This window comes from Xiphophorus couchianus, chromosome 8 (genome assembly GCF_001444195.1).
Source record: "Xiphophorus couchianus chromosome 8, X_couchianus-1.0, whole genome shotgun sequence".
Lineage (NCBI taxonomy): Eukaryota > Metazoa > Chordata > Actinopteri > Cyprinodontiformes > Poeciliidae > Xiphophorus > Xiphophorus couchianus.
In genome coordinates, this window is record NC_040235.1 from 27,722,273 (window position 1) to 27,866,451 (window position 144,179).

Here is a 144,179-nt window from a genome sequence, read left to right on the forward strand (position 1 = left end):
CAAAGAGATTCATCAGCGCTGGTTTCATTAACTGAAACAACATTACTCAGGAACAAATAAAATGGACTGTGCATTAAATCATTACTCAGATAAATGTAACTGGTACTACCCACATTCTTGTTATCAATGATTTTGTAGCACAATCTGCTTGGTTTCCATAGAAACTTTTTAATTTACTTTGAATAATTAATTGAGCATGCTGTATATTTGATGACTAGGATCAATTGGAATATACTGTATGTTGTGTGTATGATTGAATTGAAGGTTTTTTGTGAAATGCATTCAGACAGCATTTGTTTTAATTGGTGCTATTTAAATAAACTGAACTGACTTGAATGTGATTTATTTGACTATATTCCGTACATAGATTGTGTTGTAGCCCCTCATAGATGCTTCTTGGCCGGGAGCATTCAACGTCCTCCCTCTATTATTTTACATTTTTCTTGGTGGCTCAATGTGAAGCTCAATGTAACAGAGTGTTACATTGAGTTACCTTTGTGTTACAGAGTTACACAAAGGTTTCCTTCAGTAGTCCAATATATATATGGCTCTATCAGACACTGAATAATGGGCTTTAAAGAATCTTTATTTTCCTTTTCTTCATCAAATTTTTCTTATTTGAGATTCCATATACAGTATTGTTATCAATGTCCCAAACGATGTAAAAAATCTACAATCAAATATGATTTTTGGTACAGTAGTATTTTCATAACAGCACAGTGTCCCATTACTTCGGAGTCTAACATTGCTAAGTTTTCCTTTCAGGACTAATGAAGAGTGATGCATCTGTAGGATTTTTACAGGCAATCCGTCAGTCCTGTAAGCAGTGTTTCTATTCCCTACAGGCACAAGAGTGATTACCTTGTCTGTGTGCTGCATGTCTTTTTGGGCTTTTGTATGTTTTTCCTTCTCCTCTGAGAGGTGATCCTGGACCGAAGATGAATTTAAATGTTACATGTTGGGATGATAAACCTGATTGTCGATTCATCTCCATCTCTTCCGGGTGATGATGTTCAACTACAGAGACAAAAAGAGAAGGAGAGAAGAAATCACTAATAAACCCAGGATCTTATAGTAAGGTGAACCCACACATCAAAGACTGCGTATTGCTCTGAATAACATTCAGCTAATAATCCCTTCAATTCGACGTTAGTTTCTGAACTGTTGTTGCCGACTATAGCTAGAAGCAGCTTATTTAATTTCACAAGAACGCATATAAATTAACTGAAAAAATAACTACTACAGAGTTGAACTCTTCCATTATTATAGTAATTATGAAAATACAGATAAAATTCCTTTTATGTAAGAATTCACAGCCTTTGCTTATTACTTTACTGATCCAGACATCTCTGCAGTCATCTTTCATTCTGTTCTGACTGATCTGCTGCTTCAAAACATCCCCATGGCATGATGCTGCCACTACCATGCTTCTCTGTTGGGATGGTGGAGTTTCCTCCATGACTCCTGGCATTCACAAAGAGTTCAACCTTACTCTCATCAGACTAACAAATCTTGTTTCTTACAGTCAGGTGCTTTTTGACAAACTCCAGATGGGCGGCCATGTTCCTTTTTGAATAGAATAGAATAGTATTAGGATTTATTGTCCCACAGAGGGGAAATACAGGTGGAACAACAGGATCAAGCACCCCCCCCCCACACACACATACACACACAGAACATGCCTTCTCCACTCAGTTCCTCCACACTAGCAGCAGCGGCAATTAGCTAATGCCTGGTGGAACTGCAACTCTGCTGAGCTCATTGTAGGAACTTCTTCCTTTTATGAATGATGAAGGTCATGCTGTCCTCACAGGGACCTTCAAAGCTTCAATTTCATGCTTGGTGTTTGTGCCCTGACATGCTCTTTCATTCTTTTCTCCAAACATTTTGATTTTCAGCTATGTCCATACTCCACAAAAACATGCCCGCTTTGTTGGGTTTATGGTGACAGTTTCCACAAAGTGTATAGGCTGCTCTAAAGTTAGGCTGCACTTCATAAATTTCTAATCTTCCTATCCATTTTATATGGACAAAGTATTCCATGAAAAATCTATAATTTCAGAACTATGAGAGTTCAGAATAATCCACTGAAAGTTTTTGTTGTCTCCAGCTTCCCCAGGAGAGGCTGTTCTGACAACAGTCACCGTGACCAGAAAGTTTGAACTTCAGATCTTTTATGACATGATATGTGATGTGATATAATATGATATTCTTCTACATGTGTTTAAAGAGAAAGATGCACTTCAATATATTCACCTCTGGCCCATCCTAAACTACTGGGCCAGTAGTTTAGGCCGAATAGAATAGAAATCCATTCTATTCTAAAAATAATAGATTCTATTCTATAGAATAGAATAGAATTTGGTTTAGATCACCAGAAGGTCACCACAAGTTAATTTCTACAAATGTAAATTTTAAAGACTCTCTCTCACACACACACGCCCACCCACCCGCGCCCACACACCCCATTTTCCTGACATATACTACGTTGTGATAGCTGCGCAAACATGTGGGTTCCCACAAGGTATTAGAAACAAACGTACACACACACCGCCCCCCCCCCCCCCCCCCCCCCCCTCCCCACACACACACACACACACAAAACCTATAGATAATTGCACAGGAAAACCAGATTCTAATGAAATAGTTGTTTTTTCTTCCATACATCTCATATTGCACGCTTGACTCATCACGCGGAGTCATTGCGTGCGCGAGGAGCTTGTTGGATACCTGGAAAAGGAGAGAGAGCGAGAGACTCTGGCACGCGCCCTTCTAAGTGTATCTGCGCGTGTCAGGAGGGAAGGAGCGGGGCCGTTTGAAGGTTCCTCAGCAGCAGTCGCACGCGCCCGGTTTGCTTGCGCCAGTGGACCCACGAGGCAGCTGGAGTGGATACAAGACGCACGTGCCAGAGCGCATCGTGCTGCTTTGGAGTTGCGCGTGGAGGTTCAAGTCAAACAGAGACATTCTGTCGGTGCGTTCTGTAAGACTTCGCCTAAGAAAGGAAGAGGCAGACAGTCCAAACTCACACCGACAGACAGACTGACAGACAGACCACCTGGAAAAGTTGGCTGGGGGCAGCGCGTGGACGCTCTAACAGGAACGGTCAAAGTCTTTCCCGGGTCTTTCTCAGCGGATTCCCGAGGAGCTCAGCGGAATGTTCGCCCCGTGACGGACCGAGCCATCAGTCCTGCGCTGCTCTGAGTCGGAGGGGGGTCGGCTCGGGGATCCAGGCTGCGTTCGCTCCACCATGTCAGCGGAGCCCGAGTAGACAGACAGAAAGAGAGAGAAGAGAAAGGTGAAAAAGAAGTACAGCAAACTGAGCAGAGGGATTACAGCCGGACGCGACATGTTCCTGATTAACATCATCTCTGTGGTGTTTGTGTTGGGTGAGTACACAAGTGGCGCGTGCACACGCCTACACACACACGCGCACACACACCGGAGGGCACTGGGTCTTGCCCGCGTGCACTTTGGTCCGTCTCCCCCTCAGCCCTCCCTTTCCACGAGGAACATTAAACCCATTAAGATGTCACCCACCAGCCCTGTGTGAACGGGTTCAGTGGGGGGCAGCCTGCCGTGTCAGTGGCAGGCTGTTCTATGTGGAGATATGTGGGCTGGAAGCACTGTGACACTTCAGAAAACTGGTAGAAAATCAACTGAAAATATTTGCAGTTATTGCATTAAATCAACGCGCTTGTTGGACAAACATGATTCCTGTCTAAGCAAACTGCTTCACTGTTTGAAAGAAACTTTCTTTTTCTTATTTCTCCATTCTGTGTAATTACTGGGCAGCATTTCCGTTTTTAGTCTGTCTTGCTTTTCTTTGTCCGGTTTCACTTCAGTTTTATCTCCATGTCTTGTTGCTCTTTTGTATTTGCAAGACAATCTGAGCGCATCATTCCCAGCTGGACTCTCTCTCTCTCTGAGGCAACACAAGTTTATCTGATCTGATCTTGCAGTCGCGGAACTCCTTCTAATTTACACGTTGGGTGGATTATTTCATTCTGCAGCAGATCATCAAATTATACAGGATGATCACGAGACATTAAACAAGCATATTAAATGCTCTTTAAACTTTTTTTTAAAAAACTTTTTTATTCAGATTTTCCAGTGCATGTCACATCTCACACATCTTACAGATTACATAAATGCTCTTTAAACTTAAAGAACACTGAAAATAACTGAAAAGAGTTATCTTTTTGAGAACAAAGTATTGAAACGTAAATCTTTGCTGCTGTGGTTTTCTCCTAAACGATCCTGAGTGCCGTTTAATAGCCATTGTTTGATGTTGTTGACCATTCGCTCCAGCAGAGGGCCTTTATTGCCCTGTTGTACAATAAAAAACAAATCCAGTCATAGATCATTTTTACAACCTGAATGAGGAAATTTATTAGTAGGTGTATTATTTTGATGCTCAACCAACCACAGAATGATTGTTAGCCTTGTTAAAACCAGCTGACCACAGCTAGTCACCTGCCCTACCTATGAGGAACCCTGAGACAGAACACCAACTGGTCACTTATAAAGGAATTAGATGATTAGCAGATGGTTTTGAAATAGAGAAAGAACACAAATAAAATCTAGATTTTTCTCAGAGGAAATAATTTATACATATTTTCTTATTTTTATTCCATAAATCTCAGGTGTAGTAGGTTAGATATTCATTAAAACCCCCAAAACCCAAACTATCAAATACATCACTCAGCAGATTTCACACTACCACTTAGCAAATCAATCATAATGCTGTTTTTTGGCATTTAGTTGTAAAAACTGAAAAATGTTCCTGAGATTTTGCATAACATAACATGCAACGCTACAGAACCTGTTCAAAAGCTGCTTTTATGATCCGTTTTCGAATTTGCCTCCGTCAGGGAGCGGAGGTCTTCACCTCTCCAGATTTTACAACAGATTGCAAAATTAAATAAACATGTTTACTGGCAGGCTGCACAGTGGCGCAGTTGGTAGCACTGTTGCCTTGCAGCAAGAAGGTCCTGGGTTCGATTCCCGGCCGGGGTCTTTCTGCATGGAGTTTGCATGTTCTCCCTGTGCCTGCGTGGGTTCTCTCCGGGTACTCCGGCTTCCTCCCACAGTCCAAAAACATGACTGTCAGGTCAATTGGTTTCTCTAAATTCTCCCTAGGTGTGAGTGTGTGTGTGCATGGTTGTTTGTCCTGTATGTCTCTGTGTTGCCCTGCGACAGACTGGCGACCTGTCCAGGGTGTACCCCGCCTCTCGCCCGGAACGTAGCTGGAGATGGGCACCTGCAACCCTCCCGACCCCATTAGGGACAAGGGTGAACAGAAAATGGATGGATGATGGATGTTTACTGGCAAAAAAAGAAAGATTAAGTGTAACCACCAGAAGAAATTGTCTCATTTAGATATAATTGGTCACACATGCAGACCACCCACTGATTTACAAGAAGCTGACATGTCTAGAGGGCAGAACTAGTGACATGCCAAGTGGAGTAATGGTGTTTCAGCCACACAGTAAGTATGACATTAAGTATGTCTGGTTACTCACTGTTTTTATTGACTGTAGGCTGCTTTGGAAACTGCCTGCTGTACCAAACTATGTTCACACCATACAACTCATCCTGCGCAATAACCTTAGTGCAAAACTCCGAAACAGAAGAAAAAGAATGAGGTCATATTCAGAATCCTTTTCTAGTAAAAAGGTTGTGTGCTTTTGCTCTGAGTTTCACATACAAAACCAGATGCAACCAGCTGAAGAACAGAGTCTATCTGTGTAATTAAAGTCAGAGTACAGGAAAATGTTCTGTTTTTGGCCTCAGAGGTTCTTTAAAAAACAGTAGAGAAACAAAGAACATCATGATGACCAGGAATAAAGCAGAGTCAATGTTCAATTTGTAGTAAGACACTTGTGGTTACATCAGCAACAGATAGTGGTTCTAGAAAGCACTGGCAAAGTATTTCTCATGGCACATTACAATGATGTACAGCTTTTTTCTTGATCTCAACCATTTGTCAGAGTTCCTTGTGGTTGCAATACGCCAAAAGGCCAAAAAATATGGGCCTCACTACGTTTGCTAGGCACTGTGGAGGGACTGTAGCTTTAAAAACTCATAAATAGACTTTGTATTACTGCATATCTCTCTTGAGATTTACTGTCCAACCTTGTTCCGATGACAAATATCACACTTGCACAGTAGCTCTGTCTGTAACTATCAGGGGTGTATTACCTCTGAAGTGACCTGTGTCTGAATGATTGAATACTATAGTTCTTAAATCCCACTTGGTTTAAATGAAGATCGGTGAAATTTTCAGTGCACTTACTCTTTTTATGTAAACATTCTGGCACAACCTTAACCTAGAAATTTTGTTCAATTATTATTTTTAAATTTTTTCTCTCCAAAAAACCTGGACCATACAATCATGGAAGGAGATAATGGCAAAATAGAAGTGCAGGTATTTTAAGATTTGGGGACTTAAAACATTAGATTTTTTAAAATGTTTTTTGCAATATACTTAAAGGTTTCATCCTGGCCTTATACAGTATTATTATAATATGTGCCGTGAAATCCTGAAATTAATGGGTGTTAAGAACCATGAATAGCTGAAATCTGTGAATACGGTAGACTCTATACATGCTGTTTTTGTCTGTTTTTGTAGTTCAAGCATACCAAAATATACAAATATACCGTAATACACACAGTGGAAACCATCTTGGTACTACAGTACAACATCTACTGTCTTCCTTATCTCTGCTCTTGAAGGAACAGCCAATCAGCACAAAGAAAAATGAACGCTGCCTCTCCATTGGCTGCTTTACAAACACCAGTCAAAAGCATGTCAAGTATTTTAGAGACACTCAACAGAACAATTCTCAAAATTGTATATTTTCTGGTAGTAATTTGGAGTTATGTTCCACTGAAAAATGTGTTAGTACTGTACCGTTTCCAGGCAGGGGTTCACTGTGCTGAGTAACGACACGGTGGAATGTGTGGTGTCTGGTTCTGAACACTTGTCTCACCTTAGGGGGCGCTGTGTCACACAGTGAATGAAGCAGGCATTTGTCACAAGCCCATTGCTGTCTCTTTCAATATCACCAAAAGACATGTTTAATTACATGTTTCATGTATGCTGACATTCCACAGTCTGTCTACTACAATGCAGAGCGCCTTCATTCCAAGCAGTAGGAAAATATGAAAAAACACAGTGGTAGTAGAACCGTTTAAGGCCACTCCTTCTTGCCGATCATCCTCCTCAGCCATTTTCACACTTCTTTGACAGTAGGCTACCACAGCTATCAGCAGTGTTTTTGGAAGAGGCCGCATGTGACTCCTGTCCTGGGTGTGTTAGCATGTTCCAGACTGCACTAATGTCGGTACATTAGTGAGTGTTGGAGCATATACATGGACAATTACCTTGTTATTGGTTAGGTAACTCAGACAGACATAATTATTTCCTAGTATTGACAGAAAGGTGGATTATTAATAACTCAAAGTGGCCTGCAATATGCCACATGACAGATAAACAGAGCCAGCAAAGTGAGCAAATTCCTTAACAGTCAACCAAGTAAACCTGTGTCATTGATGCTGGGGTCAAAACTCATCACCTTACTGACGACACAGTTGATATGTTGATCAATTATTTAATGCACCAACGTTTAATTTGCATAATTGAGTGTTTTCCACCATCAGTAACCTTGAAGGTGAATTTAGATTTAGATTTAGTTGCTCTCTCCAGAGCTAATTAATCCCCACTTCTGCCTGTTGATTTCTGCTCAGTGATCTGAGCTGCTGGCAGAAACCAACAGTAAAACTTCTATTTGCTGAAAGTTATTTACGTCTACAGAGGTCAGCCAGTTGTGTGGGTGTCTGTTTTGGCTTTTGCCAGATGCACAAGGAAGAACTGTGAGGTGAAGGAAGGCATCTGTTGTCTTTGTATGACTATTGTAGTGATTTTTGTATTTTTGCAGCTTAGGTAAAGTACTGTAAGACTTTGCCTTTGTTTGGAGTCTGGAAATAACATACCTGCATAAAAAGCTCAGAACAGATTCCCTCCTGATCAAAACCTTTGGAGAAAGTACAAGTATTACCCTTTTTACCTGGCTGTTCAGAAGAAGGTTTTAATTCAAGATTAAAAATGCAAGAAGAACAGGGGAACAAGAGACAAAACTTTGGATCCTTTTTTAGGAGTGGGGAGAGTAGGCAATGAGAGGAATATTGGCTTTCCGGCTCCAAGTGATAAAACTTTTTGTAATTGTAACAGAGGAAACAAAAAACATTGGAAAAAAATCCAAAAGGGAAATCTGATAGAAAACCCCTACAACTACTTATATAAAGAAAAATCATATCCCCCAATACCTAGGGGGCGCTATTGCAAAATATATTGCACTTTGGCTAATAACTCCTAAACAATAAGTCCTACACTGAAATACTTTATATTAGCTTAAAGCTTTAATAATTCTGCATTTTTACATTGAACATGTCTTTTTTCTACTTTATTAAAATATTTTTAATATAAGGCAACAAAGGCAGAACATAGTTGTTATTGCTCTGGTTACATTATACGCTGGATCAACATTAAACTTATCATCTCCTAACAAATCTAAAGTAGTTCATTCCCAGAATGACAAGGCAATGTAGAGTTAAAAATCACAGGAAAAACCACATAGTAATCACAGGTACTTTAGCAAAAGCCTAATTTTGTAACATATATTGTAAAACAAATACAAAAGAGAATCATTCACTGAACCTCATAAGTAGATAGATCTTCATTCATGTCTGTGGGAAATAGACCCTTTAAATAGAAGATCCAGATTTTCTCTGTCTTTTTCCTAGGAAGGTTAATATTGTCCCCTGTTTTGACTTGTCTCAGTAGCTTCAGTGCTTCAATAAAAGTGTGCTGCAATAATTTTTCATTAATATGTCGTTGAACAGGACTGGTCAAGTCAATCGTCTTTGTAGAACTGAGAGCGGAAAGACTGACCTCATAATTACCTCATAGCCTCATAACAGCAATAGATCCCTGCCTCCGTTCAGCATCCACAGAATTTTCGTTGGAACATAACTCCAAATTATTTGCAGAACATTTGCCAACTTTTAATACTAGGTCTGACCCTGGATCATTTTTAGACTGAAACCTAAACAAAACATCCAACTGAGCTCCACCCGTAGCCTGAACCTGGACCTGGTCTGCCGCTCGACGTGCTCCATCTGGCGCAAACTTTAACTTTCTGCCGTTGCTGTCTTTCTGTTTATGCTTCAGATGTGTGTGTGTGTGAGTCGGCGCTGGGATCTCCCGGCTGGAGGGAACCTCCCGACTGCATGCGAGCTTCAGAACTGTGCAACCAGAACAGCCAGTGTAGCTCCCGCTACCGGATCATGCGCCAGTGTCTGTCTGGCGGGGACAAGGAGCGCAGCACCATGCTGGCCTCCAAGGAGTGCCAGGGGGCGCTAGAGGTGTTGCAAGACTCGCCGCTCTATGACTGCCGCTGCAAGAGAGGCATGAAGAAGGAGCTGCAGTGTCTGCAGAACTACTGGAGCATCCACATGGGCCTGACTGAGGGTAAGCATGGGTGGAGCTAATGAGGCCTCCTGCTGCCTGTTGATGATATGCTTTAAAGTTTTAGGCTGCAGGTTGGTTCATCTTTTCTGTGCTTAGGTCTAAGATGTTCCATATCGATTACTGTGTGGGAGCCTGGAAGTTGTTGCCTAAAGAAAAAATAGGGAATAAAAAATTTTGTTCATTTTTGTTTGTTTCCAGTTGAACTCCATGGATTTTCTATGTCAGAGTGAGTCAGCGTTGTAAGTACTCGAGACCGGTTTTGGTCTCGAGACCATTTTTTGATGGTCTCGGTCTTGGGCGCTGAGGACTCTGGATTTTATTTCAAGACCAGTCAAGAAGTTAACTGTGAAAATATCACTAAACTTACAGCACACTATCCAGTTTATTTGTTAACATGTTTGTTTTCACTGGATGCAAAACGATTAAAATCCAAGCAATAACGTGACTTACCAATTACGTCTTTCTGTTTCTCCCCCACCCCCTCCTCACCTTTCACTCACCCGCAGCGCTCTGAGACATGCGCAGTGGTTTGCGCAAATAAATAAAACTTTATTTATTCAAAGTGGCAACTGTAATGTCTGCCATGATGGTAGACATTACAGCTTTGTGCTGCCTGGCTTCATGCAGTGGGAGAGAGGGTGAGAACAGTCATGGTGTGCGCCTTGTGCTTGGTTACTTCTTGCTTGTTGCTCTTTGGTCAGTGTTCATAGTTGAGTGTTGTTAACAGTTAGTGCATTGCCTCAATTGCTATGTTTAATGGTGCAGACAGAGGTGGTTTCTGACGTGAATGATATGGGCAACCGCCCAGGGAGTTATCTTTTTAGATAAGCAGAAACAAATATTGGTTAAATTTATTTCAACTCTAAGTATTTAATATCTAGGTGTTTTTATGGGAATGTGAATCTTTCAGATCAATTTGATTAGTAATTTTGATCATATTTCACATTTTATTGTATCATGTAGTGTGGGGCGCTGGTCTTGGTCTTGACTCGGTCTCAAACCCTAAAAGTCTTGATCTTGTCTTGGTCTCATGTTAGGTGGTCTTGACTACAACATTGTAGTGAGTTTTAAAACAGTGGAGAACTGCTGCACTTATGGAAGCACCTTTCACACAGACATCAGGCCAGGCCTAGATCTCTGCCACCGCTGACCAAAAACCCCAACATCAAAGATGCTAATAAAGTTTTGGGCAATAGAAGCGGTTTCTCAGAAAAAGAGCTCAGTCAGAAGTGTTTCCCGCCCTGCACCCCACCAGGACAAAAGAAGGAACTGACCCAGAGGATGCTGTTGAGCTGTTCAGGAGCTGAAATAACATGAAAATGTGCGACCCCCTGAACAGGGTCTCCGTAAGCTGCAGCAGCAGCACTGCAGTGACAGGTCAGCTGTTTGTTGGAGTTGGTCATCACTGCAGTGTTTGCAGTCACCTGGCGTGCTCCTGTGGCTGCTCCACAGTCCACTGCTGGTTCTGCACTCTGCTGCAGTGTGTGTCAGCACCACCCGCACCACCACCACCACAAACTCATGCACGGCCCGTTGGCTGGCCTAGTTTGGGTCCCAGCAGTGGCAGAGCTCATTAAGAGCTTCTCTCTTTGTTCCCTGTTCCACTGAGGATGCCTCTGTGCTGCTAACAGTCCTCACACACAAACACACACATGCAGGAACACCCCGGCCGGCCGGGAAAGGCACACACACTCTCTCACACACACAGAGCTCGCATACAACAGAAAGGCTCAGAAGACTGAAACAGCTTCAATGACCTGGAGTACTGTGAAGAGTTGCAACTCTTGGAGCGTTCATGCGCTTCCGTAATAGCAAAGTGTGTGCTTTCCATTGACCATATAATTGATCAATTTGACATTTAGCTATTTGAAATAAATTCATTAAATGAAAACTCTGCAATTCCAAAGAAAACTCTCATCTTTTGATAAATAATTTTGGCACTGGGTTCAGGTGTGCTTTTTGGCTATATGGAGACTGGATTATTTCACAAAACTGCAATTTAAACTTTTTTTTTTACATCATGTGAGTCACATGTGACTCATGATACACAGCCGGATGTTGGCACTGGCTCAAAGAAGACAACAGGAAGTAGAGAATGAGGGCGCAGCATGTTTTTTGATGACTTATCACACAAACAAACTTATTCATGTTTGATTCTAATTGCATTTCTTATTTTCTCATTTAATGGAAGCACTGCAATTGCAAAATTGTGTTTTTTCAACATTAGTCGAATATTGACCAAGTTTTGCAAACATTTGTAATGGAAACTCATCTAGTGTGTGTTTGTTTTATTTCTCGCTATGCTAACACAGTGATGCGTTTTGGAGTTTGAGGCGTGCGTGGGCGTGCGTGTGTGTGTGTGGGAGGGTGTGTGCGTGAACCTCTGAGGGATTTCTGCATGATTTGTATGTGACTCAGACTAAAAATTACAAGTTGGTTTCAGTCCAGCAGCAGCTGGAGAGCCGTGGTGAGATGCAGCAGGTCAGGACACTCTGTTCCACAGCACAGCGCTGTGAGGATGCTGGGCCAGAGGGATGTTGGCTTCATTATGCTCAGGAAGCCCAGTCCCAGCAGAGTCTGTTCTTTTACTATCATGGTTGTGTTTTATAAATAAACACAAATTTAGCAAAAGAAAAATTATGAAAGTTTGTATTTGGTTTGTATTTTTTTCCTTCTTTTGAAATTCTTTATGGAAAAAAAACGTTAGCTTTTGAAAAGTGTTTTTATTTGGTGTGCACCAATGCTGACTAGAAACACCCGACCAAAGCCTGGAGGAAGGTCTTAGCGCTGTCAGTCACCTCTCCATTTAGCGCTGCTCATACCCCCTCTTGCTCTCTTTTGCTCTCTGTTAATGCTTATTGCCACTGAACACAGCAGATAAACATTTTCTCTGTAACAATAAGTTATTGCGCTGCCATTAGCACATTTAGCAGTGAGTACATGAGCTTGACAGCTCCTGGCTCTGATTGGTTGTTTTTGCAGTGCATTTCTTCAGACAACAATAGAAGCTCAGGGAGACGGTAGAGGAGATCGATCTTTTCATAGATTATCTGTCTCATAACATACTGTGAGAACATGGTAACTGTTTTAACAAATATGTAAAAAGTTTTCTTTAGAAAAGTGACATTCTGATTATGTATGCTCTTTTAAAGGAAAATAAACATTGTAACAGGCCAAGATTTATTGCCAGGAAACATAGACACAACAAATAAATAATCACTACAACATAAATATTATTCCTTTTTGTGAAAAGCACATTTCCATATTAGTACTTTACACAATTATGCATCAGGTAATTAATAGTAAATGTGTTAGTTTTTAGGAGTCCCTGATCTGTTGAGATTCACATTTTCAGGTGTGATCTTATCATTATCAAATTCTTCTAAAATGCTGCAGTGTTAATAGCTGAAAGCAGCAAAGGATGTTTCCACTTATTTGTAATGATATACAAGATATATTTTAAAATTCATGTATGTCTAGGTTTATACATTCTATTTATAAATGTATTGTAATGCCATGAAACTTTTACAGAATGTCAGTGGTACAAATTCTACAGGTGAATCAGTTCACAATGCATGTTCGACAGCAACATGCTAGTTTATTCATCCGCTCCAACAAATCTCCACCGAGGAGATGAGTAATGATCCAGGTGACAGGAAGTTAGTTTTGGGAAGGAGATGTGGGGGGCGTGAGGGCTGAAATGAACTCTTTGACCTTTTCCTTATGCTTTTCTTCTTCATTATTTTCATCCAACAATAATTTATAGCCTGAGATGCAGCAGGAAAACCATAGCTGGGGGATACAGACTTATTATTTCGATATGTGGATAAAGAATGTGGATCATAACATCTTCCATAAGAGAGGAAGGAACCCTGAAAATATCATGCTAAAATTTGTTTATGGAGCAGAATCACATTGTGCTTAAAATGCTCACTGTGCATTCCTTGTATGTCTTTGGTTTCCTCTACCCTCTGACTGTAATGCTGCTACTGAGCATGAACCCCTGATGGACTACTGAAGCTAATTAGCTTGATGCCTCTGTTAATACAGCCAAGGCAAAGATTAATACTACAAATATTTTTTCACAATAATGTATGAGAAGTGTGTTGATACCAACCTAGTGGTCAAAGTGTAAACTACACAGTTCATGCAAGTGGAAGTGTGCAGTGGGTTGATGGCATGGAATTTCACTGATAAACTCCGTAAATAATCTTTACCGTGAGCCAGGTTATGAAATAAAAATGTATATACTGACTAATATTTTATAGAACTGACATGTCAGAATAGACAACACGTGACCAAAATTGTAAAAATAATTTCTCAGTTTAGATTTGAAGCTTTTTAGATACACTAGGCAGCCAATGAATGGAAATGAGTAGTACTAGAATGGGTATAATTGTAGAATCATGTACATTGACTTTTCTTTTTTCTTTCTTTTCAGGAAATAGAGCTCATACGAATGTGCAGCAATGGAATGTTACCGTATTTATTTGTATTTGAAATACTGCAATGACAAGAAGTGATGGTTATTCAAAAACATATATTTTGATAAAATTTGCAAGTACTTTTTATCAATAATGACAGCTAGCTAGAAATTAATAAGCAAACTTTTGACCCTCTTCTGCAGTTTGAAAAGTGGTCAAATGGTCCCTAACTGAACTTATCCTGTGTGCGTGTCTGGTGGGGTTACACTGACCCTGTGTGAGCTGACGGGACACCCCCATCGCTTCTCCATTGACCGACCGTGATATCTGCTGCGCTCTTCCTGAGGGTCTCGCTAAGACTGAGCTATGACTGAGCTGAAGGAGCTAAGAATGAGAGAGCTAGAGCTGAGGAGGGTAAAACAGTTAAATCTAGTGAAAATGTTTGCCAAAAAGAGAAGAAACGAAGCGAACATTGTCACTCCACCTCCTCCTCCTCTGGAAGTCTCAGACACACAACCTGATCCTGGGAATCTCTGTCTTCCTCCTCCTGTGGATCACACAGATTGACTTTACTTTCCTGTCTTTATTATTGAGTATAATTTGTAACAGAAAAAAGCAGGTTATGCAGGTATATAAGTGTGTGTGTTTGAGTGTGTCCGCTGTTTTTGTGGATCATGCTTTCTAATGTATTTCTTGTCCTTCGGAAAACATTTTCTATTGTTTTGATGATAGGTACTATTAGCATTACACGCTGATAAAGCTTTCCTATTTAATGCATTCAGACATGTTTAGAAACAGATATTTTATGCATTGTGTGCCACTGTTTTAATGAGGTACACAATGTCAGAAGTGTTGACAAATAGGTAACACTAGCAACTTTCACCTCATTATTTTCAGTATTATGGATGGTTTTTACATGGAAGCTGGTTTTTTTCACTTGCTACAGAGCAGCTGTCTTTCTCTAAGTTAGGTTGATATTTGGAATTAGATGCTGTGAGTTGCTCAGTCGTTTCTTGGCGCTTTATTCCACAGACTATGCCTTTATGCTTTGTTGTGTGCTTTCCATCTGAAGTCATTCCTGCAACTATATTAAAGAAGCTTGAAAGTCAAGCAAACCAAAAAATGCATTGTCTGGAGACCACCTAGTAAGAAAAGCAATATTCTACCCAACTTATTGATGACAGGTTATTCAGCATTTCAGAGGACCACTGGCACAAATAGATGGATCAGAATTGTCAACCTGCTCCCAGGAGAGCGAACAGTGCAAAGCAGCTGCATGAATGTATTCACACATTTAACAAGGCACAGCAGAGGAAGAAACGTCCAGGGTGACAGCAAACACAAAAGAGATGCAGGAGGCAGAAGTCATGAAACGCCTTTACAGTAACACTTATTTTACACAAATAACCAAAAGTATATCAGAATGCATTATACAAAACCTTATAAAGAATGAAACTTTATGTGGAGCACTTTTCATTCTGCTGTGTGGGATTCAAAGTGCTGACAGCTGTCTGAAACATGCAAATAGAAGTGAACTGCTTTTCTAGGTCACTTCTGATTCAGGAACATTCTCACTTGTCATTTTTGTGTTATTTGAATCTAAAGGCCAACTGTGAGTTTAGCATGAAAAGGTCTAAACTACATTTCACATTAATTGCAGCAGGGTGCACAGCTTCTCTGTTTCACTCACTGGAAGTCTGTTGTGCACAATTGGAGAAATGTATTTATCCAATAAAAATAATGGGACTATAGTATAAGAGCTTTTCATACATACTCATCTGAAAAGTGTTAAAGCAGTGCACTTTTCACATGGGGGGAGGGGGAGGAGGCTGTAATTATGTTATATGGGAGCACAGATGGAAAGAGGGGTGAAATATGGAGTTTTCCAGCCAAACCAGGAGACTTGACAGCTATGCTCATCAGCAACCTGTCCTGCTCACAGTTGTGTTTATAGTGTAGAGGTTTGGAGTTGTCATAACTGGATTTCTTTGTTTAATGACAATAATATTGACTCTCAATACGTGAAAAACCACTCATAATTATTAGTAGGCTAACTGATGAATAAAAAGTGCTGCATAAAGTACGTAGCGCTCTCTCTCCTCTCTCACCTCCCTCCATCTCTCTGCGCTCCCCATAAACATCCTTCTCTAGTATAATGGCAATCATATAAAAAAAATACATAAGAAGGAAATCTCCATAATAAATTCTTAGCTGTCTTCTCTCTGTGTTTATTTGCATACAGCACAGTTAGTTAGAACGCATTTAAATATCCTGTCTGAATGGCGCATTTAGAGCAGGACTCTTGAAATCTGATGGGCTGAACAACCTGTGTAGCATCAGACATCGTCATAGTGATTTTTTTTGTTCACTGGTATTGGTGTCTTAATTGTAATGTCATAGTGGTGAATTAAGACTAACCCCCACTGAAGGCCCAGGTACCAAATGCCTGCCACTGTAATAGTCTCAGTGGAAACCATCTTGGCGCTTGTGTGGAAGATAAGCAGGGCTCTCAAACTCCAGTCCTCAAGGGCCGCTGTCCTGCAACTGTTAGATGTACCTCTGCTGCACCACACCTGAATAGAATAATTAGGTCATTAGCAAGGCTCTGGAAAACAGATTTGCACAAGGAGGAGGTCATTAAGCCATTTCATTCCAGCGTTTTGTACCTGTGGAACATCTAAAAACTGCAGGACAGCGGCCCTTGAGGACTGGAGTTTGAGACCTGTGATCTACAGCCTTTCTCAATTCCACTCTTAGAGATTTAACCAATCAGTGCTAAGGAAAATGAATGGTGCTGTTAACGCATCATGGTGGTACATAGCTGGGAGGTGCATTTCTGTGTGATGAATGTGCCAAAGATCCTCTCTCTAACATGAACACAAAACCTATAAATGGCTGGGCATGTCATGATGGGTTAAGGTTTCTAGCCCACATGCAGAACACAAGACAGGAGAGTAAGAATCAGTTTAAGTGATTTATTAAGGTACACAATTATCAGAGTGTGGGAAGGTGGTCTGGTCCAGGGAATCAACTGTAACGGGCAGCAGTGGTTCACTGCGAGGGGAAAAAGCAGACTGGTGAGTTCAGGGGTCGTGGGAATATGGAAAACTCAGATGAAACACAGGTTGTTCTTACTTGGTGGTGGCTGGATCTGAATCTTGGAGGGTTACTGAGTATGTCCAGGGTCTCGGTCTCTAGTGGGTCCAGGAACAACGGAGGAGTGCGGCGGAGAACGGACAGGTAGGCTCGGGTGCAACAGAGACACAGAGGAGTGATTCGGCCGCCAGCCGTGGGGTCCAGGAGATACTTGCAAACAACGGAGAGGTGAGTCTGGGAACTCGGGCAACCAGTGGATACTTTCCACGGCGTCACGAGGGAGGTTCTGAAACCAAGGAAACTGCCAGGATCTGGTCAGCGGGTCCAGAGTGTCAAAGGGATCTCCTGAAGGCAACAGAGAAACACAAAGAGAATCAAAGGAAGGCTCAAGGCAACGAGGAACACAGAGACAGGGCTCAAGGGGGCTCAGAGGTACCGTGACTGGCAAACACTCAGGCGACGCTGGACTGGCGGTCAACTCCTTAAGTATGCTCCGCTGATGAGAGTAATTGATGACAGCTGTGGATGATGATGATACCACCGCACTCCAACCGGAACCTGTCGCCATCTGGTGGTAAGAGGTGGAAAAGGCGCACAGGAAAAACCCCACCAAGAGAACCAGAGAACCCCGGAACATAACAGTACCCCCCCCTCAACGGTCGCCACCTGGCGGCCTAGAAGAGCTGGACGGCAACGAGGAGCGATAGTCGGAGATGAGGGAACGATCTAAGATGAACGAACCAGGGATCCAGGAACGCTCCTCCGGACCGTAGCCCTCCCAATCGACGAGGTACTGCCAGCCGCGACCTCGCCGACGGGAGTCCACGATCCGGCGGACATCGTAGGCAGGACGACCATCAATGTCACGGGGGGGCGGAGGGGGTTCGGCCGGAGGGCAGAGCGTACTGGTCTGGACAGGCTTAATCTGAGACACATGGAAGGTGGGATGGACGCGGAGGGAGGCGGGCAGACGGAGACGAACAGCAGATGGACTGATTATGGCTGCGATGGGGAACGGACCAATATAGCGGGGAGAGAGTTTTTTGGAAATGGATTTGAGGGGAATGTCGCGTGAAGAGAGCCAGACCTGTTGACCAGGGGTGTAGACGGGTGCGGGTCTCCGCTTACGGTCAGCCTGGCGCTTATTACGTGCTGCTGTTCGGTTGAGGTTATGGATGATGGTGTTCCAAACCTTATGGCAACGGCGAATGTGGTGACGGACGGAAGTGACGGAAATACCCTCTTCTTCTGAGGGTAGCAGAGGGGGTTGATAACCAATGGATGCTTCAAACGGGGACATACCGGTAGCTGCTGAAACGTGGCTGTTGTGAGCGTACTCCACCCAAGGAAGGAATCGGGACCAGTCGGAGGGGTTGGTGGAGGTGAAGCAGCGGAGGGTGGTTTCAAGGTCCTGATTGAGCCGCTCAGTTTGACCGTTGGTCTGGGGATGAAAACCGGACGTGAGAGAAACAGATGCATTAAGAGTAGAACAGAAACTTTTCCAAACCTGGGAAATGAACTGGGGACCTCGGTCTGAAAGGATCTCTCGTGGGATGCCATGGAGCCGGAAAACATGCTTGACCAGGAGTTGTGCGGTTTGGAACGCTGTGGGTAATTTACGGAGGGGAACGAAGTGGCAGGCCTTGGAGAAACCGTCGACGATGGAGAGGATGGTGGTCATGCCCTTGGAAGGGGGTAAGCCGGTAACAAAATCTAAGGCTATGTGGGACCATGGTCGTTTGGGAACGGGGAGAGGTTGCAGGAGACCAGACGGAGGTTGATGAGATGTTTTGTTTCTGGAGCAGGTGGTGCAGGCTTGGACGTATTCACTGACATCTTTATGAACAGATGGCCACCAAAACGTGCGGTTGACTAGTGCGATGGTGCAGCTGATTCCGGGATGTGCAGAGAACTTGGAGGCATGGATCCAGCGAAGAAAACGGGCTCGGACTGAGGCGGGGACGAAGAGCTTCTTGGGTGGACAGGAGGCGGGTGTTGGTTCAGCTAACTGAGCTTGTTTAATGATGTCTTCGATCTCCCAGGTAACGGTGGCGACTGTACAGCTGGGGGGAAGAATGGTGGCAGGAATCTTCTCGGAATCATCGGGTGAGTAAAGGCGGGAAAGTGCGTCAGGCTTGACGTTGCGAGACCCTGGACGATATGAGACGGAGAGGTTGAACCGGGAGAAGAACAGTGACCAGCGTGATTGACGTGGGTTGAGCCTCCGGGCAGACTGAATGTAGGACAAGTTCTTATGATCGGACCAGACCAGAACTGGGTGCTCTGCTCCCTCCAGCCAATGTCTCCATTCCTCCAGGGCCAACTTAATGGCCAACAGCTCCCGGTCTCCCACATCATAGTTCCTCTCTGGAGGGGATAATCTGCGTGAATAGAAGGCACAAGGGTGAGTCTTATTGTCACGAGAGGAGATCTGGGATAAAACTGCACCGACTCCGGTGTCTGAGGCGTCAACTTCAACGATGAACTGTTTCGATGGATCTGGCTGAACAAGGATGGGTGCGTTGGCGAAGAGGGCCTTGAGGCGTGAGAACGCCACTTCTGCCTCCGGAGTCCAACTAAAAGGGATCTTAGATGAGGTTAGAGCAGTTAGCGGTAAAGCTGTCTGACTATAGTTCCTGATAAAGCGGCGGTAAAAATTAGCAAAACCAAGGAAACGCTGGAGCTGTTTGCGGGTTTCAGGTGTAGGCCATTCCAGGACTGCTCGGATCTTTTCCTCGGTTGGCCGCACCTGCCCGTCCCCTAATATGAACCCCAGGAAAGAAACTGACGACTTGTGGAACTCACATTTTTCAGCCTTGACGAACAGTTTGTTTTCAAGTAGCCTTTGCAGGACCATGCGGACGTGGCGTTTGTGTTCCTCTAGTGTCTGAGAATAAATGAGAATGTCATCCAGGTATACAAACACAAAGATGTTCAAAAAATCTCTCAAGACGTCATTAACCAGGGCTTGGAAGAAAGCGGGTGCATTAGATAAACCAAAGGGCATAACGCAGTATTCGAAATGGCCAATAGGGGTCTTAAACGCAGTCTTCCACTCATCACCTTGCCGTATACGCAGAAGATGATAGGCGTTTCTTAAGTCGAGCTTGGAAAACACTGTAGCGCCCTGCACAGGTTCGAAGGCCGATGATAATAATGGCAGGGGGTATTTATTTTTAATTGTGATATTGTTTAACCCTCTATAGTCTATGCAGGGTCTCAGGGAACCATCTTTCTTTCCCACAAAGAAAAATCCAGCTCCCAGGGGAGATGATGATGGGCGGATTATACCGGCTGCCACGGATTCTTTAATATATCTCTCCATAGTTTCTCTTTCGGGACGAGATATATTATATAGGCGGCTGGTGGGCAATGGAGCACCAGGCAGGAGGTCTATGGAACAATCATAAGGACGGTGAGGAGGGAGAGAAAGAGCCTTGGACTTACTAAACACTGGGGCGAGATCGTGGTATTCGGCGGGGATAGCGGAGAGATCAGCTGGATCCGCCTCCTGTGGTTCCGCCGGTGACGGACCTGGGGGAACGGCTGAGCGGAGACAAGATGAATGGCACGAGATGGACCAGGATTCAATATTCCTTTCGGACCAGTTTATTTGTGGGTTGTGGAGTTGTAGCCAATGGAAACCTAAAATTATGGGGGAGCTAGCTGACGGAAAAACAAAAAATGAAATAAACTCACTGTGGTTACCGGAAATGATGAGGTGGATAGGCTTGGTTTTGTGTGTGATTTGCGGCAGCGTCTTCCCATCAAGGGCGGTGACTCGCAGCGGAATGGGTAGTCGTTCAGTCTCTATTTCCATTTGTTTAACCAAGGATTCATCGATCAGGTTTTGCTCGCAACCGGAGTCGACAAGGGCGGAAAAAGGATAAGACTGAGTTCGAACCATGATAGTAGCGGGCAACAGTAAGCGAGGAGAGTCTAATTTACTGGGAAGGTCCGCCAACCCCCTCGCCTCTACTGGCGGACCGGGAGGTTTAAGACGGACCGGGCATTTGGCGAGGAAATGACCTGGAGAACCACAATAAATGCACAGGCGGGCAGCAATGCGCCGCTGGCGTTCCTCTGGAGTCAGGCGAGTTTGTCCCACTTGCATGGGTTCTGACTCCTGCGAATCTCGGGGCGGAGAAAACGCCGAAGCGGGAGCGGAGCCACCGAGGTGTTTAAATGGTTGGCTCCAATAACCCCGATCTCTAGTACGGGACCGGATCCTGTGATCAAGTCGGATGGTCTGGCTAATTAGTTCTTCTAGTGTCTTTGGTTCTTCACAAGTAGCCAACTCATCCTTAATATTATCATTTAGCGCGTTATAAAATGCGCTCTTAAGTGCGGCTGGGTTCCAGCCCGTAGCCGCAGCCTTAATGCGGAAATCGACGGAGAAATCCGCCACAGTTCTACGTCCCTGTTTAATATTCCATAGCTCTCGGGAATTAAATGACTTGTCTGCGTCTTGACAAAACACTTGTCTGAACTCCTCTACGAACTCATTGAATGAACAACTATAATGTGCCGGATGCGGGAAACGAGCCTCGGCCCATAATAAAGCTCGGCCCGACAGCAAGGACAGGACGTATGCGATCTTGGAACTGTCTTGAGAAAAACTTCTTGGGGAGTGATTGAAAGTGATTGAGCATTGCAGAAGAAAACCACTGCATTTACTCAGCTCACCTGTGAATCGTTCGGGCATGGGTGGACGGACTTCAGAAAACGTGGGTTGGATCACTGGAACTGGATCAGGATCTGGAGGAGATGTCTGAGGGGTAGAACCTCGAAGACAGCGGGTTAATTCAGACAACTGTTGGTTTGTTTCTGTTTGGATTCTGCTTAGCTCTCTTAAGGCATGTTCATGGGTCTGTAATAACGATTGTTGTTCTGATAATGCTCTCCGGATTGTGTCTGCTGGGCTGATTTGTTGGCCTGAGTGTTCTGTCATGATGGGTTAAGGTTTCTAGCCCACATGCAGAACACAAGACAGGAGAGTAAGAATCAGTTTAAGTGATTTATTAAGGTACACAATTATCAGAGTGTGGGAAGGTGGTCTGGTCCAGGGAATCAACTGTAACGGGCAGCAGTGGTTCACTGCGAGGGGAAAAAGCAGACTGGTGAGTTCAGGGGTCGTGGGAATATGGAAAACTCAGATGAAACACAGGTTGTTCTTACTTGGTGGTGGCTGGATCTGAATCTTGGAGGGTTACTGAGTATGTCCAGGGTCTCGGTCTCTAGTGGGTCCAGGAACAACGGAGGAGTGCGGCGGAGAACGGACAGGTAGGCTCGGGTGCAACAGAGACACAGAGGAGTGATTCGGCCGCCAGCCGTGGGGTCCAGGAGATACTTGCAAACAACGGAGAGGTGAGTCTGGGAACTCGGGCAACCAGTGGATACTTTCCACGGCGTCACGAGGGAGGTTCTGAAACCAAGGAAACTGCCAGGATCTGGTCAGCGGGTCCAGAGTGTCAAAGGGATCTCCTGAAGGCAACAGAGAAACACAAAGAGAATCAAAGGAAGGCTCAAGGCAACGAGGAACACAGAGACAGGGCTCAAGGGGGCTCAGAGGTACCGTGACTGGCAAACACTCAGGCGACGCTGGACTGGCGGTCAACTCCTTAAGTATGCTCCGCTGATGAGGGTAATTGATGACAGCTGTGGATGATGATGATACCACCGCACTCCAACCGGAACCTGTCGCCATCTGGTGGTAAGAGGTGGAAAAGGCGCACAGGAAAAACCCCACCAAGAGAACCAGAGAACCCCGGAACATAACAGGGCAAAGTGAAAGTTCATTTATAAAATTGGCTGAAAACTGGAGTATAGGCAATTTTTTAGAAGCGTCTTTGTAAACATGCTGCTTCATTATAAACTCAAATATTATTTAAGACTTTTGTATAGTTTTTGTCCTGGTTAACTAAAAAAGTTAATTAAATTTTGTAAACTACAGAACAATAATTGTTAGGGATGCACAAATACGAACATTTGGGCCATTGTTGATATCTGCTGTTAATACTGCTGCTATGGCAAAATTTACTAATATTTTTTTAATCAAATTCTTTATTTGATGATTATTCAATTAATTGTCAGAATAATTGATAGATTAATTGAATACTAAAATAATTGTTTACTAAAGGTCTACTACCATCCATTTCCTATTGGTGCAGGATAGCTAGGGGAGCTAGTCCCTAATTTAGAGCAGTCAAAAGGCAAGTTGATCACAAAGAAGGAAATCACATTAATGCAGCAGTCACATTAATGACAAACAACCATGAACTCACACAATTTAATGCAGCCGATTAACCTAACAATATGAATGAAGGGATTTGTATGTTTAGCTTCTACCTAATTTTTTATATTCTAAGTCAGGGCTGTGTAGATATAAATAACAAAAGGCGCAATAATAAAAAAGGCACAACTTTCTTAAAAAACCCATCACAATAAAAATGCATTTTTATTGTAAAATAATTTGTTTCTGAAAAAAAAAACCCTAATCTATTGAGGTGTGTTTGCACAGAAAATGTAAAACTTTCCAGAAAGAGCAACATGCCAGGAGGAAACAAGAACTCACATGACCGGTCACATCAAAGCCTGAAATCCAGGGAGTTTGAGGAAAATGTGAACATTGCTGATGACAGAATGAGTAATTTTAGAATGTGGACAGGAGGAAATGAAAATAGAGCAGGAGAGATCAGAAGGATCAGATCAGATGGAGGGTGGGGAGCGTTGGGAGCTGAGATCGAACCCCATTTTATCCTTTTCCTGGTTCCTGTTCATTAACTGACAGAATAGTGTCTCAGAGGGAGGCTCACCCAGGATTGGTCTATAAACTGCCTTCTGTGTAGACTGCTTGTCCCTCTGCTGGAGGTTTGAACTCCATCCAGAAAACCAGACTTTTTATTAGTTTTTCATCCATTTGGTTGTAAAAACTACAACTTGCAATAAATCTTTCTCACTTCATTGTGCTGTTAAAAAATGAAGGTGATGTTTGGAGAGCTGGTGTTGGACTGGTTCATCTCTTTGGCATTAAATATGTTGTGTGTGATGTTTGTTCATTGGTCAGTTAAACCCAATGTTAGATTTACTGGTCAATAAATCATCCCACAAAATATTGCAATAAACAATATTGTTTTCAGACCATTTTAAATAAGATACAGATAATGGCATAATAATGGAAGTTTGGCCTCTCAAAGATTAATAAATGTTATTTTTGAAAACCATAAATAAAATGTAGTATGAATTCTCTTAAAATAAAATAGTTCTTACAGATAGTATTTATACATGTAAAAAATAAGAAAAATAATAGTATGCATAACCTATTATAACAAAGCATGGTTACAAGAGTGTTCAGAGATGTCTTTGTACATAAAGATTGAGTGCCACATCACGCAGATGTTTGTCTCAATGTGCCAAATTACCTTTAACTTTATCTGGTAATTTCATCAATGAGGCAAAGTCAGGTTAAACTGTTACAACACTGCAAAACTTTTGCAGACACATTTAGTTGTGTCTACTATTTTCTGCTCTTTAAGTCAAATAAATTTAGCAAGTTTTAGATTTTGAACATAAAAGTATGAGTTTGTGAAAGACAGACTTAACTAAGTGAGTTTTTTCTTGCATATTGTGAAGTAATTATTTGGTTTGAATTTCATCATTAAGTTAAAACTCATAATTCAAGATTAATGGAATCATTACTTCAAGACTTGGGCCCTGATCTAAACCAGGCATCATCTTGTAATAGACAGTCCACTTTGTGAAGAAGAAGGGTCACCATGTGGGTGACCCTTCTTCTTCAGTCAGGTGTCAAAAGCCAGAACAATACTTTTAGAGCTTTCAGAAATTAAAGGAAATGTCTGGCAACAATTGTTGCTTGTGTAATTAAACAAGTTAATGGAAAGAAAATCTGAATTCATGTTAAGCCGTCAGCCGTGGCTACAGAATCTGACCTTGATGAATGGTGTTTCTGGACACAAGTACTGGTCACAAGAAAAATAAGTCAACAAAGAAGATGGTAATCCAGATCTTTATGATTTGAAGAGACAAATAAATCCGGCATCACCAGAAATACTGAGAGCTTGAGTTAACAGGAGTTCTTGTGCAGCAGTCACATACCCTTTCTGTAGCTCTTAGCAGGTCATTATCCCAGCAGGAAAGGCTCAGGTGAAAGTCATTTCTGCTGCAGAGTCCTCCTCTATTCTTGGTGCTTGTTGAGTTTCTGTCATTATCCTGTTAGACGAGCTCTGGAGTGTGAATGGGGCCATTTTCAATTGAACAGCATCCAGTTCTGGTTTAGAGACGGTTACTAATTTCCATCCAGTCAATCAAGTCAAATAATAAACTTGATTTATACAAATAAATCAAGTTTATTTGTATAGCACATTTCAGCAACAATGCAGTTCAAATTGCTTTACTTCATAAAACACAAAAATAAAGTCATAAAAACAGTTGAGAAATCATTAACAAACATTACATTTTGTCGAGTGCCATCATCAAAGTCATCAAAATGTTTCATTTATTATGGTTCTAAACTAGGTTTTTAGTCTCGAGTTAAAGGAACTCAGTGTTTTGGCTGTTTTGCAGCTTCCTGGAAGTTTGTTCCAGATGTGTGGTGCATAGAAGCTGAATGCTACTTCTCCATGTTTGGTTCTGGTTCTGGGGATGCAGTGCAGAACCAGAAGACATGAGAGGTCTGGAAGGTTGATACAACAACAGCAGATTTTTAAGCCGTTCAGTGATTTATAAACTACCAGTATTTTACAGTCTGTTCTCTCAGTGAAGGACTGTAGAACTGGGTGATGTTCTCTATATTTCTGGTTTTAGTCAGAACTCCAGCAGCAGCATTTTGGATCAGCTGCAGCTGGAGGATTGATTTTTTTAGGCAGACCTATGTAAACACTGTTGCAGTAATCAACTAAACTAAAGATAAATACATGGATGAGTTTCTCTAGATCTTGTTGAGACATTAGTCCTTTAATCCTGGAATTGTCATCCATGGTGTGTACATGCGTATCCTTGGAGGGGGCCCGTCTCCAGGGGCCATTGGGCAACAGGCAGGATATACCCTGGACAGGTTGCCAGTCCCATCTCTGGGCAGCACAGGGACACAGAACAACAATGCACATATTCACTCACTCTGAGACTACTTTAGAGAGACTAGTGAGTATGAGTCTGCCCTGTGGGAGGAAGAGATTGTATCTAGAGAGAAAGCCCACATGCATGGAGAAAGAACATGAACATTTCATGTAGAAAGACCCTGCTATGGATCTGAACCAAGACTTTCTGTCTATGTACCAGCAGGGGATGTACAGTAGACAACCGCACTAACTGTTGCTAGAACTGGTTGTTTTTGGTTTGATTTTTGATTTCTGGATGATGGATGATTGTTTCTAATGCTTCATTTCTGTGTGTTTTATCTTGTATCAAGGCCTGATTCTAACCCATGTGAAAGTGTCTAACCGTTTTCATCTGTGCTTGCTCTGTGTTCCTTAAGCTGTGCTACATTTGGGGGAAGATTAAACCACATGCCAAAGATTTTGGCAGATTTTTATGGAACCCTTGATAATTTCATATGTGTGCTTCTGTTGATCATATTTCTGGGTGTCTTACAAAAGTATTCATTAGTGGTGTTGTGATTGATGGGCCACCAATCATTATCTTTAAATTATTTAAAAAGTAAGTGATCGGTGTTCACATACTGTGGTCACTGTCTTTTATTGCCAGTCACAAAACCTGAACTGCCTCATACTTTGCAGCCTGCAGAGGGCCTGTGTGCAGTGCAGTGTAGCTCCTGGTTTCCTTTCCAGAGCCTTGTGGAACTTCTACACCATGCGGGACAGTGATGTGATGTTTGCATCCTGCAACACATGCAATGGAAAAGCACCTCACAGGGGAAACATGTCAAAATCCTTCAAACTACAAATTGAATACGACATTTAAAAATATACTCATTGGGCTAGACGACCAGCCGTTCTCAGTGGAGGAAGACACCGGGTTTCGCTGACTGCTCTTGCTCTTGGAGCCACACTACATTTCACTGGGATGTAAATGATTTACAGATGTAGCCTTGCCCATTGTCCTTCTTCTGTGATACACTATCTATTGACAACAATTTACACATTATAGCATGAAAAAGAACAGAATGCACACAAAAGTGTGTAATTATGAGTTTGTCAGTGATGGAGGGCAGTTTGCATTGTTCTGCACAGAGATTGTATAAGTGTACCCTAAAGGGCATTAATGTGAGGCCAAGCAGCAGGCGGCAGCAGTAGTCATAGCAACCTTGCTCCCTGAAGAGGAACATAAATCTACCAGGTGTACCAGTAAAAGTCCGCTGCCTGCTGTCAACTACAGCATAATAATAAAATTACTGTAATAATAATAACCAGCTGTACAGCTGTAATATTTTTAGTGAGCTGCTGGTAGGTTGAGAGTTACAACAATCAGTCAGTCACAAGGTAGCCAGACTGCCACAGTGTGCGGTGGCTGCCTGGTGGAGAAAAAACAGGGTTAAATGCTCAACCAGCTCATCAAACTTGCTAGTATCTACCTTTTGGGGAATGAAGGAATTTTTCCTAAGAAATGTACACAGCTGGTACACTCAACTCTGAACCCTCTATCATCCACCGACAGGATGTGCAGAGTCCGAGCAACTCACAGAATACGCTCTATTTTTTTTTTTTTTAAAGCAGAGCATTTTAAAGAAACGGAAACCTTAAAACCAGAAACTGGTCTGTGCCTTTTATTTATTTTTGGTTGTGGTTTGGTTGAGATCCTGTACTTGATTCATTTTATGATTCTCCTCTGTGCATTTAGTTATTTACTTCTTAAATTTCTATCAGCTGCAAAAAGCCTTAACCTTTTTCTTTGAATAATCGGGTAAAAGACAGACTTGTGAATGTGAAAATGCTGATGTGAATTCTTAAAACACAAAGCCATAGATCCTTACAGTTGCAGCCTTTTCAGCTGCAACTGTTGACTTCATAAGCTTAGTAAAGTAGTTTTGCCTCTAAGGGCTTTTATTGAACAAAACTGGGAGATACACTGCAGCTGGGTGAAACATTCATACAGTGAATCATTTTAGAATGCAGAACTTGCAAAGACATTTATGAAACACACAACTTCAGAAGTATGTTTTAGTTGTTACAATTTTATTTTGTGCCATTTTTCTAACTTTATGCGTCATTTTTAAACTTTAAAACTCCCACTTGTCGCTCCTGTGATGACAGGAAGAACAATCCAGGTGGTGCCACATTTCTCCAAAATCTGCTCCAGTTTCAAATCGCAGCCAGCTGTGTTTGTTTGAAGATGGAGATTAAAAGGCCGACAGATTAATACATGGTGCGAGTTATAAGTTGATTACACAGGCTCACAGTGCTGAATAAAACATCCAGCTTTAAAACATCGTGTGAGATTAAAGGAGGCAGATTTTCCAAAATGTCATTACAAGAAAATCTTAAGGCTGAATTATATTTACACTCCTTGCTTCCATCTGCCTACAGGAAGGAGTTTGATTCTAAATTAAAATGCCGATCCGTGTTCAAGGAAATTGAAACTTGAAAATTGGATACTGCAGATGTATCTGATATTAAAGTCTGTGGTGATCTTTCTGAGGGAATATCACAGCATTTTCTTGGAAGCAGGTATAACAAATAGGATTGACATTTTTGTTATGTTATTAAAATGAGATTTTTTTAGATGTGCATTCTCGTTAGGACTCATTAGCAGGTTTTAAAAAAATCTACTTTGCTCTTGTGCAATCTTGTTTATTTTGAAATGATTGATATCACTTCCTGTTTCATTTGCACACTTCCAGAAGACTCTGTGTACTACAAGTTCATGGAAAGCACTGAAGTCAAGCCGGTCCCCCTTTTGTCCTTTTTTAAGAATTATCCTCTAAAGAAAAGCGTTTACAAAAAGGTTTGTCAGCAAAGTTTAAGTTGACCTTATTAAGGAAAGGTCATGAAATGTGCATTATTGTCATAACTGAAAGCAAGTAGTACAATCATGGTGCTTTAGAGAACTCTTCATTTATTTTCTGAATCCATCCATCCATCCATCCATTTATTTCCTTATGCTTATCTGCAGTTGGGTTGTGGGGTCAACAGCCTCTCACCCGTTTTATAAGGGAGAGTCCAGCTGCATTGGAAACTCAGTTTGCTTATCCATGATCTTGTTGTTGCAGTCAGTACCCAAAGCTCATGACCGTAGGTGAACTTAGGAATGTAGATCGAGAGCTTCGCCTGTGACTCAGCTCTTTACCACAACACACTGGCACAGCCTCCGCATCACTTCAGACACTACACTGATCCACCTGCCGATCTCCTGCTCCATCTTTTCCTCATTTGTGAACTCAATTCAGAGATACTTCAAATCCTCCACTTGGGGCAGGACGTCTTACACTTTTCTGGCTGAAGACCATGGTGATGGAGGCCCTGACTTAACAACTACAGTACATTAGCTATGCTACAAACTTTACTTTGATGAGGAATGTGGTGGTGTTTTTATATTGCCAGATCTGGTTTAACATGAATAATAGGCATCTATTATGTGCCCATTATTAATATTTAGTTGTATTTTTCTGCATCTGACATTGCAAATGTTGGTAAACATAAACAAAAAACAAAACTGAAACTAAATGTTTTTATAAAGTAATTTTTTAAATAAAGTTTGAATTTTTGCATGTAGGTCAAAACCTACATACAACAAAAATGTATGTAAGTTTTGAACTTTGAAATGACCAATTATCGGTGTACTCCATGTATTACAAAGAACATGGATATCTCATAAGATTGTTTACGGTAACAGTAGATGGAAGGGATGAATGAATGCCTGAGGGGGAAGTTTATCTGCAGCCACTTGAGAGTATGAAAACAGCTTAGCAACATAAAAGTTGTCCAAAAAAGTGGAAAGTTTGAAGATGCATGTAAACAAATTAGAATAAAGCATTACATTAATATGAAACTAAAAACTAAAAGTGTCAAAGTGGCATTGAGCCAAATCTGCCTGAAGATTTTCTTCATGGAAGCAGAAAAATGAAAAGAGGAATTCTCAGAAATAGATCCAATTATAAAAACAGGCACATATTGTGTTCAGAATGGTATGTGCAGACTGAAGTTTCATCAGCCGACCTTAAGATTAAAAAGAACATTTTTCAATATACAATAATTTTTCTAATTACTTCAAAAGTACCAGCTGATAGAAGTAAAATTTGGACAGCTGGTTCAGTGAACTTTGGATGTTTTACTGAAATGGGTTGATTTAAAAAGCTTCAGGCAGAGCTGCCGACGGTGCAGGACTCCATGCGGTTCCAACACCTTGTGACCAGGTTTTATTTAAGTAATTGCTCCAACTCAATTGGTAAATCCTTCAGCTAATAGATCAGGTCAGTTGGTATGCCTGCTAATGTGCAGGTCTTTAAGTATTCTGTCCAATAACTGGCCCTGTGCAGCACCTAATCACAAAAGTATTTAGAGTTCAGCCTGTTAAATTCCACATTTAACTCTGACGTTGGTATTTAGCATGCAGCCAAATAAATGGCTAATTTAGCAGTCTGACTAATGACTGATGTGTTTAGCATGCGGGCTAATGAGCGAGCTGGAGGCTGATTAGTATTGCTCCACAGAGACACACCAGTGTTCTGTTTACTCATCTCATTCTCAGCTGCCTGATGGATACACACACAGAAACAGTTACTGGGATTTTGGCAAGTGGAAGTGTGTTTATACATGTGTGTGTGGTTATCTGAGTGTTTGTTGAGGATAGCAGTGAAAAATAAGACTTTGTGCTGTTGTGGTTCATTGATTCTAGTGAGGCTGATCCATGGACGCTGAAACCGCACTCATTATAATTTACTTAGTCCATTTAGTAAAGGTAGTTTTGTGTTCGACTTTCAAAAAGAACTGCAACAAACAGGTTGTTAAACTATTTATAGATAAATTAAAAAAAGAAATCTCTAGCAGGTGTTTTTTCCTCTATCTGTTAATTTACTATTTACAGTGGGTTCAAAAGTATTCACACCCCCAAAGCATTTCTATATATTTTTTTTACAAATGAAAATGAAAAGTGCAGTATGTAGAAGTATCCAGGCCACTGAGTCAATCCTCTGTGGAACCAGGTTCTGCTGCTGTTGCAGCTGCTAGTCTTTAGGGTTTGTCTCCACCAGCTTTGATCTGAAATTTTTGCCCATTCTTCTTTGTCAAACAGCTCAAGCTCAGTCGGACTGGAGGCATTGTTAGAGCGTTTGTGAACAGCAACTTTCAGATCTTGCCACAGATTCTGGATTGGGTTTAGCTATGGACTTTGACTAGGCCATTCTAAAACATGAACATGTTATGGTAAAGGTGGTTGTTCTGCTGGAAGCTGAATCTCTGCACCAGCTTGCAGTCTTTACACTCCTACAGGTTTTCTTCCAACATTGCTCTGTATTTGGCTCTATTGGGATGTCCGCTGATTTGCCCATGTGGTGATGAATAGGCAAATCAGCCTAAGCCTCTTCTAATCTTCTGTCTGCTGTGTTCCTTGGACTTCATGATGTTTTTGCTCTCCAATATTCTCTGAACCTCTGAAGCATGACAGAGCAGCTGGATTTGTTCTGACATCATGTTTCACACAGGTGGACTCTATTCAGTCATTAGCAGCCATCAGGCAACTTCTGAGAGAAATTGGCTGCACTCACACCAATTTTATTTTACAAATAAAAAAAAACAATTTTTTATTGGTAAAAAATATTTTGAATGGTGGATAATTTTCTACAATTGTGGACCTTTGTCTTGGTCTTTCATATTCAATTCCAATGAAATATACTTATGTTTGTGGTTGTAATTTGACCAAACATGGTTGTAAATAGATATGGAAAGGTTCAAGGGATATGAATGCTTTTGTAAGTGACTGTATTTGTTGTGCTTTTTGCAACTTTACAGCAGCTGGATCACATGTTCAGTGCAGAACATGACAGCTTCTTTGGTGACCTTTTGGTTGTTGGGGTTTTACAGTGCATTAAAGAGCCACACTCTGATTACTTAATCATGGTTTTATTAATGTCAGTAAACACACAAAACCTGATTCAGGAAGAATAAACTGGGCTTGCCTTCAGCATCACTGCTCATCATTTGCTCCCACAACCTGCTCCATGTTTTAAGCATGATGGTGAAATAAAATAAAATAAGTAAATGCTGACAGAAATGCTAATGGTATTTTTATTTGTCTTATTTCTTCTCTTCTCCATGATGTGGTCTTGGTATACTGAGGTCAGATTGAATCTGCTGATGCAGATATGCTCACACATTACAGAAACCATTCAATTATGACCATAGTTGGATATGTGAAACAATACAGTGGATCTCTAGTATTTAGTAAGGGACTACAGCCATCCACGAATAGATGAAATCTGCAAATACTTCCGACATCTCTACAAACAATTGCAACTGCTTGTTCAAACGCTAAATATACTACAATATTCATTAATGTACATGGTGGAAACCCCTTTGCTCTATGGTAGAAGCTAACATTTATAGTCTTCATTGTCTTGTCATTGACTACTTGTGGTGATACAGCCAATCAGCACCAAGGAAAATGAAAGGTACTCCTGGATTGGGTGGTTTGCAAACACCAGCGAATAGCATGTCAAGTGGCATTGCTTCCAGGTTTCTGCTTCCCAAGCAGCATTTTCTTGCAAATATTTTTCTACCAAAGTTACGTTCAGGAGAAAAAATCTGTTAAGTGGATTTATGAATACTGAGACACTAATAGACTGGGTTCCACTGGAGTTGCATTAAAACCCCCCCAAAAAACTGAAAATTAGGCTCAACAAACAAATTCCACAAAAACTGTTTAAATAGTTTAATAAAACTGAAGTTTAAACAAACTCAGACGTTTAACTTCTGATCTCAGAGTTGTCCCTCTGAAGTCAGAAGAGAGCTTTGTCTCCGTCTAACAGCCTCACAACAATTCTGATCATCTGCAGCCTCACAGTGGAACACTACCAAATTAATGTTTGCTTGTTCATTTTGGTTACTGCTGACATCATGTCCCTCAGGAAAAAAACTGACGTTTGTGGGTTCTTAGAAGTGCCAGCTGGTAAATTTCAGTCGACCTTGCAAAGAATGCAGACGCTCTGAAAATACATCTAGAGAGAACATCATTTCAGCAGCAAAAATCAACCCAAGAATAACTAAATGTTCAACACAGAACTTCAAAAATGTGAGTGTGAAAAAAAGGTTTATACTCTTATTTCCAGACCAGAAGGTTCAGTGGTATATCCTAAGTGTTTGAGTACTGGTGGTCCATTACCAGTACTCAATGGATCACCAGTCCATTGAGTACGGGAGCAGCCCCTGGAGAACCAGGGGCTGCTCCCTAGGCCACTCCTGGAAGGTTGATACAACCTTCCATAGTTTAATAGTTCCCATTAAACTATGGGACAGTGACAATAGTTTAATGGTCACTGTCCCACATGGGAATCAAACCATGTGTTTCTATGTATGGTTACATCATACATATACACGGGCTTAAATCTTTGACTGTTAGTGGAAAGGGAATCGAACCCGGGTCTGCCGGGTGGGAGGCAAGTGCTTTAACCAGTGCTACGGAGGTCACGTGACTTCTTGGGCCACATCATTATTATGTATATGAGCAGACAGGCGTCCTGAAAGCTGGAAACTTCTTTACTGCTTCATCATTGTGAGAGACACGACCGGCAGCACACACGGGCTTTGGTAGGAGTGAACGGTAAGTTGTTTTTAATGACTGAAAATTGTTAAAATGTGTTTATTCTAAGAAAAATAAGTAACTGCATTTTTTTTTTGGCACAGCGGTCACATGTCCTCACAGCTGCAGCTTGTCAACTGCACCGGCCATACAGAAGCAGGAGCTCTGCCACTGCAGGTCACATGACATGATGACTCATCTGTTTGATGGAGCAGGTGCAAGTTGTTAGCTGCTGCACTCATTGTGAGGGAGACGACAGAGCAGTGAGCAACAAGTAGAGAAACCGGAGCATTTTGCACGTGCTTTTCTTGAGGGAGAGACAACGGTAAGTTGTTTTTAATGGCTTAATAGCATTAAAATGTGTTTATTTCTGAAGATATCTAAGAGCACACGTGCCTGCCTGCTTCAAAATGGCAATGAGTGGCTGCCATTTAGTATCATGCTTGCCTTCTCCTACATTGCAGGCACTTAATCGTAAAAGTGTTCAATGACATCCATATGAATACTGACTGTGGGAGAACCACAGTGCTGGTTCTGTTGGACCTCAGTGTTGACCATGACATATTACTGAATCGACTGGAGAGTTGGGTCGAACTCTCCGGTCCAGTGCTTAACTGGTTTGAATCCTACATAAAGAACAGGGATTTCTTTGTTTCAATTGGAAACTTCTCATCAAAGAGGTCAAAGGTCATATGTGGGGTACCCCAAGGTTCAATCCTAGGACCGCTCTTATTCAATATTTATATGCTCCCACTAGCTCAGGTTATAACAGGAAATAATATTAGCTACCATAACTATGCAGATGACACACAGCTCTACATTACGATGTCACCAGGTGACTCAGAGCCCATCCAATCACTGAACAGATGCTTAGAACAGATAAATGTGTGGATGTGCCAAAACTTTCTCCAGCTGAACAGAAACAAAACTGAAGTTATTATTTTTGGACCTAAAGAGGAACGATCTAGAGTCAATGCACAGCTTCAGTTATTACAACTGAAAACCAGCGATCAGGCCTGAAATCTGGGAGTAGTGATGGACTCTGACCTGAACCTCCAGAGCCACATAAAGACAGTTACAAAGTCGGCCTTCTATCACCTGAAGAACATTTCCAGGATTAAAGGACTAATGTCTCATCCAGATCTAGAGAAACTTATACATGCGTTCATCTTCAGTCGTATTGATTATTGCAACAGCGTCTTCACAGGTCTGTCCAACAAATCAATCAAACAGCTGCAGCTGATCCAGAATGCTGCTGCTCGCGTTCTCACTAAAACCAGGAAGATGGAGCACATAACACCAGTTTTAAAGTCCCTACACTGGCTCCCTGTAGCTCAAAGAATAGACTTTAAAATACTGTTGTTAGTTTATAAATCACTGAACGGCTTCGCACCACAATACATTAGAGATCTGCTGTTGTATCAACCTTTCAGACCTCTCAGGTCTTCTGGTTCTGGTTCTGCTCTGCATCCCCAGAACCAGAACCAAACGAGGAGAAGCAGCTTTCAGCATCTATGCACCACAAATTTGGAACAAACTTCCAGAAAACTGTAAAACAGCTGAAACACTGACTTCCTTTAGATCTAGACTAAAAACCCACCTGTTTAGGTTTGTATTTGAAATGTAATCAATTACAAATTTATTGATGGAACTTGACTTAATGCTTTGTTTTGATTGTTGATTCTATGTTGCATTGTGTTTCTGTGTTTATAATGATGTAAAGCACTTTGAAATGCCTTGCTGCTGAAATATGCTATACAAATAAAATTTGATTGATTGATTAATTGTGATTTCACACCAATTTTTCATATTAAAATAAGTAAAACTGTCTTATTTCTCCTCATCAGTTTGCCTACAGAAATGATGCCCCCAAAGTCTCCTCCACACTGCCCAATATGTGAATATCAATTCATTTATCTGGGGAAACACCTGATCAGCAAACATTCAATCTCAAACAAGTTGGAGAAAAGAATATTAATTAACTATGCCACAGGGTGAGTAAATTTTCATCACCTCTCCTGTCCAGTAGAGGGATGTGACTTCAGCAAAACTCGAATTGACAGACATCTGGAGATTGGCCACCCGGAGCTAGGTGAAGAAAAGGTGAAGGGCATTGCTGATGACCTGAAAAGAAAGGTCACCATAGCCAGCCTGAGGACCCTCAGGCTGGCTATGGTGCCTGCCCATGCTTTCTAGCTTGGACATTGGCCATGATGAAAATGAGATGCTCCGGGATGTGTCAGATTCCGAGGCTCCCTCCAGCTCCTCCTGCTCCAAATGCACCAAAATGGCAGCGGATACTAAGGAGCTGTGGAGGAAGCTGCGGAACAGACAGAGGTGGATCAAGAAGGCCAAGGCCAAAATCAAGTCCTTGGAGGAGGTATGTAAAATTCTATAATATATTCAATTACTTACCTTTTTTCCAGATGATCCACAGTGAAAAAATTCAGATGATCTCAAAAGGCAGGCAAGAACATCATTTAATGTTGTCTTTTTATATTTCAGACAGTAGAACTCAAGGACACGGACAACTCCCATAGCCCTCCTCCAAGTGGGCAAGGTGACTCCACCACCACCCAGGACTTGCAGGAATCAGAGGACGCACAACCCACCACCCAGGACGCACCGCTAAAACGAAGATCGAAAAAGGGTCTTAATATTCTTCCAAATTGCAGCCCCATGTTAAAATGCATGCTGCTCAAAAAAAATGCAGAGGTACCCGCCACAAAAACGGCCCTTGCATGCAAGGAGGGTTGCAAAGAAGTAGTTTAGATCTTTTTTTTTTTTTTTTTTTTTTTTTTTTTTTTTGCATTTTGAGTTTGATTTTGTTTGCTGTGTTTTGCTGTGCGTGCTGTTTATATTGTACTTTTATTTAGTAAATTTTGTAATATAGTTTAAGTTCCTGGAAATATATTGTTGTTTTTGTGTAATTAAATGTAAATATTCTTGTTTAAGCAATGTCTCCCTTTTATTATATCAACCTGAGTTTCTGCCATGGAGCAGCATGTGTAGATGCTCCTAAATTGCACATTGATCAGTCAACATCCAGTGTCGCTGCCTCTGGAGCTTGACCACTGTTGGTATTTGGTAAGGTGATAGGTAGTGATGGCAATAGTGCTTGCCATTTTTAGAGGACTCCTGGATGATCCCGGATGGCTCCATAACCAGCATTGCTCTGAGAGGTAGCTCCTACAATGAGCTCAGCAGATGTGCAGTTCCAGCAGGTGTTTGCTAATTGCTCCTGGCTAGTCTAAAGGAGCAGAGTGGGAGTTCAGAAGCTTGGAAACTGCAGCTGTGGGGAGGCAGCACTTGGTCCCACCAAGTGTTTTGCACAGCTGAATGGTTGCCATGGGAGATTAAAGAATTTATCAAACATGCATGGTTCCCTCATTAGAAACATTGGTTTTTAATGAGGAAATAACATTACAACATGATAAGCTAAAAATAGTCAACTTTACATAACACTGCCCCTTTAAGAGTGCCCCGCAGGAAGAACCAAGGCTCTGATCTAAGATCACCTTGTGCTCTTTATGTTATCAAAGCCAGAAAACGTCCCATCAAAGGTTAGGGTCAGCCGTTTGACCTATGACTCATCAGCGTACTGCACAGGGAAACACTGACCCTCTGCCTGCAGACAGCATCCTACCAGCAGATTAAAGCTGCTCCTTCACACACGTACACACACGCCCTCACACCTAGACACGCACACGCAGTACAGTTTCTCTTCTTTTTGACTAGCTTTGGGTTTTAACTTTTCATGTCTGCAGTTCTTCATTTAATCTGAGTGTCCAAGAATTATGTTCACATGAATGCTCACTCAAATGAAATGAAAAATTACTGCAAATCACATGCCAAGGTAGGACAGTCTGATATTAAAATGATGAAACTAATATGGAATTTTTGGACATAAGGACAATTAGACCATAAAGATGACAATCACAAGCCAGAGATAGTATCAGTCCACCTCATCAGCTGATTTGGTGGATCAGATGATCATCAGCCAACACAGAAGTGTACTTTTCTACAACATGCTGCTTGTTTCAAAAGCACCAGCTTCCACATGGGAACATTTCCAGAAATGTTTTCATCCACTCAGAAAAATGACCCAAAATGCAATTATTTCTCCCTCAGACCTGTTGGTGGCGCTGAACCTAGAGTATGGGACATGGGCCTAAAGCCTTCGCCTGAAGTTAGCCGTAAACACAGCAAGAAATAATGAATGGTGAACCACTAAGGCGAGCTGAGTCTTCTGTAGAGATTCCTTATCAAAGGTTCTGCAGTAGCTGCAACTTTATCTCAAACATTCACTAAAATGCAGTTTCCATGTGAACAGATGATTCAAATCTTTCCCATTTTAGAAAAACAATGTTCCACTGAAGAAGTTAATTCTGGTTCTGATAGAAAGGTTCTACAGTACACAGTGTGTACAAAGCTGTGTAGTTGCAGACCAGTCATGGCGGCCATGCTGACCGCTGTCCAACATGCTGCCAAAGCCTCAGCACAGGCAGCCGGGGAAACTCAGTGTTGATGGCCAGTGCAGTCGGTCCAGCTGAGAATGCTTGAGGTAAAGTTTGGGTGGAGGTCGAGGTGGTGTACAAAATATTTTAACAAACATTCCATGAAGATTCTCCACTGCTTCCTCCAGCTATGGAGCAAGATCATTTACTCTTACTGCCACCAGCAGACTCTCAAAGTCCCCAGCAGTTCAGATCCATGTTGTTTCCAGAGGGTCAGATGCTTCTGTCATTTTCTATGTGGTGAATTTCTGCCAATGTATGTAAATTGTAGACATGAAGTGTCAGTAGGTAACTGACAGTGAGGTCCAACAGAACCAACACTGAGGTTCTTTCACAACTTTAGGTACAACTGTGCAAAACAAGCTGGCAGTCGGTCCAGCCTTCACGCCTCTGCTCTAAAGCCACATCTCTTCTTGTGTCACAGAAAAGACAACGAGCTGAGAGAATGTGTGACAGGCTAATAGAGTGAACCAGGAAGGTCTCCAAGTTTGATTGCAGACACACAAACTCAGGAGATACAATCTAAATAGAGAGTAGGAGAGAATCACCCTGAGCTGAAGACAAACAACTGTTCCCAGATAGCATTAGATAAGCCTTGTTCCTGGTGTCTGGCTGAGAAAGGTCTGATTTCTTTGTTTGCTTTCCACTCTCACAATGTGACCATTTCAGTCTGTTTGCTGCTACAGTTTTACAATCAAATTGCTCAGCTGGAGCTTTGACTGCTTGTTTACAAGATGCCATTAATCTGAGTTCTGATCTCTGCAGATGCATTAACAGCAGAACTAAAAGGAAAAGATTAAAGGAAGAATCCTATCATCAGTATCAAAGCAAAGGTTTTAAAGGGATCTTATTCCACCTGATAACAGCATCTTATATCCAGCAATATGACACAATACTGAGTTGTTTAGCCAGACAAACAATTAAAATAAAATAACGTCATTCTTTTCCAGCAGTTTGAACATTTTATCCTCCTGCGAACAGCTGCAGGTTGAAACGTTTTGCAGATTCTCTTCAAAAACTTCAACGAGTCAATGAGCACAATCAGACCTGCAGGCAGCAGAAAACCACCAGCCATTACCTTCTCCACAACCACACCGGACCTGAGTGCTGTGTTTTCAGGTGTGTGTAGAGCTTGAGTAAGCAGAGCGGCGTGCGTGTGCGTGTGTGTATGCCCACAGGCTAAATGTACATATTACAGCTTCATACATAAACAGCTTGTGTGTTTACCAGCTCTGCTGTTGCTGCTTGGCCCCCGGCTGGATCAGCTGTGCTCCCTCACATCTCTGCCTCCTCATTGATACATCACTACAGAGGCTGGAACACACACAAACACACCCCCGCACACACACACACTCCTTCAGAGACCCTCCGCTGGTTCCAAGGTGGCTCATTATTCAGGAGCAAATGAAATATTCATCAAGTGAAACACAGAGTGTTATCATTTGCTGTGCGAGTGAGCAGAGGATTTCAATAACAATTAGCTTTAAATTGCACCTTTGCTCTTCATGTCTATTTATCCCAGATCTTTAGTCACCTTGTAGGGTCAGTGCTCATATTTTCAAACATTTCTCAGCGCTACCTCGTACATTGCTATGCTAAAATATTCACACCCCTTGAACTTTTTCTCATTGTGATTATGACAGCATGATGGGAAACTTTAATGTATTTACTTTCATGTGACTGTCAACACAAAGCTAAGGCTTTATGTAAGAAGTGATTCTTCTGTGGGCTCAAATTGCAGTAATAAATATTTGCTGCTGGTGAATCAGATCGTGTTGTGAATGGAGTTCTGTAACCTTGTAGAATGAAATAACTGAGAATGTCTGCTCTCTGCATGTTGACATGGGAATGTGTGTGTGGGCGTGTGCGTGGGGATATGTGTGTGTGGTATATAAATGTGTGCCACTAAATCAAAACGTGCAGTTGTAAATACATGCAAATAATATCTGAGATTTTTTTACTTTGTGCATCAATGAATTTATGTCTGAAAAATATTTGTATTTGTAAAAAATAATAAATATATTTTTTGTTAATGTTTTGCTCCTTCAAACAGGTTTTGTGATTGTAGGATTGCCCTATATTGAGCTCACTATCATCCTTCCCCTCAGCATCATACTGCCACCACCATGTTTCAGTGTTGTCAGATTTTCCATGAGCCGCTTGAGTGTGTCTCTAGTTTAAAAAACGATTCACACTCCACACTGGATCCAGTACAGGTGTACCATTATATCATTTAGAAGTTTTGATTAAGACAATACGGGAATGGATTAGTTTAAGGATAAATTATGTAAAATGAGCATTAATTTGGAATGTTTTTATTTACATTTTAATTTAAAAAAAAGGTCTGCAGAAAATGAATCATACCATTCTCAATAATCTGTGGAAGAATGTATTCAGTAACAAAACGCTTCTAATAATTGCTAATAATTGATGAGAAGCTTAAAAGAAAACCGTATTTATGCTTTTTAAAACTCTGAAATTTCCAGGTTTTTTTCTAGACTATTTTTGATTATTGTCAAAACAGATTAATGTCTGATTTAAGAATCTGAGATTTTTTTTTTTTTTGCAGAAATGTACTTTTTAATGTTTTTTTTTTAATACAATAGCTGTAACATGCCATCATACATTTGATCAGGTTTTCAGTTGAGTAAACATTGATGAGATGTTGACCTGTCTGCTCTGGTCCTTGTTCTCTAATAAACCTCTGAGGCCAAAACAGAACATCTGCATTTATACTGAGATGATACAGATGGACTCTAATTAATAACGTCTGAAGCCATTTGGTTGCATGGAATTTTATTTAGTGGCATCAGAATTAAAGAGCTAAATAAAAATGTACTTTGCTATTTTGAAATGCTGCCTTATAGAATCCCCCCCCCCCCCCCACCCCCCCCCCACACACAGACAGTATGCTTATTTGAGTAGTGATGGAAAGTTGTTTGTGCCATTTTTCAGCCTCCAAGCTTCACATTGTTGGATGTTGCTGAGGAAAGCAAAATAATTTTTCGTTTTATTTTGGGTCTTAAAAGTCATTTCTAAAAGGGGGAAAAAGCAGCTCCTCCAAATGTGGCTCCTGCCAGTAATTCCAGGCTCAGAGCAGCACTCTCCTCAATACCCCTACTTCTTCTTTCATCTTCACTCAGCACCAATCTATGGACATTAGCTCAGCAGCTAGAAATAGACTGAAGTCTGCATGTCAGCATTTATTTAGAGAGGCGGCAGAAAACCGTCCACCCCAGTCCACATTTCTGAGAATGGACTCGGTGACATCTGGTGTCTGAGTCCCAGCACACCAGAGCAGACCGGAGCACCATCGGACTGTTAGCCTCTCAGAAAACACTCAGTGAGAGTGAATTAGCTGGAACTCTGCGGGTGTGATGGTCCCGTCGCTGTGAGCAGAAGCATGAGCCGAGCCAGAGGAGCGGCGGGAGGTTGTGTGCAGCTAAATGCCAGTCTAATGTTTACGGGTGGTAAATGACTGCAGGGGGAATTCAGGCCGGCGTCGATACAAAGCCGGAGTAAACAAGCCCTGCGGTTGGCTGGCACGCTAAAGTGTGGCGCAAAGATTAGAGACAAAACTGTGAATGAGCACAAGTTGTTATTTGGAGATCCTGGCTGCTCTCCAACACTCCCACACACTTCAGTGGAAATGTCATCTGAATGCAGAGTGAATAAGTGACTCTCTGCTGAGTGTTTACCTGCTGGATAAAAGGACATGTGGGTTAATGGAATCCTCAGATTTGCTCATTTTAGCGGGGAAAGTGTCAGTTTGCTCAGCTGTGGCTCAGAGGGCATTCGGTCGCTCTGATCTTTCACCGTCAACACACTCTGGACAAGGTCAGCCGTCTGTCCACCAAGGACCTGGAATGACCGGGCAAGGAATTATCCAGAACAAGAGCAAATCAAGGTTTAATGTAAAATCTAAAACAATGACAGTAAACACTCAGAGAGCTTTATCTTCTACAACAGGTTAGATTGTAAATCCACCAGGGCAACATCCTCTGAGTTCAGCTCTTGCTCATCCATCCTCACACTCATAACACTTGTTGGATTAACTACATGATGTAAAAAAGGATTTTCCCCCCAACGGGGAGAAACATTTCTATTTCCATTTCAGTTTTTTGTCACACGGAAATCTTTAAGACAGTTGATCACGTTATATAAGTTGTTAAATGATGTGAAATATTTCAGTTGGACAAGAAGCCAAGATAATTAAATTAACTATAAAGCTGAGATATTTAATGCGTTACCCCTTAAATTTGCCCAGAACATTTCAAGTATCATATTTCCATTTCTCCTAATAAAATGGTTATTTTTAGCCACAGCATTCCTGATCTGCAGACTCCAGCTGCTCCAGCTGGTGATGCTAGAGCCTGTGACAGAAAACTTTTAGTCAGTCTTTGAAAATAAGCCTCCAAATATCAAATGGGATATTCTGGGAGGTGTAGATAGGTCTGGGAACCCTGGTAATTGCTGACAAGACGTGTTGGGAAGCTGCAGGGTGCTGTTATGAAGACATCTACAGCATGCAAAGTTTTAGTCTCCTAAACCAAAGAGAACAAGTTCTTACTATTCCCAAAGCTTTTGGAATTGAACCTGGTGGAGCTGGTGAAGGATTCTGTCACCTCATGGTGTTCATTCTCAGCATCACAACCAAATTAAGTGTCTGATTTTTAAACAGAATGTACCTCTGAATTCTCTGAGATCGCATTTGTTTTGAATTGGCACTCGATCAACAAAGAGAATTGAATTGATCAAACCAGCAATCGTATTTGTTGGTTTTAAGTCCCAGTTCTTCTTTCACTTCTCCCAGGTCAATGACCAATGAGCAAAAGTGCAATTCCCAAAGTAAACTGAAAACTGTCTCTGATTAAAGCTGAACCACGTTTCTCTCAAACTGTTTCCTCCATCATTTTCTGCTTGGATTGTCAGAGTTTTAAAAATGTATATTTTTAAACTATTAATGCCTTGGGAGCTAAGTTAAAGGACACTTGCTAAACTGACTGAAGCATATTTTTGTCCTTTCTATGGCATTGTTATGGCTATTAAATAAATAATCTAGAATAAAATGCGACTATACAAAGACGAGCAATTGTCTTTGGAAAAAAGAAAAACTCAGAAGGAAGTCGTGATTCATGATAATAAAAAAACAAATACCCTTTACTGTTATCTTGACTAATATTCCATGTGCATGTGGGGGTGGTCAGGTCAGAATATTTTTTTCACCTCATAAATGTCAAACAACAGAGAGAGCATCACAGATCATACAGAAGCTTTTTCATGTTGTCAGAGTGATAATTTCTTTGGTGTAAAAATTTGCATAAGTTGCTTGGAAAATTGATTCCAAATAACTAAAACTTTGCTTCGATCACCTGCTGATTTCTATTTCAGAAACTTGGCGCTGTGATATGAAGGAAGTCTGTTTATGTGAGTATATAAAAAAAACAACAGGCATAAATTATGTGATAGTGGAAATGAGTTTCTCACTATCTTTGGGTTGATTCCTCACCAGGCCAATATTATAACAACATAGCTGAGGATGGAACTTGTCTGCAACTCACAGCTCCTCAATAGATCTCACAAGATTACAGTGATCTGTGTTGTTTTCTAATTAATCTAACAGAACTAAACAGAGATGATGGAAACAGGGCGTTGCTGTTTCTCTGTTACCTTCTGTGATGGGTTGAAAATGCTGCATAACATTTGTCTAAAAGTCAGGATGTTGATCTTGTTGAACATTAACATTGGGAATACAGAGATCTCTAATCTGACTAGGTTATTGCAACATACTGTATGCTGGTTTAATAAGAAATGGTCAGTCCATCTTTTAGTGGTCCAGAATTCTGCTTCCTGGTCACTGACTCGCTCAAACAGCAGAACCATATGACCCCTGAAACCCATGGAGTCCAAGGCTGTCCACCCAACTCCACCCCAGACTAAAAGCTAAACTCAGAACACGTCAGTCATCAGACACAGAGACTAAATTCACCTCTCACAGATCTCAATACTACAACCATCTCAACCATCTGGTTTATCTATCATGTCTTACTCACAGAACCTGACTCAGTTCTACAACATGCAACCTGGATTTCATCCTACATATAAAGAACATCAAACAAGTTATATCAGCAGATGAATATTCAGACATTGTAGAATCAACTGGATTTCAAAAAGTAACTAAACTGAATTTAAACCCAGTAGGAACTTTGGTGGAGGGTTAATGTTCTTTCCCTGGAGAATGTTGATAGCTGTGACTGTGAGTCAGTTTATCGTAGACTCCATGTCACCATTTGCAATATGTGACACATCAGAGTCAGTATACGGGTTGTGTTTCAGGAGCTGAATCTGTCAGATCAGACAGAGATCAGAGAAATGTTGCTTAAAATGTTTTTTTTTTTCCTTTTATCTCAACCAAAACCTCAACCTGCCAAAGCAATTTCTCTGCTCATGTAGCTCTGCAGCCACTAACGCACATTTGCGTTTGTAAGTCATTCTGATTGGTTGCCTGAGTTTCCCTGCTTGCTTAATGTCAGCATGGTTTCTGCAGGAAGAGAGGAGCTGATGATAAGCTCTTAGCCATCAACGTTTTGTGGGAGATTCTCCTGAAGTGACATTTAGTCATTTTAATGTTCTGTTTGTCTTCCTGCTGAAAACCAACAACAGAGCAGCAGCAGGAGCTTCTGATGGCTGACTGGGAAAACAGAAATACAGAATGCAGAAAGTAGGATAGCAAATATATTTACATATATACGCCAGCAACAACTACAATGTGATAACTTGCAGTGAGTTTTTTTTTCCAGCTGTGGAGGAATTTTGGTCACTCATCTTTGTTGTAATTCATCCATAATGACCAGTTTTCTAACATGAACAGCCACAGCATCGCAAAAAGATTCATATCAAGGCTTTGACTAGATTATTTCAAAGTCTTCATTTTATATTTCTTCAGAGGTGGACTTGCTGTTGTGTTTTTGGATCATTCGAAGTATCAAAATCAAATCTCAGTTTATCGCTGCAGCATATTTCAACACAATTCAAAGTGCTTTACATCATGAAAACATAAGAACATAATAAATTGACCATGTATCTGACAGCCACCGAATGTGAAAGCAGTAAAAAGTATTACATTTTCTCAAATGCCATCATCAAAATTGTCAATACACGTCAAATATTTTGATCAATATTCCAGTTATTATTTGACTTGATCCTGCTGCAGAACCAGAGTTGGTTTCAGTTCAAGGTCTCCAACATACGGACGTTTTTCTTCAGGAGTTTTTGGTCGAAAGCAGAATTCATGGTTCCATTTATCACAGTGAGTCTTCCAGGTCCTGAAGAAGGAAAAATCCCAAGACCATCACATTACCACCACTGTACTTTACTAATGGTATGTTCTTTTTCTGAAATGCGGTGTTACATTTATCTCAGATGAATTTGAAACACGTCTTCCAAACAGTTCAACTTTTGTCTCAGCGGTACACAGAATGTTTCTCCAAAATTCTTGGGGATCATCAACATTGTGGCCTGGAAAAACTGGCCCTTCAAGATGCCGGACCACTGTGGAAGACCCCTGATTTAGACTGCGTTTGAAATTGAAAGTGCGGACTAGGTTTTTTCTTTTGCCCTTCAAAGTGCTTTTGCAAAGTCCAAAATACAAATACAGTGAACCCTCGTTTTTCGAGGGGGTTACGTTCCAAAAAGAACCCGCGATAGGCGAAATCCGCGAAGTAGGAACCTTTATTTTTAACAATTATTATACAATAAAATACTCCATAATACATTGAAACCAAAGAACAAAACCTTTTTACAGGCCCAAACATTTGTTTAACAAATAAAAAGTACTGTATAAACATTTATTTATTTATTTATTTTTTACAAATAACTACTGTACTGTAAAATAATAATTTTAGCCCGAATTACGGAGATCAGCGCCGCCCCACCGCGATCTGAGTCATTGGATTAGAACGAGAGAAAATAAAAAATGATTAGGAAAAAAAACTAAGTACAGTAGGACTAATAGTGACTCATGTGTATTTCACTGCTCTTCTGACTGAGCCGCTGCATCCTGACTCCGCTCTGTAGCGGGTTTTTTTTTCTTCTAAAGCCCGCGGTGCAGGTGTGTTTTTTCGAGAGAAGATGATAGGTTTATTTTAATTCCTATCTAGCAAAGATTCAGACCAAGGCAATTGTCTTTTCTGCAGAAAATGAGGGAAGATCCAAGACGCGACAAATCGCTGTAAAACACTGTCTTGGATCAACTCTGCTAGATCTTTCTCTGCATTTCTCTTTATTGTATAGAAAAAGGAGGTTGGGCTTCTTCACACAGAGAATTGACCAACCGTCTTTACATTCTGGCACCGCCTGTGGACATGCCCTTACAAGGGCATGCAACTGACCACAACTAATCAATTACAGATGGAAGCTGATACCACAGGAATGTCAAAGTCTCTAGCCTCCAGGCAAACATCCTACAAATGGTTAATAGTATTTCACAGAAGAAAAGAAGTCAACTAAACTACACACAAAATAATAATATGAAAACATAACCTTTCAAATAAACTCACAAGTAAATGAACTTAGATAATTATTCTAACAGAAGAACATAGTTATCGGTAGCTGTTGTCGCTCTTTTTTCTAATAGGCAATAAGATTCTTATAAACCGACATGCCACCATCGATTATGTTAAATATGGCAAGCTGTTTTACGTATGTGTACATATTAAACCGCAACGTTGTTGACACACAGGTAGAGAAGAAGTGGAGAGACTGTTTAGCCAGTCAGAATGCAGAATGCATGATGCAAATCTGCGAAGCAGCGAGACCGTGAAAGGTGAACCGCGAAATAGCGAGGGTTCACTGTATAAATATAAAAAACATTATTCAGTTCAAAGGTCTGAAAAATGTGAAGTTTTTCAAGGCATTCGTGGCCAAACCAGAGGCTGACAGGAAATCCAGCTGAAGTTGTTTTAATATGCAGCTGAATCTTGCAGTGTTCTCTGATCTTCACAGTTTCTCCTGTATTTCCTCCCGGATTTTTTCTTTTGTTGAACAAATCTGCCAAATGTGTGTGGTTAGCTTTTTGTGTAGTAAAGGTCAACCAGCATGTGTTTTTTTATGTTTTTTGGGCTCTAGTGGCCTTTACTGACAGCTACCGGATAAGACGGAGGCAGAGAGAGAAGGGACGACGGGCAGCAAAGGAATCAAGGTTGGGAATAAAACCCAGGAATCTGTTAGCCTCTGTATGTGCAGCGCAGCTCTCTACTGCTGCACTTCAATGCCCCAGCACAGCGATTTTAAAGACATCTCCATGTTGATCCAGATTGTTGGGTGGCTCAGTTGTTGCTGGCCAGTTCGTGCACCTGCTGAATGCTTTTCCTGTTTCTGCTGTTTCTCAGGTGAAGAATTCTACGAGACGTCTCCATACGAACCCATTCATTTCTCAGAGGAATTCAGACACGCCTCCATTATCTCAGGTAATACTGTGTGTGTGTGTGTGTGTGTGTGTGTGTGTGTGTGTGTGTGTGTGCGTGCGTGTGTGTGTGTGTGTGTGTGTGTGTGTGTGTGTGTGCATTAGTGATTCTGTGTTTTTTCAGTAGAGTTGAGACTTACAAACACACACACGCACATTCAAATGTTTAGGTTGATGCAGCAGTTGTTTGCAGATGGGGGATTCCCAGGCTGGGTGGGATAAGCCAACAGCTCATTCTGCTGGCTCCTTCTGGGAGCCACTGAATGAATGACTTTGTAATTACAAATGTCAGCGAGGGAAAAATGAGACCGTGAGGCTAAAGCAAAGCTTTCATGAAGCCTTCCAAAATGTACTTCCAAAGTCATCATGGAAGACATCATAGTGTCATTTAGCAGGCGAAAGATTTTTGTTTTACAAATGAACCATAGGTCTACCTATGACCTGGTGAATACATGCTAAATGTTGCAGTTCTGATCAGACTGCAGCCATGACGATAAGACGTCTGATATGAGAAAAAAAAAGAACAGCAGAGTGGAACACATCTGGAACATCATAACAGGCTTGAGTTAATGAGCTGATCACTAATGATGGGACATTATGGATTTATGTTAACATCTATTCGGTATGAACCTAATGAAATGTTACAGATGTCATCTAAAAACCATTTTATTCTGTCTGATTTGAATTTGAGTTCACACTGCAATAAAAGCAAATATGAAACAATTGGGAGTACTTGGTGTGCCATATAGTAGAATAGAAATTACCTTTATTGTCCCACAGAGGGGAAATTCACTGCAACAATTTTTGGCAGCAGTGTTAGGATTTCAGCATCTATTTATAATTATATCATGCTGGGTCTTGATTAAAATTTTAAATCAAATTAATTGCAGGGTCTGCAGTTAATCATGTGTTAATCAAAAGCCACATATCGACAAAAAAAAATTTGTAATTTATAATTGAGCAAATAGAGATAGGAGCTCAACAACAAAGTTCTAAACCATCAGATTGGAGAAAAGTTCTGGTCTCTCCATTCGTCTTCCCAGAGTTTCAGGAAGCTCTGATTATTCATGGAGCTTCTTTAGAAATCTGGACTGTGGACGCTGACATTAATGTAATTTTAGGCTCAAATAGCTTCGCTAACGGGCTAACTCCTTTTAGCACAACCTGAACACAACAGTAGTCCAATCAGATCAGAAATGGACCCTCAGTGGGCCGAGAGAAACCTCTTTGTCGTCCATTGCTGCTGTTTGTGGATGTTACATGTGCATCAGATTTGCTTTTGGTATTTTAGTGGGATGTCTGGCGGAGGAAGAAAAAAACACATGAACACCGTACATATGGTGAAACATGGCTGTGGCTCAATGGTGCTTTGGGGCTGCTTTGCCTCAACTGGCTCTGGAAACCTGCAGCATGTGGAGGCCAAACAGATCCAATCAGATCGCTGAAAATCCTCAGAGAAAATGTCCTGCTGTCTGTGAGGAAGACGATGGTCAATGTCATGCCCAATGGCTGGGGATGACATTGTTTGATGTGAGGAGATCACCAAGGCCTGGCTTCAGAAGAAACCAAGCCAAGAAACTAGAGACCATCGTTTTAACGCTGTTGAAAATCTCTAGTGGGTTTTGAAAAATGTGGTTGCAACAACAAACCAACAGTGTTAATGAGCTGGAGGGCAGGAACACTGATGGTCAGTGAGACTAAAGGTTGCTTTACTGAGTACTGAAGATGCTAGACATGGATTTGCTCAACAATTTTAAGATTGTATAGTTATTAAAAATGGCACATTTGCTTAACTTGAAATATTTAAGAAATTGAAATATATTGAGTGTTATTTTTTGGTAGTTTATTGCAAACAGCTGCTGTTTTTCTTGACTTAACCTGAAGTGCTGGTGGCTACATTTTAGGTGCAACTGTTTAGTTCACAATAACTGATCCTGATGATCATCCACCAAGGAAGGAGTGAAAATTTAGATTTTTTCTTGTTAGTAAACAACAGTCTCTGGAGTACCTGCTCTGTTTTCTTGCTTCCTGGTTTGAAAACGTGACCTTCTTAGAATAGTGCAGCTACTTTCAAAGTCACACAAAACATCTGCACAGGTGTTGTGTTGTATTTCACTTCTGGACACTATGATAATAAGAGAACGTGTGGTGCTAGTGAGCTCAGCATGCTGTCAGATTGATCTAAATTCTGCCTTGTTGTTTATGAGCCTGCTGTTTTTATCGCCACATGATGCCTGCTGCATAATAATCTCATCTATCAGAGTTCAGTCAGGCGGCATCGATTAAACCACTTTTCAAAGATTTGATGTGTTCGGTCCCATCATTTTCCATCACTAATTAAACCAAAGCAAACACGTGACGCCAAGGCAAACAGAGACACGTCTGAACCAAGTAAAATGTTAAACAGCGTGAAGTTTTGACGCGACAGTGTTGGATGTGGTCTTCGCTTTCTGATTGGCTGTGCGTCACTGAACCTGCTTCACAACTCGTGATGTGTAAGGGGTTCATGCGCATTTTCGAAAAGTGTTTAAATGTCAGAAGCCCCGAGCGATACGTCGTCATTTACACTCTGCGTGTGTGTGTTTTTCTGTGTTCAAACAGCTGTGAAATAGACTCACAGTTCTGTAAATTGGCCTCTGCTCTCTGAGATTAACACAAGTACAAACGCAGTCAAAGCAGGAGAGCTGCAACCAATGCAACTTCAAAAGCACTTTGTGTTTTTATCTTCTACATACACACCCCCACGCCCGCACGCACACACACATTGATAGTAGCAGGAGGCTCATTTTTATACCTTTTCATATATTTGTTAATTCGAGGTCCAAAGAGCTTCAGAGAACATAACATGGATGTTTGATGATGCATGTGCAGGACTGTTGCAGGAGCAGTCTGTGTTGCTGTTTGCGGTCAAATCAACTGTCAAGCAGAGTGTGAAAGCGTGATGTGAGCATCAGCAGAAAGCCTGTCTGCCAATACCTAAGCGGATGAAGAGAGGGATGGAAAGAGAGGGGGAGTGTGTGATGGGAGGAGGGCAAGATGAGAGGATAATGCAGAATTGTGTTAAATAGCAGTGGCAGAAGAAAGAGCACTGGAACATTGAAATAAGTTTCAGACAAGACTGTCACGAATTGATTGGAGAGCAAGGCTGGGCATGACAAAGTGTGAGTCTGGAGTTGTGTGTTTCTGTGTGTTTTTCTATGAAAAACAGTGGGCTGTGTAGAGCCCTGAACGCAGCAGCTAGAAGATGTGAGTGAGGGGTAAATAGAGTTGTAGCCATTACTCATACAAACATGGCTGTGAAATTTAAATGTCAGCACTGAATCTGTAATGTTGTCCTATGCAGCTTTTAGCAAATAAATGGAGTTTCAGTTTCCATCAAAACACATTGTTTCATGGTTTGTTCACATCGCTTGTGAACACACACACAGTTGAAACCAGATATCTACATACACTACATGCTTTCTTCCAAAGTTAGAAGTTTACATCTTCTAACAGCAGGCTTTACATCAAATGTAAAGCCTGCTTGATGATGATGATGTCATGGAGTTGTAAATCTGTGATTACATTATTAACTGGGCATCTGGCTAATTAATATTTCCACTTCTATGGCTGTTTTCTAAGACAATACCTCACACACACTGCTTCAATATGGGATGTCATGGAAAATCATGAGAAATCAGCCAAGATGTCGCCTCCAACTAGTCTGGTTGCTTTGTGGGTAATATCTGTTTAACAAGTATGTCCAAGTATAACACCATGGGAATGTTTCATCACCGGGGAAAACAGAGGCACAAAACTATTCATGCACACACTCATACCCAGGAGTAATTTAGAGGGACCAATTGATCTAACAGTCATGTTTTGGCAGGAGGGAGTACCCAGAGAGAACCCACACATGCACAGGGACCTCAGGACCTTCTTGTTGCAAGGCAACAATTCTCCCCACTGGGCCACTGCTCAGCTCCACTCTGCATTTGTGTCAATTCTATTCCCCTCATAATTGATTTGGACTGCAAAATGTCCTTGTTTAATTCTGTAGTAGAATTTTTTATTGGTAATCAGCAGCAATTTCCCAATCCTGAAGAGAAATGTCTTCTCTTTCAGTTCTATGTACCAGCAGAGGGAATGTGGAAGGATATTAGCCAGAGTGACACTGTCACATGTTAAGACGCTGAGCTGATAGAAGCTATGTAAAAAAAGAAAGAACCCAAAAGGCTCAGTGACCAGTGGGAGAGGCATTGCTTCAATAGAGTGAGATATTAGTGCCAAGAATATGACAGCCAGCAGAGGTAATATGACACTATCAGGTGTTAGAACAGAAAATGAAGCTGAACAGAAAACTGCAGAGGTAAAAAAAAAAGAAGAAGATTAGACTGACAGTAAAGAGAATCAAGAGAACAACCTCTGAGCTGGAAACTGTAAGAAAATCAGCTCAAGTCCCTGTAATTGGATTTTCACCAATCATATGTAGTAGGTGTTCACTTGAGCCAACTTACCAATTCTTTGTCTTCCTGGTTTATTTCACATTGCATCTGATAGTGTCATTGCGATGTTATCACCAACACAAGATTATCTAATATTATGCAACCATTACAACCATACTTGGAATATTCACAAAAAAATGTATGATCAGTGCAGATTAATTGTCAACAAGATGATTAGAGTGCAGCATAACCTAAGCTGATGTAGGCCATCTGTTCAAAATTTTGATATGATTTCTGATTTTGTCCACCAATTTCTACCTTGACTTAGTGAATAATGGAACATTGTGGCTCTGCTTTCACATTGTAGTTGATGACTACCACTCTACTCTTCTTTTATTGGTTCCACCACATAGTGAGGTGTGTGGTAGTGAGGTACATGTACATGTAATAATCAATGGGAAAATGAAACTGACAGCAACTAAACCCAAATAAAAACATATATCTGCTGAGCTATGAATAAATTTGGACTTAGACGTTTCTCTATTTATTTAATATTTAGAAAACATTTATATGTTTTTACTTTCAACATTTTCTTGAATTAAGTAATCATAATTAACTTGTAAAAAAAATGTCTTAGCAGAAGTGATAATTGGACAGTGTGATGTATAGCAGGCACATCTTGTATTGAAGACACTGACTTCTGACTTGGATGCAGCCATCAAAGGTTCAAATCCCAGCTGTGTCACTCATGCTGCATGTCCTCTACTGTCTGTCTGAGTATTGTGATTAAAGGCCACAATAATCAGAATAACCAGTCTTATTCTACCAGGTAGTAAAGTTATACACCAGATCACCTTACCCTGTATAGACCATACCCAGCATTTTGTTTGTTTTAGTTAGAAATAACTGAGACTAAAAAGCATCTAGCTATTATTTCCTGATAATCATGTGGAGACCAGACTTGGTCATTTTGGTCTTAATTTCTAATTTTGTTAATATTAGCCTTTGGGATTTATGAATGTTTATTCATTGGTAAATCTAGCCTATTGTTACACAACAGGGTCCAGTATGTTGGCTATTGCTCTTAATGGAGTCGTGTTGTGTTTTAGGTTTTCCATTGAGCTTCAGATGTTGCTATAGTTAAACATATTGACAGTAATTTAATCTATTTCAGGGTGTTTTATGAACATTTGCCTGTTAATGTTGGATCTGTACTCTATTTGTTGGTTTATTTAATGTTTCTTCCTGGTTTTTGGAGTCATTATCAAAATCAAGAACATATGTGGCAATAAGCAAAAAGGTGTCCTGTAAAAACCTTTACAATTCTAAAATCTGCACTTAATTGCACTATTCTGATCCTCTTAGGTACCTGACCTGATCACTTAAGTACTAGATCTCAGCCTACTTAGAAAGCAAGAAAGGGATTGCAAAGGGAAGCACTGCAAAGAAATCTTCGAAGAAAAGCGGACAAGGAGAGGACAAGATGAAAGGTGACAAGAAGAGACTGGACGGGATGATAAAATGAGAGGAGGTGAAAAGGAACAGGAAGAGAGGTGGAAATCAGTTGGGGAGAAAAGATAAAATGAACAAAGGCAATATGGGACAAAAGGAGGAGAGGAGAGCAGGGGAGGGGGAGAGGAAATGTGAGACGAGAGCTGGAGAAAGCAGAAAGCAAAGGAGAGTTGATGGCAGCAGAAAAGAGAGCAGAGCAGATAATCTATCCACAGGGGAGAGAGGTAAGACGTTTCCTCCTGACACAGCTTCATCTGTGTGTGTTTGTTCAGGATGTGGTTCACATGGTGACCTGAACACTCAGTTTTTTGGGATGTCAGAGGGAGATGCTATCTTCCAAAGACATTTGGCACAGTGGATCACAGAATACAGGAGCAGAACCTTTCTGGGGTGTTAGATATTTCTATGCCACAAAAAAATGTAGGCAGTTCTGATGGCAATCTGGCACTGGCATGTTCTACTTAATAGGGTGGCTAGTGAGTTGCTCATTTCAAACATTTTTTAAATGAACATCAACTCTGTGAACTGATTGGACTTCTATGTATTTCTCTAGTCTGATATTTTGCCTGGCCTGTTTTGTCTGTTTTAATCCAGTAGTTTTTGTTCAAATGTTCAAATATTTCTGGTGGTAATCTTAGTCTGTTGGTGTTTCAGTGGTTTCCCATCCACCAGGACTTCAGGTGGAGGTGTTCCACTGGGAGGTGTAGTGTGGAAAAGTGAAGTCATCCGTCTTCCTAGGCTGTACAGCAAATAAAACTGCTTCACTGTTTTCCAGGTTCACAGCAGCTTTCAAAATGGCAGCCGTCCCATCAGTCTCTCCCCCACGTCCAGTCCACACTCAAACCCCGCCTTCAATTTAAATCGACCAAATTCACCTCACCCTTCCAGAGTGGGAAAGGGAAAACTAATTTTACTTTTACATAAATCATGTAAGTTTTAACAATTATTAATAGTGAAATATCAATTAAACATGTTGTGTATATCCCTTCCTATAAAAGAACTGGGTTTGAGGCAGGCCTCCTCTTTAGCTGGAACACAAGATGGCTGCCACAGAGGACACACCCCCATGTTAACAAGATGGCTGCCACGTTCCCCCATGTTAACGAATACTTCAGCAGTACATTGGTACACAACAGAGTGTTCACAATTTATGCCACTCAGCTGATCCCTACTGTCATAATGTTTAATTCAAGGTAAGCAAGATGAACAAGGTGGACCAAGCTTTTATTTACAAAAAGAACAACAAGCAAGATGAGAGCAACTGGAGCATGAGTCAGAGAGAGAACGAGAAATTGTATCAGGAAAGTGAAATTTCTTTTGCGTTTTGTGTTTGCATGAAAGTTCCACATATAAAACAGAGCTGGCAGAGCTCAGGATCAGGCTTAAAGCAACGTACTGCTGCTTTAAGCTCCGATTCTGGCTTGTTGACCTGTCTGCTGGGTTCTGCTGGGTTCTGCTGGGTTCTGCCGGGTTCCTTGATGGGTTTTAACACTTAGTGTTAGAAGTTCCCTAACACTTCCAAGGCCTTTGAACTAGTTGAATTTCCTTTAAATATTATATTTATTAGCTTTTCATTTAAAGTTACAAAACCACATAGAATTGGAAAAAAACAAAACAAAATCACAATACTGGCAGAAAGGAAAAATAGAAAAACAACAACAACAAAACCAGTAAAACAAAGACAACGTGCAACTGGACTTTGATGTCATAAAATTATTAAGTGGGACAACAATGTGATATATGAGCTCATGTTATCTCAGTTAACCAGACTGTGTGATGATTTGATAATGAGCCAGGAAAGGTCCATCTTTTTTTGTGTTTTTGATGCTTGTCCAGACAAATACGTTCCAGTCAGATAGCGGATGCCATTTCTCCTGGTCAATGTTGGAAGATTTTTGAAGCGGTAGATTTTCTGTAGGATTAGCTTTTTAGCAGTCACTATCAAAGTTGCAAAGCCACCTGAAGTTCCTAGGTAAAGTCCAGACCATCCGTGGAGCATCTGAGTCTTGCAATATTTTAAATGTCCATTTGGAGAACCATCTGAAAACTGCAGACCAATAACCAAACAGCTAAGGACAAAACCAGAAAAGGTCCCTTTAGCGTAACCATGCTCATCACTCTGACACGATATCGATGGAAAGATTTCTGCTTGACTTAGGTTTTGAATATTGTAGTCTATGAATGACGTTGAATTGAATCAACCTAGAGCAAGAATGTCTGGAGCCAGAGTGGACCTGTGATGTGTCGCTCTCACACAGTTCTGTTGATACGTCTGTCTGACTGCCCACGGTTCCCGCAAATAATCTGAGGACACAGGAAAAGTGAAACAGTTGACAAGTTTAGACATCAGGTGTTTGGAATCTGGGGCCAATAATAACTTATCATAAAATAAATGTGATGTGGATTCAAACCTCAAATCCTTTGCTCAAACCTTTGTTTCACATAATTTGGAGATAACAGAAAGAATGTAAGTTGGGAATGTCATTTATTATACAACTGCACAAATGAGGCAAAGCAACAAACCACATCCAAATGAGCTATAGTTATGATACCTTTATTTTCCCAAATAGCACATGTATCATCTAACAGCCCAGGTCTATAAACAGGATTTTGGCAGATTGCGGCATATATAGAGTGTTGGTGAATCTGATTGGCTTCTTTAATCTGTTTTAATATTTGCAGTGTGTGACCAGAATAAGTTACCAGTAGGTGATCTTTAGTTACTAATTAAAACATTTCTGAACATAATCGGTTGGATTTTACTAAGGGTATCAGAGTAAAAGGGGCACACTTTTTGGGTTTACATTCGTAAAGAATTTTGAAAACCACTTTGTCCTTTTTTCAGTGCAGTTCAGGGTGTTTGTGCTACATTTTGTTGGACTGTCACAGACATCCCAGTTGTTTGTGGTTGTAAGGTGAAATGTGAACATATTCAAGGTCAGATTTACTTTGCCAGCAGGTGACACCCGAGGTCAACGGGTTGTTGGACAGAACCGAGTTACACATGGCTGCTTCTCCTCCCTTGTCTTTCACAGCCTGACCTCTTTTCTTCCGTCCTCGCTCGTCTCCAGTTCCAGTCCCCCGTCTCTGCTCTCCTTTACGCCCACCTCCTCCCTCAGTTCTGCTTCTGACCTCGTTATATCATGTCTCTGCGGTGTGTAAATATATATCTATAATAGACACAGAAGCTCAGAGTGTTTTAATAAAACATTGTGTGAGGGCATATACGGGTACAAGTGTGTGTCCCACATACACACCGGCGTACGGATTTGTCTCCACATCCTGCTGAGGCCGTGTGTGAGAAAGATAACGGGACAACCCAGGGCGACTCTCTAATTGGCCTACACTCCTGCCCCAAACACTCAGTTTCTTCTTCTCTATATATATGCTGCTTTTCAAAGCCACCCTCCCCTCTGCTGCGCCTGCTGGAAGGGAATCACACAATGAAATGAGAGGTGGAGGGGGGAGGGGGCTCAGAGGTGGTGTCTGGGTTGAGAGGGTTAAATAGTGATACTGACTCTAATATGAGTATCAGACCAAACAGGCAGCTGTGTATCCAGTTTGTGTCAACACCTGGTCCTGATCTCTGTTCAGTGCTCAGTTATATGAGCTGCTGTGGAAGCATTTTGAGATGAAAAGGGATTTAAACATTGAACAGGAGCTCTGGTTTAGTTTCCTGTCCCTGGCAGAGGGAAGTATGCTTTTTGTCTGCTTATCTGTAATTTATGACAGCCTTTTTTTCTTCCAGTTTAACAGTTAGTTCTTGCACTTTGCAGTTCATAAACAAGACTTATAATCAGTTGTCTCGACTTCTATTTAAGGAGTTTACTCTCTTTCTGTCAGATGAACTCTTCTGTCCACAGCCACAACTGCTGGGAACCTTTGTTCTTTGGTGCATGAACTGGATGTTCCCATCTATCAAGGAAGCAAAAATATCAATGTAAGACCAGATGCAGATGTACAAACAAAGCACAGGAGCTGCATATGTTCATGGTTATGTCGCAGACAGGATGGACAGTTAGTGACACTGACATGAAGAGTTCCCAAAAATAGTCAGTGGAAGTCCAACTAATCCTGTCAACACTGATATGGACTTTGATTGGATTCTGAGCTGGAAACACCTACAGTAACTGCTCACTGTATTCTACAGTGGATCCGTCCGTCCGTCCGTCCGTCCAGACAGACAGACAGACAGACAGACAGACAGACAGACAGACAGACAGACAGACAGACAGACAGACAGACAGACAGACAGACAGATAGAGTTAGCATGTGGATTCAGGTTCATCTACTTCATAGGAAACTAATCTCTGACCAACCCTTTTATGTTAGCCTTGTTAGCTAGGGTTTCCTATATGTTTTTTCTGGATGTTCTCACCATGTTAGCGACTTTAAAACTTTCAGGAGCTGATATTTCCTTGCTCAGATGAGACTCAGGAAGCGAGAAGCTGAGTGTGAGTTATTGTAGCGCTGCAGCAATAATAAGAAGAATACAATAATACTCTACTCATTCACATATATGCGGAAATGGGAATGGGTAAATCAGCATTGAATTAGTATTTTTAAAATTATTCTTTTTAGTAGCAATCATATTAATATATTGATTTATTTTTTTTTACGCCTCCAAGTGTATTTGATTTTCTGTTGCTTGGACACTCTGTGCAGTTGGAACTTGTCACATGTTGCAGGACTGACTGCTTGACTGTGTCAAAAGAGACAGAAAACAGCCATTCCTCCTGAGTTTCATCCAAACACTGACAGCTGGACGTTGTGTCTGTGTTTTACAGTGTTAACAGCTGAAGACAGATGGGAACAGTTGCAATGCTAAGACTACTGGAGTTCAACAAAAAATAATAATAAAAAAGAAGAAATTAAAATAATCACAGTTTAAGAATTGTCAGCTCTGTAATGTCACTTTTGCTAAAATAAGAGAAAGGAAAAACCCTTGCTGTATATTTTATCTTGTTCTTTCTCATTCACACACACACACACACACACACACACGCCCCCCCCCCCCCCCCCCCCCCCCCCCCCCCACACACACACAAGGGTGTAAAGTTGCAGTTCTGAACAGCAGGAAAGCTTGGCTACCAACACATTTAAGCTGTAGCATTTCAATCTCAGGAATTGAAACTCAGGATATTATTAAAGACAGAAATCACAATTAAACCACTGACTGGATGAATTAGAAAGGCCATTGGACAGAATGATTCATTTGGTCTTGAAGTTGATATCTATCACAGGTAAAATATTTTCATCTTGTTTTGTGTTTTGGACAGTTTCTACTACAGTTTGGAGCATTTATTGTTTCTGCTATATTGTTAACGCTGCAGGTTTGTGTTTGCAACTCACTGATTTCTAAGTTGGTTAAGAATTTGTCTTGACTTTGAAAGGTGAGTGTTTAAGAGGTATTATTTAGACGAGGCTTTAAATCTTGGAGTTCTTACAGAGGTTTGGGTGTTTTTGCTGATTTTAATTTGACCTACAACAGGAACGACAGCAGAGATCAAAGATTTGTGGCCGATTGTGTAAAGCTTTGACTGAAATCTGTCTGTGTGTGTGTGGAGCAGTCACTGTAAAGAACGGCTTCCCCAAATTAAGACAAGTGCAAAGGATGTAGACTTAACATGTTATTTCATCTGTCATGGATTCACACTCCACACATTTCAATACAGTAGCTTTAAAAAGTATTCAACCTTTAGTAGTTTTACTCCTTTATTGCTTTTTAATATCAATCAAGAAAATGTTTTTGACAAAAAAATCTTAGTCAAAGTGAAGATTTGACAAAGACAAGAAAAAATATGTTATAACATATACTGTATGTGCATATTATACGCATGGGGAGACTCCATGGCAACCAGCTGTGAAACGGTTAGCTCTCCTAATGTCTGCAGAACTCTGGATCAGCTTGTTCATCCACAGGTTGAGGGAAATGATCCAAAGAATGGATGCAATGATGTCCTGTGGTAATCAGCTACACTTCCCCTGAAATTTCAATTTCTTTGGTCAGTTTTTGTGAACATGCACAATATGGAGTCTGAGCTGTGAGTTTTCCCTGTGCAGTGTCAGTGACGACTCTCTCTGCAACACAATGTGGGAGTAAGGCTGCTATGGCAAAAAGGAAAAAAAAAATTAAAATAAAACAAACAAACAAAAAACTCTTAGATGATTTTGATACAGGAACTGCAGTTTGTAACGTTTGAGCCACAGATCAGTCCATGGAAAGGTTAAACCTCAAACAGTTTTAATAGGATTTTAGCGAGTCAGTCTTCAGGATTCTTCTGCTTTTGGAGTTACAGGGGGATAAAAGAAGGAAGGACAGCTCTGGACTAAAAACCTGGTCTTCTAGTGATAAACTAGAGTTTATTTCACACGGCTAATGCAGTGAAACTGGATTAGAATTCCTTCAAAGTCAGAGGAAGTTTGTCACATAAATAAAGACGTGTCCCAAAGAGCCACCAAGCTGCAGCGCTGGAAATGATCCACCTTACAACATGAACTATTTAGAATCCTAAAGCTCTTCCTTTTTATACACACACAGGTGTGAACAGATGTTAGCATTTTAATCTCTTTAAAGTTTTAGATTAAAGGAAATATGAGCTGCAGATTGATTTATCTAGATATGACTGAATTATAATGTTGGAGAAAAAAATGAATCCTAAAATTCCTGGTGAATAAAATTCAAAGTACTACCTCCTTATACCAAGGCCTATATGGGGTACATTTCCAGCCCAACCTTTGGTTTTTGTGAGGGTTAGGGACCACACCCACATGTAAATAACTGAAATCCATAAATTTATCAGATACTCTCTAAAAACATATATAAAAGCCTATTTAAATACCAAATACAGCCTAATATGCACAGAGGAAACTTTCTTGGTACTACAGCAGAAGCTCAGATTCACTGTCTTCCTTATTTCCCTTCTTGGGTAACAGCCAATCAGATTTAAGGAAAACTAATGGCAGGTCTGGATTGGCTAGTTTGAAGAATTTCAGCTTCCAAAGCTGCTTTTTCTTTTGAATATTTTACCAAAAAATTCACAATTAGGTAAATTTTCTGTGAATAATTTAGAGTCACATTTTACTTTACTGAATCCTGAACTCAATGTTTTTACCCTGATAAATTCAGTGGAAATCCAGGGGAGTAATAATGTCTCCTGGAGCATAGAGAAGGTTATAGTTGTGGCTCTAATGTTGAGTCATTTTCCTGCAAGAACCAGATCCACACTGAAGAGTGTTTTGTGTGGTGGGAGCAGGAAAATCTTAGGAATATTATACTTGGGTAAGAAAAGATTTCTTGTCTGAGCTGCTGATACGTGAAGGTGAGTTGATCCTGGCCACCAGCCGATCCCTCAGTTAATCTTTAAACAGCAGAGACATTGGTTTAAAATTGATAGAAAAATAAAAAAATACCACATTATTTGTCTGTACTGTGCTTTTAACCAGCCTAAAAATGTAGGGAAGTGTCATTGTAAATCTAACAAGTTGCATTACATGACATCAGAAACCTGCTTTATCATAACAATGGTAGATAAACAAATCGTACTCATATGTGCTATGCTGAGCTGATATCCTCACATTACTCTCCACTCCTGAAGCAGCTGCAGGCCTCCGTTTGCACAGAGCATTAAGCTAAGTGCTTCCAGCAGTTAAGGCCTGCTTCATTTCACAGAATCAATAAGCTTAAATGTGAGATGGTGTTAGTTGTCCTTCAGAAACCAAACATGCTCATTTAACCGAGTGCATTATGGCAGGACTCTGAGAAGGGGATGCAGGAATTATTCATGGGAAGAACACATACAGAGCTCTAGGGGAGAAGCTTTCTGTGCATCCCTGAACTCCTCATGCACTGCTTTGGTTAACAAGTGCTTGACAAACCTCTGCGGTGGTGAACTGACTTCATTTAGATTCCTGAGCAGAAGCTGCTCAGTGCTGGAGCATGTTCTCTGGAAGCGTGGTCCCACTGGAAAGCCAACTTGGTTTGGATGCCAGGAACGGGTCAGCGGTTCTGTAGGGATACAGGCATGTTCTGGTTCTTGTTCTGGTTCTGGTTCCGCTCGGGAGCAAACATTCACAAAATTCAGATTAAAATAATAACTTTAATAACTTTAAATAATATTGTATATTAACAGAACATACAGTATTAGTTCCAGAGTGTTTCAGCTGCTGCAATCAGTCTGAATAACTACATCAGTCTGAGTTCGGAATGAAGCAAATGTGTTTAGAGAATTTAAATTCTTTTGATTCATTTGTTCACCTGCTACTAATGGTGAGCAAGCTCTGCCCTGGTGGCAGCTAAGCCTGTCACAAAAAGCAATGAATTAGTCGCATGATAAGTTAAAATGAGCTAGATAATTTCTTTTGTGATAATTTATATTTTTGAAAGACAATTTAGTTTTTCAAAGATATCATTGTTGTTAGTTTATAAATCACTGAACAGTTTAGCACCACAATACAAAGATCTGCTGGTGTTGTATCAACCTTCCAGACCTCTCAGGTCTTCTGGTTCTGGTTCTGCTCTGTATCCAAAACCAGAACCAAACATGGAGAAGCAGCATTCACCTTCTATGTACCACAGCAGAGACATTGGTACATAGACGCTGAATGCTCTATGTACCAATAGAAGCATTGGTACAAGATCTGGAGCAAACTTCTAGAAAACTAGAAAACAGCCAAAACACTGAGTTCCTTTAAATCTAGACTAAAACCTACTTGTTTAGAGTTGCTTTGAAACATAATCAATGAAACATTAACCAACATTGTGATGTGTAACGATGACACTTGACAATTGTTGACTGTGTGTTCTACAACCCTGTAATTTTTGTGTGTTTTATGTTGTAAAGCCCTTTGAACTGCCTTGTAGCTGAAATGTGCTGAACAAATAAACTTGACTGATTGATCATAATCCATTTTATTTCAGTTGCTGTGTTTTATTTTGGATATATAAAATTTCTTCCACTTCCAGTATAAAGTGTTCTTTACAAAATTAGTTTATTGGTCATTGAGACGTTGATCTTGCATTATTAGGCCATTAGCAATATGTTACCTGGAAATAATCTCCAAAAACCAATATTATCATTTATGGCAATCATTTCTTGGACAATCTATTGTCCAATAGGGTTTGTTTTTGTGGCCATCTTTATCTCACTGCTCAGCAGGAGTCAGTCTTGGACTTCCTTTAAGCGTCTTCAGTGCAGATCAACGTTTCACTGGTAAACTGTCAATGATCCAGAAAACGATTCCTTCTGACACATTCAGTGTGGTAATAATTACACTGACCAGGAGATTTCTGCTCAGCAGCTTCACCTGAGTTCACAAAACAGCAGATTATATTCAGCCAGAGCAAAAACAGAAAAAAAGCTTATTACAGAGAAATATATTTAGATATGCTCAATTTAGAGCAGAATATGGACATTGAGAATACTGTACTTACTTTCATATTAAGTAATCTGATGCTACAATTTAGTAATTTCAATGAATCATTTAGATCTGTTGCTATAGACCTTACAGTGAAGCAGAGAGTCGACTTAAACTATTAAGATGAAGATCTGGGATCATTTAGAGAGGAAGAACCTTCAGGAATAAAAGGTTCACCGAGTATAAAATGTTGATTAAATATCCAATCAAAATCTATCACATCTTCTTCTCTGCATCGCTGCACTGCTTATTACAGCAAGAGGGAAGTCAATAACATATCACTGTAAATCACAGGGAAAACATTGTGAACATCATCTGTGATAATGGAACATTGAGAAACATCAGCACTGTTGTCAAAGACAAAGACAGCATCTGTTTTCACATATCTATCCAGCAATCTGATGGACCTTTACAGTTCCAGTCAGCAGCTCTCCTCTCTTCCTCTCCTGTAGCAGATCTTTCTGTCATTTCTGACTTCCAGTAGATCCACTTGGGTATAAATAATTAATCTGCTTAATCAATCAAAATCGATTCATGGTTGACCAGAGGAGGAACACATGTCTTTGTTCTGAAAGAAAACAGTTTAGGAGAAAGTCTGTGTTTTAAGTAAAAATGATAATATCTGAACATCTGGTTCTCATTTTCCATTCTTTTCTTTTCATTAATTTGTAGCTTTTTCTACCAGCTCAAGAAAAATACAAAAAGTAATTCACCCCTTGTGTACTTTTCTTAACTTGATTTTTATAGTGTTTGTGTTTTAACGCTACAAATAATTTGCAAAGGTTCTACACAGTTTATTAATGTGGCTGTTAAGTAGCAGACAAGGACAGAGTCAGCTGTGTTCATGGAGTTATAAAAAGGGACAGGATTACACCAACTAGCGGAGGAGGAGGAGGAGGAAGAGGAGGAAGAGGAGAAGGAGGATGAGAGTGAAGCAGGAACCACTAGGAAAAATGTTCCAGATTCAGTTTAAAATGTATTTTTCTTTAAGCATTTAATTATTCACAGATCTGTTATTAAATTTCATCCAGTGAGTTTTTTTTACACACTTTTCCTGATGATAGAGAGTGACTTCAATCATTTTGTTTATGTTGAGGAATGTGTTCCTATTGGATCACAAGCATGAAGACCTACTTTGTCATGAGAAATGTAAGTAAATATCATCAATAGTCATTTTCCTGTCTTTTCAACTTCTGAAAAGCCTGGATTTGACTAAGGTGCTCCAGTGATAGGAGGTTAGGATGCCGGCGTCTATTTATTGTCTTTCGTTGGGAGGTTTCATGATGAAAAAACTCTGTAGCTTTGGCAGATACCGGTGAAGTGTTCGTAGTAAAAGGAAGCCAATACTCCAAATGGATGCCACGTTTCTGCGGTGCAACGCAAAGGGTGAACCACACTTCATAAAGGATTGTGGTGGAAATACACCAATAAGTTATTTGCTGATCCTTCAATAACAAAGACCCAAAAGTATCTGAAGAAGGGAGAAGTTAGATGGCAGAGCTCAGTTCAGAGCTCAGGCTGCGCTGAACTTTTTTATTATCCATCATTTTGAATAACGGTGTCAAAAAAATTCTGTCCTAATCACCCATCAGTTTTTAAAATGATGATTATGACATTTAACTGCATTTCATTTTCATTCTGTTTAATATTAAACAAGGCTGTAAACACACAGCTACTATACAGTTTAGGGCTTTGTGTGTGTAGGCGTGTATGTGTGGGTGTGGATGGTAAAACTGACAGTACATGTTTGAATTTCTAGTATAACATGTTTTATTACAGTCGACTTTGTCAACTGTGATAAAATGCTATATCAAGCTCTACATTGCTTCTCACTGAGTAAATCCCTACATTCAGAACACACAATCAGTCGGGGTGTGTGTGCGGGGGTGTGCGTGTGTGGGCGTGCGTCTGAGAGTGTGTGTTCGGCCTAACAAGCTCCAAGGAATTTTGTGTGAATGTGTAAGATGCATCAAACACACATTTACTGTGTTGATTTTCTATTATTTAAAGATGAATTTGAATGAGGATTCACGGCTGCAGTCTCAGGAGTTTTACTGTTACTTATTTGTGTTCTATTTTTATTGAATCCATGTTTGTAATATGTTCTGTCGCAGTAGATCTATATTATTTTATCACTGCACATGACTTTTCACAGTGATCTTTTTGTTTGTGCTGTAAAGCAGTCAGGTGTGATGGGTTAGACCTGGTGACTTGTCTGTCTGTCTGGCCTCATCTTTCCTTTCTGTGCATTTGAAGTCAAATCTGACAGGCTGTCTGATGAGTTATTACATATTTCAGTCAGCAAGAATTTGTTTGCCTCCCAAATGTACATTTATGAGAGAAGTTTATGACAGTTTTGCGGCTGATGGCTCCGCTTGCTGCAAACACGTCGAGTCACATTTTTATGCAAAAACTCCTGTTTTAAATTCTGGACTAAAAATAAATAAAGTTCCAAGCAATTTACTTCTCGCATTACTCTAAGATGAAATGAAGCAACAATTTCACCCGTGGTTACCTTCTATAATCAGTGTACTGAAAGCATTTTTTTCTTCACCTGAACTCATCCTCACTTTACCCAGAGAAGCAGGGACATTATTTTCATGGCAACAGTAGAAGTTATGCAGCAGAAAACAACCTTGAGCTCAGATGACTTTTTACTGGGCTGTTTTTTTTCTGGCCTTCTCTTCTGTATTACAGTAAAAGTCAACAACGCTTGTCATTTGATACAGAGGGGGCAAAAATGTTCTTTTCTTCCTACCTGTCAATACTTAACATACTTGAAATGAATATATCTATATCTGTTACAGTGCACAACTACATATGCAAATGAGATTTAAATTCTGTTTTATTTTATTGCTTTGTAATGTGTTACTTTGTATATTTATAGTTCTTTGTACCAATGACATCTTTATTTATTTATTTCGAAGAGACAATAAAATGTAAAAACAGAAAAACATAAGACAAATAATCAGCCCTTGGGAGCCAATTTTACATAATTTGTTCGAAAAAGGAGCAGGTGAGATTCAAGATTTTATGACTTCCTGCTCCTCTCATACTCATCAACATACAAACATTTAAATCTCCACACACCAGATAAACTCTGCTACTCATCCTTAAATGTACAATTATTTATACATTTTTAATATCAACAATAGCATTTTTGGTCTTTGAGACAGCCGTCCTATACAACATATTTCCTAATAAGCTTGGTTTTAAACTATTTTTTAAAGTTGGTTTATATACTTTGTTTGAGCTCATCATTTAGTTCATTCCAAACCAACCTAACACACCGATGCCAGATAAAACAAAGACCGAGGTGTTTGGATACATTGACGAAGGAGTTCATTTAAAGGTGGTGCTACTACTTACAGATGCATAAAGTAGACTGAATAATGAATAAAGAGGAGCCCCTCCTCTGATCAGCTCTCCCTTAAATCAGCCACCAGATGGCTTCACAATTGTGTGTTGAAGATACATTTTTTTTAATTTCATATCAAAAGTAGCTTTGAAAGGATGAAGCTGGCTGAGATTTAAGCTACATTCACACAGCAGGTCTTGAGGCTCAATTCCAAGTAATTCTGAAGACATTGTCCGAAAGAAACAAAAACAAACCATTAACCTCCTACTACTTCCTGTCGTCTTCTTTGGCGTTTTCATCAGTGGTAACATCCGGTGACTGATCACATGACTTGTGTGATGTGAAAAAAATGTTTTGATCCGGCTGAAAAACCACATCATCAAAAGTATCTAAAAAAATCTAATCATGTCCTCGTGATGCAACTTGACCACATGTAAGTTACTTTCTACTTACGAGACTTTTAACAATATTTTAAGTTTTATCTCTAGTTTCTGACACTGAGTACAAAAAACCACAATAAATTCAAACTTCTTATGCTGAGTTCTTATGTTTTATGCTCATTATTCATCCCATACTGCAAATAGTACAATTCAAACAAAAGCCCAGAGATAGATTACATTCATAAGGTCAATGCATTTCCTGACCAGAACTTGATGCAGTTTAGAACAGCACACAGTGAAACCATAACTGCCTGTTGGGTAATTGCAAAGTAATATTTAATTGGTTTCAATTATAGAAGGCTGACCTTTTCAAATAGCATCTAGCCCAGTGGATCCATATCATTACATGGCAGATGAGACTCACTTCATTATGTGCATCAGAAAATAATTATTTTTTTCCCCTCACAAAATAAATTGTAAAATTGATTCCTCTCAGTACAGTCATGTGTCAAATGGCAACATTTTTATGACAGATGGACAGAGTGATGTTAGAGTCAGACATAACTTGTTATTTGCTTTAACAGTGTGAGCTTTGTGGGCCTGGCTACATTGCCACCTGCCTTCACTTCTTACAGCACCAGTAGAAATCTGTAAACCAAAACCTGGAGGCACTGTTTGTATTTTTACATGGGGCTCTCTTGTGTAGTTGTGCGCAATTAATGTCTTACTGGCAATGCAGAATTCCATCAATGTCTTTGTTCTGATTGGACAGAGGCACGTTTTCCTGAGGGAATTAAGACAACAACTAATCCAAGGTGGACCAAGACCAAAGTGGGTGTTTGCCATCTTAAAACACTTGTTTATTAACTTTTACAGTTCTGTCACTGTTGTGTTATGAATTACAGTATATTATTTACACCAACCTACAGGGTTCCTTCATGTTTCAACATGTGAAACAGATTGATGAGGCGGCAGGAGATATTTGCTCTCTAACAAATTTCCTCCTTTTATTTTTGCTTTTTTTTTTCTCACCCTTAAATGTTTCCAATCATTAAATAAGTCATGAAATAACTGTTTAATCATCATTTTCACAATTATCTGAAGTAAATCAAAAGAAGTCAATGACATCTATCTGGACTGGTTACATATTCATTTCTAAGACTTTAGTACTCCGGTGAGAAAGAGAACCTTCAACCGGTCAAAATGAACCCAAGAGCTCATCAGTAACCAATGACCCATCCAGGAGGTCAAAGAACAACCAGGAGCATCTAGAGCTCTGCAGAGCTCACTTGGCTCAGTTAAGGTCAGAGTTCAAGTCTCTACTAAAAGAAAGATTTGGTAAAATGACTTCCAGGAGAGTGTTCACAGGCCAAAATTACTGCTGACAAAAAAGAAAACAAAGGTCAGGAAACATCTTAGTGATCTGCAGCACTGTAGGCTTTAAAGTGGAGCAACTCATATTGTACACAGAACAGCACAATCACCTGCACACTGCTGTCTGAATGGAGCTCAGCTTGGAGTTCCTCCGTAGAGGTCGGCCCAATATTCTTACTTTGTTCCTCCTTCTGTCCCTCAAACATGCGTTCATGCTGAGGGTTTGAGCGTGTAGTGTGTCCTAATTCTCTGCTTTCATCTTTAGCACCGCCCCTTTTATGTCCTAAAAGGGGCGTGGCTACATTTGCCACATAACTGTACTGAGAGAAATCGTATGATGAGGCCTTCATACGGTCTTATCACTTATGATAAGACCATATGTAGGTGGACTTCAGTGAAGTATATTACCCATAATTCATTGCTGCATGTGATGTTTTGAATTAAAAGGCGGAAAAATGGCAATGTGCTTTTTTGTCATTACTGAATATTTAAAGAAAATTACATGGTAAGGCACACATTAGTAACAAAAAGTTTCATATGATAAACTGAAGAGGAAAAAGAATAAATTAAAAAAGAATAGCCACAAACTAACTTTGAGGAAAGTGAAACAAAATGTTAGAAATGCAAGAGGAATTTCAAATCTTAAATGAAACTAACATGTCGGTATAAAGATCAAGCTTTTACGTTGTTGCAACATTAAAGCACTTCCTTAAATAAAATGATTTCATTTATTTGTGTATTTAGGTTTTACTTCAGTGATTCAGACATGAGATTAACTTAAAAAATGTTTCAAACCTTTTTATTTTAAACTGAATAACAATCTGCAAATACCATTAAGACATTATGACCATTTCTGTGGGATTTTCAATAGTCACAGTCTCAGTATTTGGTACCTATGAAAAGTACGCATCTAAAATCACAAATCGCATCTAAAATCACAAATCGCATCTAAAATCACAAATTGCATCTAAAATCACAAATCGCATCTAAAATCACAAATTGCATCTAAAATCACAAATCTTCCTGTTTTAACGCCCATCTTTAAATGAGTCATTTTGCCTGCTCTTAGATGTGTTCTTGTGCAGATTACAGCCAAGGCAACAAGATGAAAGAGTGATGCTGTTTGAAAAGCTTCACTACTCAGGGTAGCTTTGACAGGAGGAAAAAAAGGGAATTGTGTTGCAGAGTTGACTTTGGAAACAGAAAAGTGGAAATGCATCTTTTGTTCCAATCATGTTTGCCTGGAATTGATCCAAAAAATGTCTGTAATATGCATCTAAATTGTGTAAATTGGTGTTTCCTAATTTCACAATTAGAATCAGTTTTACTGGCCAAAGCTGTGTGAGCAAATTCTTAAATTTGACTTTGTTTTCCAAGACTCACAGCAAACAGACATTAGGTATAAATATAGAAACTTTAGAGTAAGTAAAACAAAGAATGAAAGGGACAGTACGTTCATGAATGTGTATGCACAACCCTTTTTTAATAAATAGAAAAGAAAAAAAGACAAGTGGTGGTAGTGCACATGTTTTTATTGAGTTGAACACAAATACAGTTGAAATCAAATATTTGTATTCTATTGTCATGTTTGGTTTTAAGGCGAATTCCAGTGCAGGAAACCAGCAGAGCAGAACATATTTTTAATAGAAAATAAACAATGAAACATGCAGCAGAGAACAACAAAGACCAAACAGTGAGAATGGAACAGGAACAGTACTAGTTGATTCCATGGAAGAAATGACCAATGAAGAAAGGAAGCTAGACATCCACTGATGGAGTGGAGAATGACCAGGGAGCCAGAGCTGAATATCTGCACAGGGAGGCAGGTGGAGATAAGGATAGATAGAACAGAGGGAGCAGAGGAAGAGAGGTAAAGGAATGCAAAAGGCCTAAAACCAACTTCAACAAGAAACAAAAAGAAAACATGAATCTAAAGAACAAATAATAAGAATAAATGAACACACAAGGAATCAACCTAAATGACAAGTTCTAAAGAGACGACAGCGACATGCTATTGCTTATGAATCTCAAAGTCTCATTTTTTAGTCTCCCTTTAGGAGAAATGAAAAATTTGTATTAGACAACACAGAACAAACTGCAAATACAACAAAATAAGCCGTGTGAAAAGATCATGCAAAAATCTAAAAACACACCAACATTTCAGTCATCTTGATAGGTATTAGGCTTACCTAAATACAAAGAAAGAACCACAGACAATGTTTATGAGTTTTTAACTAAGCTTTTGCAAAAGGAGAAGACACAGCAAACTGTTCCTCTGAACAGTTCACCATGTGTTCTGAAACTCTGCAGTAGAATTTGCCTTTTATTAACACAAAACAAAAGCAAGGGGCCTGGTGCTGATAAGATTAGGAGCTCCCAGGAACTAACACAAACAAAAGCAGTTTTAGGACTAAGGAATCTCTACGTAGGGGGCACAGAGCATCAACAAACACAGGTTTAAGATTAAGGAAACTCTCAGAAGACCATCTTCAAAGAACATGTTTTAAGGGTTAAAGGGAGGTCATCTCTGTCTCACATACATGTTCACAATTAAGCTATAGATGACCCTTGTAACACTACTAATGTAACAATGATAATAAAATTATTCTAACACATCTCCTGTCAACTGGTCAAGATAAAAATCTTGATTAAAAGAAGTGAACAAATATTTAGTCTTTACATAACAGAGCCCTTGAGTACATTCTGCCAGACTTAAATAAAACATAATTTTTCATATGCATTTGAATGTTTTTCCTGTTTATTGATGGTCTGTTCAAAAAGCTCTTTAAAGCTGGATGTAATCAGGCTTTTGTTTTACTCCACTAATTCTCTCCTCTCTGTGGATTTCAGAAATAAAGACATCCTTCACAATATTTTGCTGGGAATAATTTCCAGGTCACTGGCAGCAGGACTGTCGAAAAAGGGGAAGAGGAGGCATAAATTAGACTAATGACATGAGCCTGATGATAATTTACACAAAATACCCCATATTTATGCAGCCAGTAATGACAATTTAACGTCAGCCAAAACACAGTTCTAAAAATGTTCAATCCTCCATTAACTCTGTCAGACAGCCCAGAAATGTGTGTTTGTGTCGGTACATCTGCCTAAATCATCTTTCATCTACATTCTCCTTGCTCAGACTCATCCTTGTTGAAGACGAGGCCCTGCTCTGAGGCAGGGAAACCCTGTAACCCCTGTGTGGATGCAGCTAAAGCCTGTTACCTGAACGAAACCTGCAGGCGCCTGCGATCAGCCTACAACATTATCTGCAGCAAGGTCACGCCCCCACAGGCCCCTGCAGCCAACCAGGAGCCATGCAGCAGGAAGAGGTGTCAGAAGGTAGGCACAGACATGTTTCATGCTAGCCTCTGAAGTTGGTGCACAATACAGTTTGAGTCAGCCACCACTACTCTGGTGTCTGATACTGAAGTTCCAGTACTGGCCTGGAGCAGTACTGGAACTTCAGATCCAGTACTGCCTTGGTGTCAAAGTAGTCAGGTAAAAACCAGCTCCTTGTTCTACACTTTGCTTCATCCAGAGGGTCTGGGCTCTCGACTGCTGGGAAACGATTGCTGCCTGGAGGCGTGGACTCTGAGATGTTAAATTTTCAATTTTAAAATTGCATCGAACTGGCACATGTGCAATGTGTCAGTTAGAGGCTGTTGGGGCTGTTGATGTTAATTCATTATTTGGGAGTGCGACCAACACAGATTGAACACCTTCGTTCACTTCCTCCGCTGCCATTGCTAAAACTACAGGCGGACTATAATTCTAAATACATGTTTTAAATACTTTGTAACTCAAATTGTATCTTTGTTTAATTATATGCCAAAACTAAAGTTATTTACTGTAGTTCCCCATCACTATCCTGCCTTCTTTTTCCTTGGATTTATGTTTTTAGTTGTGCTCTGGCTCCCTGTGTTCTGTGTTTTTGTAAGATTATTTATTTCTTTTCTCATTTTTTAAATTAACTAAGGACCACTTGCCACCTCTGTCTCCCTGCATTTGGGTCCATCATCACTCCACTACACATTATGACAGTCAGAAGGTGAATGGGATTTTTGACACTCAGTGCAGCTTACATTCAGTACAAAGTTGTTTGTCTGATGCCACTGGGGAGAAGTGTCAATCTCTTGGTGCTTTTCTCAGAAAAGTGGCCGAGTCATTTCATGTGATAATAAAAATGGGTAAATCTCCGATGGGAGCAGAGCAAGAGGTTACCTCACCATGTCTCCCACCAATCACTGTGATTTTGTTTTCACGTCATTGTTTTATATGAAACATGCTTTTGTTGTGTGAACGCAGCTCTGTCTTCCTTTGGGAAGCTGTGTGTTGGAGCAAATAGAGAGCAAACTGTTTAGACAAAAAACAAACCTTAAATAAATTGGCAACTTAGGGAAATAATTTTGTCTTCTTCCTTACACTAAATAAACGCTTAACGTTTTATTAAAACCTAAAATGTGCTTTTCCATTCAGCTCCCTGAGATTACCTTGCAGAACCATAGTGGTTCTAATATCTTGGAATATGTCTGGACCAAACTCTTTGTAAAACATCACTAGCTGAACAAGAGTCTCTTGCATCCCTTAAAAGATTTTCTCAGTGTTGTTTGTTTCTTTCTTGATTTTTTGACTTGCATATGAAAAAGTCAATAAATAAACTTAAACTTAAAAAGACTCATTAATTACATCCTAGCTCCCATTAATTGTGTAATATATTGATAATTATATTTTCCTTTCTTCAGGGTAAGACCAGAGTCTATGAAGACTGAGACAAAATCGAGACTTTCAGAATCCCACACTATGACACAATAAAATGTAAAACATGATCAAAAGTGCCTCTCAAACTGATCTGAAAAATGAGGGCAGAGTAATGAATTTTGATACTGAGGCAGATTGCTCACGTTACCTAGCTTGCTTTGCTAATATCACTTACATCTTTTTTGTGCGTTTTTTCTGAGCAGTGCAGAGAAAGACGGTCTTAGTGCTGTCAATCACACTGGTGTAACTCAACGTGCTAATAACGGAGAAACATCTGTTGATCTGCTGTAATCAGCGGCCATGTTAACTATCCTTAGCAATCATGGGTTCATTGTGAGGAACAAACTGTAGCATTGTAGACACAAAGGGGAAAGGTGGGAGCAGCACTTACAGAAGGTTGATTGACAGCACAAAGACCCTCCTCCTGACTCTGAGGTTGTTTCTGACCAAGCGGTATATTTCTGTAGATGGCAGTATGACCACAGGAAGAGGCAGAGGAGCTCAAAGTTTTTAGAGCTTATCTGCCTCATACTTTATTGTCATGACATAGTAATAGTTTTAACAAACTATGTAAAATTTATCCATCCATCCATCATGTAACACGTTTAGTCTTGCAGAGTTGTGATTTTTTTGTAATTTATTTTGACATCAGTTGTTAGAATGTTTCATTTTCCTGCTGACAGCCTCCCTACCTTTTAGTGTTGCCACTGTCATATCTTAACTGGGTTAGTTTTCCATTTTGCACGTGGGCTAAAAGTTCCAGGGCCATGAGTATTTTACAAGCCCATGTAGGTGCGTGTGTGTGTGTATGTGTGTTGTAATTAGCATCAGTTGTGTTTCCCTTCCCTCTCAGGTTGTTATTGTAAATAAGAACTGATTAATTGAAGGTTGAATGAATTTCCTCCCGGTCTCAGGCCCTGAGGCAGTTCTTTGAGCGGGTCTCTTGGGAGCTGAGCTACCCTCTGCTGTTCTGCTCCTGCCTGGACCAGGCGTGTGCTGAGCGCCGCCGCCGCACCATCATCCCGTCCTGCTCCCACCAGGAGAGGCATAAACCCACCTGCCTGGAACTCCGACGCACCTGCCGCTCTGACGTCCTGTGCAGGTGAGCCACACTCAGCAGCCAATCGGGCATCATCACACCAGCACTCATTCCCTTAACCCTGACTGAGTCTTTCTCACTGATTTTAAACATATCTTGGGAGGAACTAATCAGCAGAATCAAAAGTCAAAGAGCTTAATTGCAGCAAAATGTCCCAGCCTCTCAGGTCAAATTTGCACATTTGATTTATGACTCTTCAGAGGTTGGAAGAGGCACAAGAAGGAGCAGTTAAAGGAGCACAACAACTCTCAGTGATGGCAGCCAAGGTGCCCTTCAACTGAGAGCTGTTGGTTGTTTTTCTTTGTGTGAATAGGCTGAATGAGATTAGGGTAGAAAGGGAGGGCAACTGGAAGCCTCAAAGCTTTTAAAAAAGAAGAGCTTATTTCTGTTCAGTTGCACAGTTTTTTTTTAAATGCAGTATTTATTTTTGTAGACAACAAAAACTGACAGAGGAGAAACAGTTACAGTGAGGAACCAGTACTTCCAAATTCAGTGGGAAGGATTTGAAAAGAGGACCAGATTTTCTGCTGTTCATTGCATGAAGTATCCATCCATCCATTTTCCGTTCACCCTTGTCCCTAATGGGGTCGGGAGGGTTGCTGGTGCCTATCCCCAGCTACATTCCGGGCGAGAGGCGGGGTACACCCCGGACAGGTCGCCAGTCTGTCGCATGCATGAAGTATATAAAGCATTATTTTGACCCATGTGGAGTCCATCATCTCATATCCTGCTAAACTAACTGGCCTCCGTCAGTTTTCAATAGACCTTAAACAGGCCTTTTGTGCTCACAAGTGCTGAAACGTTGCTAAATTGAATCAATTCAGCAATTGAATGAAATGTGTCTTCTTCTCACTTTCTGAATACCTTCTGTTTAGATTCTTCAGATTATTTAGCTAAAAACATTTTATTCATGTTTTCCATTCTCTGTGTTTGCTTGGTTGAAATTTGAATGACATAATTTCTCCACAGTACTGCTGGTAACTTTAAAGCTGCAACTTCCAAAGTGTGAGAGACTTAAAGACATGTTGGCTTCTTGGAAACAAGCAATTGAAAAAACATGAATCAGTCTTTGGAAAACAACTACATGTTTTGGAAAACAACATTTTTGAGAAAGCTTATCGCTGTCAGAAGACAGTTTAATACAGTTAAACTGTTAAACTGTGTATCATAGTTTAACACAACTATGATAATTCTGGCAGGTTATAATATACAAGATTAACTTATTTTAGATGTGTCTTTTTGAGGAGTTGAAAAAACCCAGCCAGTATTTTTAGGAGCTCACCACGGGGTCACGTTAACTGAATATTTATCAAAGACGGTAACAGAAAAATCTGAAGACCATCTGTTATTTTCACAGTTTATAATTTAAACTCCTGACCACTTGATTTTTAGCTTTACGCACAGCGTACATTGTGGAGGTAACTCAATCCATCAAAAAATAAATAAAATGAAATAAAAAAATACCATCATAGTGTCATGTCAGGTCGGGACACGGTACTTAGTGCTTCTCGCTATCTGGCTGCTGAAAACATGTTGAAGAGTTATGGACCGAAGACTTTGGTCCCAGATCAGTGCAGCTGGTGCAAAAGGAAACTCCTCATTCAGGGAGTCTTTCCAACTTTTGATCACTTCACTTGGAGAAATATTCCCTGATTTCCAAACTTTGGTTAAATGTAGCTTGTAACTCCAGTCTTCAGTGTAGCTACAGAGTGTGGATTCAGCCTCCAGATCAACATCCAACCCTTGATGAAAGTCGTCTCTCTGAAGCAAAAGTCCCAAACCTCATGGCAAAAGCCTCTGCAGCAATCCCTTTGAGACGTCTGACTAGTGGCGCACAGTTCAGGTCCATGCAGACCAGGAGGAAGATGAGAGGTTGTGCGTTCAGACCACTGCAGGTCAATCATTCAGAATTTAAGGGCACATTTCAATGTTTAACTGCAGCTACTGAGACAACAGTCATTGTGCAGAACAAAGTTGCATGTTGATGTGAGGTGGCACCTTGTGGATTCTCTGTTCAGCTTGTTCAGACTCAGCATTAATTAAACCGAATGAAAATTAAATGCATTCATATATGTCATAGTAATTTCAAAAATGCTATTGAAGAAAGTTAAAATTGGGTAAAACTAGATTTTGATCATTTCAGTCAGAATAATGGACAACTAAAAAGGCTAGAGCAGCCTGAGGAGTTCATTCTGCCTGCAGGTCTGATGGTTTAGCCTCTGTCTGTCTGTCTGTCTGTCTGTCTGGCTGGAATCATTCCCTTAAAGCTCTCTTTTCCTTTGCAGATTTCCAGGATTTTGCTCTCTGGTGTTTAGATTTCAAGTCAGTAATTAGAAACGGAAAATGCTTGTAAAGATGTGTTTTCCATCTGCACTTAGTTGCTCTAGATCAATGGCTGTTGATGGCTCTAATAACTCAGGACAGGCTTTAAAAGCTGTGGGATCTTCATCAGCATGTGTGGGAGTCAGAGTCAAACTCTGTGATCTTCTAATGTCTTCTGAATAAATATGTATCACCTCCCTGCAGCAAAGGGCCCGCTCTCACAGAGAAGGTTAAGCACTTAATACATTCGCTTTCTGAGTACACTTAGGCTGGGTGCGTTTTTAACAGTTTTGCAAATCATTTTGTAAATACATGGTAATAAATTAAAATCATAATTGAATCTGCCTTGAAACACAGGAAATAACTTGATTAAAAAGTAATTTCCAGTCATTTTGGCATTTGTGGGAAATTGAGAAGAATTTTATTTCTAAATAGGGACACTGACTGTGTCTCTACCAAGTTTCAGAGTAGATTTTGATTTAAGTGTTTATTGATTTAAGTATCGATAATATTATGTGCAATTAATGTCTGCAGTTTTGTTTCATTTGTACATTTTATGTATTTAAACCCTCTATTTTTTGTGAACTAATTTAGGTTTGTGTTACCTTATTTTCAGTTCTGACAGCATTTTTAGGGGCTTTATAAAGACATGCCCACAATAAATGGCTGTTGATACCAAGAACTCTCAAGAGGAGTAACACCAGGCTTTGTTTGGATGCTGTAAAAGAATCAAAAACTGTCACAAGCAAACATCATATAAGATCCAACCATAAAGACCAGCCAAGATTCTGATGGTGTGAGTAACAATCCAACATGCTGTTCTGCCTGAAAGGAGTTCCTAAAAGACTTAACATCCACATTTGATTTTCCTATTGTTACATATGTAGAGCTTGATTGAATATTAAAGTCAAATTCAGCAAAAGTAAACTATAATCTTGCACAGCAAGGGGGTCCATCACATTCAACAGCCACTTTAAGCTGAGTGATGGGGCTGTTAACACGTCCACATATTTATTTATTTTAATGAATATTGCCTATTATGTCACAGAATAATAATAAATCTTACCTTCTAATAGATATTTAAAAAATATATATTTTCCCTTTTGATTGGGTTTATTTATTCAAGTTGTTTTAACTGAATAAATAAAAGAATAAAATAAGAATGAAGTTAAATGTAGCAGAGCTTGTGTGGAGAACCAGGAAACGTACCTGACAGGTGTTCCTCAGGGCCCACCCACTCCCACAGCAAAACTCCACAGACCTCACACAGAACACAATAACTACAGTCAGAACTACAGCGTGGAAAAGAATGTCAGCCATGTTTTTGGGTGCTGAAGAGCTTTGGACATTAAAATCTCACAGTTGTACGCAGTTGCTGGTGTTACCGTAGAGACAATTCAGTGAAACTGACTTATTGGTACTGCAACGTCTATTGAACGATGTGCAACATATGAAACAGCTCTGATAAGAGTTACAGTGGATACTTAGCACTCAAATACAATCCTGTTGGAAACAGACATCTGATCTGAGCACATGTATCGCAAAGAACAAACTATGGCTGAACATAGTTCTAGTGTAAGGTTGAGACTAAGGCAGAAAAAAACTATCATTTTAATCTAATCAGATAAAAAAAAACAAAAAAACTGGCACATTCGGCAGACTTTTTATTTTACCGCTTCAGTTGTGTTTTTACAATATTAGAAAAACGTAAAAAGAAAAACAACAACAAAAAAACAAATAAACTAAAGTTTCAATTCCTCTCTTAATAAGAAAATAATGCATTGACTAACTGCATTATTATTGAACACTTGATCATTTGTGGCAAAGGATTCATCTGCAGCTAAATTAAACCTGCTGACACCAACTTGTGACAAGCTGCACCTTTTCTGCTTGACTTATCAATACAGTTCAGGGCTGATCTGGTCATTATTTTTTGACTAATCAATTAGTAACAGATAACCAAAGATGCTGAACAGAATATTTTGGTTTTGCAAATTCTGAAGCTTGACCTTCCCTTAGCCGTACAGATGTGACAGGAAGTCACACCTGTATGTTTTTTTGGGTAGAAAATATTTACCAAAATAAAGATTTTTTATTTTTCTTCATGTAAAAATACGTATTTTTTTGTACAGTTTTAGAATAATTATTGCTCTGAGTGTGTTCTTTCAACAAATGGTCCTATTTGAGTCTGTGTTTTCCAGTTAACAATCAATTGATTACTAAATTACATTGAAGATTATTTCAATAATCGATTCATAATGATTAGTTTGATCAATCGTTTTATCTCTATAATGATAGTCAATACATCTGAATTTGAATTTGTGTTTTTAGCATCACATGTTGTTTCCAGTCCTTAAGTAAAGAAGACAGAATGATGAAAGCACAACTGAAGGAGTTAGCTTAAATTGCCAGCTGTGCTGCTGTTAGTGTGTTTTTCTCCTTTGTGCTTAAATGAATGTGTGTGTTGTGTTCGGCATTTAACATTGCTTTGTGTTTTTTGCTCAGAGTGGATATTTTTAATGGAAACAGATGAGTGATAGGCAGAAGAGGAAGCTAAAAGCAGATGCTCATTCGTTCCCAAACCAACATGAGCGGCTCCCTTCAGGTAGACAACAAAGCCCCGTGTGACAGATAACAGCTTCGCCCTGAGTGTGGAGCATGACTCATGTTTTATTGTCTGGAAAAGGAAGCTCAAAGTAAACTCCTTCAACTTTTAGCCCCCATTAACCTCAAATGGGTTTTGAAGAGCTGCATAAATCCTACAGGTCTGTGGGGACTTTCCGGCGCAGGAGGGTGTCCAGCTCCTGCTGAGGCTGAGAGCAGGCAGGACGACGCAGCTGCGGGGAATCACTCTGACTGACACACACAGTAATTAAATACAATCACTGTAAGGAGTAATGCATAAGGAACTTACGGACAGCAAGAAAAGTTTTTTTTCGTTTCGTTTCTTTTGTTTGTTTTTTTTTACAAAGAAGTTCATTAGCATATTAAGTAGAGCCTACGTCACACCTGTTGCTAATCTTCAATAAAAGCAGAATGAAATAGCAGTACTGTCAACGTTCCACTTGAGAAGGTTCAATTAGGGTGTGAACAGTATTATCATCCTAAACCTCATTGTTTGACAACCGATTTTTAGTTCTCCAACTAAATAACTATATTCTCACATATTCTGGGTGCTTGCTGCTGTCCTTTCAACCCAAACCATTCAAACCTTCTCAATCAAGCTTCTCACATCCCTCACTTTAACTTTGACAAACCTCAACACACGCCACACCTCAATGGAGCAATCATTCCTCAACAGCTGAGGGCCCAGATGCTCTGGATGAAGCAAAGTGTAGTTTTACCAGGTTCCCAACTGCCCAGATCGCCTCAAAAGCTTCCTAAGATGGGCGTATAGGGCACCCCTGCTCTAGATGATCTTCTGCTGCAGTGTGGTGTTTCACTTCGTTTTGAATGTGTAGAACTCCTGTAGAACTATGGAAGACTTTCTACCATATTCTTAACTACACTATTCTGTGTTTGTTAGACAGTTGAGACCGTTTCTCTGTATTTTTTCAGCTCCAAACCCTCTGCAGTCATGTCAGACCTGATAGCAGATATCTTATTCTCCAACATGGCCAGACGGTCAACAAGCTTTCGCTCAGGGAGGTTAATAGGTCACTCTGAAGAGACCCCTCGACTCTCAGAAAGCCTGTTGCCTTTGGGTCTACATTCCCCCTACCGCGACCCTTCACTCGAGGCCGAGGCTGGAGTTGGAGTTGAAGGTCATGTGGTTAAAATGTCGTTTGCCGCCCTTTTCATCATTGCCATCTGCAATAATGTGGCAGTTTATGAAATGTAAAATTTCCAAGTTTTTAGACTGTCTCAGAAAAAAACACTTTTTACATAGTTTTTCTGCAGTGCTCCAAACACATCTAGTCCTGATAATCGCTGAACAGTTCCCCATAAAAGTTTTATGATAATTCATTAAAGTTGATTTAATGTACAAATTCTCAAGATATACTTTGTCTGCTAATGAAAGCAGCTAACTCTTTCTTCTCCAAGAAGCAATGTCTAATACACAGCCAAATGTAATGAAAATGGTTTAAGATGACAAGAATAAATTATTTTAGAGCATCAATTATGTTTTATTTTTGAGGAGCAGTATGACCTTCACCTTGTTCATGAGACAATGGACCATCGTTACCCTTACAGACTCACTGATGGAGTCATGGGGATTTGAATTCTGTCCTTGTGTGCTGACAAGGCCCAATACTTATCCTTGCCATATTATCCCACAACAATTGTTATGATATTATAGAGGTGCAACATGTGGGAGAACCTGTGGGAGTTTTTGGGCACATGGATGTATTTCAGTTCATTTTGTATTTTCAATTAGAAACGTAAAAAATCTGACATGTGTATTCAAAGAGAACACAATAGCAGCACACAGCAGCGTGTTTTGCTTAGGAAAGCTTAGGGTCTCATTGTCGGTATGGACATTGATGACCATCAACAAGCACTGCAGCAGTTCAGCCTGTATGGAGCAGAGAAGGCATCTGTTGGTTCTAATAAGGCTGAGGCTGTGGTCCTAAACTGGGAAAAGCAGCAGTGCTCCCTCTGGGCCAGGGATGAATCTCTGCATCTAAAGAAATCCGCTCAACTTTCTTGACATCTTGTTTGAGAGTAACGGCAGAATGGAGATAGTTCAATGGATCAGGGCTCTTTGAGTGATGCTGAGGGTTTTGTTTCAGTTTGTGGTAATTTACTCATCTGTCTGTTTTCAAGCAGTCCGTAATAATAATAATAATAATAATAATAATAATAATAATAATAATAATAATAGCACATTGACCCTGACAGTTGATTAAGACTGTGGACTTGTCTATCCTAAATGATCACTGTTTTCCATCTACAACTTTCACTACATTGAAATTTTTTTATTTTGAGAATTTCCTAATGTAAGGTGACCTTGACAGTCTTTAGAGGTATCAATATAAAAATATATATTCTAATTGTTATTACCAGATGATGAGGCTTGGGGATCTGTTCAGAATGTTCCCTGGTGGTCAGTGTTTGGCTACTCACTGCTCGTCCCTCTGCAGACGGATAACCTGCTTCCTGCTCAGGTCCCTAATGAGGAGCTGAAGGGCGTCACGGCGTCTAGAATGCTGTCCTCAACCTGTTAACCCAACGACACAATTATGAATAAGTAGACACTGAAGGTATTGTAGAACAGCCTGTCTGTGGATACTAATCCAGCTGAAGCTCTGCTTTAGCGGCTGTATTGTGCAGGTTGGATGGAAAGTTGAGGAAATGACTGTGATCTGGTTGTAATACATGGTTCTAAGCTGTGCTAAAATATGCCACTGATAATAATGATGTTGGATTTACCAAAAGTGCCCCATGCTAAATTGATAAAGTATATTGTCTCTGTGCTTGTCCCATAATAAATATTGTGGTATGATGCAGGTCTATCTATTATCTGGACGTGCAAAGTGCAGAATTTCTCCTATTGGAGAAATCGGAAACATTGGAATTTATAATCAAGTTGTGACAGTTTAATTTATGGTAGATTTTCTTACTGTGAAGTAACAGAGATTTACAGACATAATTCACCTAAAACTCATCTGTAAATGAAACCTGATGAAACAGATCTGAGAATCCATGCAGGGAATGCAGGCCGGACTTTGAGACGTCCTCACTCAGTGAAGAGAGGAAGCCCTTTTCAAGATGACATTAAACTTTTCACAGTTGATTTAATAGATTTTTTGACTTTGTCTGTCCACACAACTAAAGGAGGGTGATCTGCCAGAAGTGCCTGCTGATTACCTTGAGGAGATGTCTGCAGCACTCCCACACAATTACCGGAGGACTGAGGCGCAGTTGCTGCCTCTTGTGAGCAGAGAAAAAAAGTGTTCAGTCATTACTGAATGACAACAGTTCAGAAAAGGACAATGTGAGAGAATCTGGTTCTGCCTCTGACCTGGAGTTGTCACAGTCATGCTGCCTGCTAAAACTGAGCCATCTTTCAAGGGGATCAGAAAACAATGATGTTTATTCCCAAACTTTACACCAATGAAGTGAAGCGTCTCGGTCACTCATGTATGGTAGCGGCACAGAGGGGGAGATGGGTAGATAGATTGGAACCTCCTCTGCAGTGATGCTGCTCTGTTTCGTTGATGTGAGGAAAAAAAACAATGCTCTAGATCTTCTGCTCAGTTCCAACCGTCACTTATGGCAGTAAGATGTGGATCACAATTAAAAGAAAAAAAGTAGCTGATTTAGCTCTACTCTGTACAGTTCAGGTGGTTTTCCTAGCTGTTGTAGGTGGGATCTGTAAATATAGTCATATAGTTGAGCAGTCCCAAACTGAAAAGTAGTTTGACCTGACTGACACCAATGGAGGATGTGGAAGCCACATTGCTCAGTGTGCTATTATTCTTAAAGTTGTTGGGTTTGGAGTTCTGATGGAACCTGGATGCCATTCTGATCTGCAGGGATCTGTCTATTATCTGGACAGATACACAACAGGTATCTGATAAGCACAAAATGATTAATACCCAAACCTAATTTAGACTTTAAATTAATTTCCTTCAAACTTTTTATATTTAAATTAGGAACATTTATACAATTAATAAATATTATTTCCTTTTAATAATAATTTTATTTACATTTAAAAATGAAATTGCATATTGAAAAATATTCACACTATATTTGTAGTAATATTTCTTTTGAAATTTTTAAATGTTTATCTGCCTTTGCTTATTTTCTATCAGATGTAAAGTGCATCATTGCATCCAAAGTTGCTAATAAACTCTCTAAATAGGTTATTTAGGTTTCTAAATATACAGTATATTCCTGTGCAAATTTTGACATTTTTGTGTAAATTTATTTAGTTCTGCAATATTTAGCCGTGCTGGGCTCCTCAGGATGAACAGTATGTCATGAGGTGCGATGTGAGGTGGTGAGGCAGACGCTGTAGACCCAGGTAGAAATGAAAATGATGATTTTAATCTTGAGAATAAGCAAACAGAAATCCAAAAAGTCCAAAACCCCGGCAGCACTGCTGAGCCGAAAACAAATGGCTCAACACAGGTAGCAATGGAGCAAATGAATGGACTGACGCTACTGACTGAGGACATTCGACGAGGACCCGACGAGGAACAAGGAACACAGGTGGAGTTAAATACACAGAGGGTAATCAAGGAAACGAGACACACCAGGGAACAATCAAGGGGAAGACAGGATAACACGGAGACTCAGAGACACAAAAAACTCAAAATAAACGCACAGAAAAACACAGATCACGACACAGTAATTTTTCTGTTAGTTACAGCGGTACAGCTTTGTACAACTTTGTCAGAAAACCATCTCAGTCAGACAGGCAGTCCTGCCTGAGTCAGAAGCTGGAACAGCGAGCGCTGCAAGATGCTGTTCTGTTCATGAAGGTCATCAAGTCAATTCTACAGCAAAACATTTACACAGCATGATGCTGCCACTCCCTTACTTTACAGTTTGGAATGATGTTAGTTTTACCAACCTTCCCCTTCTTTTTTCCCAATATGAAAATGGTTTTTATGACTAAGCTTAAAAATTTTAGTTTCACCAGACTACTAGACATGTCTCCAGAAATGAGTCTTTTTTTGTGTGAATTTACAAATAGAATTCTGGCTTTTTATGCAGCTTTTGAAGTGATGACCTCTTCCTCACTGAGTGGCTTTTAGTCCATGTCAGTGCAGGACTTTATTTTCTTAACAGCTTCAGTGGCATCATCTACACCAGGGATTTTGCTTTTGTTCAAGGGTAGACCACATTCATCTCTGGGAGCCAGAACACATTTCCTTCCTGAACACTATGAGGTCAGGACATTCCCATGGTATTTGTTTAACTGCTTAAACAGATGAACACAGCACTATTAGACATCTGGAAATGACACCCAAGGAGAGTGGGTGAAAAACATCCAACCTCTAGACATAGTGTCCAAGCCTGATCCTGACTTATTAACTTTAACAGAGCCTGAAAGAAGGAAGATTTATGTTTTTAGACCATAATTTGAATAAATGGTGTAATATCTCCCATTTTTAGCTTTTATTTAAGCTCTGCTGTTGCTTTGTAGCTGGTGATGGGGGTGCAGATCATCAGGGATGTGTGATTTACAGGAGCTGAGCAGGGCAGAGCGGTGCAGCTTGTTACAGTCTAATGAACATCTGTACCTTACTTTCTTTCCTCAGCTGGATAAGCTGCCAACTCCTCTACTTAGACTAGAATAATTAGACTAACACAACCTTATATTGAGGATTCTTGTTGGGTTTCCTCTGTTCTGGATGTATTAAACGTTGCACAGAAGCCAGAGCCCAACCTGACCAACAAGCAAATTATTTTGACCCAGATGGGGATCTGACCTAAACTCTACCCAACGATGAACCCGACTTGTTATGGTCCCTGAAGCTCTTCTGCAGGGAATCGGTGGGCTTTTAAAAAGGTTTAAGGTGTGATAAATTAAAATTATCAAATTTAGAGGCCATTAAACATGTCAAATTGTGCAATGATGGATGGATGGATGGATGGATGGATGTTGCTCTTTAACTGATGATGTCATTGCAGTGATTGGATGATGCCTGCAGTGTGTTGACATGTTTGACCTTGTTTTCTCCTGAGCTGTGTGTGAGTTCACATCGGTCTGTTTGGCAATCAGCTCCACCAGTTTGACTCCATGTTGTCTTTAACTAACAGTCCCACAGTGCGCCTGCTAATTTGCAAATTTACATATTTGCATAGCTTATGAGCTGCTGGTTGCCGCTCTTACTCAGCATCAGGGTATTTTGCCCTTGCTCGCCCCTTTTCTTCTTCTCCTGCTCCGGTCACATGAACACTTTGCCTTCATCCTCATGTTAAAAATGTATCTGCTGCTCGTCATCGCTCCTGTGAACCAACAGGACACTTTCAGATGAGCACAGAGGAAATGAGACGAATCAGAGGATGTCTTTGTGTAAATTCCCCCTCCCACACACACGCATACACACACACCCTGAGAGAAAGTGAGCGGAGCTGCTGTGTTACCACCGTCCTCTGTGACCTACAGAAAAGAGGCTGCTATTTCCATCACGCCACCACCTCACCTCAGTGACCGTGTAATGGAGCGCTGCCGTCACTAGATTGGCTCCCTCGCCTTAAAACACACTCATCACCAGCTCCCCGCGCCGCCGCCATCAGCTTTGGAAAAGCAGTTTAGCTCAGCATGCCTCAGCGCGCGGGGCAGAGTGTTTGCATGCACAGCGGCGTTGTTAGAGCGACGTGCGTTGTTTGATGGAGGTCATAAGGAAGTCGATACATATAAATCCTTGCATTTGCCAGATGCGTCTTGATGGAAACTTCCAACAAGTCTATTAGATGTAAAGTTCTTCATCCGACCCTGCTGAAGGTCTGTGAGGGTCACCTCATACCCATTACAAAAACATTGTTCCTGGAGTGTGTGTGATGGCACAGGCTGCACACACGCTGTGCACACTAACCCTTTACATTTGTTCAGAGCACCACACACACACACACACACGCCCACACACCCCCACACACTGCAGGTTTTCACCGCTGCACTAAATGTCTGCACTTTGCTTTCAATTACACATTCTGGTGAATGTCAATGCATTAAAATGAACTACTGTCATAATTGAAGTTAAATATTTAAGTGGTTGAATAATGACAGGCATAAACACTGGTATGACTCCTTGGTCAGCAGTAATGTCTGTCCACTGATCCATGCTGGGTCTCTATGGTAACCAGCTGTCATGCTGGCAGATGATTGGCGGTTTGTAACTGCATCAGGTGTTAAATCAGACATTCAGCTCAGCTTCAGGGTATCTGACAGCAGATGGACAGCTTTGCATTCTGGGAGAAATGTGTTCGCTGACAGCTCTGCTGGTATCAGCTGAATTCACACACTCTGTCCTGGAAAAGGTAAACAATACAACCACAGCACTCTGGATTTTTTTATGGTGTACATGCATTTATTTTGTGTTTATAAATATTCCATCATGTTATAGTCATTTTTACACTTTTCTAATAGTTTCACCAGCATGTTATTGATCCCGATTTTTCCCAGTTTACCCAGTTTGCTCTGTCCTCCCAGTCGGCTTGATGCTGTTTTATCCTCTGCTGTTCAGCTGCCTGCACTTTTGGATTTCCATTTTAATAACTATTTCTGTCATTTTATCCTATGTGTATTAGTTCACCGTTACTCTCCAACTTCTTATTTTCCCCATCTGTAAGTTTTACAGAAATACTCATTGCTTTTGTTGACCTGCATGATCCTGATATCAGGATGTTTTAGACTACATGATTTCTTTTTGAACCTGGAAGAACCTGTTGGCTCCACCAGCTCCTTGCAAATCAGATCATTCCTATGCCCATCACTGACCTGCATGCATACTAAGTTTTTCTAAATTGGAACATTTCTTTTTGTCCAGGACTGATAAAGTCCACTATCTTCTCACATTTGATTCTGATTGTACAAAAGTGGAATTTCATTTTCACAGATTAAAAACCTCAAAGTTCTCCTTGGTTTGGTGTCACAGAAATATTTAAGGAGAGTTCTGCTTCAGTGTACAGGGAGACTCAAATAAATATTTGATGCAGTGTCACTGCATCTAAAATGTAAGTGCACTCAGAAAAAAGCAGCACATGCTGAGGCATTCAAGTGTTTAAATTAGAAGGGAAGGTGTCTCAGAGGTTGTATGTGGCAGGATTCTCAGACTCAGCCTGACTTCTGTTGTTCAGATCAGACAAGTGAATTTGACTTCTTCCTTCTCTGTGACTTGTGTACTTTAACTTTGAGTCAGGAATGTGTGGAGTGCTCCTCTTTTATCTGGAGGTAACCAACATCCCTGAGTCACACAAACAAGAAGTTCTGATTTACCAGCAGGTTGTTCAGGAGCCAATTCATTCCTTAATCATAAATTTGTTCCATTTTTGTGTTCATGAATATATTACCAGAGGTAGTGAATGTTTTTAATCTTTATCTGTAGGAATGGCAGGACCCTCCACTCTTCCATAAGTAGGTCAAAAATAATCTGGGCTACAATCAATGCATTTTGATGCTATTTTAGTCACATCGGTTAAGGATTATCATTTGTACTATTGCATCTCCAAAAAATTAGACTACTGTGTAAAAGTGCAATATTCCTTGTATATTTACACAAGAAATATTGCATAAAAGTTTCACTCAAAAAGTGAAACTGTCATTTCATAGAGATTAAAATATTTCAAGCTTTAATTTTTGTAATTTTAATGATTCCGGCTTACAGGAATAAAAGCCCCCAAATTTTGTCTCACCTAAGACCAATGGATGTTTTAAGTACAAGTGTCAGGAGATGTACACAGGTGAGTGCAATTGTTAGTAAAGGTCAGAGGTCGCTCTGGGGAGCGCAGTGCTCAGGCCAACAGTAACTGAAGGCTGTGTTGTTCCTCCATTTCTTACTGTCCCTTTAAAGATGACAGAGTCAACAAACAACCTTTTTCACAGTATTCTAATTTTGTGAGACACTGAATTTTGGGGTTTTATCATCTGTTGGCCACAATCATAAAAATTACCAGAATTACAGGAAAATAAAACTGTGATGATTCTAGGTAACATTTGACTTTCACTTTCTGAGATGACTGGGAAAATACTGTATATTGCACTTTTATGCAATATTAAACCTTTTTAGATGTACAGTACTTATATCTACTGATGTCATTCACAGTTGAACAGAATCAAATGTTTCAATGAAATTCCATAGGAAATGAATGCAGGTCATTTTTGACCAACTTAAGGATATATTAGTTATCAGTAATTTATGAAAACATGTAGAACACTGCAGGATGCTCACAAGGCTTCGACTTGGTTTGTAAACAAAAGACTTTCAGCAAAAACATATATATATATACATATATATATATATATGTGTATATATATATATGTATATATATATATGTATATCCCAGCTGTAAAAAATATTACACAGCTCTACTTCTGCAAATTAGATAAGCACAATTAGATAACTTTAAACATACTGTGATCATAATTACATCACTATTGTTGATGCCAAATGAATAATTGCAACATTTCAGCAGGCGTGTCATAAATGATAAATGACGCTACACACTGTTATTGTGGCTGTGTGTGTTCTGCAGTTCACAGTGTGTGTGTGAGCATCTGCGTTGTGTTTATCTCTGTTGTTGCAGGTGTGGAAGTTAAATCAGAGATCTCCTGCTTCCCACCGGGACTTATGAGTTTGGGTCAAATACAGAGAGGAGGAGGGCATTACAACGTTCACGCAAAAATACCAAACACAATTTAATTCATTTTATTTAAAGCATGTTTATTCATGCTGCTTCTAGAATAATGTATTACTACCATATTATGTATAGAATTTATTTACATCCATTTTAACTTTGATATATAAAACTAAATGCCCACAAAAGTACTTTTCTAGTGTTAGGCTTTTTTCCTTTTCTGTTTTTTTTATAGAATTCTTCAGTGATAAGAAGCTCTTATTATTAGGTAAATTCGTCTGTTTGGGGTGTTGGCAGGAAGAGAACATAGCTATTCATCTGGATCTTTAAAACAGGTCACCTTAATATCAAAGACGGATTATGTGTTTTTATTGATATTTTTTTCAGATGTGATATCTTCTTTCCTTTGTTGGACTGACAAGTGTTTTCAGCCAGCTGAGCAGATGTGCCCAGCAGCAGGGGGAACAGAACTGAGCCACTTCCTCTGGCATCTCACTAGAAGCATTTAAACAAATCTCTGCAGATTTATCAGTCTGATTTTTCCACCACAAATGTTGATGTGTGACAGACACATGACTGAAGGGAGAATATTTTAACCCCTCTACACACTCTTTGTGTTTGTGTCAGTGTGTGTGTTTGTCAAAACCGGACACAAAGTGCATCAGAGTGTGGTTCACATTTCCTTCTTCACATAAACCTCATCATTCTTCACAGTTGAGTCCACAACCTTCAGTGATGAGAACTTTAATATTCACATTGCCTCCATGGAATTTCATTTCAATAGTCATCGGTTTCCCTTACATCACATGCAACACGTTTCAGTGTTGCCTGAGCAACAGATATAATTTGTGAACACACTACCCAACAAGTCTGGTGCAACTAATATACAAATAATATGAAATGTTTGGAGAAGAACACCTGACTCTATTAGGGTCTATTCTGAGGTTCTATATTGATCCAGTGATCAATATTTAAAGCCTCTTTAAAGGCTCTTGCTTTAAAGGGGCAGTGTCATGTGTTTCCAGGCAAATTGTGCCATTTTTTTAGCACAATCAACTATGTTAACTTCAGTTGTTAAAAGAATTTCTATATCAAACTTGACTTAAAATAAATTTTACTTAATTTCTGTGATTTAACGCATTGAAATTGGGCCTCTGTCTCTTTAAAAACTCCTGCTCTTTCTATCACTCCGCCTTCAGGAAGTCATCACAACATGGCTGCTATACTAGCCCATGAACAATGTTTTTAACAATGTTGCAAGGAGAAGTAGGTCACACTCTTCCAGGAGTAGTTTGCTAATGGCTGCTGGCTAGTCTGAAGGAGCTGAGAGGGGGAGTCCCAGGGGAGGAGAAGTCTGGAAGCTGCAGCTCTGAAGAGGAGCTGAGTCTCAAAGGCCCGCAAGGTCCACCCTGGCATTCAGTGCAGCTGAACAATTGCCATGGAGGGATTTCTCAAAGGTCCATGAAAAAATTTTAAGCAACACTCAAAGTACGGTTTTGATAAGGGAATAAAATAACATGATGTATACAAAAAAGTATATTTTGTATAAGACTCTTTAATTAGGAGTCAGCTTCAGGACCAGTTGGTCTTCTATCAGTCCAAGTCTCTTCCATCTGCCTCAGTCTGAATGGGTCATCACTTCCTGTCTGGTATCTTTCACTCTGAGGTGGCAGGTTGGCTACCTGAAGGTCGTTCCAGTCTGGACTGGTCTGGTTTAAGCTTTAAGTTGTCAGAAGTGCAAAATTTTGGATTAGTGAAAATGTTGGAGACTTTGTGACTGGACCTGGCTTAATCTATCTAAATAAGCCCCGGAACAACTCCAAGACTGGCTCAGCAAGCGTTACAGCAGTCTTTGGATGGAGGCGGGGCAGACACACAAACACACACACTGCTCTGGTACAGCAGAGAGGGGACAGAGAAACAGAACGGATAGCGTCAGCTTGATCCTATGGGATGGGAGGGGAGGTCTTGGATGACTGTCAGTGTGGTGATGACAGGAGAAGACGGACTAGAGATGAGGCGGAGGCCACTCCACCTCCTGAAACGACTCCACAAAGAACATCCACGTTCTTAGTGAATGTCATGGATTTTCTCTCTAAATCTCTGCCACAGTGCAACGACTTCTGGGCCTTTGGTTCTCTCTTGTAGCTTTAATCTTGACTTATTTAAAAATGTTTATTTTTTTATGGATTCCATTCCAATGTCTCTTCAACTCTGGAATTTCTCTAAAAGGAAAAGCTTGACATCAGCAGACATGCTAGTTCCCTGGTTTAATTTTCTTACATTTATTAACAAAATGCTTCTCTAACCTACTGCAGCTGAGCTTGGCATTAGAGGAACAGACAGTTTGGGTGCCACCTCACCCAAACCTGTCACATGGAATTTTAATGGTAAAATGATAAATGGTCTGCACTTGTATAACACTTTATCAAGTCCAGAGAGCTCCAAAGTGTTTCAAACTACATCCAATCATTCACACACACATTCACATGCTGGTTAAACTACGTTGTAGCCACAGTGGTGAGGCTGCAGCAGCGCCACCCTCTGACAGAGACAAGCAAAGCGGGGATTGAAACTATCAACCCACTAGTTACAGGATGAAGCTCTGGGGCGACAGAGCCCCAAGAAGGTGGACAAACAAAAAAATATGAAGATGTAAATACTATGTTCATATGATTTTTCTGGGATATGTTTTTATTTGTTTTATTTTTTGCTACTCTGTCTTGTTGATTCTGATAAAGTCATCTTGCTTTTATCTTATTTTGTTCATTCTAAAAATAAAATTTTTAAGTAACTCTAAGTAGTTTTACTTTACCTCAGTAAAGCTGCTCTGTAACACTTTATTTGAAAGATGTGCATCAGTCTGGAAAATTTAATGTTTGTGACTGTTGTCATTCGGTAAATGATGATACTTTTAATGCACAAGTCTTATGCACAGCCCTTCAAATAAAGTACAACCAATAGCTCAAACACACACACGCACGCCCCCCCCCACACACACACACACCCCAACCAAATGACCTATATGTCTTCACTCAAGCCTGTCAGTCTATATCACTCTGCAGATCTGCAGCCTGTAGTGAACACTAAACTCTGCCATGTGTGTTTAAATGAGGAGCTCTGCCACATGTTGAACATCTGTTTGGTACCTCACACCTGTCCAACCTTCAACATCCCATGTCCTCTCTGGACAGGCTGGAATGCTCCTGAACTGATTCCACCAGGTCTTGTTTCAAACGCTGCCTTTTTTTATCTCATCCAATTTCAAAACGCAGAATCTGAAACGGAAGAAAGAAAACACAAGAAAAACTCAAGGCAGCAGAAAGGTACAGATGAAAGAGAAACAGACAAAAAGAGGACAGGCAGTAAATGAAACTGAGCATCTGCACAGTTATTGGCTGTGACGGTTTCTTGTGCATTAACATATGCATCATGTAGAGGATCCTGCAGGACACACATAATGGAAATGCAAATAATCTTCTGAAATACTGTTTGAATCAGCCCTTATTTCCTGAAGGATTTCGAGCTCAGGAGAGTTTTCTGTGCATCTGTTCCATAGCTTTATGTTTTGCTCAAGGACTTCACACAAAAATGAAGCAGATTTCAGCAGGCTGAGTTGTTTCTCTACATGCATCACATAGAGGGAAGCAATAAACATACAATGTAATCATGATGATACATTTCGACAAGTTTTGTTCTTGTCTCACATCCTGCTAAGGCTGTATTGAATCTTCCTTTTTAGGTAATTGTGAGGAATGTCAACTCTGCAGGAGTTTCCATACTGCTAACTTTTCCTTCTGTTGGTGGTTTGTTGGATAAATGGTTGTCTTCCAGGTTCGAGTTCTGATTCCCAGCCAATATGATAATAAGATGAAATGATGACTTAATCCAGGTTCAGATACACACCTGAATTTCCAAAGGACCCACATTTGTGCTCTCTCAACATTTTTCTCCACAAGACTTTGAGTCGTTTATACGAACAAAATTGTTGAAGGATCTAACAGGTGGTCACTACCCTAGCTAACTAAAACCAAATTTTTATCTACAAAGTGCCAAACCTCTGCTGTTGGCTAGTGAGAGAAAGACGCAGGGAGAAACATGAGAAAGGCAGCACCGGAAGATCTTTGAAATGACAATGAAGCTATTGCCACTGGCACTGGTAACAAATGTGAAATCACAGACCTGACACCAGACCGAAGACCACACCAGACACAGACGATGTCAACTACATTCCAGATCACACAGCCTGACCAGAGGTACAGGTCATTCATTGTTTCATTTATGAAGCTGAAGGTGACAGCAACAACACAAACACCAGCTCCTTCTGCCAACTCTGTCCTCTTCCTCTGTTTGGTCCTCCTCACCTTCATTACCTCTTGTGATTTCTACATTCCCATCGATTACTGGTTCAAATTGAAGAGGATTAATGATGTTTTGGCTGGATGGAGCTAGCACAATCGAACCTTGGATATGCCATTTACCCAGAATGCACTGCAGAGTAAACAACATGGCGATGCCTGTATGACAATAATTTATTTACATCCATAAAAACCAAACGGCCTATAGTATTTTTTGTATTGTTTTTACATCTAAAATAAATATTTCTCAAATAAAGTTTATTGTTTCCCTTTAAAGCCTAAGTGATGAGTAGATGTGGCCCTAGTCACCATGAAAATCTAATGAAAATAGAAAGCTTGGAAAAGATTATCACTTTTTTGTGTTGCATCTAACATTTGCTTAAGTAGAGTTTAATTTAAAGATAAACTTTAGTTTGAATTTATTTAACTTATTCTTGAATTGTGGTCAGGGAGGGGGGTCTGTGCACAAAATCAGTGCAAGAACCGCAAATGGCCCCCGGCCCTCACTTTGAACACCCTTGGTATAGACAATAAAACCATGAAGTGCTAAATGTTTTTATATCTTGAGGCCAATATAAGGGATTTTATGTAAACCTTAGAGGCTGGGACAGTTTATCAATATGAAGTAACTGTAATTAGTCGCCAGAAAGCAAATATTGAACAACCCTGAAGGGCTGCCTTTGTGTGTTTTAAACTTTATGCCCTTTTCTGCATGCCATCCAATGATGCTATTTTTAAATAAATCCCATCCTCATGTCTCACCAGCTCACACATAAAACCCAGAGTGAGAAACAAATGACTGCAGAGGTTTAATGTTGTATGTCCAACATATGGCGTCCCATCAGTTGAGCTTTGACTGCAGCTTATTTATGGAGATCATTTTGGTGATTTTTTCCCTCTACAACAATTTAATGTCACCCAGTAGATCAACACCAGCTGTTTGTTGTATATTTAGCTGCTAACTGAGGTCCAGCACTATTCTGAAGCCATTTTTATTGTTTATTTGAATATTAATCATTTACCCAAGTACTCCATCTGTTTATATTCTGTTAGTATGCAGACATACCCGTGACAGTTAAGGAAGTCTAATCATATAGTAACATCTAAGGATATGTTAAAAGACCTCATCTTTTGTTAGTTATTACCCTGTTATACTCCAACAATGTCACAAAACAACTACTTTCTAGTCAAAGTTAGACCTTCAGATAAGGGCAACGTTTAGAGTCAGATAAGAAACGATTCAAATGAAGCAGAATATCTTAGCAGGGTTTAGACATTATTCTTTTAGGTGGAGATGTCCTGATCCAGTTCAAATGTTTCTGATGTACCAGGTTGTAGTGCGAACCTCTCCAGGTTTCAGTTTTTTTATTTTTTTATGTCAGCTGGTTGTAATTCACCATCTGAGTTTTTCTACGTAGCTATGCAACTCATTACTGAAGATCTTATTGAACTATCCCTGATTAATTTATTGTATGACACTGAAATAATTATATCTTCTTGTATTGATCAAATTCAAAATGCTGCTGCCAGGGTTCTGACTAAAACCAGGAAGATAGAACATCACCCAGTTCTACAGTCCTTCACTGAGAGAATAGACTGTAAAATACTGTTAGTTTATCAATCACTGAACAGTTTAGCACCATAATACATTAAAGATCTGCTGATGTTTTATCAACCATCCAGAGCTGAGAGGTCTGGAAACAAACATGGAGAAGCAGCATTCAGCTTCTATACACCACAAATCTGGAACAAACTTCCAGAAACCAGCTGACAGCTGCCTTTAAATTTAGACTAAAAACCCACCTGTTCAGAGTTGCTTTATAACCAAAATAAATGAAACATTGACCAACAAACTTGATGATTTTGATGATGGCACTTGTCCAAATGTAATGCTTGTTTATTTCTTAATTGTTCACTGTATGGTGTTTTTTTATGACTTTTTAGTTTGTGTTTTTATGATGTAAAGCACTTTGAACTGCCTTGTTGCTGAAATGTGTTATACAAATAAACTTGATTGATTTATTTCAAAGGAAAAAAAAAACAAACAAAAAAAAAGATTCAATCTGTACTGCGAGGTTTTTGTTATAATATAATTACAATAAGGAACTTGCTTCAAAGATTCCTACTGTTTGATATGATTCAATACACTGATTTCAGAAACATTCATGTTTTATAGTATTCGTTTCTAATTTTAGCTAATACTGAATAAGTTTGAGACCTTCATTAACCCTGAATTAGCAGGTTTTATCTGATGATTGGGTTGAATCAGTTTGCTGGCACCATGGACTCGTGAAGAAACACTGCTGACTCAGGTTTTGTCTCAGTTACATAACTAACATTGACTGGCTCCATCAGCAGAAATGATAGATCTCTCAGAGGGGACTATGAATGCTATACACACAGCATTCATAGAAAACCACGAGTCAGATCAGGAGTTGAAGAAGAGGGAAAACTAATCATGGGAAGATGAGGCATATCTGCTTGTTCTGATCCACTATTTCTGAAGTCCACAGTCCACCTGCCATCTACCTGGACGTTTTAGCACTTCATGCTTCCTTCTGTTGACGGACCAAGGCCATATCAACCCCTCCCATTATCATTTCTCCATGTGCATTTCATTTGTAGGTTGAAGACTGATATATTTTTGTCTGGTTACTGTAGGTCTCGCCTTGCTGATTTCCACATGAACTGTCAGATGACATCTCACACCGTCACCAGCTGTCCCTATGACAACTACATTGGCTGCCTCATGTCCTATGTGGGCCTCATTGGTAAGGCTACTTCAGATTGCTGTTCTTCAGGGGATGAGACTGAAATGAGACTGAAGGCGTAGTCTTTGGGTGAATGGTTTCCTGCTGGGCGGGCCCATTTCTCTGAACGCCCCCTTCCCAAAGTAACAATACAGAAAACCACATAAAGCTGTAAACATGAAGATACCAACTTCACTGTCATTCACTACACATGATGAATAGCAACTACATGCAAACAAGTAATAGGAAACAAGTTTATGTTGTAATAGATGACTCATCTTTGCCGTGCTGAGCATTGAGTGATAGGCTATGTTCACACAGTAGGTATTGATCCCCAATTCTGTTGAGGTGTGTAGTCAGAATCATGAGCAACACAGACTTTCATAACTCTAATTTTTTTTCAGTCATTGTTTATTTCCAGATTTACCATGTCTGGCTTAAATGCGAATTAACTGCAACATGGCTTTTGGGTACATGTCTGATTTAGTTCCACATATGGAAGTGGCTCAAATTGTGGTTTTTTAGAGGGTGACTATATCAGAATTGGGCAAATCAGTCTGTTGTGAAAAAGTTGCATTTGGGCAGGAAATCTGAATTGGACTGCATCATGAATGTAGCCTTATTGTCCAGATCATAGGCCACCAGCGCAACAGCAGACCAGCTCTTCTATCTGACTGTTCCATGCCTGAACCAATCAGTCAGGAAATTGAACTTTATTGAATCAGGAGGATGTTTGACAGATCGATTTAGCTTTTACAAAAACTTCAGCATTCTTGAGGTAAATATGAATAATGCTGCAATTTCTGATTACTATTTTTGCCATCATTCCTGTTCCCCAGCTGGCTATTATCAGCCTAATTCCTCAACCTTTTCTTGATCCTTTAATGTAGTTTTCACAGACATATTGGAAGTGATTCATTTGTTCTCTGTGAATGATCAGGTGATATTATTCCTAATTTGTTAAAATCCTCTTCAATTTTCTTCCTGGATAATCTTCATCTCAGTTATCATCCCCCTTCCTTCCGGTGTTCTGTCGAAACACAGGCTCAGACGTAACACCGAACTATAGCGACAACAGCCCCACCAACATCACCATCAGCCTGTGGTGCACCTGCAGGGGCACAGGTCATCAGGAGCAGGACTGCGACGCCTTCCATCGGGACTTCACCCACAACACCTGCCTCAGTAAGTCTGTTGCTGGGTATAAATCAAAACTACACAGAAAAAATGCAGCACAAAGTCATTAAACAAAAAGTGAAAACATGTTTATAGAGAAGTCAGGATTACAGTTGGACAGTTCCTGTACTTAGCAGCTAATGAACATATTCTTTACACAGAAGAGATGCTACAAAGTCATTAAACAAAGAGTGAAAACATTTTTAGAAGTCAGGATTACAGTTGGACAGTTCCTGTATTTAGCAGCTAATGAACATATTCTTTACACAGAAGAGATGCTGAGAATACAGCTGGCTACCTATAATTCACATTCCTTTTGTAGCTCTAATTAGGGTTGTAACAATCATTCGATTGATTCGAGTACCTTGATTATTAAAATTCCTTTTGGAAAATTTATCTGCCTTGAAACTTCGTTAAGTTATGTTTTATTATTTAGCGCACCGTGTTCCGCCAGGGTCATTATTTGTATTGTGCAGCGCTCTCACTTCCACCTATAAGTTGTTGACAAAAGCTAAGTGTTCGCAGCAGAAGGTCAAATTTTCAAGTTCGGTCTTAGAGGATTTTATTGATTGATGATAATGTCCAGTTTAATATCCCAGCTGCCCAGGGGCCGGCGTTCAGAGCGAAGGGCGGGGAAGAGCGCTGCAAATATATTTATACAGGTGAGCAGATAGACTGAACAATGCAGGGGCCAGGCTGTAGTTGAAAATAAATTTCATATCATGCCGGTTCAATAAATGGGTGGCCGAGCGCATCATGGCGGTACATAGCTGGTAGATGTGTTTCTGTGTGTGACAAACGAAGGTGTCAAATCCTGTCGCTAACATAAACACAAAAGCTATAAATGTCTGGGCAAGATGAGAGTTCATCTATTAAATTGACTGAAGATGAATATATAAATTATAAGCTAGACAAGGGTATTTCTGAGCATGCCTTTTTATTATTAAGCTGAATATAATTTTAGATTTTTGTATAACTTTTCTTCAGGTTAACATAGAAAGTGAGCTATTATTGCTACAGGTTAATTTTGTAACCTACGGAAAAGTAATTTTTAGGAAAGCTCAAATATGAAAAATTGGACTGATGTTGAGCAGCTCTGTCTGTCCAGCTCCTCAAGCTCCATCACAACATCAGGGGTTTTATCATCCAGTCCTGTCATGGTGACGATCATAACACAGCTGTTTAACTTGCGGGAGGCAATGGACACCCAAACCTCATCTAGCTTATTGGTGATGGATCTGGCGTTGTTGATGAAATGACTGGGCAGAGCCAGTCTGTGTGGTTTACCCCATTTCTGTTTGCTGTAACTCCTCAATCTACTGAGTCGCAGAGGGGTGATGGTAAAAACCTCCTCGGACAAGTTTTGCTTCATTGACTGTGGATATTTCAACATTAATCTAGTCCATATTAGTTCTAAAGACTCCACTCAATTCCTAAGACATTGTTCAGTTCTGTTTGAGGCTGATATATCAGGACACAGAGCAAATAATGGAGAAGAAAGGTCAGATCAGGTGGAGGAAGAAAACCAGAACTGAGAGAATGTGTTCAAGATCCCAAGACACTTTCTCTAAATATCAGTAACCTAGCTGCAGCATGACCTCTGGGCCCTACATCAAACACCAAGTGAACACACTGAGCAGCCACGCTAACGGGCTGGACGAACACGGATCTCTGAAATGCTGAAGTGTTTCTCACAGAACGGGTATAAACACTGAATGCAATCAGCGTTTTTTAAATTAAAGAGAGAAACAATTTTCTATAGGAATCAGGTATGTTTAATTCAATCCAGTTTAATTCAATACCACTTTATTAATCCCAGAGGGAAATTAAATGTTGTAAATCATATTATCCAATTTTCTTCAAAGAGCTTTTAAAGATGAGAGGAGTCACCAGAAATAGTATTGCTACAGCAAACAGAAGGATTTTATAAGCAGACTTTGCAAACTCTGGAAATCATCATTGTAAAATATTAAGTAAGTATAAAAGTATGAATTGGGACAATATGATTATCTGCTCAGATATCATACCTGCATACAAAGTGCTTCATAGTCTGGCCCACCACCTTCAAAAGAGTGTGTTCAATTAAAGTGAAAGAGCCATGATACTTTCATTGTAGGTGTTTTGAAAAAAACCTTAATAAATTATCAACTACTTTACATTTGACCAGATTTGACCAGTCAGAGCATATAGGAAGTTTAGAGCCAGAAGGAATCATTTCAGATTGAAGACAGGACTTGGCAGCAACTGTGCAAATGTTTAAAGGTGATCTCTCATATAAGATCCTTATTAGAATGTCTTGAATTGAACAATTCAAGACATTGAATTAAAGATCATTGTAAAGAAAAGCTAGAATAACAAGTTGCAAGAGAAATTAATTTTCCAACATGCATACAATGTGCGCTCACATACAAGTTTATGGACAATTTGGAAAGTTTCATTATGTCGTTTTATCCAACTCTATTATTGAATATAGCTCAAATTGTGGCAGAATAACAAGATGTTTGCTTTGTTGCTGAAGTGCACTGTGCTAACACACTGTGATGCTATAAAAATATATACACTCTAAACGACATAATAGAATAGAATATATTTTGATTCTTGAGGAGAAATTGCTTTTTTGCAGACAAGCTACTCCATCCCAGGTGTAAATGTTAGTAAATACAAATATAACCATAAGCAATATAACATTTATATAAAGATATATGTACATGTGATATTGTAGGTGTTTTAAAAATGACTAAATATAAAATAAAAACATCAATAATATATAATACACTCTAACCCTGGTTTAACACTGCGCAGCCAATCCTGACCAGCCTGGTATACACTACATGCTGCTCCGCTCTGCTGCGAACCCCAGAGGTTCTCCAAGAAGCATGCATGAGGAATTCAAGATCACACAATAAAGCCAGTGATGAAAAAGGATGAGTGGTGTTACATAAATATACTGCAGATCTAAAATTCAAAAAAAAAAAAATTCTGTCCATTGCTCTCACTTCTTCTGCCTTGACAGATTACTTAGGTTTTCTGAATAAAGTAAATTTATTTTTTGGGATTATGTGTGTATTCATGGCTATAAATGATACATTTTGAGTGCTTATGTATAAATGTAGCCATATACTCATTAATATACCTAGAATTTTAAGAAAACGTAGTCTGTCTTGGTTAATTCTTTTGAAAAAACAGATGTTGTGCTCATTGTCTTTCCTGTTGTTATATTGACTCAAAGCTTGTTCTGGCGACAGGCAAAAATAGAATGGGTTCTAATTTTGCTGCATAGAGGTGCAGATAAAGTGTGCAGACACTAACTGGCAATAACTGGTGAATAATAATTTGGGTGTGGATGTGCTTTATGCTGCTCTGACAGTCACTGATACACATGTTTATTGTCCACCTCTTCCATGAATCAGTGTGGATGAGAAGGCAAGATAATGTTGGAATTTCAGTTCTGTCCATCAATCCTTCATCCCACCAACCTCATCAACAACTTTCCCAACATAAACAATTCTACTGATGAATTACTTCCCCACTAAATAGCCTAGCTCATTTAGATAACTAAAGAGTCTCCTTTGTTTTATTTCTCTATTTATTTATTTTTCTCATCATGGTTCATTCCACGTCTCCACCTGCCTAAACGGCTCCACCAACCCCTTTATTTGACATTCAGGTTTGTCCTTCACAGAGCTGGACAATGATTATAATTGGCTCCTCATCCAGGTTCCTCAGGGTCGTTATGATAAAATAGATCAAAGACACCAGAGACTGATTCCCACCACCTCCACTAACCTGACCTTTAACCTCTGTGCCACTCTCTCTCTCTTTTGTAACTTTCAAACTTTGATAAAATGTCTGATTAAATATGGAAATCACAGCCAAACACAACCACTTTTCAGTTTGACCCCTTCTCCATTATTTTGATACAATGTCTGGTGACAGTTTCTGTCTTTTAATAATTACAGTAATCCTCTTCTCTTTTTCCCCTGTTGCTGTTCCTTGATTGCTCAAATTAGCCACCATAACCCTGAGAAATGGTTCTGGCTTAGATGGCTCCCTGGAAGAGCCCCTCTTTCAGTGACATAGAAATCAAAGTACAACTACTGGACTTTACTCAATTTGAATACAAACAAATATTGGACAACAGAATAATTCCTCATAAAAGCTGCAGATGATCAGAAGCTCCTTGCTTCTTGTTACGTGCTGGTCATAGAGGTGGGACCCAACCAGCAGAAATAAACATGTTAACAATAACATCAGTGAAACCTGTTTTTTATTGCAGAGTGTGTTCACCAATCCTCAAAGTAACATATGAACAACAGATGACAGACTGCTTAAACACAACTGGATCTAAATTAAAAGAAGTCAATCCGAGGAATGAAACCACATCTGCATGTTTAAAAATAGAATGTCCTCCAAGAATGTTTAAGTCAAATAAGAACCAAACAGAACGATCCATCATTTACAAACCAAGACAAAATATTTTAATCTGATCCCAGTCCTGTTTTATTTAAAACACAACATTTCCACAACATGTGCAGTCCCGAACTAATAATTTGTGCACAGACCCCCAGGAATGTTTTGTCTGCACTGTAAAAAATTTCTCTTATTTACAGTCAAATACCAGCAGCTGTAGTTGCAGTATACTGTAAAATCCATAAAAACATGGTAAAACAGGCTTTTACTGTAAATTTAAGATGTTTTTTTTTTATAGTGTGTGCACACCTCCTGGGAAAATGGTGGCGGTAAGTGATTATAAAAAAAAATAGATGAACTGCCACATTTTAGGTCCTCAAACTCTTTGCTACAATTTTGTACTATTGCAGTTCAAACAGTCTATTGAAATTCTGAGAGGCCTATCAGTTCCAAACCAAAACAGACCAGTTGAAAACCCAGTTGCTGTAATAACCCAGCATATGAGCTGTACATATGCTTCTTTAACATCAACTATTAAATATCTACAATATAAATGGAACATGGGCTCATTGTTATGAATCCGTCACATTGCACGTCACAAAGGCACATTGGCAGTTCAACTTTTAAGGGTCACAAAAACATTCACCTCTTAACAATTAAAAACCACCTTACTTTGAATAATTGTTTAGGGTGTGTGTAGCATCCCTCATGAACTTCCTATGATGAGCTCTTAAACATGCACTGAATGAGGAGCAACAGACCTGCAGGCTGGGCCAGGCGCTGGGTTCTCTCTTCTCTGTTCCTGCTTTCATAATGCAAACATCCACAGAAATGATCTGAGTTTGTCAGATACTTTACTCTACCTGTTATTGTTACCTCAGCAGTTAGATGTTGTGTATTCAGTCATTCTGCTCCCATCTTAGGAACCCTCTCCTCTGATCGCTTTGATTCCTATTGATATTGATTCCTTGGGCATCACTAAATTAAAAACATGACATTTAAAAAGCACTGAAAAAAATTGACGGGTTAATATTGATTATCAAATGTTTATTTTTTTTAACTTGTATTTTTTTGTTTAAACAAGTTCAAAGACTCTGAGGAAACTGACTAGTTTCTTTCCCTCAACGTATTTAGTGCTCTAGCACTGTACATGTCAGTGAGGTTTTCCACAGTGACCTGAATGTTACATTAACACTAGAACATGTCAGGTGCTGCAGAGAGATGTGTTCTAATGCAATATTAACTTTATCTCAGAGGACTGTGATCATCAATCTTTCACTGAGCTCTTCAAAGTAGGTCACAAAGTGTTTTCTGCACCAGCCTTTGGATTCCACAGCCTTAAATTAGCTGAATGAATACCTTTACCTCATGCTTGCTACTGTATCAGTTGCAGTTCAGTGATTTTGGTGTAAGTTCATGTATGAATTTATTCACTGTATATCACAGCTTCTACAGTTGAAACCAGAAGTTTGCACACACCATAAAAAAAACACACATCTTTCTCACTGTCTGAAGTTAAATCAGACCAATCTTCACTTGGTTCAGGTCAGCTAGAATTATCACAATTATTTCAGTTTGTTAAATGCCAGAAAACTTTTTCCTTTAACTTTCTTTAAATTCAGAAGTTTACATATGTTCGGTCAGGAATAATATTCTTATGAACTGCATTACTTGAGTCAAATCTTTTTGGTTTAATTTCATAAACCTCTCAAAGATTAACTGACACATTTAAGTCAATTTGGACAGACCGCTGTGCATGAAAGGGTAAATGTAATGTGCAACAATGAATAAAAATCTCATAATTTGTTTCAGTTTAAATATGAAATGTTGTTTCATATTGCCATCTAAAGTATCTCCAAAGAATATCATGGATGTATCTCAGACAGGAACTGCAACGAAAAGTCTTTAATGTTGCATGATGCGAGATAATCTCTTCTTTTACTTGATTTAATCTAAGTAGCACAAACAACAGATTCTTGTGTTTGAATGTGGCCTTTTCGATTTTGATTTGCATTAATCTCCACATCATTAGTCTGAGTTAACATGTTGTTTATTTCCAATGACTGATTGGGTAAAAAGTTTAAATCAGTTTAAACTTTTTTGACTTTTGGGGGTTTTCTGTCTAAATAGATACAATTCTTGGAAAGGATTACTAATGAAAGCTTTCTGATGGCTGTTTGTGTGTGAAATAGAGGCTGGAAGTGACGCGTTCAATGTGTCACGGAGAGCAAACAGTCATTTTATTGTCACAGTGATGTGGCTTTTAGCATGAACAAGAAGTGATGAAAGAATATTTGTGGTGCAAATCTGAGTGTCTAATACAGCCAAAGCTTTCTGAGCACCTCTCTCTGTTTGGCCTCTCAGAAAATGCCATCCTGTCATTTGGTTATGGATCTGAAGGAGCCACTCCTCCTGTAACCGAGCAACCATCCACTTTCCTGCCACCTGATCAGCCCATCATCTCCAAACCGGCTCCCTCTCTGCACGGCAAGGCCATCAAGCCCGTAGACACTGCCTGCATATTCTCCACATGTGCCAACCTGCAGGTGAGTAAAGAAGCTCGTCTGATGCATCCAAAGCTTGGAGACCAATCAGTGGTGAAATCAGGAGGATCTTCTTCCTCTCTGGACTGCTCTCATAAGGAGTCACCACAGCTTGTTAGTGTTCTATCATCAGACAAAGAACACTTTAACTTCGCAGGATGTACCATTTATTTGACTAAGGTAATGCCCAAATGAAGAGGCACGAGAAAAATGTACAGCAGCTCCATATGAAATAAGAGTTGAAGGTTCCTGTGAATCTTAAACTCTATGTATGGAGTTGTGGTGTGTTCACACCCAACAAGTTTTGAGTGTCTGACGCGTCTGATTTATACATTCAAAGTTTATGTGGAGGCACGTTTCCAATGTGTCCGACGCTTCACATAGACTTTGAATGTAAACCAGATGCCTGATGCTCAAAACGTGTTTGGTGCAAACGCACCTTTAGGATGACTCAAATGTGAGGCTATCGCTCTGACAGTGGAAGGCTGGCGTACATCAAGTTATGAACAAAATGGCTGAAAAAAAAGAGTCAAAGGGTTAAAGTGGCCTAGTCAAAGTATTGTCCTTTAGGCTGATTTAACGGATAAGGAGTGTCCGTCCACTCTTGTAAGCATCAATAAATAGCAATAAAGAAATTTTGTGGTTCCAAATTTTTCTACAATATTGTAAGAGGGTGTTTTTTTTCATTAAAAAATACTGTTACTGCAGCACTATAAGTTGCCTATTCAGTGAAATATGACACCCATAATAAATCCTGTGTTGCTGGTCTGAGATCACATATTGACATTAATACAGGAGCAGACATTGTTTTCTGATTCTCAAAACCTTGGAACCAAATAAATGAAACGGCTTATTTTTATTCTTTACAATAAGTTCAGATAACAACCTCGGTGTCCAAGAGGCAGGCTCACAAAGCGGGTTCATTTGCTGGTGTAAATCAGGTTTACACTATTCCACTGCGCTAAAGCTGTTCTATTTGCTCAAGAGATTAGAAAAAGAAGAAGCGTGCCTGTGTATTAGTTGAACAGGCTCCTCTGATGGTCTTGTAAAAGTCCTCTTGATGCTTGCAAATCAAATTCTTTTTTTATTTTTTTTTTACCTCCGGCTCTCAAATATCCTTTTGTCCACAGCAGATTGATTTGGAAGGGGCTCCCCCCTGTGGGCTCGTCATTAATATTTCACAAAGATCTGATCATGAAGTTGAATTGGGTGAACCTGAAATAGAATATGAAAAGAACACCGACTCCTCAGCTCATGATGTCATTGTCCTCAGTAATTCAGAGCTGAGGATTCTTCACCACACACTATTAAGATAATCATTTTCATTCTCATTTCTTAAAACAAGAGTCTTATGGTTGTCTGATGTTTCTTGTCTGATATTTGTTTTCTCAGGAAAAGATCCATAGTGAGTTTGAGGCTCAACTACCAACAATTAATTCACAAACATTAACTTATAAAGCTTATGCAGACTAAATTGTCCTCATTACTTTACAAGTGTTTAAAGCCTACAGTAATCATTTACTGGGTTTGCAGTCAGTGTAAGTACAGTTCAAGGCAGAGTGTCAATGCAGTGGCTGTTGGCTTTCTGAAATGGGTATTAAAGCAGGAATCCATCATCTTTTTAATAGTGAAGGTCATTTCAAAGGCTTAAAGGCCTTACCTCACTGCTGTGCACTTCTTTCTATGTTCTGTGATTTTGTGACAAAAAATAAGATTTTGACTTTAGATATACAGTTAGTGTGTGGGTTTCTAAGAAAGTCAATAAATAGAGCGCAGGGAATGGCAGGGAATCAAAAGTAGCTGGTCTCTTGCCCAAGGTCACCAAAAGAGGGCAGTGTAGTTGAAGGAAGACTGCCATGCATGTTGCGGCTTACTGGCTGTCTGTCAGTAATGAAAGCAACTATTCCTACTGTTGCCTGGATACACCAGTGGCTGTATGAGAAACCCATGAAGATGGAGCTAACTAATCAGCTGACTCATCAGAATCAACTTGGATGCGTAGCTAAACCCAGACAGCTCCCTGTGCTTGGAAAGAAGGTTCTGTTCTGTAGCAGCATTATTTTCCAAATATCAAAGCATGAATGTTTTCACCATCTGGCTAAAAATATAATTAGGAAAAGTGTCTTTAGCATGTTTAAGGTTGTTCAAACTCAAATGTAAGATTTTTTTCCTGCTCAATTATTTTGATTTGTTTTCTTATTATAAATTATTATTATTATAAACTGTTCAGTGATTTATAAACAGTATTCTAAAGTCTATTCTCTCAGTGGAAGGACTTAGAACTGGGTGATGTTTTCTATCCTCCTGGTTTTAGTCAGATCTCCAGCAACAGCATTCTGGATCAGCTGCAGCTGTCTGAAGTGTGGCTGAGCTAACTTCTAGGATTTTGCACTACCATAAGCAATGAAATCTTGTCCCTGTGGCTGGTTTCCATTTGGGACAGCTTCCTGGTGTGTTGGCAAATATGTAGGAAGATACAGTATATATTATGTAAAATATTGTATTACTTTTCCTCATATTGGTTATGTACTGAGATACTAGAAAGCAGCATCAAAATGTGATCCCATGCTTCAGAAGCAGTTGTGGTTTCAAGCGTTGTGCTCCAGGTTAATCTGAAATTCTCCATTCTCTTTCTTTAGGGCTTGTAGTTGAGTGTAGAATCTTGACACAAATCTTCCATGTTTATGACAATCAACAATAGTTTTTTCAAGTAAATAACACTTTTCAGCATTCAGTTGACTAATTTTAGGCGTAATGCATATTCTTAGATAGCTTAATCGAGTAGGAGCCCATCGAAATGGTTTGATGAATGCTGGTTTTCTCGGCTCACAGGCACTTAAAGGCATTTCTGATTTTCTGTAATTCAACGTATAACCACACCAAATTTGTTGATACAGTCATTTGCGGCCATTATAGACTTTACATATAGAGAGACCCACTAAACACTCAACAACACTAGAACTGTGTTCTGCATGCAAGGCGCCTCATAGAGCATTCAACAGTCACAGACTTTGTACTCTGAATTTTACAAAGACACTGAAATTTTTTTTTTAATGTTTAAATATTTAAATAAATAAATATTGGGAATGAAAAATGAAAAATATTGTAAAGATGTCAGACAGACTCACTATATGATGGGATTGATTTCCTGACCCATGTTACAAAATGTTACTTTTATATTTTTGGACTGTTGCATCCAAACTACTGCAAGCCTTTTTCTCATGTTTTTTTTCCCTGTAATGTAGAAAAATCCTGGTTCTGGAAAATGAGAAATTATTTGCTTTGGCTGTGATTTACATAAATATAGATATGGCTGGGGTTTCTCCTAAATGCGTGGATGATGCCTCATTTAAACAGGAGCAAACTGCATCAGAATGGAGAGAGGCTGTTTGCTTGGGAGAGCTTTTTTTGGAGCAGATCTGGTTATAGAATTGGGTTTCCCATAATTTAGCTAATAGCTTTGTGCATCTGAGATTCTGTCAGAATTGATTCATAAAATACCAAATTATATTTTTCATGTTACATTCACCGTTAAACTTTAAAAAAATCTGTTAAGAGTTTTTGGATGTAATGAGGCTAACAGCACATCTGACTGTGTGTTTTGTCTGTGTGTTGTGTTTTGGTGGGCAGGAGCTGAGATGTCTGTGTCTCTGTCCCACAGCTCACAGCTCATACTCTGTTCTTGTTTTGCTCGTCTAAATTCAGCCCTGCCTCCGGGTCGATGGCGTTTCCTTTTCTGTCCAGCCTGTTGACATTGTGGAGCACAGAGGTGCCAGAGGCTGGTCCTGCATAAAGTTTGTTTTTATTGTCTTTACCTGCCTTCAGCTGACATCACCAAGATGCAGCTCTACATCCTAATGGCACTGAGTCCCATTTACAAAGAATATAATAATACAGTAATATGTTTTTATGAAAAATAACTCTGTTTATTTTATAAATAGAAAAGAATAGTTGACAGATAAATGTAAATATGAATATTACTTCTTTAACACCCAGTCATGAAGTCATGAAGGATAGACCCTCATACTGAACCCAGTTCTGGTTCTGCTGCAGGTTTCTGCACTGTTTGATATGTAGAATCAATTGGAATGTATATGTGATTGAATTGAAATCACTTTTTTGTAAAGTGCAAAGACGACATTTGCTGTGAATTGGTGCCGTAGAAATAAAATACAATGAAGTGAACTGCTGAGAGCTTCTCTCATGTCTTTGGGGCCTCATTATGGAAATAATATATTGTGTTTTCCTTAACTTAAAGTCTCTTTAACCATGAAAATTGAGGGCTGTGTCTGTATGCCTGGTTTGCATGAACTCAGTGTTGGTTTGGGAAGGCTCCAGTCATAAAGCCAATCTGGACCTTAGCTGGTTGGAGGTGTGGCAGAGAAAAGCAGAAACACTGAAAAGGAGAATGCTTTTTGCCTTCCCCGAATTCTCAGTATAATCACTTTAGAAAATTAAAAGTGCAGACATTTTTTTATATTTTGTTTGTGTTTGAATAAAATCTGAAATGTATCTAAGAAAACCATCAAGATGGTTGGACTTTGAGATTAAACAATTTAATTCTGTTTAAAAGTATGTGGACATTACTGATTTATGGGAGGGAAGCTAATAGATAATATGTGATGATTTGATGGTAACTAAGGCATGATGTAATTTACCAACACTAAATACCTTCAAAGACCTTATCTAATAAAAAAATTAAAAACAGTGCAAAGAATGTCAACCACTTAATGGCTTTCCTGTTGTCACTTCTGGCCTGTCTTAGTCTGCAGCGCGGCATGAGCAGGACGAGCAATCACAGCAGCACTTTTCTGAAAAGTTCTTATGTTTTCAACTTGAAGCTTTAGAAGTGACTGTAACTAGAAGTCCTTGTTATAAAAACACGGTGAATGCTGGGATTTTTCTCCTTGTGCTCACATTCACCTCAAGAAAATGTCCTGACTGAGAAAGAAACACTGGTACTCACTCAGGAGGAAAAAAACTACTTAGAAAAAGTTTATTTTTCATCGAAACCATTTTTCTTTTCACCTGATTCCTCATCTTTTCTGAAATTCTGCCATTTTTTCTTCTGTCCTCTTTTCTCTGGGCATCATCCCCTAAATATAAAATAATTCATTTATATGGCATGTTTAAATTTACGACAATAAGAATCACTGTTACTAATTTCACCAGCATAGTTAAGCTCAGGCGGCCTGATAAAGCAGTGTGTTTAACTATTTGTCATCATCATGCAAAAACTGTTTGGATATTAAGCTAGGATCAAGTATGTGCTACCATAAAGAGCATCTGATCTGTCTCTGATTCAACACATCGATGTTGTGACCCACTGATACACAGGCTTTATGAGGAGTGTGTGGATGTGCCCACTGCTGTGCCTGACGCTCCACAGACCCTCATAGCTCCACTATCTCATTCTGACTTAAACGTTCCTGATATGTGTTTCATGGTTGGATGCAGCATGCCTGCTGCTGTTGTTTACACTGCTGTGCACAATGTGAGACTCACACAACTCTGCTATTTCTTCTGCTAATCTTTAGAATGAAGCTATGTTCTCCTATATTGTTGACTAATAAAATAAAATATAGAGTTCCAAGCCAAAGGAAGCAAGCGCATGGCCCATGCAGGCACGACCGTAGGTTCCCCTGGACTGGCAGACTGGGGTGGTGGTCCCTCTAATCAAAACGAACGTGTTCCAACTACAGGGGGATCACACTCTTAAGCCTCCCTGGTAAGGTCTAGTCTGAGGTTCTGGAGAAGAGGGACCGTCAGATAGTTGAAGCTCAGTTTCAGAAAGAGCAGTGTTGTGGACCGAGGTTTGTAACAAGACAAAAGGTTAAAAGTGTACAGTTCATTAGCTGGGACTTACAACATGAAAAGGTAATGTTAAGTACTCCAAGAGTAAAAGAAGAAAAAGCTTGAATTAACAATTGTATTGTTAAAAAAAACATTATTCTTTTAAAGTAAATATGATTTAAACATGACTGTCTTTGGTCATTCTCACCCAAGACAGTCATGCAGATGAACTTCATGCTAGTCTCTGATAGACCTGGATGGACAGTGAGTCTGTGTGTTCTGATGTTTTTCAGGATGGAGGTCAGAAGTGCATACCCTCTGAAGACTATGAGTGTGAGGAGGTGAGTCGCTGATTCATCCCCTCAATCTGATAACACATAATTATGGCTCCAACATGCTTTATGATAATGCATAAATTAAGAAAACACCTTATTAGTCTCTGGTCACACACAGACAACGCTGATTTCTAATTTTTATTGATATATTATGAGCTGTCTCTGCTCATTTTGACAGCTTGCTTTCAAATATGTTCTATTTATTTTTTAAGCTATCCTTAAATTTAACAAATTAAATCTAATTGATTTTTAAGAATAAAACTGAACTGTGATGGACTGGTGACCTGTCCAGGGTGACCCCGTCTCTCGCCTGCTGACAGCTGGATAGAGGCATCAGCACCCCTCCTGACCATAATGGGATAGGGGTGTAAGCAAATGAATGGATGGATGAATAAAACTGAAATATTAGTAATTAATAAAATGACAATGCAGTTAGAATATTTAGGAATTAAGCAGGAGAAGGAAGGGAGTAAAGAGTGAAATGTGGGAGAGTGATAAATCAAAGAATGGCTATTCTGAAACAAGGAAGAACTACATTCTAAACACAAGCAGTTTAAGGAGTATCCTAAGATAAGAAGCAGCTGCAGCTTCAAGGTTTAGGGAAAAAGCAAGTTTTGTCTTTCACACGGTTTAACAAATTCCTCCTCTCTGGGGTGTGAATACTAAACCTTTAAATGAAAAACAAACTGTAACTACTTATGTAAGAATGATAACAAAACATAATTATTCTAACATTTTCCTCTACTTAAAAGATAATGAATGCTAAAACAAAAAATGGCTAACCTGAACTTTAGGACAAATTTTGAACAAAATAGCATCTGGTGTTTGGAATTTTCTGTTTGGTCACCTGGAAGGAGCAGACCTGCAAAATGCATTTTTCCCTCTAACATTTCTCTTTTTCTTCTCTCTCTGCTCAGACTTTGTTAGCCCAGGGGTCAATAGACTCTCAGGATTCGGTGGGACCTAAAAGCAGCAGCCAGCAATCAGCGCCGCTACTCCAACACATTTCTGTGACTGTGTGTGTGTCCATTCTGCCAACACTTCTACATTTCTTGTCATAAATTTGAACTCACACACCTCCAGGCATAACTACATACACACAATCCTAAATGTCAAGCAACAGATGTTCAAGCATCCACTACGGCCTTTTTTTTGAAGAGAGTCTGGAGCCGGTCCAGATGAGCGGTCCTTCTGCACAACACAGTCACACACTGGCCATGGGAGGGAGAACGGAAGCAGCTGCACTTTCGTGTCTTGTATGTGATTGAAAAGAGGAATCAGAAACACAAATGAGAGACTCTTGGGTCTCTGGTTCACAGTGACTTCATTTCAATGCTCTGAGTCTTCACAGTGTGTGTGCTCTCTGTGCAACCCGACTAACTCACTCCCCCAGGCCCGTCTGGATCTAAGACAGCTGGGCCGACAAACACTGGAAGCGAGCATATGACTGCGTGCACACACACTCACACACAATTTGAGCAGAAGTGTTAGAGTTGGCAGCTTCAGAGAGAGGAGAAAGAAACGACAGGGAAGGACAGCTGGGACAGATCCTTCCATGAGGTTTGTCAACTCAATTTATCTTCCCTCAGACCTCCCTAGTGGCAACAAATCTATACAACATACAAACATCACACAATCCCACCTACATTCATCCTGTCACTTTCCCCTTAGACCTACTTAGCGGGTAAACAGGGTCCCCACATGGACACAAACACTCATGCTGTACACCAGTGTGCTATTTGTGGGTCTTTATCTTCATTTTGTGGTCTACATCCTGTACAAACTTCATTTACTGTGGAAAATGAAAAGTAAAAAGTCCAGTGAATGAGTGTATGCTTCACCTCAGTGTTCAGCCTTGTAGGGGTGTGCGTGTGTGTGTATGTTTGGGGGGGGGGGGTATGTTTGTACGTCTGTGAATGTCCGTGATGATTGTTGACACATCTGTGCATGGAGCAAATAAATGAAGGAACAGGTGGAACTTTAATCAGATGACAAACAAACTGAAACATGATGCGTAGCCACAGCTTAAAACTTCTGTCTAAATTCAACTTTAATTTACAGCAGTTGGTTGATTCTTTTCTAGAAATACTTAACTACATCAATGAAATAATTCTGTTTCATAGTGTTCTAAAGTCAAATGTTTTTTGAAAAGTTTACTTAAATTGATGGATTTAAGTTGATAGTGTTTTAACCAAGTAAACACATTTATTTTTAAAAGCAGACAGTTTGTATGTTTTAAACTGGGTTCTGTGGCGCAGTCATTTCACCTGCACCAATTCTCAAACAGACATCATCTTTAGGCACTTTGCAAACAAAAAGCGTCTAATCAAACCATTCAAGTAATGAGATTCCAAGTCAAGCGCATCAATTCCAATTGATCCTCATTATCAAACAATGCAGTTTTGATAGAAAACTTTCAACCAGTTTGAATAACAAAGGAAACCCAGCAGTCTTGCAGAAATCCCTCCTCCTGCGTATGCTTTTATCAACAGTAGACAGTAGCTTGCATTGTGTTGTTGACTTTGCAGCAATCCCTCATACTGAGCTTGTATGTAGTGGCAGTGAAGAGAAAGGCCTCTATGCTGTTATCAAAAACCCAATAATGTTCACATTTTCAACATCCTCGACCAACAGTATGGACAGACACACGATCTTCCACTTCTCCCAGGACTCCATCGTGTATCCAGTTGCAGTGTCCCACTGGGGGCAAGAGGGCTCTCTTTTGCCCAGGCGTCTTGTCAAGAAAATTTGATTAATTGTGTTGAGAAATCAGCTGAGCAGTTCTATGATTTGCAGGACACAGGACAGAGAGAAAAAGTAGGACAGACTGGGGAGGAAGCAGGAGAAGAAAAAGCGTCTACCTTTACTGAGAGCAGGATGAAACCGACTGGAGGTTTGAGAAGACCGGGCACAAAGAACACAGACACATTGATCCTGGAGTACTTTGTATGTTAAAGAAAGTAAATAGTTAATGGCAGTAAAGAATCCATGAGTGGCATCATCTAGGAGAGAAACACAGCCAAGCGTTTCTCTTAGATGTGTTTTGTTTCTGAGTCAGTAGGATGAGAGAGAGCACATAGAGTTAGTCCAAATAAAGTCTCAGCCAACAGCAAAGTCTGGGAGAGACACTGAAAGACTGGACCCAGTGCATCACTTATACAAACCCAATTCAAATCATTTCAACCTAGATTCAGTTGAATTCACTACAAAGACAAGATGTTTAATGTGCAAACAGAAAAACTTGATTGTGGTTTTGCACAGTAAACGCTGCCCGCTCCTCTGGCCCAAACTCATCTGACATGGACTGATGCAAAGCAGACAAGTGCAATGCAAAGCAAATAACTTACATTTCCTTTAATAAATGATATGGAGTTTTTTATCCTATGATGAGCAAAACACTAGATTGAAAAGGAGTACATGGTATTTTTTTTGTTGTTTCAAAATCCTGCTGAGTTCCTTTAAAAGTTGCGTTGATACACATCCATACCTTTGAAAAATTCCACAACTAAAAACAATATCTGACACCAGTTCCTGTTTGTTTGTTTCATATGCCATTAAGTCCTAAGAAGCTGACACACAAAGTAATAACATGCTGCTGATGAAAGAAAACCTTCCTGACTGTGTCAGAGCTTCCTGTCAGATTGCCTCAGCTGTTCCCAGTGTTGAGTGAATAAACACAGATGGGTTGACACTTCACAGCAACCAACAAGGTGAGATGCTTCAGATTTCTGTAATCAGCTGTGTTCAGTCAACACGTGTTTGGTTATTTTGAACATTTCTTGTCTCTGTCTTACTTCCATTAAACTGTTCAATGTGTATGTGAGTGTGTACTTTACCTCTGGCCTCTGTATGGAGTATTTTTAATGTTTTGTAGAAGCTACAGACTGGTCATCAGGTCAGTGTCATGGTGGCCGTTCCCTCCTTCAGAGAGGGATCAGTTTCTGTTGTTATGGTGTTGCCTTACTTTATTGTTTTTTATTACCTAAAAGTAAAGATGGTTCTGAGTGAAGTGACACTTTTCCAGGGCAGAAGTCTCAGCTAGCCACACTGCTGTTGAATTAGGAAGACATTTGAATGATCTCCAAAGAGGGAATTTTGATGAATTAATAAACCTACATTTTGTATCGTGACCAAAGCTTGATATTGCTTTTATCTAGGGGTGCACCGATCTATCGACCAGCCCATTTATCGGTGCTGATTTCCTTAATTTTGGGAGATCAACTGATCTTATCTACCTCAGCAAAGGTTTAAAAATCAGCCACTGTCCTCTTCTGCTCTCCAGTGAGAGCTTTGACTGACAAACCGCCCACCAGGTCATGTCTACATGTCTGCTGTTAACAATAGTCACCCCAATGTTGGCAACTCAGCAACTTTCTTGCTATATTTAGCAACATTTCAGACAAATAAAATCAGGTCAAGTCAGGCTTTTTAAAGATTGGCTATCGGCGATCAGCTGGAAAACTGCAGTCGGTGCACCTCTACCTTTATCCATACAGTGGGCTAATATTTCACACTACAATGGAATCAAAGTCAAACCATTTGTTTTCTCACCAACAGATTAATCCTACAAAACTTGTGTGATCCTTGAATATTTAAAGAACATAATTTTTTGGTCTTGCCATATCTTTTGAAAATTTCAGTTGCAACTGATAGGGCAATCCACATTACTATTCCCCAGCAGGAAAAAAAAACTACTTATTCTTAAACTACTTGGTTTTATGTTTGTGCATAATAATATTTTTAATTGTTTATTATTTGTAAGATTTCATGACCCACAGTGGAAAAAGCTGCTGTTTGTTTAGTTCCCAGTTACATGTTTTACTTGGAAAAACAAACCATATTGACCATATGTTTTGTGATAAGGATCATATGTTGTGTTCATGGTTTTTATTAATGGCATCTAATCAACAGTTGGTACTAAAAACTATCCACCTGCTATCCAGCTATAAACACCACTTGTACATGCAGACTAAAATAACTATGAAAGCAAAAACAAGCCAATTTGGCTTAACTACGATGACCTTTGTTATTAATTAGAAATAGTATGATGTAAAAAAAAAAACCTTAATCTCTTTTTGCTTCAGCTCTTTACCTTCTGGATGAAGTCAGTTCCTATGTTTTGAACTATGTTGTATTGTGATCCTCCATTTCTCAAATAAGTATCCTAAAACTGACAAAACGGTGTCACCAGTGGCCGATTCTTTCACTTTCATCTTTCACGCTGGTGGTAATTTGAAAGTTGTCTAGACTAAAATGATCTGCTTTTATCTAACATTGATTGGTTATTTTTTAAGCTCAGCAATTTTATGTGATTTTCATAAGAAGGGAAATGTATGAAATGTTATTTTCAAAGTTTTCCACTTGTTGAAATAAGGAAAAAAGAAAGTACAGTATAGAAAAGAGTTTGTTCTCTCCACAAGCCTCTTAGCAACACGCTGCATGCAGCTTCTTTCCTTCCAGCTGTGGCAGCACAAACAGCAGCTATCAAACATACAGTATACAGCAGCCGTGACAAATATTCACCTCCTTGGATTTTCTTTACCCTTTTTATTTATGATTAATGTATTTTAGCTTATTTGACAAAAAATATTGTAAAGTAAAAATGTATTTCTACAAAATAATGACAATTAAATAAAACTTGGTAACATAAAATAAGGGATTGCATAAATATTCACCCTTTAACAATTACTGACTGAATTCAACAGAGGTCCAGTCAGTTGGTGCTAGTGTTTTCAAAATGAGTGCAGTGGAGATCAGCTGAGTGCAGTGACTGCGTCTCAATGATTGTTTTATAAAGACAGTTGTCTCTGGAAGGTCCTTTCTCTGCTCCGTCAGTTTCCTGGCTAGAATGAAAACAGAAGAACATCACAAGCAAATCAGAGTAATAGAAAAGTATACTTCAGGGAAGTTTACTTGTAAACATCATCAAGAAACAAAAGAATTATGGTCCATGTGTAAATTTGTGTAAATCAGATCGTCCTCACAACCAGGGTGGCAGTGCAAGTAGGAGACTGGTGAGAGAGGACACCAGGTTACCATGACTACACTGAGGAGTTTCCTTAAAGGCACGTGGGAAATTCCATGGTCAAGTGGAAGAAAGTTTTTTGGTCTGATGAGACCTAACGATGAAGTGACAGCAAGTCAAAGCCCAGACCTCACTCTGATAGGGAATTTGGGGCTGGACTTAAAGAGTTGTTGAAAACTAATCGCCACCAACCGACAGAACTGGAACAGTTTTGCAAGGAAAAATGAAGTAAAACTGCAGATGGTTGAATCCTATCTATATTGACTCCATCCTGTGATTTCAGTCATAGATGCATCTACTAAATACAAATATTAAATACTGACCTTCAGGGGTGAATATTCATGCAGTCACTAATTGTATCTGACATATTTTTAAGTGGTAAATGACCTCTACGTTTTTAGCACTTTCTCCAGTACAGAGGAGTCTTAAGCACTACTTGAGACAACAGTGGTTGGACTTCCAATCGGGGGGTTGCTGGTTCGATTCCCGCACCGTCTGTCTCAGCCGTTGGGCAAGTCGGACCATCTAGCCTGCTGCCAGTGGCGCCTTTGTAAGACTGACAGTGGCTAGTATCCAGCAGCTTATCACATCAGTGTGTGAACAACTGACTGCAGTGTGAAACCCTATAGGCTCCTCTAGAGTTGACAAAATGCTGTACAAGTACTGGCCATTTACCACTGACACTACATTCACACGTTGATGGTGATAAGCTCTGTTTTAACAAATACAAAATAATACTTGTTATTTTGTAGAAATCAGTTCTCTTATGCAAATGGATTTTCTTGTGATTATTTTGTCAAAAAAGCCAAACAAAGTTGATCGTAACTGAGTTGTAAAAGAAAAAAAAAGGTAAAACATCACATGGAGTGAATATTTTTAAAGGCACTCTGAATGGAGGACATTAGTTTATTTTTATGTTATCCCCCTGGTATCACTGTCATTGCCTGCTCTTTAAAGCATCTCTCCCAGTAGTTGCTCAGGTCCTGTTCACATTGAATTTGGAGTGGACTGGACTTCCTTTTAAAGTCAGACTCCCACCTGGGTACAGCTCCAACACCTCTAAGTTGCACCTTAGCTCTTCTGTCCTAGTTGCTGGAATGCGAAAAAATATGAGAGTTTTTCAGATTGCAAGGTCCATGCAAAGATAAATCTTGTCAAAGGAAAATCCTTTGAGGGGGAGGATTGTGGAAATACCTGAAGAGTCTCTCAGAATTTATATGCACCTCAGACAAGTGGTAGTCTAGGTTCTCTTAGAAAATGTTGGGGTATTTTTACAATTGATGCTGCTTTTGCATGACAGAAGAACAATTTAGTTTTACTCTGCTCGCATTTACTGTTAACTCGAGTTTGTAAGATAAGTTCAACATAAGGATACTAACTTATGCACCACAGACAGGTTATTGACTGGAAATAACCTCTCTGCAGAACCCCAATTGAAAAATCCAATAGCCTCCATGTATGTTTGACTAAAGGACATATCATCTTCAATACTGCTGTAGAACTGTTTGAGGCCAAATCCAAAAGTCTACTTCATTCTAATGGAACTAGAGTGGACTGAGAAGCTACTGCTAATTTGTCGAATTGATACCAACAGGCTCAACTACCGAAAATGGCATTGAAACACGTTTGCTATTCCAGTGGACAAAACAGGACCAAAGGTCGCCTCATTGTTTAGTTACATTCCTGACTGTTAATATCTACCGACATATTAACAGTTATAGAATCTCAATGATGCAAACATTTTTAATTTGTGTTGTTTAAAATTGCTAAAGTGATCAAAAGCGACCGTTAGCTTCCAAGAATTTATTTACTTTTCATCTAGCTCATAATTTAAAACATTTTGATAGGTAAAGGAGTTATTGCAAATAATAACACAGAACTTCACAATAAAACACCCAAAGTAAAGTTAAAACTGCTGTCATGTCTGCATTTCATATTTATTGATATAAAATCTGTGTTAAAACAGGCCCAGTAGCAGATTGCAGTCTTTAAAATGACCTTAGCATGTGAAGCATGAACTGAAAAGCTTATCAACAGTAATTGTGTGTTAATTTGTTGGTTATCATCAAATCTATATTGTAGTTAATTTTTTTCTCTGGCTGTATTTTTGCTACTCTAAGTTCCTCTAGTCAGAGAAGTTTAAGTAGAAAAAGGCCCATTCTTTAAGTAAAAAAATACATCTAGAGTAATGTCTGAAGACTACGTTCTCATAAACTGCTTCAAATTTTTCAGACCAATGTCTGATTATGTTTGAGCCCTGCTCTCACTAACAGGTTATAGGGTGGTTCCATTCTACAGAAACAATCTATAGTCTACATGTACTGAAGATATTTACTTTAAAAACTCAAAACTAGTGCTTTGAAAAATAGGGCGGAGCATCTTCTTTTCTAATTTGCTTTCTGGGGAATTAAGGATTACCTTCTCAAACAAATCAAGGTATTATATACAGAGAGGCAACAAGCAGCAGGTGTTGACAGTGCTGAACCTTGTGTTACAATCAGGAAGAAAATATGTTTTTAAAGTATTCTTTGTTTTCTATTTCCCTTTTTTAGGGTGTTTTTCTTTTTTATATAGGAGTGTGACAAATTTATGAATTTATACTCTAACTTGTATTTGGACATGATAACGTAAACGTAAAACTCAAATAACAAACCTATAAGTTTAAGTTCAAGGATAAACTGCAATTGCAAGTATAAATGAAAAGATACATTGGGATGCCAAAACATAATTCATTTGCAAATGTTAAGCAAAAGACATTTTTGGATATTATAATGAACTATTTTCTATTGTTCTTTTAACTAGTCAGCTGCTTTGTCTGCTACAGCCATGACATGTTTACATCATTTGAAGCTAATTCTGCATTTTTTTAACCACTCTTACAAATTTACAACATTTTTTTATGGAACCGGTATTGGGATAAAACTGTATTTTAAAACCCTCGCTACTGCTAGATGTTGGGAAAGAAAAGTTAGTTTGTATGAATGATCTGAGTTCCTGCAGGCTGCCAGCAGGGCTTTCCTGTCTGGAATCACAAGGAGAGGAAGGCTCAATGCGTGGAGTGACAGTGAAGTTGTACATTTGCTGATCTGTTGTAAACTTTGAGAGCTCTATGGTGTAAACTAAAATATGTGTCTGGAGATCTAAATAAAGTAACATCTGTAACAAACAAACAAAAAAAACACTCTGTTTTCTTTGTGTGTGAAAAAATTATTTTTTTTCAGTTGTGCTGTTTCAGGTCAGTTTTCTTGGTAAAATATGGAGGAACACTGTTCTTCCCACATTAAAAAAAAAAGATATTCTGGACTTAATTAAAAATGTTATGTCAAGACGTTCTACATAACTCTTTCTACTTATGCACTGTTCATCCTGCCAGTGTTTTTTTTTCTACATGGGTTTGAGTTTTCAGTGGTGCTTGATAAAACTAACTGGATCATATGAAGAACCATGTTAAGAAAAGTGGTGAGTTCTTCAGCAGAGAGCATAAACTGAATAACAGTAGAAGGAATAATAACAGCATGCTACACTGGGAGCTTAGAGACAAGTTAGCATCTGGTCTGGTCCACCAACAGCTGCTCTACAGGATGAGAGACTTCAGCATTGATGCTACATGCTCCTTCTGCTTGATGTGCTTATATCTCTAAATTTTACTTTTCTGGTTTTTCACTTACCTCAACTACTTGGAATCTTTTCAGGAGTTCCATTCTGTTTTTCACTCACATTTTAATATTCATTTAAATGGAGGTTCTCGTCTTTTTAGGGAATTAAAATGACAGCAGAGACCAGAATCATTTGAATCAAATTAGTTAAGCTGTAGTAATTTCATCCTAATGGAAGCAGTTATATATGTTTATTTAAAAAACACAAATTCCTGGAACTGGAACAATTAATCATGTATTTAGCAACACCGCCGTCACACAGACTTATCCTCGTTTTTTCTCTGTCCTTTTTTTTAACTGACCCAATGTTTGTCTGCCTGGATCCCAAGGCAGCCAGCAGATGTACCGGTGCTGCAGAGACCACCGGTACATCTGCTCTACTCACACCACACATGAACTTCTGTTCCAACTTAGGTCAGAGTGATTCACTTGGTACTAATCTGTGGAACTGATATAAAAATAAATTACAAAGAAACTTTTTCAAAAATGGTCACAGTTTTATTTATTTATTTATTTTTGTAAGGTTGCATTTAAAAAGCAAAGCAGAAAGTCAAGTCTCTGTTTACTTTCCATAAATACAATCACAACAAAAGCTGTAAAAACAGCCACAAAGGATGGGGCAGTTTGAACATATCTAGTGTAGAAGCAAAGGGCAGAACTGGCAGCGTCCTGGGAATCCAACATTCATTTAGAATAATGGTCACCAGGCATTGGAAGGAGGTGTTATTTCTGACATTTTAACTTGGTTACTGAAGAGCAATTGTAATATTTTACAGCCAGAAAATCAAAAATCGTGAAAGAATTAAATGTATAATCCACAATCATGTTTTTTTTCTTTTAGATTTTAAAAAGGAACTTTCACAGAAAGACATGCCCATATATGGATGATAAAGCATTGTCTGAACCTGCAGAGAGTGACTGACCTTTGTTATGGCAATATATCACATGGATCTGAGCTCTGGTGAGAGCACTATTTCCCCAAAGATCCTGCTTTGCAGGAAAAGTGGACAGGATTTATAAGAGTACATAGGTAAAGAAGACAAATGTTTTCACACCAAATAGTCACTCTGTTCAAAAGACTTTTGCACTGTTTTAAAAAGTTCATGGCTCAAAGAAAAGAAGCAAGTCAAGGCTGAGGGACAGGAAGACAGCAGAGACCTTTCTGCAGCTGCCATGACCAGGCAGCTAAATGAGCTGTTTGTCGTTTCATGTTGGCTTTTTAATGTCTCTTCATAGAATCTGTTGATATACATTTATCACTTTTTAACTGAAATCTCTCTAATTCAAGTGGTGCTGCATTAGCTTAAAATACATTTTTAAGAACAAGCCACAAGGAAACTAAACTAGAGATGGTTTTGACAGCTATATCAAGTTATGAGCGCTCAAAGCTCACAAGTGAATAACAGACGTGGAAAAACAATTTGTTGTTTCAAATGCTTGTAAATGGGGAAAATGGAATCAGATTAACGATGCAGATCAGAAACAGAGCAGAAATGCTGCGGCCCTGGATATGACTAAAATGGAATATTTTTCAAATATGTTTTTTGTCAGAAATGGTTCTTCACCACTGTGACAAATTCCAGGCCAAATAAGTTCAGCATTTTAACCCTCTGTGGGGAGCTGGTGTTGCCTTCTGCCAGCTTGTTTTTGTTACAGATTCCTGAACTTCAGATATTACAATAACTGGAACCATCAGCATCACCAAGTCTGCACAAACAAATGAAGAAGAAAATTTTAAAACTGAAGATGGATGTCACTCACTTTTTGTCAGTGAGTGTGCTAAAGCATGTACGTACTTTTTCCTGTTTCTGCAAACACGAAACTTTACAGGCAACCAGGAATAAAGAAGGTATTCTTTGTTTATTGACGGGAAGATATCTTGTTGTCTTGATGGCAACAAACATCGCTGGAGAAGTGAGAAGTTTACAAAATGTGTTTCAGTTGAGCTGTGAACCATTTTTCAGACAAACCGCTTTTCAAAATCCAGCCTTTGACTGGATACTTTGTTGCATGTAATTGCCCAGTAAGTCGATGCTGACTGTGATGTGATAGAATCTGTCACACTGGCTCACAATGAAACTGATTACTGAGGAGATGGGCATGGACTGTTTGCGCTGGTTAAGCATTAGAAGACAAACAAAATAAAGGAACAGATTCAATGACCATTCATGTGATACGTGTGTGTGGGTGTGTGCCGTCAATTCACAGCGTTTCTCTTGGATTTTTACGGTCTGTCATTTCTTTAAATCTTCTCCATTCTCCCACAGTCCTCTGTATAATCCTGACTCCCATTCCCAGGTTCTTGTTTAGATCCAGTCATCTATTCACCCAGCCATCCGTCTCTATTTTCTTTATTTCTAAACCAAATTCATACGCACATCTGCTTCATTTACATCTCAATTCCCCTTTTTTGTTCTTTATCTCCTTGGATCATATTTAATCTTACAGACAGTTTATGAGTCCATAATAAAGACTACTTGGGAAATTCATGAAGATGTTGATCTGATTCTATATTGTCTGTTTCATCTGTGAACAGCATGGTGGCATAATTGTTGTCCCCAAAACCTTCAGGCCCCTCACACACATATTGTAATTATGTGTTTGAGAATGCTATGAATTTTCCTTCAATAGTTTCAGCATGAATGTACAAAATGTAAATTGTTTAAATTTTAAATTTAAGATTTAAAGGAGTTAAATTGAAGTTATTTCAGGAGAGTACAAAGAATACTGTTCATAGTTTGATTGTTTTGTTACTATAGCTACTATCTCATGCTATATGTTTAATAGCTTGGTTTGTTGGCAAATACATCTTGGTAAATTACAATTAACACTGACTGCTTTTAAAGGTTGGCCAATTAAACTACCTCCTATCTCCCAGATTCCATTAAATCTCCATTGAATCGCTGCTAGTGGTGCTGATGTTCTTAGAAGGAAGAGAGGCTCCATATTCTGGCAAACACTAAACTAGACAATAACACTGTAGATGTACACTCATTTTTGCTGATCTGAGGCGGAATTTCTATGGCTTTAAGATCACAGAAGGATAGTTTGATTTATATACGTATATCCTAAGTTATAAAACATTACCATTTAATAAAGGGTGCCTTTTTTTTCACATAGCTACAGCTGTCTGTGGCCATTTCCATCTCTAACTGTTGATTAACTACATATTTTAAAAGCAATTTTTGGTTTTCTAGCTCCTTAGAACATTGGCTGGTCTCTCCCTCTCCCCCTTCAGCAGCACTGAACAGGTTGGTAGGGAGAGAGGTGAGACTCTAATTGTGTAGGACATTTACTGTAATTATTAATGTCAGCTGGACTCGTAGGGACTGTGTCACTGCTCCACCTTGTTTCTATCAGGACGCAAAGGCCAGGGAGGGGACAGCAGGAGCCGCCATAATCAGCCACCAGATAAGGTTGGGAGAGCACAGGCGAGGCTGCAGGCTGTGGTTAATCAGAGCTGACACCTGACAATGCAGCCACCTCCAAACAGAATAATGAACTATAAATTTGGCCTGGCGTCGGTAAAGAAGTCCCACTGACTCACTTATAATCTCACAGCCCTGAAACTTCGCTTGCAGAGCCGAGCTTTAACACATTATCATGCTGTGTTTTTACCTGAGCCATTATTAGATTGTGTCTTTAACAGGTCTTTCAAGAACATCTAAAACAAGCCAATTCCTGGTAAAGAAGCTCTGTCTGCTTCACTAGCAACATGTCTGCCCTGTAGCCTTTTTTTTGTTGCTTCGCAGAACAAAAAAATCATCCACAACTTCATAATTTACAAAAGTCTCCAGGTTTCAAACAGTTTTTACAGGTAAAGTGGTGAAGGTGGCCAATCAACGGCTAACATGCTAGTTCTATTCAAGCTTAAAGCTTATGGAAAATTGTCTACACTGTAAACAACCATCTTCCACTATGAAGAGAGAAGAGCCAATCTGAACGAAGCTGTTAATGTGAATTCATTATTGGCCAACACGGCCTGGACGCTTTGCTCACTTCCTCTGTTGCCATTGATAAAACTACAGACAGACTATGATTCTTAACCAGCTTAGAAAATCAACATCATTGTTCACAACTTCTCTATCAAAAATCTCCTGGAGGAATCACCTTCAATGGGAAAAAGCCCTGATGGATCAATGGATGGATATCTGAATCAAACAGAATTTCATAGGAATGCAAAGGCCAGAGTATAAAACACCCAACCTACTGCAGGCTGAGCTGTAGGCTGGGTGCCAGAAATGTGCTAACAACTGTGAAAAAAATCATTTTTGATCACAAATCAAATGAGATCCTTCAAATAATACAGTTACAGTTAGATCTCAAACAAAATACAGTGCAAACATATCTGAAGAATTTGTAAACAAACGATCAGTGCAAAGTAATTATAAATCTCTGAAATGATAAGCCCCTTCTGTGGTCAACACAATCATGTTGCATGTTGCAAAAGCCAACTGGGTGATTGAAGCAGTGAAGACTGCTGGTCAACTCCACAGCACTTGAATGCACAAGCCATTTTACCTCCTTTTCTGAAGTGATTCAGAAGTTTTTGGTATTGAATAACCACTTGTATTGGACTTTGTGTTGCAAATTAATGCAAAGAACAAATTAAATCAGTTCTAATAAATGACAAATTGTAACAAACAAATGCAAAAAAAGTGGACAAAAGTAGTCAAGTTCAAACCAGCCCGTTGTTCTACGCTTCACTTCGTTCAGAAGGTCTGGACCCTCAGCTACTAAGAAATGATGACTTGCTGGAGGCCTGGACTCTGTTAAGGTTTACACTTTACCCAGTGGCTAACGTTTGGCCGTGACATATGTAACGCACCGACTTGAATTGTCTGCACTGTAAGCAACCATCCTGCACTGCAAAGATAGATCTGCTGATCTGAACAAGGCAGCTGGTGATGTTAATTCATTATTAGGAAATGTGGCCAATACAGACAGAATAGATATTTGTAATATTGTACAATGTCAACAACCTGTTCATGGATAAAAACTAGAGGGCATGGTTGAGGTTTCTTTCTACAATCAATTAACAGCTCTTTGGTTTTAGAAACATTAATGAACAGCAATGAGCGCTCACACCGTCCAATAAAATCCTTTACCACAGAGCCATGATCACAATCCTAGTCATCAAGTAGTGACACAATTACAGAGTCATCTGCAAACTATATAATGTGCCTATTCTTAGTTTGATTTTGGCACTCATTGGGTTGTAAAATGAATAAAAATAGTGGAAGGAAACTATGGTAGGAGCAAGTAGAAGATAAAAGCACAGAAAAAGTACCAATAACCCTCACCTCTTAAGACTTCCCTGTACAGTATTTGCTAGGGGCAACAATACAGGATTCTGTGTTAAAAATCAACTGGTTAAATCTCAATTAGTTACAAATTGGTGCTGGAGTTTGACCCAAATACTACAGCCAAAAACAGTGACAATCTGCAATGCCATGGAATTATAATTGTCTATAAGAAATATTTATTATTAGAAGCTTTTGTGTACACAGAATGAAAGCACAGTAGTTCATTTTATTAAATCATGTAAGGATTTCATTTCTGAGATTTGAGTTATCTGTCAAAAAGCCAGCCAGCACAGCCAGTGGGTGCAACAGGCCTAAATCTAGAAGTGCTGGATTTGGGTACGATGCTGGATATGGCTTTCAGCAGGTCAGCATTCTTCTGTGAACATTTATTTTCAATTTCTGAATTAGACCTTGTTAGGTAACCCTAACCCTTAAGGATGTTGAAAAGAAACCTTTTCAGGGACTGATGAAATCACACTTGTTTCCTCGTTTTTCTGCTTCCATTTGGAGGATTTGAATCATCCCCAGCAGTAGTCAGAGGTTCACTCTACATGGCACCCACAACCACTAAGTGCAGTTGGTGATTGTAACAATGAATAAATGGTACATGTCTTACAAGCTTCTTTTGGAGCAGAGTTTCTACATCACCTCTTACCCCACTCATCAGAGAAGCTCCATCATAACTTGCTATGTATGTTGTCAGCACTGCAGCCAGCATCAGAGAGGAAAGTCAATAGAGGTGATGTACTCTCCGTCAAGTTGGCTCAAGTCAAGCAATCCGACTAGATCCGCCTCTGGCATGGAACTGCTGAAAAATCAGAACACAGACAAATTTTCCAATGTAATGGTCCCATTACATTTGAGGCAAAATCCTGCAGAATAAAAAAAATCACATATTTTTTCTGAGTTCTCCAAGCACTATGTTTGAATTATTTAATTTTCAATATTGTTAAATGTGTATTTTGTATTCTTTGAAATACTATTCCAAAGAATGGGCTGCTGATAAGGTGGCAGCCCATTCCTCTCCTTAGGCTGCCACCTTATCGTGGTGGAGGGGTTTAAGGGCCCCAATGATCCTAGGAGCTATGCTATCTGGGGCTTCATGCCCCTGGTAGGGTCACCCAAAATAAATGCCTGGAATTTTAAGTAAAAAAATATTTTTGTTTCATTTTCACGGTCTGGGGAAAATTATTAGGGCTGCAACAGTTATTTTTAATCATTTTTAAAAGTGTATTTGCTCTGATTAATATAGGATCTGAAAACGTACAGTTCATTTGGGAAGGCAGAAGCAAATCTCTCAGGCACAAATATATTCTCATAGTCTAAAGCGTCACACCTAAAGAAGGTGGATCTGTTTTATGTACAGGTTGGTAAAGTTAACTATGATATAAGGTATTGTGCGAATAATTACTTTTTTTAAGAAATCACGCATTGTTTTTCAAATATATGCTCATATTTCCCCAGGGTTTAAGATTAAGGCAAACTGATATGATAGAAACTCCAGTGCAGCCAGTTAAGCAACACGCAACAAAATGGACACAATCAGAGATGTTTGTTTGTCATATTTAAGAAAGATTAATAATAGCCTAGAAAATCAAATGAAAAATCTAATATATTGTGTTGCAAGTGTGCTAATTTTTTAAAAACACTTTATAATAATGTATTTCATAGTGCCACTCTTCTATGATTTATTTTTTAACCATAATTTAACTATATCTCTGTCAGTTTTTGACCCCTTGTAGGTCTTTTAGTACTTGCATATGATTACACCAATAATAACTGAAAGAGGTTTTTGTTATTGTCTCTGTAAAGTGCAACAGCTACCAGAGCTGTAAAATTAAAAAACCCTGATCTGGTTTTATGTATCAGATCAAGGATAAAAAACATACCGTCAAACCCCCAGCGTCATCTCTATAGTTCTAATTATTGAGGATTAAACAATCCAACACATAATAGTGAATCTGAGCTTTTCTGTCTCTGATATTAGGTTAGGGACAATCTTTTTTGTTCCATTTTGAACTGTGAATCAAATGAGGTCCAGACAGATTGATTTGATGTAGAGGCAGAGGCTGATTCAAGGGTAACATGGTCCTACAAACGATCTCTGTACTGGCTCATAAGAATATTTTTTTATTTCTGCAGTAAATCACGATACTTCTTTTAGCAATACATATGGCAGTAACAGTGTGAACTGAATTCAACATCATCTAAGCTACCCAACAAGCAAACTGAAGATGAAGCTGGATTACATTACAGACACCTTTATAAATCTTCACATATTGGTAGGAGAGTCTGGATACCAGTTTGTCCCCAGACTGAGTACAAGTACTTCAGTTTAGGTAGTTGCTAATATTGAGTAAAGATATTGAGTAGTTGATGAGGTGTTGTGTACTTCACACAATAACTTTTGAAAACAAATTAATTTTGTTTGTTTTTTAACCCTACAGTTCATTTGTATCATGAATAGAGCATGACATAAAAATTGTTTACAGTAGTCTTCCAATAATTTATCAAATTACTCATTATAAGACACATTTTTCACTAGAGTTTAGATTTGAATCCGACCTGAAATTTGGTCTGGGTCAAAATTATTAGCTTAATGGTTTGGTCAGGCTCAGGCTTCTGTGGTCCATTGAATATTCCTGCAATACATACAAAGGGAAGGCCAAAAAAGAATGCAAGACAATGTTTTGTCAGTCTACTTGGCGTACTGTAAATAGAGGAGTAACAGTACTTCTTTGTCCAGGTTCTGTAGATAAAGGAGACAGTCACATGAAAGACACAATCAGTTGTTTGAAATTACTAGAGCTCCTTTAGCTTCAACTGTTTCCTCTTGGAATCTGGAAGTTTATTTTGATTTAATTAAAAATTAATTTCATGGCCAAATAGCCACAGATATTAGAAACTGTACAAATTGTGGCAAAATGAAGGAGTTCCTTTGTTCTGCTAAGTAAATTACAAAATAAGTGTGGCTGTTAAAAGTTTGGAAATTCTTCAACATCTAAATCATAAATATTTCACCAATCTTATAAAAAGAGAAGACAGGAACATCTCTTTCATGAAATAACTGCACTCTTCTGGCTTCTTCGCCACCTTGTTCTGATCTTATCCAGCAGTGCATTGTGTGGGCAGGAAACACTCTTATTCTCAGATTAAACAGATTAAACTGATAGTCCCACCTTTAAGCCCAGCAGCTGATAACACTGATACTGATAATACTGATAACAAGTCTCAGCAAAACTACAAGTTCTCTAAATATACAAAAAAAGACTTATTCAACCACTGATTATACCTTCAGAAACTCACAAAAATATTCTGCAATACAGATGATAAATTGCATTTTTCATTTTCCCCTTTCCTGTCCTTTGTAGGAAATGTCACCTTTAAACAAAACAAGCCTGTCCTGAAGCAAAGGCAGCATTATGATAAAGTTGGCCTTGATGTATAAAGACAGAGGATAAAAAAATGAGGAAGGCAACCAGGAAAATGAAAAAGAACAAATAAAGGGAAAGTGAAAGAGGAGTGCTGCTGCTCCACATATTTATCCGTGCAGTTAATAGCAATAAGAGCCTTCTGTGCCCCTGTAAGCCACAGACATTCTTATTTCCTTGAATAATGATTGCGGTTAGTGGAGCGTGTCAGTACTTTCTTGCATGTGAAGACTTGCAGCTCTGATCAATGACCAGCTAAATAAAAAGAAAAAATACTGACACACTGAGCTGATTCATTTCACACAAACATGCAATGACCTTTTTGTTTTTTCTTTGTTTTTGTTTGTGATGCAAACAGAAAAGTGACGGTTCCAACAAGATGTATGAATAGAAATGCTGTTGTTTGTTCTTTCAGATTTAGAGTAAATGGTTTGTTAGTGTTTGGACCGTGGAAAGAAGTCGGAGTACCCAGAGAGAAGCTGAGCATGCACTGGGAGAACATCCATGAAGGACCTTCTTGCTGCAAGACAACAGTAATAATAACTGGCACTGTGCAGCCGAACATACAATAATTTACTGATTAGAGGAGAACATTTTTAATAGAATATGGGTCAGGATGCTCACAAGGCCAGTTAAGAATAGTCAAATGTCCTGCTGTTTGTCATTCTTGGATGTTTGTAGCAGTGTGTTTTAGGTCACTATCCTCGGGTTGATAGTTTGAATCATTTTTTATCTATTCTTTGCTTTAGTTATTCTTTGTTTTGATTGGATCAGCCAGGTACAGATGGACCGACTCACCTGGTCGCTGGCAGAAGACTATCCGGCTCACTATGACACTGCAGTGTGGTAAAATGTCTGACCAGCAAGGTAACACAGTCATTCTAATTGTTCACTGGCCCAAGAGTCCAGAAGATTCACTAAAGAATAAGTAGACTGAAGAAACAAACTACAGACTTAGAATAACTAGAAGAAATACATATAACTAGAAACACCAAGAAGGACTGAGCTAACGTAAAACCGAAACAAGACTAATCTAATCAAAAGAACAGACTAAGGCACACAAAATGATCAGTCAAATTCCAAAACAACTTAATATACCAGGATCCTTGCAGTAAGTAAGACATTTTTTTTTTATTTAGCACCTTTGAAAATAAAAATTCAACAAAGACAATAACAAATACACAAAGCAAATTTAAGCAAAAGCAGATTCAAAAAGATATGTTTTTAACTGGCCTTTAAAGGAAAATACTCAGTCTGCTGACTCTTTGACTTCTTCTTTCTCTGCTGTTCCATCTCTCCGTCTCTCTCCCTCAGCCTGAGCGCTGCACTCAGTTAGTAATCAGTCCTGGTCTGTTGTTCCAGAAATCATACGCCCAGTTTTTACACTGTGTTGAACTTTATCACACACAACTGTTTGTGATTTGTTGTGATCTATTTATGCATGCACTCTGATGTGTGATTTCTCCCTTTGTGGAGATCTTCAAAAACAAAGTAAAAGACTTTAAGGCAGCGCATTTTGGATTAGCAATCTGGTGTTTGATACCAGAGGTTAGAGCTGAAAACAAATGGTCTAGCACCAGCTTTATTATTATTATTATTATTATTATTATTATTATTATTATTATTATTATTATATATTATTATATTATAATAATCATTATCTGTCTCCCTTTTAACTTTTTACCCCAACTCTCTTTCTTTTTTCTCATTTTCCCTGCTTTTCCATCTCCATGTCTGTTACATTTTAAATAAACCCACACAAACATCTTCTGGTTCTGGTTCTGGACCCTGCCCGCTCAGACGCTCCAGCAGCATCTGCTCCCATGTGGATTAGTGACTCATAGGAGAATATTATTTCCATTGCTTCAGATAACACCTCTCCAAGGTTCTTTTTTCTCTGCAAACACATCTGTTTTTAAGTTAATTAGACAGTGATTTTATCTTTTACCTCCTAAATTATTCAGTGTTTTCTCTCACTACATAACATGATAAAACTCTGATTAATTGGAAACATGTTATTAAATATTTAAGGATTTTTCTATGTGGAGTCAGTCTATTACAAAAACAAAAAGCTGTTCAGCACTGAAGAGAACAAAAAACAATCAACACCGCAACTATAGTTAATGATTTATTTCCAAATACACATTAAAACATACTGTAATACACCTTACTAAATGTGTTTAGGTGCAGGTATCCTCATCATGCCTGGGAGTAAAGGAACATTTTGTCTTTGCTATCACTATAGCAACAAGTCAGTGGTTGGGGGGGGTGTTAATTATAAAACAACAGAGAGAGGGGGAGGGCAGAGGAACACAGAGGCATGCAGCAATAAATAAGAGCAAAGCGACTTTTTAAACAGGCTGATTCTGCTGCCTCTGCCTCATTAATTCTCACTTTGATGCTTAGTTCGCCCATCTGTTTGCAGTGTAGTTTGTGTTCTTCACAGTGTAATGTGCCAATCAGAGAGCCAATCATAGACAGCAGATCCAGTGAGGAGAAAAAATCACTCAAACAAAAATACACAGACACAGTATGCTGGGCTGATGAAGGAGTTATTTTAAGGCTGCTGAAGGGAAGATGTTTGTCCTGTTTGGGACAAACTTTTTATTTTTTTCATTTCATCTCAGCACAAAAAATCTTCCAGATTCTTAAGAATACATTTAGGCAGCCTTTCAAAAACCTAAAGTAAACACTCCAAGGTAGGAGATGGTTTTCTAAATTCACCGTACCCACTGCTAGTACCCCAAAAACCTTTTTTTACTGTTGTTGTCCAAAAAGGCAAACGTACTTCAGACAGCTTAGTGGCTCTTGGAATACAAAGTAAAATGAAAAGCTTCCAATTACTGAGCTTGAAACACTGAAGTAGGACTTGAACTTGTAAATCGTAATTTGACAAGTGGAAATGGATCCATCAGAGACTTTGCTGCCAATTTCCATTCAATGATTTTGTACAACGTGGACCAATTTCAGTGCCAACACTGATTTCAGTATTCAGAACTTTAGAACTATAAACAACATTAAAATACAGTTTATTTTGAAAAGATGAACAATTTTCTTTTGTCATTTTGGATCTTTGCAAATAGAATTAAGTTTGGTATTTCTTAGTGGCTTAAAACAAAAGAAGTTTGGTCTGATTCAGATTCAGACAGTGATACAAAATGTATCAATCTTTTTCTTTGGTGTATACAAGATTCTGGTTTTAACTGTTCTGTTTTCACACATCTATATAAACTGAAAATTAAAAAAATATGCTTGTTTTTGTCTAAGTCAGCTCACAGTTACTGAAGTGTCTGTCTCTGCATCATGGGTAAATACAGAAGGAGCTTATGGAGTCAGGACAGAGTTTCCAGGCTTTTCAGGGTTTCCTCCAGAAGCCTTGCTAAGCCTGGTGGTCAGGACACCAGGGCAGTCCAGCTTGGTGGTTGAAGATACCTGAAGAAGTGAGAGTCTGGAGTTTGGAATAGAGAGGCATTTCATTTTTATAATGATTAAAAAGTTAACCTTTAAAAAAAGAGGGGATGATGTGGACTATGTTCCCTGTTCTTAATGCATTTCACTTTTGCTTAAATAACTCAGACACAGAGCCTTAAAGGCACAAGAACACAAATTGCATGGGAATATCTGCAAATGGGTGCTGCTAAAATGTCTCTATAAATTCTCCCTTCTCTTTCTGCTAACTACACACACTATTCTATCCGTCCTCAGGGCTCAGCGTATGCTGCACCACTGCTCGGTTCTCAGTCTATTTCAGGAACATCAGCATCATGTTACTGTGCTTTTTTTCTGAACAGCAGTGTTCAGTGGAATGCAGACTGGTAATCTATCCCTGCAGGATTCAGTTCTGATCACACTGATCGTCTCTGGAGAGGCTCAAAGTGAATCATGACCACTGATGCCTTGTCAGAGGATTTTAGTACAGTTTGGAGTTTAATTTCACAGTGATTACCACATAGTTCTGTTTGAAACAGTATACTCAACATGTACACATACAAAAATACACACAGTCTACCAGTACAATCCCAATACATAGAAATGTTTTTAGGTCTCAGGTACAGCAAAAATACAGGTTGATGTTCATGGCAGACTATTTCTGGGTTTGACACCAGCCTGAGGTAACAGTGTTCCACTTTATAGTTGGGATTCTAACATCGCAAAGCCCACAAACATTGGTTGCAGCACTGCTCATGAACATTGTTTAAGGATTTACTTTCCATTAGCAAACACCATTTTGTTCATTTGTTCAGCTTAGAGTTGCAGGTGCTACATGTAGCAATGACTCTACATGTGTCTTGTAAAATAAATATGCTTCCACTACATCTTACTACTGCTGATCAGAGGAGCGGCCATATTGAAACATGAAGTCAGCTGAACAAGTCCTAACCGAGGGTAGTCAGAGTTGCTCTCCATCTCCCAATGTGGAATCTGACTTTGGTTACGCATCACTCGCTACATGGTTACCCAGCCACTCGAAGGGTGATCATGCTGCAGGCTGCTGCAGGTTGCTGCACTTCACTGCAGTGATTCTAGAGGGACAGCCGACGCTCTCACCCTGAAGGATAACATCAGTATAGGCTGTCCAGCCTAGTGCAGTAGAACAGTTTTAAACCTGGCTGGCTGGTCCTGTTATGTCAAAACTTTGTTTTATTTCAATCAATCAGTTGTATCCATAAAGCACCCTTCATGTTGGAGGCAACTCGCTGGAAACACATAATAATGGGTATTTCTGACCAGGGTTTGAACTCTCCAGGGTCACTGTCTGCAGGTGCAAATGCTCCCATATCTGTAAGAGGGCTGGTGGATATTAAAAGCGATGTACCTTCATCTTTTCTTCACTTCCCTGGACTAGCCAGGGGAGTCATTGCTCATATTCTTTGCTTAATTTCTTAATAAAATAATAATCAAAATGCATTTTGATTCATTCTTGATTGACTCAGTATTTCACTTTAGGTAAGACTTATTTATTTCCTTAACAGTCCTATCTGTCTGACAGATTCCAGTTTGTTCATGTGAATGATAAATCTTCTTCATACTCCGAGGTTACTTGTGGAGTACCACAGATCTCTGTGCTTGAACCAATTATTTTTACTAATCACTTCCAATTAGGAAAATCATCAGACACCATGAAACAAATTTTCACTAATGATAATTAATTATATCTATCCATAAATCCTGATGAATCCAATCCATTAGGCAGATTAGTGTCAGGAAATGCGGGTGGTGAGAGTGGTGAGGCAGATGCAGCGGACCCAGGTATGATGAATATGATGTTTTAATTACGGAAAGCCAGTCAAAACAACGAACAGCAGGCACAAGGAAACACTGACGACGAACTGACTAGACATAGACGAGGACCCGACGACGAACAAGGAACACAGGTGGAGTTAAATACACGGGAGGGTAATCACAGAGACGAGACACACCTGGGAACAATCAAGGGGAGGACAGGACAACGAAGAGACTTAACGACACAGAAAACTCTAAATAAACAAGGAAAAACACAGATCATGACAGTACCCCCCCCTCAAGGGCGGCTACCAGACGCCCAAGAAAAAAAAAACAACCAAAAAACCCAGCAAGGGTGGGTGGAGGGGTGCCGGACGGCGGGCCAGAGTCCAAACCAACAAAAAAAAAAAAAACAACCCACCATCGTGGGCGGAAAAACAAGAAGGGCCAAGAGTCCAAAAACAACAAAAAACTACCCACAGGGTGGGCGGAGGCAAAGGAGGCGGGAACCACGGAGGTGGTCCGGCGGTCGTCCGCGGCGGCGGGAACCACGGAGGCGGTCCGGCGGCCGTCCGCGGCGCTGGAGGCGGGAACCACGGAGGCGGTCCGGCGGCCGTCCGCGGCGCTGGAGGCGGGAACCACGGAGGCGGTCCGGCGGCCGTCCGCGGCGCTGGAGGCGGGAACCACGGAGGCGGTCCGGCGGCCGTCCGCGGGGCTGGAGGCGGGAACCACGGAGGCGGTCCGGCGGCCGTCCGCGGGGCTGGAGGCGGGAACCACAGAGGCGGGACCCCAGGAGGCGGTCCAGCGGCTGTCCGCGGCCCGGGAGGTGGCGATGATGAGCCCCCCGAGGCAGGGTCTCTGGTGGAGCACAGGGGGTCTCGGTGGGAACGCCGGGGGTCTGAGTCGGAACACTGGGAGTCTTGTGAGGAACGCAGGGGGTCTTGGTCCTCGGGGTCTCGGGAGTCAAGGTCTCGGGGGTCAGGGTCTCGGAGGGAACGCAGAGGGTCAGGGTCTCGGAGGGAACGCAGAGGGTCAGGGTCTCGGAGGGAACGCAGAGGGTCAGGGTCTCTGGAGGAACGCAGGAGGTCAGGGTCTCTGGAGGAACGCTGGAGGTCAGGGTCTCGGGTGGAACGCTGGAGGTCAGAGTCTCGGGTGGAACGCTGGAGGTCAGAGTCTCGGGTGGAACGCTGGAGGTCAGAGTCTCGGGTGGAACGCTGGAAGTCTGAGTCGGAACGCAGGGAGTCTCGGTAGGAACGCAGGGAGTCTCGGTCGGAACACTGGGGGTCTCGGGAGTCGGGGTCTCGGGAGGAACGCAGGGAGTCTCTGGAGGAACACAGGGAGTCGGGGTCTCAGGAGGAACACAGAGGGTCAGGGTCTCAGGAGGAACGCAGAGGGTCTCGGGAGTCGGGGTCCCGGAAGGAACGTAGAGGGTCTCGGTTGGAACACAGGGGGTCTCGGTCGGAACACAGGGGGTCTCGGGAGTCGGGGTCTCGGAGGGAACGTAGAGAGTCTCGGGAGTCGGGGTCTCGGCGGGAACGCCGGCTGATTCGGCCTCGGGTGCGCCGGCTGGAACGCCGGCTGATTCGGCCTCGGGTGCGCCGGCTGGAACGCCGGCTGATTCGGCCTCGGGTGCGCCGGCTGGAGGTGAGCCGGAGCGGAGCCTCGGTCCCGGCTGCGGGGGCGAACCGCAGCGAAGCCTCGGAAGCGGCTGCGAGCCGCAGCGAAGCCTCGGAAGCGGCTGCGAGCCGCAGCGAAGCCTCGGAAGCGGCTGCGAGCCGCAGCGAAGCCTCGGAACGGGCTCCGGGGGCGAGCCGCAGCGAAGCCTTGGAAACGGCTGCGGGGGCGAGCCGCAGCGAAGCCTCGGAAGCGGCTGCGAGCCGCAGCGAAGCCTCGGAACGGGCTCCGGGGGCGAGCCGCAGCGAAGCCTTGGAAACGGCTGCGGGGGCGAGCCGCAGCGAAGCCTTGGAACCGGCTGCGGGGGCGACAGCTCCGGAAGGCGACGAGGGGCCGGGTCCCTCGGCGGCTCCCATCGCTGTCTCCGAGCTCGCAGCGGAGGAGGTGCTTCCGGAAAGCGACGAGGGGCCGGGTCCACCGGCGGCTCACGTCGCTGTCTCCGGGTAGACGGCGGAGGAGGTGTTCCCGGAAAGCAACGAGGGGCCGGGTCCACCGGCGGCTCACGTCGCTGTCTCCGGGTAGACGGCGGAGGAGGTGTTTCCGGAAAGCGACGAGGGGCCGGTTCCACCGGCGGCTCAGGTCGCTGGCTTCCCGGACGAAGGAATCGACGGGGGCCGTACCCGGGGGGTGCTAACACCAGCCTTGTTCCCCGGAAAAGCTCCCGCTGCAGGTCGGCGAGAGCTTCAGCTAGCTCCCTGTCCTCCCTGCTGGATCTCCGCCTCGGTCCGCTCTGCTTTTTCGGAGGGAACCTCCTTAATGCAGCTGGGTCCATAATAGCGAGCCTCACCGTTCGGTCTGGTCGGGTCCTTCTGTCAGGAAATGCGGGTGGTGAGAGTGGTGAGGCAGATGCAGCGGACCCAGGTATGATGAATATGATGTTTTAATTACGGAAAGCCAGTCAAAACAACGAACAGCAGGCACAAGGAAACACTGACGACGAACTGACTAGACATAGACGAGGACCCGACGACGAACAAGGAACACAGGTGGAGTTAAATACACGGGAGGGTAATCACAGAGACGAGACACACCTGGGAACAATCAAGGGGAGGACAGGACAACGAAGAGACTTAACGACACAGAAAACTCTAAATAAACAAGGAAAAACACAGATCATGACAATTAGAGACTGGAAAAGGGACTAGGGAAAAACAATCACTACAGAAACACGCCCAATTTTATGCCACAAATCTTAATTTGCAGAAGAAAACTCAGAAAGTAAGATGAAACTGATGTACTGGAAAATCCACAGAGAACATTCTGGTTATACAGCTGAAGTGTTAAATCAAGTATGACTTGTGCTCTGTGGTGCTGGAAGCTTGTTTTATACAAACCATCCTGGCTACGATTAATGCTGCACACAAAGAGCCAGGCACACTATGAAATAAGACTACAGTCACTCCCAAGGGATGCATCCTTTACCTCAGGCTGAACACACACAGGCGACAAACACATACATTCCTCTGTGGTCACAACCTTTGCAGAAAAGAGGACAGTCAGCCCTAAGCTAAAATCCTGAGAAAGACATTCAATAAACAGCCCAAGCTCTCCCCATTTTCCTTCTGCCAACGGATGCTGTTTATCCAAGCACTATTCACATGTTGTAATTTGTCAGCGACATTAACACGTCTCACAATAGGAATTGAACATGCTGTGAACACTAGAGCAGAGCAGGAGGAGAAACCGTTTGAGCGCAGGCTCACAGGGAAAACTGATTTACAGACAGAATCAGATCAGGGAGAACAATGAATGTGTAAACATCAACGTATATGAAACCCCATGACTTCATGATGCGTGTTGTAAAATTATACAATAATTCATCTACTCACAAAGGGCCACTACTTATTCCCGTTTTCACTCCGATCGGCCCACTTCAAGTGTCCGTCTACTGGCCCTGCTCTACACTCCTTTGAAACACTCAAAGGCAGATAGCAACAGAAAAGACCTCAGACTACAGATTACTGTATGTCACTATTACTACATGTTGTATTTGTTCGTATGGGCAGATGTTTGTGCTATCAGAAACAGAATTAGACAAAGTTCACTGAATGCCACCTTCTTTATCATTACGGGGTGAGAAGAGACTGAATAAGCTCAATTCAAACTACTTGTAGAAATGCTTTTAAGAACCAAATCTGAACCAGCATAATTTTAAATGTAATGTAATTTTAAATGTAACTGTCCAAACTGTCTTTAGAGACAGTTTAGAAATTACTGTCTCTAAATTGAAACTGAATGTAGTATTTTGAAATGTTTGCATTTTCTTTGCAACTGTATTTCATACAAGTGAAAATGCACCTCTTGAATTTCAGTTGGACAATCCCACTTCAGTTTTTAAATTCAGTCTTCTGGGTCGGACATCTGGGTTCTCAAGAAAGCCACAGAGTAATCGAGTGAAAACTGACAGAACTACGTTGCATTATTCCTCTTACATTTATTAATAACTTGAGAGTTTGGCTGCTGTTTATTTGACACAACAAAACCCAGATAACAAAATTTGTTAGAGTATGTTGCCATAGAGAGGTGACAGAATGAGCAGGAGCTTTTAAAGAGACAGAGGCTCAATTTCAAGGCATTAAATTACAAAGTCAAATTTCTTTTAAGTCATATTCCATATTAGCCTGCTAAAAACCAGCCCCTTGTCCTATTTGTTGTTGATGTTAATTCAGTATTTGGGAGTGTGATTAACACGGACTGAACGGCTTTGTTCACTTCCTCCATTGCCATTACTAAAACTATAGGCAGACTATAAATATAAAGCAGAGCAGAAAACCAACATTATTGTTCACAACTTCTCCTTCTGTTTGCTCATTGGTCAATAAAAAATCTGCCAGAGAGGATCCAAGCAAAGGGGAGAACAACAAATATGTGCTATATATTTGTGCTATAAGCGAGAATTATTTTGAGCAGACATGCGGATAATTTGATATGTATAGCTTTTTTCTAATAAGTGAAGGTAAAATAGCTACTTGATTGTTCTATAAAATGGCACTATGTGCATGGAAAATACATAATACTGCCTCTTTTGCCCAACACCACGTCTCTGGTCAAGAGGGCACAGAAACGCTTGTACTTCCTGCGGAGGATGAGAAGAGCACACCTGCCCCCGCCCATCCTCAAGACGTTCTACAGAAGCACCATAGAGAGCATTCTGACCAGCTGCCTCTCTGTGTGGTGTGGAGGCTGCAGCGCCTCCGACTGGAAGAACGTGAGGAGACTGGTGCGGACAGCAGAGAGGATCATCGGGGCCCCCCTTCCCTCCATTCAGGACATTTCATCCCAGCGCTGCGTGTCCCGAGGCCGAAGCATCGTCAGTGACCACTCACACCCCCACCATGGACTGTTCTCCCTGCTGCCCTCTGGAAAGAGGTTCCGCAGCATCCGGTGCAGGTCCACCAGGTTCCGAAACAGCTTTTTCCCACTTGCCATCAGACTGCTGAACTCTTAACTGGACTGCACTCAAAAACTGGTCTCCACTTCATACCTTGCACATATACATAGCTAAGTAACTTTCATTTTACTGTCAGTCCTGCACTTTATATTTTATATTCATATTTATATTCATATTTTATACTGTATTTTATTTTATTCTGGAGTAATCTCACAACATTGGAACCTCAAAACATTGTCCTGAGCCGTATGCAACGAAATTTCGTTCTGTATACACCCTGTGCATGCAAAATGATAATAAAGTCAGTCTAAGTCTAGGTCTAAGTCTAAGTCTTTCGCAGTGTAACTGTGACGTGCAATGCTGGTGAGGCACTGACTTAATCATAATCAGATATACAAATGTAGACCACCTGCATGTTTACATAAGGAAATTTCGCGCATGCGGACTACGCTGGAGGGCAAAAAGACAATTCTTTAATATGCCATCCATAGCCACGCTGCATTGAGTTAATGGAATAATAAATCTGTTAACTCAATGAAACGTGGAAATTTAAGTATTATTAATTTAGGGCTATGCTCCACAGCAAAGGGAAAAACCATTGAAGTACAACCAGGGCTGGCCCAAGCCTCCATGGGGCCCTAAGCGAAATTTGGTTTTGGAGCCCTCTAGTTCTGCTAACAATGTGGACAATGTCTGGGATCATGAGCGCCCCCTGTCATGAGGCAAGAGAACTACCTGCCTCACCTCGAATCGTTTCTGATCGCTCCTCAGCACACTAAACACGTTACACACACAGTTGGTGACAAAAGCCACTACATTATATGTATGAGCTAAATTATTGAAAATAACTTCATATATTAAATGTTTTTTAACCATTTAATTGACGACGTACAGACAGGAGGAGCATGCTCTCATAGAATGGCAGCCAGTGTAGTTAGAGAGAGATTGCCTTATCCCAGGTGAGGCCTCACCAGCTGTGCTTCTGAGCATTTGAATGGGAAAATGGGAAAATTCAGCGAATTTGAAGAGAAAAAATCGAAATCAGTTAAGCTAAATAAAAAATAAATACTTAACAGCAGTGGTCCCCAACCTTTTTGTTACCACGGACCGGTCAAGACTTGGCAATTTTACTGCAGCCCGGGAGGGTGGGGGGGCATAGGTGGAGGAACCGTCAGATAATCCATAATGCTTCTGCATGTTGATGTACCCGCTAAAGCCTTTTTTGTTTGTTTGTGTGTTTGTTTTGTTTGTTTTTTGGGGGGGGGTTTGCCCCGATGTTCCCTATACGACAATCTTACAACATCCTGCAGTGTGTGGTGTGTTACTTGGTGGTGTGTTGAATATGCCCAATCTAAAATTTGTTACGTCTTTTATCGCTTAAAATGAGTCCACAAACTATCACTACTGCTTCCACATGGTCATCTGTGTTTGATTATTCTGCGTATGGTATGGTATTCACGTATGGTATGTTGGGGGTTTTACTGGATTTTCTTCTGGAATCAGGATGTCTGTGAGTGGAATTGGGTCGTGTGGTGTGTTGCTCCTGCCGTGTGGCTGGACACATGAACCGATCAAACCTGTTGTACTTTTATCGGCTCGTGTCGTGTGTGGTCACCGAGGTTTGGAAAATATGGCCGACAATCCTTAAATCGTGCCGTGTGAACCAGACCTAAAACTCACAAGCTCTACTCCTCTCATCTCATCTCGACCACTGCCCTAACACTCTCTGATGCTGGTTGCTATGGTAACGTTTACATATCCCTTCAAAATAAGATACAGATGCGCCACAAAAACAAACATTTTACTTTCATGAAAATTTTAACTCATGATAATGACCAATAGGAGCCCTGAGCTTGTTTTTCTGCAATTAGACAGACCCATCTGGTAGTGATAAGGGACAATAACACCCGAAGTGTTGCTTATGATCAGGGTGTTTGGTCTCTAATTGGCAAAGCAGTTTGAAGCTTCATTGCCTCATTAGCAAGCCGGTCATCATATCATGCAGAGCTTGGAATGTGGGAATCACCTACCAGGATAAATCCATTCTCCTGTCTCTTCTCTGGACCTTTTCCCTTTGCAAAGAAACTTTCCAAAGACATCTGATATGTTTCTTACTCATTTTGCTGCTTGTGGATCAATGTTGGTGCGCAAGACGTAACCGAGAGAATCTGGTTAAAGAATTTTCAAAATAAAAGATCACCCAGACTCAAATAATACATGAAACTGAAATATTTAATTACTTCTTGCACGGCCCGGTACCAAATGGTCCATGGACCGGTACCGGTCCGAGGCCCGGGGGTTGGGGACCACTGCTTTACAGTACAAACCACAGGGTGAAAATAGCAATCTAAATAATTTTATCATATTTTTCCATTATGACCGGTGAGGCTCTGCCTCACTTGCCTCCCCTAACCGCATGTCACTGATATATACTGTATCTATATAGATATAGATACAGTATACAGTATATACATGCCAATGTCAGAAAGAATGCTACGCACTGGGATTTACAGTATGTTTATGCATATAAATGAACATTTGAAAAGAATCTATATTTAGCATGTGTGTGGTACATAGTGATAAATTACAACACTCAAAAATATTTTCTTTTCTCTCTGCTCTACATCATAGATGCAGCAACTGCTTAAATTGAGTTGTTAAAGCAGACAATGAGAAGAGATTACATTAATTGGAATAGTTTGCAGATTACACCTACTTAAAATTTACAGCTCAGATTGTTAGAATTTTGAGTTTCCCAATTACATTTTTACCAAGGTGAGTGGTGAGATTTGCTCAACCGATAAATAACTTGATCTGCATGTTCCTCAACACAATGAGATCGAGAGAAGTAGGTTTGGGCAGACATGATCTGATTCCAGTGGCTGAGAATCTCCAAATGAATTTCATCTCATGTCACATTTACTTTTGGTGTCCTTTACGGAGCAGAAAGATCTGTAGTAGAAAATCAACATTTATTGTCACATCACCTCATTTTCCCTTTTATTGATTAGGAAGAGCATGAGAGTCATGCATAACACCAATACAGTAATGCACATATAGAATCTCATTCAAGCACACAAACAGTCATCATATGAAAATAATAGGTGAAATATCCTTCCTATGGTGTTAGGGTCCCTACGGACCCGTTTTGAGTTTTAGCATGCATAAAAGTACTTCATACATTTGTTTTTTGCGTTGAAACTTTTTGATTTTGTCAGGAACTTCCATTTAAACAAACTAAAATCAATTTTTTTTTTTTTACTAAATTATAAAGTGCTCTGGTGAAAAAAATGACTTTTGTGGTGTTCGGGTCATTTGTGACCCGATTAAAATTTTCAATTATAAAACAATAAAAAATGCCAAAAATTAAATCATGAACACACAATCAACCAATAGCCTCTTTCTCCAACCACTCGAGCTTCATTTAGGGGCTTTTCTCTTTGCCTTTTTGTGAGAACAAACAAAGGGAGACATATCCAGGCTTGTCAAGCCATTTGAATGTAGAGGTGGTGACTTGCAGAGTACACATCTCCAATTCACAGGATGCAACAATGAGGAGAAGATTCACTGTAAATGAAGCTTTGGATCACATCTTTGCTGTAAATGAGGCAGAGGACACACAGGATTTTAGCGATGGAGATGAGCAGGCCTCTGAGAACGAAGATGATGTGGAGTACCAATTGGAAGAAACAGACACAACTGATCAATCTGAAGAGGACGTCACTGGTGCTGAAACTGCTCCTGCTGAATCATTCCAATCCAAATGTGGCAACATCCGTTGGAGCACAGTTCCTCCTGATGTGCATGGAAGGACAGCTGCTGCAAACATCAGCAAAATGACCCCTGGGGTCACGAGGTTTGCTGTGACAAGAGTACGTGACATCAAGACGTGCTTTGATTTTTTTTGCCATTGTCACTAAAATAAGTCATAATTGCTATGACAAACCTTGAGGGGAAAAAAGTCCATGGCAACACGTGGAAAGACATTGATAAGACGTACCTGGATGCCTACATTGGTGTTCTCCTCCTTGCTGGAGTTTACAGATCCAGCAATGAGGCAACTGAGAGTCTCTGGGATGCATCAACGGGCAGAAATATTTTCCAGGCAACAATGTCTCTTCGGACCTTTCAGATGATCTCAAGATTCCTCAGATTTGACAATCTAGACACCAGAGCAAAATCTGACAAGCTTGCTCCCATCAGGGATGTTTGGGAGAGATGGGTGCAACTCCTTCCACTGATGTTCAACCCAGGGCCAGAGGTTTTGCCCTTTTCTTGAAGTAAATATATACGGGTCCAAAATGACCCGAAACACCATAGATGTTACTATATTTGATAATATTAAAATTAAAATCTTTTTTTTTGTTGAACATTTAAGAAATGTGTTTTAATATCTCTCAGTTACACTCAGGTAACAGAAAAACTGATTATTTTGTTGCCTTCTTCTCTTAAGGTTCACTTGACCACTTTTTAGACATTGAAAACGAGGGGTATGCTGTTAAAACAAAGGCCCAGGGGGCCACAAAAAAATATTAAAACCAATCTTTTCATGGATGAGGGAGCCCAACCAGCTAAACAAGAGTTAAGAAAAACATTGAATGATAAAAGATTGTTTTTAGGGTATTTTATGGCTGATTTAATACACGGGTCCAAAATGGCCCGCTAACACTACAGATGGCAGCAGAAAGCTAACACCAGAGGAAGGATATGCAAAACCTCAAATGTAGTCAGGTATAGAGCAGGCAATTTATTGTTTCATCAAAACTACAATCTGCTTTAACATGACTACTAAGTTTATTAAGTCAAAGTATATACTTATATACTGGAATAAAAGAAATTTTGTTTTATTTAAGCCAACAAAAGTTTAGTCTGCATAATTTGTGTGGGTTATACCTTGTTATATTGTCTGTTGTAGAAAATAAAGAAGTTTTGCAGAACAGTAAATGTTACAACAAAAACTGTCAGCTATGCAGAGATTCTAAATAACAAAAATATCTTCAATTTGTTTTTCATAAGAGTAAAAGTGATACTTGTGTGACTGATCATCTCCACATTTTATTTACTTCACAATATGCCAGTTTGCTTGTGGGTTTGGGAATGACGATTTAGAAGTATCACTTAGATACAATAGTATAGTTGGTGGAAACCTATAAGAAATGTCCTTTGTTTTAGCTAAAAAAACACACACTAAACATGTGGTCTAAATTTGAGCAACCTGTCTAATATTTTAAAGGGACAGTGTTATGTAAAATCAACTTTTCTGATCTTTACATCATGTTATAATGTTATTTCCTTCTCAAACAAAACATAAGGATTGTTGCTTTGAATGTTTTTTGCTTGTTTGACAAATCCTTTAATCTCTATGGTAACCATTCAGCTGTGCAAAACACGTGGGTGGACCCGGCGCCGCCTCAAGGCGCAGCTCCTCCTGGATGCTGCAGATTCCGAGCTTGCGCCTCATAGAGCAGCC

At 40.0% G+C, this 144,179-nt stretch overlaps 1 protein-coding gene and 2 long non-coding RNA genes across 4 annotated transcripts; 2 read left to right on the forward strand and 1 right to left on the reverse strand.

Moving 5' to 3' along the window:
• Positions 1–2,624: 2,624 nt before the first annotated feature.
• On the forward strand, positions 2,625–118,918 carry gfra2b (GDNF family receptor alpha 2b). 2 transcript variants are annotated; one of them, XR_003596529.1, is made up of 11 exons: positions 2,625–3,386; positions 9,233–9,532; positions 47,666–47,743; positions 71,347–71,546; positions 73,880–74,067; positions 95,658–95,767; positions 96,791–96,931; positions 103,697–103,878; positions 109,962–110,009; positions 110,921–116,006; positions 116,058–118,918. XR_003596529.1 is itself a non-coding variant. In XM_028025523.1 (10 exons), exons 1-10 carry the CDS (start codon positions 3,347–3,349, stop codon positions 111,062–111,064), a joined length of 1,431 nt encoding a protein of 476 aa, XP_027881324.1. In that variant the 5' UTR covers positions 2,625–3,346; the 3' UTR covers positions 111,065–118,918. The 2 variants fall into 2 exon arrangements, 1 of the variants encoding a protein (XP_027881324.1); XM_028025523.1 differs by having other exon boundaries at positions 110,921–118,918.
• On the reverse strand, positions 22,056–23,104 carry LOC114149543 (uncharacterized). The gene is made up of 2 exons (XR_003596531.1): positions 22,231–23,104; positions 22,056–22,149 (listed from the first exon to the last, which is right to left on the reverse strand). It is a non-coding gene; the product is annotated as an uncharacterized LOC114149543 (long non-coding RNA).
• Positions 28,825–36,713, forward strand: LOC114149542 (uncharacterized). The gene is made up of 3 exons (XR_003596530.1): positions 28,825–34,084; positions 35,607–36,139; positions 36,265–36,713. It is a non-coding gene; the product is annotated as an uncharacterized LOC114149542 (long non-coding RNA).
• Positions 118,919–144,179: the final 25,261 nt, after the last annotated feature.

Bases quoted from the DNA above. Each gene is read 5' to 3' on its own strand.
- gfra2b (XM_028025523.1), top strand. From the start codon at position 3,347: ATGTTCCTGATTAACATCATCTCTGTGGTGTTTGTGTTGG. The intron at 9,533-47,665 runs GTAAGCATGGGT...GCTGTTTCTCAG, and splicing joins CCACATGGGCCTGACTGAGG to GTGAAGAATTCTACGAGACG. The intron at 74,068-95,657 runs GTGAGCCACACT...TGGTTACTGTAG, and splicing joins CGCTCTGACGTCCTGTGCAG to GTCTCGCCTTGCTGATTTCC.